This window comes from Indicator indicator, chromosome 17 (genome assembly GCF_027791375.1).
Source record: "Indicator indicator isolate 239-I01 chromosome 17, UM_Iind_1.1, whole genome shotgun sequence".
NCBI classification, from domain to species: Eukaryota; Metazoa; Chordata; class Aves; order Piciformes; family Indicatoridae; genus Indicator; species Indicator indicator.
In genome coordinates this window covers 3,502,539-3,645,146 of record NC_072026.1, presented here as the reverse complement: position 1 = coordinate 3,645,146, position 142,608 = coordinate 3,502,539, and the positions used below count along the sequence as shown (strand labels likewise).

General features: G+C 47.2%; 3 protein-coding genes across 3 annotated transcripts; all 3 read right to left on the bottom strand.

Moving 5' to 3' along the window:
* Positions 1-30,199: 30,199 nt before the first annotated feature.
* LOC128972438 (syntaxin-1B-like) lies at positions 30,200-31,081 on the bottom strand. Its single transcript, XM_054388418.1, has one exon. It carries the CDS (start codon positions 31,079-31,081, stop codon positions 30,200-30,202), a length of 882 nt encoding a protein of 293 aa, XP_054244393.1.
* Positions 31,082-40,623: 9,542 nt separating this feature from the next.
* Positions 40,624-102,977, bottom strand: BRWD3 (bromodomain and WD repeat domain containing 3). Its single transcript, XM_054388787.1, has 40 exons — positions 102,941-102,977; positions 102,768-102,826; positions 102,593-102,622; positions 102,223-102,282; positions 93,180-93,330; positions 90,228-90,326; positions 81,031-81,191; positions 79,077-79,298; positions 77,031-77,131; positions 76,289-76,359; positions 75,332-75,432; positions 73,551-73,591; positions 69,586-69,690; positions 68,682-68,835; positions 67,883-68,017; positions 66,259-66,387; positions 65,143-65,368; positions 63,941-64,111; positions 61,511-61,694; positions 60,944-61,037; positions 60,224-60,373; positions 59,363-59,439; positions 57,866-58,043; positions 56,860-56,976; positions 56,277-56,384; positions 55,157-55,281; positions 54,355-54,437; positions 53,834-53,945; positions 52,607-52,668; positions 52,368-52,523; positions 51,512-51,632; positions 50,441-50,566; positions 50,251-50,332; positions 49,841-49,897; positions 48,502-48,642; positions 47,400-47,552; positions 44,429-44,592; positions 43,256-43,353; positions 42,640-42,798; positions 40,624-41,411 (listed from the first exon to the last, which is right to left on the bottom strand). Exons 1-40 carry the CDS (start codon positions 102,975-102,977, stop codon positions 40,624-40,626), a joined length of 5,388 nt encoding a protein of 1,795 aa, XP_054244762.1.
* A 28,048-nt stretch (positions 102,978-131,025) lies between these two features.
* Positions 131,026-140,104, bottom strand: HMGN5 (high mobility group nucleosome binding domain 5). The gene is made up of 6 exons (XM_054388705.1): positions 139,959-140,104; positions 138,794-138,823; positions 137,834-137,863; positions 137,053-137,103; positions 132,442-132,585; positions 131,026-131,218 (listed from the first exon to the last, which is right to left on the bottom strand). The coding sequence occupies exons 1-6, from the start codon at positions 139,971-139,973 to the stop codon at positions 131,171-131,173; spliced, it is 318 nt and encodes a 105-aa protein (XP_054244680.1). The 5' UTR covers positions 139,974-140,104; the 3' UTR covers positions 131,026-131,170.
* Between the last annotated feature and the right edge of the window lie 2,504 nt (positions 140,105-142,608).

The window sequence follows — 142,608 nt, the reverse complement described above, 5'->3', positions numbered from 1 at the left end:
AAATGAGGCAAGCTACAATCAGATCTAGCTGCACCTCAGTCTTCCAAAAATAAATTGCACTCAGTGTTTAATTGGAATGTGCATGCTTTGTGTTGCAGTGTGCATGAGGACCTGCTGCACTCAGCCCCTGCCAAAAGAAGCCTCTTGGAAATACCCACAGTAGCCAGAATAGAGCTCAACACCTCACCTACCATCTAAAGTAGCAGAGTGGCAGAGAAGCAGCATGGCTGAGCAGCCCAGGCACAAGCCCTGGCATCAGCCATGGGGTGGAGAAGGTGCTCACCCCATCCCAGCCTGAGGCCAAGCCACAACACATGGAATCAGAGAATCATTCAGGTTGGAAAAGGCCTCCAAGATCAAGTCCAACTGTTGGCCCAGCACTGCCAAGTCCACCACTAAAACATCTCCCTCAGCACCACTTCTCTACACCTTTTCAGTCCCTGCAGGGGTGGTGATTCCACCACTGCCCTGGGCACCCCATTGCCAGATGTAATCACTCCTTCAGTGAAGAAACCTGAACACCCTCTTCTGTCTTTGAGTCACTGCCAGTCCTCTGGGCACATCCCCAATGGGGGTGAGACCAGCTGGGTCTGCAGAGGAAGCAATGGGGTGAGACCAGCTGGGTCTGCAGAGGAAGGGATCCTGAAGGAAAGCTGCAGAGGGACTTCTCATCAGGGTGTCTAGAGACAGAACAAGGGGGAATGGTTTGAAGCTGAGGGAGAGCAGGGTTAGGCTGGAGCTTAGGAAGAAGTTCTTCAGCATGAGGATGGTGAAACTCTGGAACAGGTTGCCCAGAATGGTTGTGGATGCCTCCTCCCTGGGGTATGAAACAGTCTAGAGGGAACAGCCACAAGCTGGGAGCAGACATGCAAGTTGGTTTGGTTCTCCTTGGGATGTCTCATGGAACATCCAGCCTTGCAGCTGCCCACTTTTGTTCACTCTCTGGGTATCCTGATATTGGGAATAATTAACTTTCTCATTAGCAGGCTTAGAAAAGCAGGAGAGAGACAAGATTCTCCATCTTATGGTTGACTTGATTGGCTTTCCTTTGATGGAAAAAGTCCTCTTGGTGGGAGGATGGGGCTTTTGGAGACATGTGGAGGACCAGCCTTGCTCCTTGACCCTTACTTCTTCAGGGGCTTGGTGGTGACCAAGTCCTGGTTTTGTCCCTCACAATACCACAAACATTTCAAGCTTCTGACCCCTCAGCTCTTGTTTGTTGTAGGCTTAGAAGCTGTAGGGATACAATTTGCTGCCATTGAAGTCTTTGGTTTAACTGTGGCAGGAAAATGAAAATCTAACAAGTGGGGAAGCCTCTGCCTGAGCATCTGCGTTTTCTAACTCACTTGGTATCTTTTTCAGTTTAAATTACTCCAGTAAATGTGGCCTGCTGGTCAGCTCAGCACTGCCAGTGCTTCTGAGGAGCTCTCAGTGCAAGACAAATAGGCAGGTCTCAGGAATATGCCTCTTAATGTTTCACAGAAATGATTAAAACACCACAAGTGAGCCTTGCTGCTCACTCATGACCACTTTGCAGCCCCTTTGTTCCCATTGCCTGCCTGAGAAGCTTCACCATTCAGACCTTTAAAAACCATAGAGGGAACTTGGAGGAGATGTTTGCTGTGATGGATGGGATGCAGCCACCTATAAAAGCAAAGGATATGGGAAAACAGGAGCAATATCTCTGAGTTTCTCTGAGTTTTATGGGCAGCAGAAGACTCAGCTGCTGTGGTTACTGAAATACACTGCCTGGAGGGAAAGATTTCCATTACAGTTACATGGGCAGGGGAGGAGATAAAAAATTGGTCCTTGGTACAATGTTCAGCAGAGGTAATTAATTGGGGATCGATTCAGGACTAATCTAATTCCTTTTAAATTTACAGTGATAAAACCATGATGGATGAGATGGAGAAGGAGGAATTCCAAGCTGGCTGGGCAGGAAATGAGCTCTGGGTGCAGGAGCAGCCAGCCTGCCCTGAGACTGTCCCAGGTGTTTCCAAACATGAGGGTCATAGAATCATGGAATGGTGTGGATTAGGGTAGTCTGATCCACATGGGCAGCAGGGAGCAGGTCACATCTCCACTGCAGATCCTTTCCAAGGGGATTTCTCTAACAGACATGAAATAAATTGTGCTTTCAGAGTTAAAATATTGCTGTTGGATTTCCCTGCTAGGGATGAAGTTTGATCTCCCTGCCTCCTGTGAAAATAACTCATGCAGAAGCTACCAGAAATAATTTGGGATGAATCACAGAATCACAGGATGATTTGGCTTGGAAGAGACCTTTAAAGGTCATCTAGTTTCCCTAGTTCTTGTCCCAGCATCCTCAGCTGAGATGGCTCCAGATGTCCTATTTCAGTATCACAGCATCATAGACTGGTTTGGGTGGGAAGGGACCTTTAAAGGCCACCCAGACCAGCAGGGACATCTGCAACTAGAGCAGGTTGCTCAGAGCTCCAAACACCCTGACCTGGGATGGTTCCAGGGATGGGGCATCTACCACCCCTCTGGGCAACCTGGGCCAGGATCTCAACACACTCAGTGTCAAAAATGTTTTCCCTCTATCTAGTCTGAATCTGCCCTTTTGAGTTTCAGCCCACCAGCCCTTGTCCTGCCACAACAGGCCCTGCTGAGAAGTGTGTCCCCAGCTTTCTTACAGCCCCCTTTGAGCACTAGGAAGTGACATTGATGGCAATGTTTTGTTCAAGTGTCAGCAGTGGCCCTTCCCTCTCCATTTCAGCTCTGGAGTCCAAAGCAGTCTGAATGCCCCAGCAGCACTGCAGTGAGCAGCCATGGGGGGCTGGGCTGCAGCCTCCTGCTCTGTCCTTCTGCAGCACAACTCTTCAAAGCATGGAAATACCAATTATTTATAATCCACCTCTACAAACCACATCTTTTTTTTTTCCCTCATCTATGCATTTTTGCCCTGTCAGTGAGAGACAACCCACTGAAGGCTGCTATGTCACTATTCCATCCTCTCCCTACTCAGAATCCTCATGGAAAAATCACTGCCATTGTTAGCAACTCTTTTGTCCTTCATTCCACTTTAATGATGTCCTTGATTCACCATTTCCATGGGGTCTAGCCTTTTAGGCCAGGCTCCAACATTTTCAGAAGAAGTTTTTTCCCATGATGGTGGTGAGACACTGGCACAGGTTGTCCAGCGTGGTGGAAGCCTCATCCCTGGAGGTTTTGAAGGCCAGGCTGGATGTGGCTGTGAGCAACCTGATCTAGAGTGAGGTGTCCCTGCCCACGGCAGGGGGGGTGGAACTGGATGAGCCTTGAGGTCCCTTCCAACCCTAACAATTCTGTGATTCTATGACCTACTACTATGTTTTTTTTTTCAGCACAGCATCCCTGATTGCTGTCAGGGTAAGAATGACTTCAGGGGGTTATTGCTGTGTGTCTGCTCTGCACTTTCAGCCCATTCCCTCTCTTTCCTCTTTGTCACACAGCTTTGCTCACCCTGAGCTCCTCTCACTGGGAATTCCCCAGTTAACTGTCCTCCTTGCTTCTCCCAAGCTCCCCACAGCCCTGGTTTCACCAGCTTGGGATATCCCCTTTAATACCCACCTTTGACCCTATCCTGTACCAGGAAACTCAGCTGGCAGAGGAGCTGCCCTGCTGCTGGTGACAAACAGAGCAGCCAGCAGCAGGATGCTGGCAGGTCAGGGTCTCCAGGACCAGGATGGATGTCTGGATCTGGATCACAGGTGTTTGAAACCTGGGGACTGAAAGCAGATTGAACCCAGGAAACAAAGTCCTGCTGCAGAACTGACAATTCTTGAGGTGTTGGTACAAAACAAACCCAAACAAACCCAAACAAACCAAAACAGCCTTTGTAAGACTGCAGCAGGCTGCCCAGAGAGGTTGTGGAGTCTCCTCTGGAGAGATTCCAAACCCACCTGGATGCCATCCTGGCCAAGCCCCTGCTTTAGGAGAGGGCTAGGACTGGATGATCCCCAGAGGTCCCTTCCAACCCTCACCATGCTGGGATTCTGGGGTTTCATGAACTATTTCAGTGAAAACCCCTCTGGATATCCATGATGATCCTGGCAAAAGGAATCCTGACTCTCCTGCTGTGTCTGGCTGATGTTCCTTCTTTATATTCAGATGATTGTTGTGTCTCTGTGCATCAGCTCCCAGAGCCTGGTGGCTCTGAGCACAGAGCTGAGCTTTTACCAGGACTCAGGGCTGTGAGGGATGGTTAAGGGAAAATAAAACCTTTTAAAATTAATTTATTGCCAAGTCTTGAGAAAAAGACATTAAGATAAGAGATCAGCTCCTGCCTGGCTGCCACAGTGGTGGCAGCAGTGGAGGCTGCTTCTGTGCTATGTAAGCAAAAAAGGCTCTTCCAGTTCTGAAGTGTATTGCTGCACTTGGAGATGACAATGGAAAATATGAAACTACTTTCCCAATGATCTCAATACTCCCCCCCAGCTGAAACATGCCCATTTTGGAGGGTATAGAAGTGGTTTGCAGCTACAGGTAATAAAAATGCTTCAGCCAGCTCTAAGTGCCTCTCTCCAGAGCTAACTGCCTCTCTCCAGAGACATCTGAGCCATTACAGCCCTCTGACTTGATAGATTCTTATTTTCATTAGTTTTTTATTTAAAGATAGGGGGGAAAAAAATCACAGACTTCAATGTGCAGCACAGAAGTAAAGACCCAGGGAAGTCTATTTGAAATAAGAAATCAACTTAATGTTGCAGCACAACTCTCCTGAGTCTTCAAAAAAAAAAAAAAATCTGCTCAGAATTACAAATTTCAAGGAGACAGTGCAGCTGTGAGCAGTGCTGGGCAGAAGGTACTTGCATGACCATGTAGCATACAGGTGGATAGGTTACCCACCTCACCTGATCACCTCATCCTTCACCTTCTCCCTGGTGAAGTGATTGGAAGCATTGTTGATGCCTGTGCTTCATCCTGGGAGGGTTTAAGCCCTTTTCACAGGACCACAGAATCCCAGTGTGGTGGGGGCTGGAAGGGACCCCTGCAGCTCATCTTCCAGTTCAACCCTCCCCTGCTAAAGCAGAGTCACCCACAGCAGCTTGTCCAGGATCACAACATCCAGGCACATCTGGAATCTGTCTGGAGAAGGAGACTCCACAATCTCTCTGAGCAGCCAAAGCAGTTTTCCCTTATGTTTAGATGAACCTTCCTGGGTACTGGCTTGTGCCCATGGCTCCTTGTCCTGTCACTGGGTACTACTGAAAAGAGTCTGGCCTCATTCTCTTGCCCTCTGCTCCTTAGATGTTGGTGAGCATGGCTCAGATCCCCTCTCAGTGTGCTCTTCTCCACAGGTCTAAACATCCCCAAGTCTCTCAACCTTTCCTCCTCAGAATGATTCTCCAGTCCCCTCAGTCTCTTCCTGTAGGATCCCTTCAGGTTCTGGAAGCTCTAAGGTCCCCTAAGAGTCTTCTCTTCTCCAGGCTGAACACCTCCAGCTCTTTCAGCCTACCCTCACAGCAGAGGTGTTGCAGCCCTTGGATCATCTCTGTGTCCCTCCTCTGGACTCACTGTGTCCCTCCTATGACCAGGTGTCCAGGGACACCAGAACTGGATGCAGTATTCAAGGTGGGGTCTCAGCAGAGCAGAGCCAAGGGGAAGAATCCCCTCTCTTGTCCTGCTGGCCACAATCCCCTGGATGCAGCCCAGGATACAATTTGCCTTCAACCTCCTCTCCTCCTCCTGATGCCTGCCCCAGGAGGTGGTCAACACCTGATATGTTTCTCCACCTTTTAGCACTCCAGCAAATAGGAAATAATATCAACTATAACAGGTCTCAGGAAGCTCCTTCCTCTCTGATACCACAGCAGAAAGATGAAAGGTGACTCAGAAGGAAAATAAAAATAAGCTTCCTTGGACCTAATAGTCCAAAGTGAGTGGGAAAGCTCTAACCCACTGATGCAGGGCATGGCACAGTGTGGCGCAGTGAGCATCTCGGGGCTCTCAGGCTGGGTGTTGAGTTAAAGAAGCATTCAGCACACTCACACTGAGTCTCTGAAACTCTCTTTTCACAGAATCACAGAACCACAGAGCATTTAGGGCTTGGAAGGGACCCCAAAAGGTCATCTAGTCCAAGCCTTTCCTTCCAAGTGTGTGTTTTCCTTGGCTGCAATGTGGGTTGTGTGCATTGTTCCCTTGCTAGCAAACTGGCTGAGCTAAAAGCTTTCCAGCAGGGCAATTATTTGCCCTTTCATGAATAGAAGCATTCTATGGAATTCAGTGATGGGTATCAGGAAAGGGCATTTGCTCCAATTGTTGTCATTCTCAGTTTGCCCTCTCCCAGTGCAGTTCCAGTCACTAGGTCACAGCTGGTTTCCAGCACTGAGATGAAGGGAAACACTGAGTGTGGTGTAAACCCCAGCTCCACCCCTGCCCTTCTGCAGAGGCAGAAGCCAAAGCCCTGCTGCTTAGGCTGTCCTGAAACAAACACACCACAGACCCCACATTTTTCACAGATTGGTTTGGTTGGGAAAGCTCTTTCAGCCCATCAAGCCCAGCCATTAACCCAGCACTGCCAAAAAAAAGCAGGATAAAAGCAGCTTGACTGTTTCAGGGACACTTTCCCCTTATTCAGAACATCCAAAGCACAGAAGAGGGAAAGTGCCAGCAGGCTGTGGTAAGAAGTTTCTCAAGCTTTGAAAGCTAAAATTCCTTCCTTCTCCAGTGAGATCAGATCCAAGAATCCCAGGAGTGATACCTCCTCTGCAAAAATCCCATCCCATAAGCAGCCACAATTCCACAGAATCTCCTCAAGCTGCCAACATTAGCTCTGAAAGGAGACACTAAGACCAACACAAATGTAGTTCAAATACATGGGATGGATGAAGGGTAGTCATCTGCTCTTGTGGACACAGCAGCACTGTGTCCAGCTCTGGGCTCCCCAATTCAAGAGAGACAAGGAACTACTGGAAAGCTCCAAAGGTGGTAAGAGGACTGGAATGTCTCTCCGATGAGGTAAGGTGGACAGATATGACCTCACCAGGGCAGAGCAGAGGGGCAGAAGAACCTCCTCTACCTGCTGGCCACACTCTTCTCCATGCAGCCCAGGAGACCATCAGTTTTCTGCCCACAAGAGCACACTGGTTGGCCATGGTGAACTGATCCACCAGCACTCCCAGCTCCTTCCCTGCTGAGCCACTTCCCAGCAGGGCAGCTCCTCACCTCTGCTGGGCCATCACAGCTCTCAATGACTCTTCATGGTCTGTAGTGATGGTGATGGAAATGCCACCAGTCCTTTAGCCACAGTGGTCTCAGTTGGCTCCTCTGGTAATCAGTGGAGGAGGAGGACACAGGACTTTGTCATTCCCCAGAGCTACCTGCAGCAGGGTGGCAAAACCAAGTTGGATTTTGAGCACTGCCATGTGTTTGGTTGGTTGGGTTTTGGTTTGCTTATTTAGTTGTTTGGGGATTTGTTTGTTTGTTTGGGTTTTGGTTTGGGTGTTTGGGGTTTGGTTTGGTTGTTTGGGGGTTGTTTGGTTGTTTGGGGTTTGGTTTGGTTGCTTTGGGTTTTGTTTTGGTTGTTGGGATTTTGGTTCAGTTGTTTGGTTGTTGTTTGTTTGGGTTTGGTTTGGTTGTTTGGGTTTTGGTTCAGTTGTTTGGGTTTTGGTTTGGTTGGTCTTTGGTTGGTTGTTTTGGGTTTTGGTTTGGTTGTTTGGTTTTTCTTTGGTTGTTTGGATTTTGGTTCAGTTGTTTGGGTTTTGGTTCAGTTGTTTGTTTTTCCTTGGTTGTTTGGGTTTTGGTTGGTTGGGGTTTTTTTGTCTGGTTGTTTGGTTTTTTGATTGGTTGTTTTTGTTTGGTTTTGGTGGTCATTTGGGTTTTGTTTGGTTGTTTTTTTCCCCTCTCCTCCAGTTTCTATTTTGCCCTAGTGTCTGGAATGTTTTAAATTAGTGTTGGGGATGTGTGTGAAGGTTTTAAATGGTGAATATTTCAACATCCATGAATCTTTAATACCCCACTGCTCAGATCAGCTCAGGAAATGTGAAAATTATCATGGAGCAATGACAGAGCTCTCATGAAAACATTGTGATGTGATGTACCAGCAAAATAATGATCTTAAATTTGTCTCAGCACTGGCTGCATGCTTGCAATCAATTTAGCTTTGTAGAAATGCAAAAATGTTCCCCTTGGGAATGTGCCTGAGATCAGATTTTTTTTCTTTCCCCAGTGCCTGTGGAACACTCTGAAGGGATCAAAAGTGATCCAAACCAGCATGCAGACGGATGTTTTGCTGCACAGCCTATTAAAATGTTCCCAGTTTCAAGTATTTTTGGCTAAACAAGTGAAAATGCTTTAATACCCTCAGCACAAAGGGATAAAAAAGGGGTTCATCCTGTTTTGGAGCAGTGAATTTGCAGTGACCTGGGTTGAATCCAGCAGAAGCAGGCAGCAGTGCTCAGCCACAAGCATCTCAGCTGCATGCTGTATGCTAATGAGTGTCATTAATTAATGATAAGCAGCACCATTTAATTAGTGCAACCATTACTAATCACAAAACACTTAATTACACTGAAGATTGGTGGAAATTAGCTGGGTTGGGGTGAAGCTGAGTGGGAAGCTCAGCTCACATCTGTGCACTGACGTGTGGCCATCAGCAAAGACCAGAGATGCCTCTGGTGCCTTCATTCGTGCGCTGCTGAGACACTGAAATCTCTTTGGGTTGGGTTGTAAGTGGCAGAGTGCAGGGCAGTTCTGTTCCCTTTTGGCTGTGTCCACAAGAGGTCGTCAAAGAATCCCAGAATCCCATCACGGTCAGGGTTGGAAGGGACCTCGGTGGATCACGAAGTCCAATCCCCCTGCTAAGGCAGGGTCACCACAGCAGGCTGCAGGCTGAGGCTGCTTTTGGAGGAGGAAGGTGACAGCAGGGGCTAGCTCCAGCTGTGCTCAAGCAAGCAGACGAGTGTGCAATCATGCAAGGTGATGGCAGCTCTGTGCAAGCATGCTGCAGAGACACTGGAGTCTGGGGGAAATCAAGGAAGAGCTTCAGTGCACAAAGACTCTTCTTTTACCTGGATTTTCAGGATAGCACAACAATTTCCAATGATTTCTTGCCTTACTCCAGATTAAACCACTCAGACCATTAGCAAAGACTCTGTTCAGTGGTGATAAAAATCTCCCAGGCTCTTCTCAGTGTTGCACAGTGACACAGAATAAAAATAATAATTTTTAAAAAGGGTAAGGGGCACAAACTGGAAGGTTCCATCTGAAGATGAAAAGAAACTTCTTTGCTGTGAAGCTGGTGGAGCCCTGGCCCAGGCTGCCCAGAGAGGTAGTGGTGTCTCCATCTCTGGAGATATCCCAACCCCATCTGGACATTGTGATCCTGGACAACCTGCTATGGGTGGCTCTGCTTTAGCAGGGGATCTCCAGAGGCTGCTGCCACCCTGGGCCATGCTGGGATTCTGGGCAAGGTGCATGCAACCAAAGCAAAAGCAGTTGCATCTAAGCAGCTGCATTTAAGCCATCAAAACACAGTGAGCAATGGCAATCTGTGGGTCCTTCAGCTGACCACCAGCTGACTGAGGCTGGCACAGGCAGTGTCTGCTGAGTGTGGCAGGTCTGCAGGGAGATGGTGCAGGCTGAACTCCAGAGCCAGGATGTCAGCCCCAGCATTCTCTTGCACCCTGTGTGCCAGAGCATGCAGCATTCCTGCAGACTATCCACATTGGCCCCCAGCTCTTTCCTCTTCTCTGGCACTTTTTGTCCTCCCCAAATGCATCCTCACACCTGCCCCTGTTTTCAGACAGGTTTTCTTTTCCACCTGGAGGACAGGTCCTGAGTCTGTCACTGGCACAGGACACTCCTCCAAGCCTGGTGGAGGCTTGTTTTCAGCCTTCCTCTCCTCCAGCATCCCTTGCCCACACAGTCACTCCCCATCCTTCAGCTCAGGAGGTGCCTGAGTGAGGGATTTGTAGCTTTCTGGAGAGCTCCATCTGCCGTGGCTGTTCCAGGAGGGGCCTGTGTGAACCCACACGTAAATAATACCTTGTGTCACCACTGGTGGAGACATTAGTCCTTGGTACCCACGCAGCAGATGGCCTGGAGGAGTCTCAGCAGCATCCTTGGTGCTGCCAAGCAGCTAAGTGGCTGCATGTGTTGTCACTACACAGGAGAGTAATGTTGGGACACGACAGGATGCTGGCTGAAAGAGTGAGACTACAGCTCCTGGTTTATCCCTGCTTGCAGAAGTTGATGCAGGCTGGGAGGCCCAGGATGGAGCCCACCAGAAACCACCACCTGGGTTTCCCTTCACCCCAAAGCCTCTGCTTGTGCATCCACCTGCCCCTAAACTGGCTGCTCCCAACCCAGGAAGGATGCTTTAGAGCACAAGAGTGAAGAGTATCCTCTGGCTGTGCCCCTGTTAGATCTGCTCAGGAAACCTTCCAAAATGTTTTTTATCAGTCAGTCAAACCTCTGAGGGGTCATTTTATTCACCAGGGATGGTTTAAGGCCTTAAAAATGTTCATGGGAGGAGAAAATTACCACCTGCCCAACTGCCTCATGATGCTGGTGCCTAGAAATGGGGAGCTGATAAGGAATGCCTAGGAAAGGCCCAAGGGGACCACCCTGTCCTGTGCACTCAGCTCCATAAGTTCCTGTAAGACCTCTCACAGAGCCACTAACCCACAGCTTTTCTGGGGGGTGCAAGCAGAGGTCCCACCAGCTCCTCTGGCTCCTTCCTGGATGGAGCCTGGGGAGGACACCTTGCCCATTGTTGTTGTGCACCCAGGAATCACAAAGAGCTTTGACGTCCAGGCTGCACATCTCGGATCAAAGACGTGTTGAGATGACTTCATGGAAGTCACCAGGGGCAGTCAAGCCTGGAGCAACATCCACCTTCTGCTTCTGCAGCCTGGGAGGGGATGTGTGCCTGCTAAAACCAGGCTGGCATCCCAGAAATGGGAATCTGCATGTGCCAGCTGGCCCCACCTGCCCTCTGCTGGGCTGCAGGACAGGATCTGCAGAGCAAAGGAGAGCTGAGAGAACAAGGCTGTGTCTGTGACTGTACCACCTCTGAAAAAAGCACATGTGCCTTGAATTGCTTCAAAGGCTCTAGAGCACAAGGCTTCTGAGGAGCAGCTGGGGGCACTGGGGTTCTTTAGCCTAGGGAAAAGAAGGCTGAGGGGAGACCTTTCTCCGCACAACTCCCAAAAAGGAGGGTGGAATCAGGCAAGATTTGGTCTCTTCTCCCAAGGAGCAACTGATAGGACAAGAGAGAACAGTCTCAAGTTGTGCCAGGGAAGGTTTAGTTTGGAAGTCAGGAAAACTTTCCTCACTGAAAGAGTGGTCAAGCCCCAGAACAAGGTGCCCAGGGCAGTGGTGGAGTCACCACCACTAGAGGTGTGGAAAACATGTGTCAGTGTGGCACTGAGGGACATGATCTAGTGGTGGAGCTGGCAGTGTTAGGTTAACAGCTGGACTTGAGGATCTTAGAGGTCTTTTCCAACCTTGATGATTCCATAAAGCCTTTCCCCACTCTCATGGTTGCATCCAGCTGCCCAAATGGATTGACATCTGGCCCTGGAAGCAAACCTGTCCTTCCCTCCCTGCCTCTGCTGCCTCACCAGCCTCAAACCCACGACAACAAATTCTGACCCTCTGGGTTCGTAACCAGCTCCTACTTTGCAAGTTGGGAACCTTTTTGTGGAACACCTTTTCTTCCTGGAACTTTGTGCTTCTGCTTTTATTCATCAGAAGCATCTGAGGCTTCATTTGCCATGATTCTGAGGCAGCTTTCTGGAGGGGAAGCACGTCGCTCTCTCCCCTGCTCGCATCTGCCACGCAAACAAAAGGATGATGCTCTGCACCTGTCCCTGCTTCACACCCAGCTGAAATCAAATGCAGCTCAGCTCCACAGGCTCTGAACAAAGTGCAGGCAGTGAGTCAGTATGGAAATCAGCCTTGTTTCTTTTGAACTCCATTATGTGGCAGCACAAGAGAGCGGGCAGGCTTGCTTCTGCGGCGGGACATATATGGTGTGGCTCTTCCAAAGCTGCTTCTTCCACTGCTTTCTCAACAGCTCTGAGACAAAAGGAGAAAATACTGCCTTTCTCTCCTGCCTGTCACACTGCTGCACATCTGCTCTGGTCGCTAGTTAACAGCTTGGAAACTTTAACCAGGCATGGTTCAAACACGAGGAAAGGGAACGCAAATTGAAGAGATGCCTCGGAGCCCTTCAAAGGTCCCTCCCAACCCAAATCATTCCATGATCCCAGGACTCTATTGCTGGTCCAATGGACTATTCAAAAGTGGAAGCCTGATGAGAAGGGCACAAAGTTTCTGCCTAAGGATTAGGACAGGCTGAGGGAGCTGGGGTTGTTCAGCTGGGAGAAGGGAAGGTTTCAGGGAGACCTAACAGCAGCCTTCCAGTACCTGAAGAGGGCCTACAAGAAGGCTGCAGAGGGACTGTTTGCAAAGTCCTGCAGGGATAGGACAAGAGGCAGTGGCTTGAAATTAGAGAAGAAGAGACTTAGACTGGATGTTAGGAACAAGTTCTGCACCATGGGACTGGTGGCAAACACAGGCTGAGGGCAATGCAGGCTGAGGGCAAACGCAGGCTGAGGGCAAACGCAGGCTGAGGGCAATGCAGACTGAGGGCAATGCAGGCTGAGGGCAAACACAGACTGAGGGCAATGCAGACTGAGGGCAATGCAGGCTGAGGGCAATGCAGACTGAGGGCAATGCAGACTGAGGGCAATGCAGGCTGAGGGCAAACGCAGGCTGAGGGCAATGCAGACTGAGGGCAATGCAGGCTGAGGGCAATGCAGGCTGAGGGCAAACGCAGGCTGAGGGCAATGCAGGCTGAGGGCAAACACAGGCTGAGGGCAATGCAGGCTGAGGGCAATGCAGGCTGAGGGCAATGCAGGCTGAGGGCAAACACAGGCTGAGGGCAAACACAGGCTGAGGGCAATGCAGGCTGAGGGCAATGCAGGCTGAGGGCAAACGCAGGCTGAGGGCAAACGCAGGCTGAGGGCAATGCAGACTGAGGGCAATGCAGGCTGAGGGCAAACACAGGCTGAGGGCAATGCAGGCTGAGGGCAATGCAGGCTGAGGGCAAACGCAGACTGAGGGCAAACGCAGGCTGAGGGCAATGCAGACTGAGGGCAATGCAGACTGAGGGCAAACGCAGGCTGAGGGCAAATGCAGGCTGAGGGCAATGCAGGCTGAGGGCAATGCAGGCTGAGGGCAAATGCAGGCTGAGGGCAATGCAGGCTGAGGGCAAACGCAGGCTGAGGGCAAACGCAGGCTGAGGGCAATGCAGACTGAGGGCAATGCAGGCTGAGGGCAAATGCAGGCTGAGGGCAATGCAGACTGAGGGCAATGCAGGCTGAGGGCAAACGCAGGCTGAGGGCAATGCAGACTGAGGGCAATGCAGGCTGAGGGCAAACGCAGGCTGAGGGCAAACGCAGGCTGAGGGCAATGCAGGCTGAGGGCAATGCAGGCTGAGGGCAAACACAGGCTGAGGGCAATGCAGGCTGAGGGCAAACACAGGCTGAGGGCAAACACAGGCTGAGGGCAATGCAGGCTGAGGGCAATGCAGGCTGAGGGCAAACGCAGGCTGAGGGCAAATGCAGGCTGAGGGCAATGCAGGCTGAGGGCAAACACAGGCTGAGGGCAAACACAGGCTGAGGGCAATGCAGGCTGAGGGCAAACGCAGGCTGAGGGCAAACGCAGGCCTAGGGCAATGCAGGCTGAGGGCAATGCAGGCTGAGGGCAAACACAGGCTGAGGGCAAACGCAGGCTGAGGGCAAATGCCTGTGCTTCACCAGGATGTGCTCACAGCTGGTGGGCACATCGCAGCCTGCTTCAAAATGCCTGTGTGGAGCTCTGCCCCCGCCACGTGCTGAAGTCAGTGTGGGGCAAAGAGGGGGAAGCAGCAGGGTCTGTCCCCACTCGAGGGGGACAGGCTGCCCCATCACCTCCGTGCCAGCAGGGCACGCAGCTCCGCGTCCGGATGAATCGATTCCTGCTGGCAGCCAGGGACAGCTTGCTCTGCTCAGAGCCAGGCTGGCAGCTGGCTGGAGGACAGACAGGCTGAGGAGCAGCTCTCCCACATCACAGCTTTCTGCCACCTGGGCAACACCATGAGGACAAGCAAAGGCCACGTGCGGCCCTCACTGCATGTTTGCTCTGGAGAAGAGGTGACAGAGCCCCAGAAATTCATCTTAGCACCTAGAGTCCTTGTATGGCTTGGGTTGGAAGGGACCTTTAAAGGTCATCTTGTCCAAACTCCTAAGTAACCCCTTCCCTCCTTGACAGGGTATCAAACCATCTCGAGCCTGGTGCTGCCTTTAGCCTGACAGCAAAACTACAGAGTTTGTGCCTTCTGAAATAAGAATTAAAACAACAACAAAGATCTAGGAAGAGCAAGAAAGAAGCCCCAGGTCTCCAGATGCAGTGAGCTCTCCCAACAGATGTGTTTTGACAATGAATGCTACTGTACACATCTGCACAGCAAAAACAAAGGACTCCCCTGATAGAAAGAATCTGCAGCATCTTGCCCACATTTGGTTGTGCCAGAGAGAAAAGGAAGTCCATTCCCCTGCAAATGCATCTGTCAATCAACTCCTTCTTGTTATGGGGAGTTCAAACCCTTATCTGTTTTAAAAAAAAATCATGAAATTATAGAAAATTGCAGCTGGAAGAGACCTTTAAGATCATCAAGTCCAGCTGTTAACCCAGCACTGCCAGGTTAACCCAGGTTAACCAGCACTAACCCATGGCCCTCAGCACCACATCCACACAGCTTTGCAAATCCTGTAGGGCTGGGGACTCTACCACTGCCCTGGACAGCCTGTTCCAGGGCTTGACAACCCTTCTGGGGAAGAAATTATTTCTAATATCCAGTCTAAACCTGGTGTAACTTGAAGCTGCTTCCTCTTGTCCCATCACTTGTTATTTGAGAGAAGAGACCAAGCCCCAGCCAGCTCCAGCCTCCTTTCAGGTGGGACAGTATAACTTGGATGCCTTTGCCCCTTCACAGTGGTGTTCAACATCAAGTTTCAGCAAGTGGTGCTTATTCAGGGCAATGAGACTACCTGTGGCTCAGGCTAAAAGCCTGAGGTATCAGACTGGTGCTGATAGCCCTCAGCACCCTGCAGGTCCAGTAGCTCCCATCTAGTGCCTGTTTGGCAGCCAGCCCCTTCCAGAAAGGCAACACACCCCAAAAACTGCACACATCAAGACATAAAAAGGGTCTGCAGGCGCTGCAGGCATTGCTTCTGGTATGTGTACATGACACAGCTGCAAACAGATGTTGGTGGGAAGGATAAACCACTGAACCAGGGTGTAACTTGGAATGAGGGAGCCAGATTGCTTGTCAGGATGGTGATCCATCCCCACCCTGGGTCACCTGCTGCTCCAGCATCACCTGAGATGCTCATGGTCCACACACAGCTACAGCTCAGAGGGGATTTTTGTCATCTTGAATATCATTTGCTACAGTTTGGGAGCCTCATACAGAGTGAAGAGGTTGATGGTGCCACGTTATGTCCCATGCAGATCTGAAAATATTCCTGGAAAGTTTGTTTATTCCTGTGCCAGCTGTATGCATGAGGCAATACACATACCTAAAGCAGCTTAGCTAAACAGAGTAGCAATGATAGAAACAAGATGGCCCAGCACAAGGACTCTCCTCCATCCCATGGCTGGATAGCATGCTCCTACCCAGTGGATGAGGTGACTCATGCCTTCACTTGGCTCTGTTTTCAGACACCAGAGAATCCAGGCTCTGCCTGAGCTGGGGAAGGTTTTGCTGTGCTGTAGCTCATTTGTACCTGTCAGCTCCAGTCACTTTCCTGTTTACTCTCACTAATGGAATGCCAACACCAGGAGTGAGTGGCTCTGGTACTTAGGTTTCAACATACACTCTCCACAGGACCTCTGGACTCAGGTTTTTTGTCTGGACTGTGCCTGCTGCACCTTGTCAACCTCCTCCACTTCACAAAAATCTGCCTTTCAAGCTGCTGGTGATCCTTTGCAGTGAAAAGCAGCCTGGATCTAGATGTTCTCTTGGCTTCTGCCAGCCTTCTTCCCCACACCTGTGCTCCTGCAATCCCCTTTTCCCACCAGCTATGGAAACAGCTTCTGCATTAGAGAACAGTGCAGGAAAATACATACTAAATGGATCAAAATCTTGGAGGACGAGCTGCAAGCCATTCCTTTAATGCTTGAAACAGACAGAAAGCAGCTCTGATCCTTTAATTAAACCCCAAAGGTGCTGGTGCCAGGCAGCTCCCCCAGCACACCTCACAGGAGTTGTGCTGAGCTCCAAAGCTCCTTCTCCTCGCACCACTCCCGTCTGCTGGCAATAAAGAGGGAGTTTGTCAGCTCTGTTTTGCACTGTGTTACAATAGCAAATCACCAAGGCTTCAGCTGAGCACTGTGGTATTTGCTGTGCTTTGTCTGTGCCTGCTGCAAGCCCAGCAAAGCCAAGAAGGGAGTTGTGTACAGACAGCGAGGAGCAAATGAGAGGAAGGTTTCAAGGAGAAATAAGCCAAGAACGAAGTAATGGACCTGAATGCTGTTCAGAGCAGGCAAGGAACCCAGGAAAAAAAAAATAAGGGAGATAGCTCAGAAAGGATGATTTCCAGAAGGCAGTGGGTGCCTTGTTTCATAGGGGGAGTCAGAACCACATCCCCTCAAGCTGAAAGCATTGTGTGTGTAGGGAATGCCATGGGATGAGGCCATTCCAGAGTACCAGGCATGCAGCTGCACTAAAGGGATGATACTTGCCATCAGTTTGCTCTGGCAGGTGGCATTTGCACACTGGGATGAGGCACAGGGGCTCCAGGTCCCTGCCCAAATCCTTGTGCAATGGATCAGCAGGGAAGAGAAACACAATTTTCTAAAGGAAATTATTGATATTCTTTTTTCTCACTCTTAATCCAACCTCACCAATTCTGTGGTCAGAGGGAGCAAAAAGCTTTATTTTGGTAGAGATTGGCTACCAAGGCTTGTTTGTTTGGTTTGAGTTTTGGGGTTTGTTTGTTTGTTTCTTTTGGTAGAGATTGGCTACCAAGGCTTGTTTGGCTTTTTTTGCTTGGGTTTTTTTTTTTTTTTTTTTTTTGGTAGAGATTGGCTACCAAGGCTTGTTTGTTTGGTTTGGGTGTTTGGGTTTTTTTGTTTGTTTGTTTCTTTTGGTAGAGATTGGCTACGAAGGCTTGTTTGGCTTTTTTTGGTTTGGTCTGGTTTGGGTTTTTTTTTTAGAGATTGGCTACCAAGGCTGCATCTGCATTGACAAAACTACCAAACCAAATCCCATTTTCAGAGAACCAGACATTGATCCACATGACAAAGCCCAGAGTGGTTGCTTTGTTGTGAAACAAACAAAACCAAAAAAACTACCTGTGAAGTTTGGATCACACCACAACTTTCCTCCAGGGGCCACTCAAAGCCCTGGTTAATACTGTGGCCTCCCTGGGCAGCCAAGGTGGGTCTGCACCCCACTGCAAAGAAAAGCCAAAGCATTGCCATCATGTCTGTGCTCCACCACAGCCTCTGTCCCACCCTGTGTGTGACTCACTCCTCTGAGTGCATCAGTGATGCAGATTGCTGGTGATGATATCAAACTGTCCCCTGGATGTGTCTTGAAGCTTTAGAGATAGCAGTTAAGAACCAAATCATCCCTGGAGATGTTATTATCTACTTGTCTCATCATTAGATGCTAATGTGAGATCCTGGCAGACTGTGATGTTCATCCTTCCTTTCCATTCAGGAGTGGCTTGATGGGAGAGTTGTGAGCACAATAAATTGTCACAAATCCCTTTTCTCTCCCTCCTGTCACAAGCACTTTGTCCTCTTGGCTGAGAAGAGACCATAAATCAGCCTCAGTGAAGAACCTCTCTAGCTCTCTGCTTGGGAAAACAAAAAGATTTGTGCAAACAAGGCTTCAGGCTCTGGTGAACAGGAATTTCCAGTCTGAGCTGCCTGGCCTGTTTGCATGATGGTTTGACCCAGCCTGAGCTAAGTAGGGCAAGCAGCTGGTCCTCCTTGGCTTCTGCATGTCCCCACCACTGCACTGACCCACTGAGAGCTCAGGTGGGATTTCTTCCCATGATTTTGCAAAGCAGCAGAAGGACTGAAACAAGCTGTTAGCAGGTGTGAGCTTTGTGATGCTGCCTGTGGGAGCAGCCTCACTGCTAGCAGCAACAGCCTAAGAGACCCAGATATGGAATTTGACACACACATGGTCCTGTGAGAAGTGAGGACTGAGGAACTTCAGCAGAAGTCACAGAATCACAGCCCTCTGGAGATCATCCAGTCCAAGCCCCCTGATACAGCAGAGGGACCCCCAGCAGCTTGCCCAGGAGCACCATGGCCAGGCAGGTTTGAAAGCTCTCCAGAGAGAGATTCCTCTGCCCTTTCTGAGCAGCCTGTTCCAGGGTTCTGGCACCCTCACAGCAAAGAAGTTTTTCCTCATCTTCAGATGGAACCTCTTGGGTTACAGTTTTTCCCTGTTATCCCTTGTCCTGTTGCTGAGCACCACTGAGCAGAGTCTGGCCCCATCCTCTTCCCCCCACCCTTTCAATGGTGATTATCATCCAGATGATCTCCTCTCAGTCTGCCCCTCCCCAGGCTACACAGCCCCAGGTTTCATCCTTTTGTCCTCAAAGAGAAGCTCCAGGCCCCTCAGCATCTTTGTAGCCTTCACTGGACTTTCTGCAGCACTTCCTTGACTCTCTTGAACTGGGGAGCCCAGAACTGGCTCTAGACACTCCAGATGTGGCCTCAACTAGGGCAGAATAGAGGGGGAGGAGAACCTCCCTCAAACTGTTGACCAGACTCTTCTTAATGCCTCCTAGAAGACCATTTGTCTTCTTGGCCACAGGAACACTTTGCTGGCTCATGGCTTCTGCCCTCATGAAGGAAAAACATCCAGCCAGCCCACTAATCGGTGAACTAATCAGTGAACTAATCAGTGAACTAATCAGTGAACTAATCAGTGAACTCAAGATTCTAGAGTTTCACCTTAACTCCACAATAAGCCTTGTTGTAAGCTGAAGACTTTTTTCTACTGTTTGAAATGAATTGGTGACAAAACTCTTTCAAGACAGGGCAGGGAATTAAGCAAACGTGGCGTGCTCGTTGGTGATCGGTTTGAAAGCTTCCAGTTCATCAGTGTTGGTGGTGGAGCTGTGAAGAACACTGCCCTGGGCTTGCCATTGCCCCAAGCCTGGGTGTGAAATGATGCCCAATGCAGGGCTGCCCTGTGCTGGAGCAACACATCCCTGGAGACCCACTAGAAGGCAGTGTTGGAGAAAACTTCATAGGAACTTCTCCTTCAGAAACCTGCAGGTCCACAAACCACAGGAGAAGATTGTCTAAGAGAGGGAACCACGTGAAAAAAGCAAATCAACAATGTGAACTGCTCGGAGTTATCCAGTCTGGAGAAGAGAAGGCTCCAAGGAGACCTTCCTGTGGCCTCTTAGTGCTTAAAGGGGGATGTAAGAAAGATGGGGAAAGACTTTTTAGCAGGTCCTGTTGTGACAGGACAAGGGGTGATGGGTTTGAACTAAAAGAGGGAGATTGAGACCAGGCAGAAGGGAGAAGTTTTTCATGGTGAGGGTGGTGAGACACTGTGCCCAGAGAGGTGGTAGATGCTGCACTGCTGGAACCGTTCCAGGTCAGGTTGTTTTGGGGCTCTGAGCAATCTGCTCCAGATGTCCCTGCTGACTGCAGGGGGATTGGACTGGATGAGCTTCAAAGGTCCCTTCCCACCCAAATGATTCCATGATTCTATGATGCTATGACACATCCCAAATGATTTCTGATAGATTTTGCAGGAGCTAACTCTGGAAGAGACATGAAGATCAAACTTCATCCCTGCCAGGGAAATCCAACACTATTTTAACACTGCAAATGCAATTTATTTCATGTCTGGGAGAGAAAAACCCTTGGAAAGGATCTGAAATGCAGAGGGGACCTGCTCCATGCTGCCCATACAGATCAGGCTGCTGGGTCACCAAAGACAGCCAAGTAAGCACCAAAATGACACTGAAATGATCTTAATTTGCCAATAAAATCCAAGGATGGAGTTTCCAACCTGTTGCTGGAAAGACAAGAAGTGGCTTCCCTGCATTCCTTGGCAGCAGGATTCCTGAATCCTTCCTCCTGCAGAAATGCTGGTGAGCAGCTCTCTGTGCTTTTCCCAGGCAGACAGCAAGCAGAAGATATTTGATGAGCTCTATGAATAGAGTTGTTGATTCACTGGAAAACACAGGAAAATCTGGGGGGAAAAACAAATCAAGGCAATTTAAACTGCTGACACATTTCTGTATGGGGGAATGAGATATAAAGTGTTTTGAAGCAGTGCAATGACTTGGTAGCCCACACAGAAGAATGAGTTTCTGATTTGATGCTAAGTACACTCCAAATAAAAATTCCAAAGCTGCATGGCCAGCAGATGGAGAGAGGGGAGTCTGACACTTTGCTCTGCTCTTGGGGAGACCTCACCTGCAGTACTGTGCACAGCTCTGGGGCCCTCAGCACAGGAAGGACATGGACCTGCTGGAGCAGGTTCAGAGGAGGGGGCTGGAATACCTCTGCTATGGGGACAGGCTGAGAGAGTTGGGGTGGGACAGGCTGAGAGAGTTGGGGTGGTTCAGCCTGGAGAAGAGAAGGCTCCAGGGAGACCTAATAGCAGCCTGCCAGTACCTGAAGGGGGCTACAAGAAGGCTGCAGAGGGACTGTTTGCAAAGGCCTGCAGTGACAGGACAAGAAGCAATAGTCTGAAATTAAAGAAGAGCAGAATTAGATTGGATGTTAGGAACAAGTTCTGCACCATGGGGGTGGGGGAACACTGGAACAGGTTGCCCAAGGTGATGGTGGAGTCGCCATCCCTGAAGTAGTGTGTAGATGTGGCACTTCAGGACATGGTTTAGTGGTCATGGTAGTTGGGTTATGGTTGGACTGAATGATCTTAAAGGTCTTTTCCAACCTGAATGATTCTATGATCTTTCAAGGTCCCTTCCAAGCCCTAACATTCAGTGTGATTCTCAACAATTTCTTCCCCAAGTCCTGCAATGGGCTGCCCATGGCAGTGGTGGAGTCTCCATTCCTGAAGGGGATTTAAAAGCTGTGTAGATGTGGTGCTGAGGGACATGGTTTAGTGGTGACCTGGTGGTGCTGGGTTGAGAGCTGGACTTAATGATCCTAAAGGTCTTTTCCAGTTTAAATAATTCCATGATTCTCTGATAAAATGCAGTGTTTGAACTGGAGCAGAGGAGTCCTCCTGGGGTCTCTGATCAGGAACAACCAGTGGTTGAAGCTGTAATAATCTACCTTGCCTTAAACAAAATTTCTATTAGGGTGATTAAATCCTTCAGGAATTATTTGCTTGTTGAAATGTCAGGGAAAAGATTTGATACTCTTCAAAAAAAGTCATCTGCAGTGACATTTCCTTAACTGAAAGGCTCTGCAAGTGAAAGGCAGCATGTGCTGCCAGCACAGGTATAGAGATTTCCACTTTTAAGCCAGCTCTTTTCAACACATTTTACCCCAAAGGTCCTCTTTTAGTGATTCCCAATCTGAGTATGTCCTTACAGAGCAGAGCCAAGGGGGCTGGGGATCCTCATTTTAACTTCACATGTTTGGCTGTCCCTAATTTCACCCTTTGAGTGTGAACTTTCTGCACAGATGCTGCTCATTTGGGGAATAATCAGCATGGTTAAAGCAGGTTCTTGTGTCGGTGTGAGCTGAAATTCCCCCCCCACCAACAATAACCAGGCTAGCTCAGTCTGGAAGCAAATGAAAAGCTGTATTTACAAGCAGAGTCTAAAATCTACAATGAAATGCAATGAATATGTACAAATATACAAAATTCACAACATTCACAAATATATACAATCAACAGAAAAAGCACAATCGATCTCCCTTTGCTTCCCCCCAAGGGGATCCTCCCAAAGGGGCCTCCCTCTCCCAGGAGCTTCCCCCCCCAGACCCCCCTGGACAGAGAAGCAGAGTTAGTTAAGCAGAAAGCTGTTAACTTAGCTGCCAAGGTCAGTGTGTTATCTTCAGCCAGAAGAGAAGAAGAAACAGCAGCCAGACAGCCCAGCAACTGCCCCCACTGCCGAACGCAGAATGTGCAGAGTGCCTACTTTGTTTTGGGTAATAGTTCTTAAACATTTCTATCTATCCAATGGAAGTGTTTAGAACAATCGTTATTTTGCTTTCTTACACCCAATAGTGACTTATTTACATTCTTTCACTTTCTCTGTTTTGAACTTTGCAAGGAAAAATTAAAAAGACAGTTTCAAACCATCACAGTCCACCCCTTCTAAACAATTCCATTGGCTGCTACTGCCATTTATCTAATCTAAAATAATATCTACAACAACATCTGAATAAAGACCATAGTCCATTCCGGCTATCTCAGATGTAGATGATTCAAAAGAGTCAAATCACAGGAAAAACAGCAAACAGCTTGTTTCCTTGCAGATGGAGCGAAGAAAGGAACAGGGACTCTCAGGTGACTCAGGGCTCTCAGGGCTCGTGCACCGTAGATCTCATGGACTCTCCTCTTGGGCGCGATGCTGTATCTGCGCAACACTCTGAATTTAACCTCTCTCAGCCAAAGTTAGATTTCTTTGTGGAATGCACTGAAATTTCACCATTTTCTTGCATCACCCAATAGGTGTGACCAGGACCTTCAGCAGAAACCACCCCTCGGACAGGTTTGGCCTCTCCTGAAGGAGAAAATACCCAAACAGTTTTGCCTAACAGATTCTTTTCTCTGATAACAGGAACTCTACCACCTTCCTCCTTTCGCAACAAATCTGATTGGGCAGGTCCAGCTCGATTCACTGAACCTCTACTATTCACCAACCAGGTTGCTTGTGCTAAATGTTTCTCCCAGTTTTTCAAAGATCCACCCCCCATGGCTTTGAGAGTGGTTTTCAGCAAACCATTGTAGCGTTCGATCTTCCCTGCAGCTGGTGCATAGTAGGGAATGTGGAATATCCACTCGATGCCATGCTCTTTGGCCCAGTTTTTTACAAGATTGTTCTTGAAATGAGTTCCGTTGTCTGACTCAATCCTCTCTGGAGTTCCGTGTCTCCACAGGATTTGTCTCTCCAGGCCAAGAATGGTGTTACGTGCAGTTGCATGAGGAACTGGATAAGTTTCCAGCCATCCAGTGCTTGCCTCTACCATAGTCAGCACATACTGCTTACCAGATCGAGAACGAGGTAGAGTGATGTAGTCAATCTGCCAGGCTTCACCATACTTGTACTTGGACCATCGGTCATCGTACCACAAGGGCTTGATCCGCTTTGCCTGCTTAATAGCAGCACAAATGTCACAGTCATGGATGACTTGTGTGATAGCATCCATGGAAATGTCAATGGATCTGTCACGAGCCCATCGGTAGGTTGCATCTCTGCCTTGATGTCCTGACGAGTCATGGGCCCACCGAGCTAAGAACAGCTCACCTCGGTGTTTCCAGTCAAGATCAGGATCAGGATCAGAGTTTGTGTCCACCTGGGAAACTCTTGCAGCTAGATCTGCCTGATGGTTGTGCTGTTGTTCTTCAGTAGCTTTGCTCTTAGGAATGTGAGCATCGATGTGTCTCACTTTCACTGGGATTCTCTCAATGCGAGCAGCAATGTCTTGCCACAGATCTGCAGCCCAGATTGGCTTTCCTTTCCTCTGCCAGCCATTCTTCTTCCAGTCTTTCAGCCAACCCCACAAGGCATTGGCTACCATCCACGAGTCGGTGTAGAGATAAAGCTTTGGCCATCTCTCACGTTCAGCTATGTTAAGAGCTAGCTGGACAGCTTTTACCTCTGCGAATTGACTGGATTCTCCTTCTCCATCTCTCGCTTCTGCAACTCTGCGCGTTGGACTCCACACTGCAGATTTCCATCTCCGCTTGTTCCCAACAAGACGACAGGAACCGTCTGTGAACAAAGCATATCTCTTTTCATCATCAGACAGATCACTGTAAGGAGGAGCTTCCTCTGCACGAGTTACTCTCTCCTCTGGAGGTTTAGCACAGCTTGTGCCTTCTGGCCAGTTTGTGATCACCTCCACCAAACCAGGCCTTTCGAGATTTCCCATTCGAGCTCGCTGTGTTATCAGAGCCATCCACTTAGACCAGGTAGCATCTGTTGCATGATGTGGTGAAGAACCTTTGCCTTTGAACATCCAATTCAGAACTGGCAATCTAGGAGCTAGAAGAAGTTGTGACTCAGTTCCGATCACTTCAGAAGCAGCTTTCACTCCTTCATAAGCAGCTAAAATCTCTTTCTCTGTTGGAGTGTAGTTTGCCTCTGAGCCTCTGTAGCCACGACCCCAGAAACCAAGAGGACGTCCTCGTGTCTCCCCTGGAGCTCTTTGCCATAAGCACCAGGTTGGACCATTGTCACTCGTGGCTGTGTACAGAATGTTCTTAATGTCTGGACCAGTTCGGACAGGTCCCAGACCCATCGCTTGGACTACCTCTCGCTTGATCTGGTCAAAGGCTGCTTGTTGCTCAGGACCCCATTGGAAACTGTTTCTCTTTCGAGTCACATCATAGAGAGGTTTCACAATCTGACTGTATCCAGGAATGTGCAGTCTCCAAAATCCCACTATGCCTAAGAAACGCAGAGTTTCTTTCTTGTTGATGGGATTTGCCATGGTGGAGACTCTGTTTATCACATCCATTGGGATGTGACGGCGACCATCTTGCCACCGCACTCCCAGAAACTGGATTTCTCTGGCAGGTCCTTTCACCTTGTCTCGCTTGATAGCGAAACCAGCTTGCAAGAGAATGTCAAGGATTTTGTTACCTTTCTCGAAGACTTCTTCAGCAGTCTCACCCCAGACGATGATGTCATCGATGAACTGAATGTGTTCTGGAGCTCCACCTTTCTCCAAAGCATCATGGATCACTGCATGGCAGATGGTTGAACTGTGAATCCACCCCTGGGGCAAACGATTGAATGTGTACTGAATGCCTCTCCAGGTGAAAGCAAACTGAGGCCTGCATTCCTCTGCTATGGGAATAGAGAAGAAAGCATTAGCAATGTCTATGGTAGCATACCATTTGGCCTGCTTGGATTCCAGCTCATATTGGAGTTCCATCATGTCTGGTACAGCTGCACTCATGGGTGGAGTTACTTCATTCAAGGCACGGAAATCAACTGTCAGACGCCACTCTCCATTCTGCTTTCGCACAGGCCAGATTGGACTGTTGAAAGGTGAATGAGTTTTGCTGATGACCTTCTGACTCTCCAACTGACGAATCAAGTTTTGAATGGGCACCAAAGAGTCACGGTTGGTTCTGTATTGTCTGTGATGCACAGTTTGAGAAGCAACCGGCAGCTTTACATCCTCTATCTCATGTTGTCCCACAACTGCAGATTCATCTGAAAGCTCAGGTCTGATAGACAACTTCAATTTTCCTCCATCAATTTCTACAGTTGCTATTCCAAAAGCCCATTTGTAACCCTTAGGGTCTTTAAAACGCCCTTCTCTCAGAAAGTCAATTCCCAAAATACAAGGTGCATTAGGACCTGTTACAATAGTATGTTTCTTCCACTGCTTCCCAGTTAAACTTATGTCAACCTCTATCTTAAACAACTCTTGAGATCCACCAGTGACTCCCTGAATAGTTATAGATTCTCCCCCTTGATAATTTGATGGTATTATGGTGCACTGAGCTCCTGTGTCAACCAAGGCCCTGTACTTCTGAAATTTTGAAGTGCCAGGCCACTGGATGTACACATCCCAATAGATTCTGTTATCTCCATTATCCCTTACCTCCCCCTGGCGGAAGGCAGGGCACCCCTAATGGTGGGGATTACCTCCACATGTACAGCTGGCACAATGTCCAGCACCAGAATTAGGATCACTGTTGGAGCTATCAGAGTTGTTCTGGGAAACTGAGGAAGCGACAGCTACCCTCCTGGTATTGCTACCTCGGGATCTGCCCCTCTGCAGCTCCCGTAACCTCTTGAAAAGATCAGAAGTTGGTTGACCATCCCATCTGTTCATGTTCTCACCAAACTGATCACGTAGAGTTATCCAGATACTGCCACGTGATTGCCTCTGCTGTCTGTTTTGGTTTGACCTGTTTTGGAATGGCCTCCTTGGAGCACGTCTGTTCCTAACAGCTGAAACTTGTATCCATCTGGAGGAAGAGGAATTAGAATCATCCCCCTTCATCAAGTTGGATATGGAGGTTTTAAGTTCCTCCTTCAGCTCTTTCATGCAATTCTCCATCTTTCCAGACAGAGTTTCAATGGCTGAAACCAAAGAAGTACGTGCAAGACTATCCTCCAACTGCCTCATTTGGTCAGTGAAATGGCCAACAGTAGGAGGTACTCCACCATAATTTCTTGCCACAATCCTGCTTGCCAGAATAGTGGCATAATTAGGAGGAGCAAGCTTAATGAGCTTTTTGGCAAGGCCTGTTCCAACAGGAATTTCATCAGGATTCAGAGTCTTATGATCTCCATACATTACTTCTCTCACAGCAAACTCTCTCAGACGCTTGATTCCCTCAGCTATTGTGGTCCAAGGCTTAGGGTTCCATGGTAAATCATCTCTGCTGGGGTACCGCAGCGAGACTGCCAGTAGGAGGCGTGCCCACAGAGAAACTTTACCAATGCACTTGCCTAGGTGCCTGTCTATGCCTGTATCCTTTGAGAGCATCCCCAACTGAGAGGCCGACTTGTCACCTACCACCAATGCTGGGGCTCCCATATCAAAACACCTGGCTAGCCAAGACAGGACTGGCTCGTTATCTCCTCTGATGTAATCCTTCCTCACATGTCTAATTTCCTGTCTGGGTGCATTAGCTGACTGTATGTCATCCTCATCATCATCATCATCATCATCATCCTGAGGTCGCTGTCCCCATAATCCTATTTTAATCCTCCGTTGAATTTCTTTGAGTTCAGAGGCACTACCAGCAGTTGCTAATCTACTAGGGTCTACATCCTGACCTACATCTCCATCATCCATGTGGGGTCTCAAGAGGTCTACCAGAGTTTTAAGGCTAACCCTCTCTTCCTCATCAGAAGGATCTTTCTTAACAGAGGGACCCTGAGTAGAAGGACCCTCATCTCCATCTGCACCATCTCCTGCAGCATCTGCATCTCCTCCTGCAGCTCCTTTGCGCTTTCTGGTGATAGTGGCAACCAAATTTACTGGATTGGCTTTCACATTCACAGCAGAGTTGGAAGAGCAAGTAGCCTTATGTCTTTCTTGACACAGTGCTATCAGTAGCCATATGATTATTCCAAGAAGCAACAAATTTAAGATTAAGGCTAGTACAAGATATCTAAGGTACCACTGGTTCCAAGGACCCTCTGTAGTTGTAAGAGGAGTAACAAACTCATATGTGTCTGCTAGCAGATCCATAGTTGAGTTACCATAGCTTCTTAGCCCAATAAGACCATAACAGAATTCACCAACATTCAGTAACTTGTTCTTAACCCAAAGAAACGACTTATATGCCACATATCTCACAATCTTGTCTATCATGCAGGAAACGGCCCATCTGTAAACAATCACACTGATAATAGATGAAATAGAATGACTCAGAATCCAAAACAGCTTCATTTTGCTTCCTAATCTGAGCAGAAATAAATCAAACAAGCAATCGAGCCCCACGTTGGGCGCCAAAAATAAAAAGTGTGTCGGTGTGAGCTGAAATTCCCCCCCCACCAACAATAACCAGGCTAGCTCAGTCTGGAAGCAAATGAAAAGCTGTATTTACAAGCAGAGTCTAAAATCTACAATGAAATGCAATGAATATGTACAAATATACAAAATTCACAACATTCACAAATATATACAATCAACAGAAAAAGCACAATCGATCTCCCTTTGCTTCCCCCCAAGGGGATCCTCCCAAAGGGGCCTCCCTCTCCCAGGAGCTTCCCCCCCAGACCCCCCTGGACAGAGAAGCAGAGTTAGTTAAGCAGAAAGCTGTTAACTTAGCTGCCAAGGTCAGTGTGTTATCTTCAGCCAGAAGAGAAGAAGAAACAGCAGCCAGACAGCCCAGCAACTGCCCCCACTGCCGAACGCAGAATGTGCAGAGTGCCTACTTTGTTTTGGGTAATAGTTCTTAAACATTTCTATCTATCCAATGGAAGTGTTTAGAACAATCGTTATTTTGCTTTCTTACACCCAATAGTGACTTATTTACATTCTTTCACTTTCTCTGTTTTGAACTTTGCAAGGAAAAATTAAAAAGACAGTTTCAAACCATCACAGTTCTCCACCTTGCCTTCAGTACCTCCAAGAACATTCATATGCTCCAAATGAAGTCCCAGCCTTTACTCAGAAGAGGAGGGAAACTTCCCCATCCTGCTGACTCACTCACATCTCAACATTATTAATTACTTTGCCACACAGGAATCAGCCTCTGTCTGGGGCCAATATCTAGGGACAGGCAAACCAAGTGTCAGAATAGAAGTAAGAAATAAACTCCTAAAGTCTCATAAACTGCTGAAGCTACTAGTGCAAAGGTCTGAGGTGCAAAGTTTCTCCTCATTTCCTCAGAATCACAGAATGTTAGGGGTTGGAAGGGACCTCCAGAGATCATTGGGTCCAACCCCGCTGCCAAAGCAGGATCATCCAGGGCAGGTCATGCAGGAACACATCCAGGCTGGCCTTGGAAGTCTCCAGAGTAGGAGACTCCACAACCTCTCTGGGCAGCCTGTTCCAGTGCTCTGTCACCCTCACAGTAAAGAAGTTTCCCCTCATGTTGAGGTGGAACCTCCTGTGTTCTAGCTTATATCCATTATTCCTGAACAGAGCCTCTCCCCTTCCTCTTGACACCCACCCCTCAGATATTGATAGACACTGATCAGATCCCCTCTCAGCCTTCTCTTCTCCAGACTGAACAGCCTCAGTGTTCTCAGTCTTTCTTCACAGGAGAGATGTTCAACTCCCTTAATCATCCTCATAGCTCCTACTTCTTTAACTTCCCCCCCATCCTCATCACCCAAATGAGGGCCATTTCCATGCTAATTCTGTATGCAAGACAAGGCTGCTGCTGCCAGGGAAGGAGCCAGTCCTCAGGGACCTTCACCTCCACGGCAGGCTGCTATGCTCCCTGCAAACCCCTGTCGACATGCCCTGGCTCAAAGCACAGAGGGCACCACAGGGCTTTCTTTCCTGTGTTGTGTGGATAATCATTGACAAAGCAGCTCAACCAGTTCTGCAGGGCTGCTGGTGCTGGCTGCTGCCTGCTGACCCAAGCCAGGGCTCAGTTTCTGCTCCTGGGCTACCTACTGCAAAGAAAAAACTCACCCACCCACACTCCAGAGCTTCTTCAGAAATTGTTTTATTGAGGCTCAGACAGAGACAACAATAAACCTAAGGGTGGCCAAGGCAGCTGGGACCTCACCCCAGACACTGCCATGATACAAATGGACCTTTCACGAAGAGTTCCTGAGAAATGTAACCAGCCCCTAACTTGTAGAGGTTTGGGGAAGTTCAGGTGGTATTGTGGGGTCCAGAGAAAAGGGATACAGCAAGATTTCAACAGATGTGTGACATAGCCTGGGTTAGCCACATGCAGGGTGAAGAAAGAGCCCATCTCCTCCAAAAAACTGCATCGGTTGCATGACAGTGTCACCCCATAGGGTGAGCCATGCAGGACACTCAGCCACCCAGCCCACATCTGACTGCCTGTGTGCAAACCAGCAGCGATGAAAATGCAACAGTGCTGCATGTGAAAAACAGCTAGGAAGCAGAAAGTGGAGAAAGTGGAGAGAATAAAGATTCAGACATGGTGGAGGAGCCTTTGAGCCATCAGGTTCCCTCACACACAACAACAAATGTGCCAAAGGCTTCAACAGCTTTTTTTGTCTCCTCTCCTTAGTATTAAAAGTGCTCCTCCTTGCTGGCTGCTGGAGTGCTCTGGCTGCTGGAGTGCTCTGGGTGCCTGCCCTGCAGTGCAAATGTGGTCTCCAAGCCATTATTTAAAGCGTGCATGGTTCCTGTGCCATCCTACAACATGCACATGGCCCTCGAGCCATCGTGCAAGGTTTGTGTAGTCCCCATGCTGCCGTGTGAGGTCTGCACGGTCCTTGAGGCATCGTGCAAGGTGTGCATTATCCCTGTGTCACCATACAAGTACAAGAGAGCGGCAGCCTCTGGTGAGACCATTACAGGACAGCAGCAGTCTCTGGTGACACCGTTTTTGCACAGATGTGGGGAAACACCTCCATAAGGCGCCTGGCCGAGCGCAGGCTCAGCGGAGGGTGCCGCCGAGGCAGGGCAGGCAGGCGCAGCAGGCGCAGAGGCCGAGCAGAGCGGTCAGCAGGGCCGAAAGCCGCGACGGCCGCTGGTACTTGATGGCTTTCTTCACCTCGTCGCCGGTCTGGGCAATGTAGTCAAGGGTGCGCAGGACGTGGTGCTCCACGCTGTCGGCGGCCCCGTGCTGCTCGGCCTGCAGCCCCTCCAGCTGCAAGAACAACCCGTGCAGCTCCACCATCTGCATTTCCAGCTCCAGGAGCTGCCGCTGGCGCATCTCGGCCAAGGCCAGGTGTCGCTTGGCCTCGAGATCCTCCAGGTCCCGGCCCACGATGCGGGGCGCCTCAGGGCTCTCTGTTAGTTGGTCCAAGTCCTTGGCGGCCAGGTGGATGCCCGCCAGCTCGGCCTGCCTCTTGATCTGCTCCTTCAGCCTGTGCCGGTAGCGGTTCTCCCGGGCGTAGTGGCGGGCCAGCGTGGCATGGTACCGCCGCAGCAGCAGCCACAGCTGGGTCTGGCGGATCCGGGGGCTGGCTTGCCCCGGCGCCCGCTCCGGTGCCAGCGGCAGGGCGCCCAGCAGGGGCTGCAGGGCCATGGCCTCCCGCGCAAAGGTGGCTCTGGCAGCGCCAAGCTCCAGCTTCTCCCGGGCGATGCTGTCCTCGGAGGTGCAGCAGAGAACCTTCTGCTGCATCTTGTCGATGCTCTCAGAGAGCTGCTCCAGCCGGTCCAGCGCCTGCCAGAGCTTGGCCGCCTCCTGAAGCGCCTGGCTGACGGGGTTGGCGTCGTCCCCAGCCAAGGCTGGGTTGTCGAAGCACATGGAATCCTCATACAGGTCCCCCTCGGCCGCGGCTCGCTGCCGCAGCTCCGCCAGCCGGTCCCTCATGCTCTGCACCGGCCACCGGCACCCTCCGTGGGACAGGTGACACATGAGGGAGGGAAGGCACGAAGCTGGAGCTCTCTGCGTCAACGGGAAGCTCTTAAAAACCTTCTGTCCTGGTGCCCGAGCAAATATTGATGAAGGAGGGCAGCTTGTCCTGCGTCAGCTGCCGGGCTGGACCCCACCGCCCCGAGCCACCGGCGGGGAGAGCAAAGAGGTTCAGCGAGAGGCAGAGCGGGAGGCAGGCAGCCTGGGCGGGAGGGCTGCCAGCACCACCAGCGTCACGGGAGAGGCTCTCCTGGCTCAACCGCTGATCCTCCCCCTCCTAAAACAAAAGGCTTTTATTCACCGAGAAACAAGAAGCCCCAAAGTCTGGGCTGCCGGGGTGTGCCCGCAGCCTCCTCTCCCCATGGTGGCACTTCCATCCTGCACCCCAAAAATGGGCTCAGACAGCTCTGAAGGACGGCAAGGCATGCAAATATGCACAGCAGTCTACCTCAGACCGTGCCTCAGAAAGCAGCTCCTGAGAACGATTTAACTACTGAAGGGCAAATCACCCTACTTTAGTACCTGCTTTGAACTGAAATGATGGGATGGAGGCATAGCTTGGCTTCCCCTGCTCTGGGGATGCTGGCAAGGCTCCGAGAGCCAGACAGTGCCCCCAGCATTGCTAACATCACCAGCAATGCCCTGCAGATGTGAAGCATCGCAATAGAAGCTGACAGGGGATGAAGAGGGTGCTTTGGGGTGTTCCAGGCTGGAAATGAGTTTTGGGATGCCAGAGCTGCACCTGTCCTGCACATGAAGGAAGGGAACGTTTTAGCCCACACACTGCTGAAATGCATCAAACCCACAACTTCATTCTAGAACACCTGCAAAGCTTACCTCTGAAAAAAAAAGGTCCTACAAAATGCATTTCACAGAGTCACAGATTGCATTGGGTTGGAAGGGATCCTCGAAGGTCATCTCGTCCACCCCCTCCCCTGCAGTCAGCAGGGACACCTCCAACTAGATCAAGTTGCTCAGAGCCCCACCGTTTGACCTTGAATGCCTCCAGGGATGGGGCCTCTCAGGGCAACCTGTTGCTGTATTTCACCACCCTCCTCGTGCAGAACTTGTTCTCTACCGCATCAGTATCTTACCTCATGTGTTTTAGAACATGTTTGATGACATCTGACCTCAATGCAGGATGGTTTTGCACATGATGACACCTATAAAGTGGATAATAGACACCTATCATCTGATGTCTGTGAGTGACAGCAAAGGGTGGCTTGACAGAGGAAAGCAGCTCTGAAGAGTGTGATTCCTTCTCTCTAATTCCACTTCGTGGATGCCCTTAGCAGGGGGAGCTCCAGCATGCGTGCAAAACAAGTTTCATTTTGTTCTTTGTATCCAACAAAGTCAAGAGAAGAAGGAAAAAAAAAGGGGGGGGAGGCGGGGGGGCAGGGAGTGGAAAAAAGCCCTTCTGTTCCTGGGGCCTGGGGAACGCAATCTGAAATCTGACAGCAATTTCCACGTGGCCCATTTCAATCAGTGCAATGAAATATCAAGGGATTAAAGAGGGGCAAAGCCAAAATACTCTATTGTGAGAGCAAGATGGGATGGGGGGACAGGCTTGAGAGAGAGCTGAATGGCTCAGGACAGGCTGACCCTGAGGAGCCAACACCTGAAACAGCTGGTTGTGAAGTATTAAACTGCCTCTGCCTGGTGGGACACAAAGGCTTTGAAGACTTTATATGGGAAACACAGACCTGGGATAGTCCCCAGCACCTCCCTGCTTGCATCTGGGACCTCACAGGGTCAGCCTCATCAAGCTTTGCCATTTAACTGCTTGCTGCTGGTGGTCAGCATCAGCCCCTGGCCAAACTTGAGACCCTCAGCCCCAAGGGGCAACATCAGACGACAGTGGCCCCCATGCCGAGGAGCTTGCAGCCACGCCTGGCACCAGCCATCCCCAGCTGTAGGTGCTGCTTACGCAGGGAAGGCCCTGTTTAAACACTATTATCACTGCCATTAACTACAGGGCAAGAACAGCGAGGAAAAAAACAGCAGTTTTGTGTTTCACTTTCAACACCCCTTACAAAAAGGCAGGATCTTCCTCCTTGAGCTGAATCTCACCACCTGAACTGACCTGTGTCCCTTGGTGGGACAGAAATCATCTTCTTCTCCTCCTCCCCCACTCTGGTGCTGCTTGAGGACACTCTGCACAGATCTGTCACTCCAGAAAGCAATTCCATGTAGTTTCCATGCGGGGACACCTCTCAACTAGACTCAGCTGCTCCAGGCCTCATCCAGCCTGGTCTGGAACATCCCCAGAGAGGAGGCATCCACAGCCTCGCTGGACAACCTGTTCCAGTCCCACTACCCTTGTACTGAAGAACTTCTTCCTAAGCTCCAGCCTAACCCTGCTCTCCCTCAGCTTCAAACCATTCCCCTTTGGCCTGTCTCTAGCCACCCTGATGAAAAGTCCCTCTGCAGCCTTTCTGTAGGATCCCTTCAGGTATGGAAGGCAGCTCTAAGGTCCCCCTGGAGTTTTCTCTTCCCTAGGCTGAATGAAAACAGTATTTTGGAGCCAGGTTGGTGCTGATTTGGGTGACAGACCCTGCCAAGTCCTTGCCCTTGAGGATCTCCCTCCTGTCCTGAGATCTGCAGAGTTTATAGGAAAGTTTCTACATCCAGTTTAGAATAAAGTTTCTTTTCTTTTAAGCCTAAATTTAACCAGTTGAAACAAAAAGTTCTTTTCTTCTTACACTGAAAACTCCATTTGAAATCTTTTTGTCCTTTTAATGTCTAAACTATTTAGTAAGCAATGCAAAACCAAAGGAAGCATTTAGCTTTTTTTTTTTCTTTTTTTTTTTTCTTTTTTTTTTTTTTTTTTATTAAGACAATCCCACAGCTGGTAAAATGAAACATCCTAGATTACAGAAGTGACTTCCAAAAAAACCTCTAGAAAAAAATCTTTACAAATTTACATCTGTACAATACAAAAAACTAAACAGCTCATTGCATATAAATATTACATTTGGTCTGCCAACGAGTGGCATCAAAATCCCTGAAGCATTTCATTTAAAGGGACCTGAGATAGCAGATGTGAAGATATGGGCATAAATATCACCTGGGAAACAAAAAAAAACAAACCCAAAATAATATTAGAATTAAAAGACTCTATAAAGTCCACATAAATTCTAATAGCTTTGTGCATTTTTGGAGGAGTTTGAAATCACCCAGAAAGTGAACCTTGGAGAGCCTAAATGTCATGGCTCTGACTGAAGGCTGCGGTAATGACTGATGGAGGAATGAAGAGCCTCTGGTAGGGTTTCTACAGACCAAAAAAAAAAATTATATATCATCATCAGGTGTTGATTTCTGAAGGTCTCCCAGCAGGCAGCACTCTCTGAGGGGGCATTTTAGGAAGAGAAACGTTGGATTTTGGTTTGGTCTGCCAAAGAAGGGTGCAGCTGCAGGGCAGAGGTTGCAACACCAACCTCCTCCTGCTGATACTCTGGCCTGTGGCTCCCCCACAACAGCTCCTCACAGACCCCAAACTCAGGAAGATCCACAGCACTTGCCAGTTCAAAAGCCAAACCCCAAGAAGCTGCTCTTAATTGCCCATGGGTTTAAGTATTAAATAATTAATTGTCCAAGTATTTCCACATTTGCCCATTCTCAAATGTGGCTAGAGTCACCTAGCGGGAGCCATCGTCTCGCAAGCACAGCACTGAGCTGCTCAGTTTTCGTCTGAACTCTCACAAACTCATACCAGGTACTCACATCCATGCACATCAACTTACTGAAGCACCATTTTGGTAACACTTAAAGGAGTTCATTAAGGCTGTGACAGCAATTCCACTGGAAGTCGAATTTGTCAGGGATTCATAGCACAGTTAAGATTGCTGTGGGCTGAACGTGACATATTAAAAATGTACAAGCTTCCAACAGGTCTTTGAGTCTCTAATACTAAAAAAAAAAAAAAAAGAAAAAAAAAGAAAAAAGACGACAATTTAGAGTAAATTCTGCAGGCTGTTATTTACTGTACAGAAAGGAGTTTGCTTTTTGCTGTGTGTAAGCCTCGAGCACGCTACCATTTGGAAGTGATCTAGCACACATGCGTGGTGCGTTTCTAGAAGGCATATTGCAAAGAACACAAGGACAGCTCCCTACCACACTAAGCACAGATTCAGCCTGGGGTTTGGGAACTGCTGCTCCTCAGGCTAGCAGGAAAAGAATCAGGGTTGTAGGAAACTCTGCCTGCTGGGTTGAAAGGATCAAAATCCAGAAATGTAAACGCATGTTGAAAAAACACTGAGCTCATGACGTAGAGCAAGGATAGGAGGAGACTCCATGTCAGGGCTGGCAAGACATCCTTAATCCCACAGCTATTCACTTTTCCCTAGCAGTCACTGCTCAGATGAAAGATATTCATAGAATCATTGAATTGTTAGGGTTGGAAGGGACCTCAAGGATCATCCAGTTCCAACCGCCCTGCCATGGGCAGGGACACCTCACACTAGATCAGGTTGCTCAGAGCCACATCCAGCCTGGCCTTAAAAACCTCCAGGGATAAGGCTTCTACCTCCTCCCTGGGCAACCTGTTCCAGTGTCTCACCACCCTGATGGTGAAGTATTTCTTCATCAAGTTCTTCTAAGAAATCAGTGATTTCAGCTTGTTTCCTTGCACTAACACTATGTGATTTTGAGTGGCTGCCAGAAACACTCCAGACACCCAGGAGCTGCCTTTCCAAAGGCTCAACAAGGTTCATCTCATTTCTGGCAGTAAAGAGAGCCTCTAAAGAGTGTCAAAAGCAACATGTTGCAGTTGCTTCTTCCACATCTTTTACACTGCTCAAAATCTCTCGAGGGTGCAGCTGGTGGCAGCTCTTTGCAGTGCTATGTCTCCACAGCCTTCCTGATATGGAGCAGAAGCAGCCAAGGTGTTTGCTTAAGAAAACACGCAGGGGAAATTAAAACACACAACAGAACACAACACTTTAAGCAGCCAATAAACCCTCCACAAATGATCTCCTGATTCTCTTTATCTGCAGGCTGGGGTTGGCTGACATGGGGGGGGCTGCCTCAGCTTAGCTGAAGGAGAAAGGAGTGATCAAACTGCTCAGACCCACCAAAGCTCAAGCACCAACAGAAAGGTTTTGTGGGTTATTTAGAAGAGAAAGATGAGGCTGGAAGTGCAGGACTTCTTCAGGGGTTACATCAACTGTGAGCCACACAGCAAGGGAGAAAACAGGAATCATTCAGCAGAGATGTGTTAAGGGGCAGACGGTTGAATCAAGCAAGGTTTTAGGTAGCACAGTCCTGCTGCTGGCCTCCCCATGCCTGCTGCCCCATGGGATCCAGCAGCATTTCCATGTGGGCTGTGGCTGGCCACTGAAGCGCAGAGCAGCCAAGAAGGCAGCGCTCAAACCTTCCTCACTGTCATTAAATCTGGGAATGTTACTAGTCAACAAAAGAAAGTAGATTTAAAAAATATAGAAAGCCTTGGGGGGAAAGTGGGATAGAAAGAATTCAATCTTAATCTAGCCAAAACAGAATTCACCAAGGTATCCTAAGCTTCCCAAAGAGCATCCTAAATAACTACAGGAGCAATAAGAGCAGAGATGGAGCACAGCCAAGAGAAAGCCAAAAGGTGAGGGAGAAAATAACAAGCATGCAAAGACTGGGCTGAACTGAAACTGCAGCACATCACTGCTGCAAAACAAGCTTTGTCATTTGTGCCCTGGGTGGGAAGAACTGGGAGCAGAGACAGCACATCTGTAGCCAGAAGTCAGAGAACAAAGCTGCACACCAGACCTTCAGCCCTACCTCCATAGAGGATGATGTGTGAGGGGCTAAAAAAACAGGACACTGGCCCTGTTTTATGAGGTGTCTCTGAATGCCTTCAAGTTGCCCTAGCAAGTGATGAGGGATCACACAAGACTGTACATCTAGAGAAAGCATCAATGCCCAGGAACTGATGCTACAGCAACAGAGGGACCCCCAGCCTGCCTGCAGCCACCTTAGCCTTCAGGAGTCTGAGACCTACTCAGACTTTCAAACTCTTGTCTTAAGCAGAGTTTTAGAGCTTATTAAAAGCAGGAGGAGAGGGGCTGTGGTCCTGACTGCCACACACCAGGGAGCACAGCCAGCCAGAAGCTCGAGATGCTGGCTGAGCAGCCAGGGTTTGACTAGGGGAGGTTTACATCATTTCACTGCTTCTGCTGCACCTCTCGGGGTGATACTGAGGTTTCTGCAACCAGAAGTGGCTCCTGATGGGATCTGGATTTCAAAAGTGGTCAAGTTACAAGGAAATTATCATGATTCCACAGGAAGAAGCTACAAGAGATCAACTGCCTAACAGAGAGAAAGAACCCAGCTACAAAACCAAGTGAAAACAAACATCTCTAAACCCAGGCTATTTCTTTCATGCTTAGAAAAGGTTCTCATGCACAAAAATAGGGTTGTTTTTTTTGTTTTGTTTTTTACACTAAGCAACAGTTCTGTTGTTCTAGCACACCCTGCTGTCTAGCTCTTCATCAGGTACACATTGCATTAATACTTACGCCACAGCAAAGTGATGCTTCACTGTTATCTTCACAGTACTTCATTACATAGAAAAGGTACATTTAAAGAACATATTTCATATTATTCTAGCTACTGCTAAGAATACACAAACTTAGGAAAAAAAAAAGAAAAAAAAAAGGGTGATTTCTCTGGAATCCAAATCCACACCGTTTTTCTCTCTCCCCCAAGCCCCTTACATAAAATAAATAAGGTGGATTTTCAGCCAGTCAGAAATCTAGGAGAAGCTTTTTGTTTGTTTGCATTTCAAGGTTTTCAGGCTTTAGAAGAGAAATCCTAGTGTTACATCAGCTGAAGAAGACTGATCTAAAAGAGGGTATGATTCTGGCTATGAACTGAGGTGTACATGCTATTCCTGCTTACCATATGTAGAAGGATCAGTCAAAGAAAGAATACATTGCTTATAAATATATAAGTGTGTGTGTGTATATATATATATATATATATATATATACAGATACATGAGAAAGGTGACAGGACAGTTGTTTCTATTTTAAAACCCAACACAGAAGTAGGAGAACCTCTGCGCTTCTTCCCCCCCAACACAAACATAACTGAATCAGAACTAAGAGATCCTCTGCACTTCTTCCCCCCCAGCACAAACACAACTGAATCAGAACTAGGAGCCTCTGCACTTATTTTTCCCCGCAGACACAAACACAACTGAATCAGAACTAGGAGAGCCTCTGCACTTCTTTTCTCTCCCCACCATCCAAACACAACTGAATCAAATCCAGAAATAAATTACAGCTGATTCAAAAGGTCCCTTCAAAAAATTAAAAGGCTGATTTTTCTTTTGTACTGTACCACAAAGTCACGTTAATGCTCTGAGAAATTCAAGAAAAACTCTCCTCCAGCACAAAACTAAACCTCTGTTTTATTCAAGTCATTTTGCATCTAACTAGAATTCTTTTTTTTGAAAGAGAGATAAAATAGCTAGTACTTCATATACATAGTCCAAAAAACTAAATTCCTTCTGCATCTGAGAATATCCATGGGTCACTCTCTGCTGTGTGAGGGTTTCCAGAATTATTGACCAAGCTGTGCACAAAAGAACTGCAGGATATTGAGTGAAAGGTTAAAAAAACCCAAAAGAAAAATTCCACCAGAACTTTCAAGTCTCTTTTAGTTTGTTCTCTCTGTAAGAGCTCTCTTAACCAAGCCAGAACTGTCAGATTGGTATAGACAATGGGAGAGGATTAAGCCCCAGCTATACTCCAGCCAGACCCTAGGCAGTAAGAGGCTGCTCATCTCCAGCTCAGCCTACGCCAAACACCTGCTGTGGGTCACCGAGGAGCGACACCACAAAGGTGCTGACACACTCTACTAACCACTACCAACATGACTCCTCTGCTTTCAAGTCAGAGCTTTGACAGAGAGCAAGAGTACAGTGCAACATGAATTTTCTTCTGGAAGCTTAAGATACCAGAGTCTGTCTGGAGGATGAGCACGGGGGCTTATCTGTACTGCCAGGCCCCAGAGGTACCCAAATTCCATCCCGCTCCCTCGGCACCTTCGAGGAGCAAATTAAACCCAACACAGCCTTGCACCGAGCAAGTGGCAGCAGAAACGTGTGGGAGGCAGGCTGCCCATCTGCTGAAAACATTCTGCTTCTGCAAACTCTGATCAACACTTATATTTGTTCTCACTGGGGAGATGTAATGAAGGTATTTTACTCTACAACTTCACAAGCAATTCCATCCCTCTACACCCCTTCTCGCCTCTTCTTCACCAGGTGCTGAATAACAGCATCTATTTTCTTTTCTGTTTCCAGTAGTTGTAAATAGAGGTAGCTGAGCTACAATTAAAACAAAATAAAGAAAAAAAAAATCACCTTATGCTTTGAAGAGGAGGAACCTTTCAAATGCTCAAGTCACCCCTTAGCTGCACAATCTCTATTAACACTATAAAAATAGGAGAGGACAAAAAGAGAAACAAAAAAAAAGAAAATAGATGCGAGTTAACTTTTGCATTTGGCACCTTTTTTTTTTAGTCTAGATATTGATAACTTCTCAAGTATTCTCTTTTTAATAAAGTTAATGCACACATAGGACACACCACATCGAAGGTTTGCTACATATTTACAAGGCACCAACCCTTTGTCACTTTGTACATGAAGAAAGAAGCCATAGAAAGCACGTTCAGGACCAACCCCCCTCCCCTTTCCCCCTAAACTGTAAGTAGAGACATACTTCAGTTCAGCACAATTCATAAACGTTTGGCCTGGGAAGATTAAAATAATCCAGATCCTTCTTACAATATAGAAACTGTAAACATTTTATAGCTGCCTTTAGGATTGGTGTATTGTGCAAAAGTTATAATTATTACTGTGTATAAGGATTTATGGCAGAACCCACATAAAAAACTCTGTAAGAAGGTGCTAGTTCTATTATACAAAACCAAAAACAAATGAGGGAGGGAGAGAGAGAGAGAGAGAGAGAGAGAGAGATTGAGAGAGAGAGAGAGATTGAGAGAGAGAGAGAGATTGAGAGAGAGAGAGAGAGATTGAGAGAGAGAGAGAGAGAGATTGAGAGAGAGAGAGAGAGATTGAGAGAGAGAGAGATTGAGAGAGAGAGAGAGATTGAGAGAGAGAGAGAGAGATTGAGAGAGAGAGAGAGATTGAGAGAGAGAGAGAGAGAAGTCAGAACCGGTGACTGGAATTATTGAGAAGCTGGAAGCCTCTTTTTAATGGGATGAACTGGTAGTGTGTGGGGAAGAATTTCTGTAATTTAAGGCCTAATGACTAAGGCTTGTTTTGACCAATGAAGTGTGGCAAAGCTGAAGCTTCAAACAAATGCAAAAACTGACATCATGGAAAAGCACCACTGTGAAAGGTGAGTGGAGTCCCCGCACGACTTGCTTGGTAGATTTTTTTTTTTTCCTCTGGTAAAATCCCTGCAGTAAAAGGCCATTAGAAGTTCTTTTTTTTTTTTTTTTTTTTAAAGTGTTCCAAAGTTTTTTGTTTTTTCGTTTTGTCAATAATTCCATCCCATGAGATGGCTGACCCTGGCTTTTTCTGTCATTTTCCTCACCCTGCCTGACCTGGAAGTACCAAGGTTCAAAGGATCCTCGGTGTGCACGAAGTTGTCATTGTCGGAGTCGTCGTTGTACAGGACGGTTCTCCTGCCCTCGTTCCTCGTCTTGATGCGGGGTGGCCTGCTGAACCTCCCCCCAAACATATTCTCCCCAAACTGTCCCCCGAAGAGGTTCTCGAACTCATCATCTGTAATCCGGGCACGTTTCGCTCTGGTGGCTCCTCGGGAAGCTCCGCGGCCCCCTCGGCCTCTTCTTCCTCCCCTGCCACCACCTCTTCCCCTGCCGCAGCCTCTTCCGCCTCTACCGCCTCTTCCCCCTCGACTCCATCTGCCCCACCGCCCCCATCTACCTCTCCTCCCTGTCCCTCTGCCCTGCCAGTTCCTTTTCCCAGCGGTGATTTTCCTTTTGAGTTTCCGTTTGGGTTTTTTGGATTGCACAACCTTGCTGTAGTCGTGGTCGCCGTCGATGTAATCCTGATCCGTCCGAGACGTCGACTCCGAGTCCGAATCGGAGCCACTTCTGCTCTCAGAACTGGAACTGGATCCTGACTCCCCACTTTCTGATGAAGATAAACCAGATTTTTCCTTTAATTCTCTCTTCTTCTTCTCCTCTTCCTCCACCTCCTCCAGATGCTCATCCTCTTCTGACGCACTCAGTAGCTTCCTCTTGACTCCTGCCCGAGGCTCTCTGCCATCACCGTTTGTGAGCGGTCCATCGGGAGCGTGATCTAAGCAAACACAAAACAACTCTATCAGTTATCAGCATCATGCCCGAGCCAAAGAGGATACACCAAGTGGGATTTGCCTCATCTGCCTTTGGGCTGTGCTCTGGAAATGGTCCAGCTCTGAGCTACTCACCACAGATGACCTATATATGCTGTGGAGTCAAACAGGTGCTCTAAGGGAAAATTTATCAGACAAAGCAAACACAGATCACCTTGTCTGGAAGCAAGCACTGCAAACCCTGCTGACTCCATTCAATGAAGATCCAGGGTGGCTAGGTTAGACACAAACATCTAACATTTAGCTAAATGAGTCCTGCCCAGGGTGCAACAGGCAAAAAAACCCCTTCTAAAATCCATTCCAAACCTGTACACAATAAAAGAACAGTGTTTATTCCCTATCTGATGTATGTTCTCAGAAGGCTTAGCGCAGGGAACACTTGTGACAATCACAATTTCAAGATGATAGCCCATGAGCTCACTAGGATTGCTGAGCACCTTAACTTAAACGTAGAAATGCTCTTGCTGGCCTGGGACCCAACAAACTGCATGTTTTCAGAGTGATTAAATATCTTCTTTAACACAGGATATGAATAGCTCACCTGCAATGTACCACACTGCTACAGCAGAGAAAGGCTTCAGGCTTTCAGCCAAGGCTCACCCATCACCTACCTCAGCGAAAAGTCTGGTTACCAGTTTGTCTCTGTCCCAGAGACAGTTTCAACAGTATTTCCCCTCTAATCACAACCAATTAGTCATGATTATGATTGAAATATTTACAACTTCCTTTAATCCTTGGTTTCCACTTGGAAGATTTGTTTGGTTTGCTTTGCTTTTTCGAAACTCCTAAAGGAAGTGTAGTTCTCAAGAAGTTTAAGGGTAATCAAACTTTCTTGTTTGGAGGAATTTTAAAGGACCTCACTTGAAGATTTGTTTGGTTTTGCTTCGCTTTTTTTTGTAACTCCTAAGGGAAGTGTAATTCTCAAGAAGCTTAAGGGTAATCAAGCTGTTCTGTCTGGAGGTGTTTTAAAGGACCTCAAGGGTGTAGACCACACCTCAAACAGGAGACCACAGAACTGGAAGAAGAAAGGGAAATTCAATTCTTTAGCATGGTTTGGGAACATGGCATAACTCTAGACTCAGGTGACAATATCACAAGCATCAGACAGAAGCAGCATCTCCCATGCCTAGTGAAAGCAGCCACCCAAAGCCCAGGACAGTGATCCCTCCTCACCTTGTTTCACTGGTGTAGATTTACTCCTGATTGGCCTGCTTTTCCCTGGATCAATGGTATTTCCACTTCGGCTCTGTCCAGTTGAGCCTGAGGAAGATGGCTGACCTTCCAGCTCTTCAGCAGCGGCTGAACCTAGAGGTTCTTCTGCTGTATCTGAAACTTTAGACAGGACACCACTAATGTGACAGAAAAATGTTTACCTTCTAGTTATTTATCGGGTTGCAATGCAAAGCTTTCCAAGGAGATTTTGTATCACCTGAGTCAGCTCAAGGCAGGAGGTTAATCTCCCCAAGCTGCCTCGGCAGTCATGACGATACAGATTCCTCCAGGATGTCATCCAAAGTAAGCTCAATGCCTCTGCAATGGCTGTGTGAGAGCAGCCCATGTCCAGGAAGTCCAGGCTCCTGGCACTAGGTTAAATTCTTACCAAGAGCAGACCTAGGTTTCCTATTCTCTGACCCTCACCAAGGGTAAGGTCAGTATAAGCCAACCTACAGACAACATTGATTTCCATGACCAGCAGGTGGTTTTTGCATGTGTCTCATGAACATAAAATTCAACCTGCCCATACCAGTTTCTGCAAGCAAAAGGATGCACTTAGAAACATTTTCCTCACCATGAGATGAAACTGAAGAACTAGTCCTAGTCAAAGGCAGCGAGGTATTCTGGTTGGGCTTGGGTTGAATCTTCATTTGCTTCTGTTTCCCTTTTGGGCTGAAGACACAAAACATCCCAGAAAGATAAAGCTGTTAGTACCAAAAGACTCAAAACCAATTTCCCCTGCAAAGTGCCTTGGTTTTTGCAGCCAAGGCGTACCACGAGCGATCTCTTTCTCCCACTGCTTGCACACTGGAAGTGGTTACAGTACCCTTCTGTTTGCTAAAGGGATAGGAGCTTGCAGGAACAAGATTTTCTCTCACCTCTCAAAATAAACACTCCATTGAGAATAGAATCAGAGAATCATGGAATCTTTTAGGTTGGAAGGACCATTAGAGGTCCTCTAGTCCAAACCCCTGCAGTCAGCAGGGACATCTTCAACTGGAGCAGATTGCTCAGAGCCCCAAACAAACTGACCTGGAATGGTTTACCACCAGGTTTACCACCTCTCTGGGCAACCTGGGCCAGGGTCTCAACACTCTCAGTGGAAGAAATGTCTTCCTTCTATCTAGTCTAAATGTCCCTCTTTTAGTTTAAACCCATTCCCCTGTGAACTGTCACAACAGGCCCCATCTTTTCTTATAGGCCTCTTTTAAGTACTGCAAGGCCACAAGAAGGTCTCTGTGGAGCCTTCTCTTCTCCAGGCTGAACAACTCCAATTCTTTCAGCCTGGCCTCACAGCAGAGGGGTCCCAGCCCTTGGATCATTGATGTGGCCTCCTCTGGAGCTGCTCTTTGAGGACTCCAGAGCTGGACCCAGCACTGCAGGTGGGGTCTCGGCAGAGCAGAGCAGATCAGGAAAATCCCCTCCCTCGACTTAGATAATACCAGATGCAGAAGTCAGAAAAGCATTACACAACACATTTTCCCAACAGTTACTATACAAAGGCAAAAAGAAGCTTGGTCTTCCATTTCCTCCAGAAGGACAACTTCTCATCACGTTGTCTTTCACTACGAGAATTGTGCACAAACTTCAAATTGAGAACGGAATTCAAGTTCCTGATTTCATCCCCCAGAAGAGTAACAGCATCAGGAAATGAGCAGTGCTGTCCCTGACTGCTTATTCAGAAAGAGCTCTCTGCCACTGTCATCTGCAGGGGCACCACCAGCAGCTCTCAGTAGCATTCTGTTACCTTGATGCTCTGCTAGTTGAGGGCGAGCTGCTACTGCTTCTCAGTCGCTTTTGGTAGCGTGGCCTCTTCCTCTTCTGACACTGCATTGCTGACTTGTACTCAGAGATAATATTTTTCATGTGGTTTTCAAATAAGGCAGAGAGTCGAAGTGTCATGCTGTAAATCTACAGGGAGAGAGCATGGTTATACTGATTAGAAGCTGAATAACCAGAAGATCAGCAAAGTAAAAAAAAAAAAAACCACAAAAAAAACCCAAAAGCTAAATAAATCCCCAAGATGCCCAGGATTTTGTAGCACAAAAAGAAAATTCATGGTGACATTCAACTAGGAAATTCTTTCCTTCCATGGTACAGGTCTGGTCCTGCAACAGGAAGTGTTCTCATAAAAGGATTGAATTACTTAGAATACAAAATATTGACAGAGTCAAAGGAGAATGGATATAGAGATTACTGGAATACAGCCTCCTTTTTTAGTCTCCACAGAGCATGGAACCACGCTGAAAGATAACCTCAAGTCCCGAGGGAAAAACAACTGAACTTTGCTGCCCCACTCACCTTTTGTTTTTGCTTTAATTCCTTGGTGACAAGTCTCTACACCAGCCCCACAAAGCTGCACACAGAAGCCAACTAAAATATCCTCATTCCTCTGTCAAATGCCAGATGTCAAACCCCTTAAAGCAGTTTCCTGGCCTCTTTCTGGGCCTTGCCTCACTGTAGCCTCACCCATAACTTCACTCACAGCTCTGTCTCCCTATTTCAGACTTTTACTTCTGTTCCTGATCTCACCTTGGATGTGTTTTAGTTACAATGAGTAATAGTTCAAACTCAGCACAAATACAGTGAAGTTCTCAACTTCTTCCTCATACCCACATCCTCCTACTGCATCCAGCCCTCTGAAAATCACATAACCACCACCAAGAGAAGGCTCCAGGGAGACCTAACAGCAGCCTTCCAGGACCTGCAAAGGCCTGCAGTGACAGGACAAGGGGCAATGGTTTGAAATGAAAGAAGAGGAGATTTAGATTGGATGTTAGGAAGATGTTCTGCACCATGAGGGTGGTGGAATACTGCAACAGGTTGCCCAGGGAGGTGAGGTAGTTGAGGACCCATCCCTGGAGCTATTCAAGGTCAGGCTTGAGAAGGCTCTGAGCAACCTGATGTAGTGGAGGATGTCCCTGCTGACTGCAGGGGGGTTGGACTGGATGAGCTTTGGAGGTCCCTTCCAACCCAAACCATTCTGTGATTCTAAGATGCTGCTATCATCATCTTATACTCTGACTTCTTCCCATTTCTTTCAGTTTGGATATAAAACCTCTCTGGTACAGTAACTTAATTTTAACCCAGACCCTTTTTTTCAGTACTATCTTTTTCTTCAGCTTTGGTACATAGAACCCTGCCCTTTTTTGCCTCCATTCAGGATGCTGTAAGCAAAGATGGCAAAATGGGCTGGAACACCTCAGGATGTTGGCATTTGGCAGCAGATGAATCTGCTGTGGCAGAAGGCCCAGCTGTGTGCCCCAGCCCTCTGGCAAAGATCACCTCGCTGAGGCACTTCACAGTATTTAAGAAAATGGATATTGATGGGCCACTCTGTTAAAGTAATTTGGGAGCTGACTCACAAACTGTGCAGTTATTAATGCACAGGGAAGATCCCAGGGAGTGGCAGCAATAAATAACTCACCAAGATTTCTGGTTTTCTTGCAGTCCTCTACTGATTTCCCTCATGCAATGGTTTAGATAGGAAAAGACCTTTAAGGTCATTGAGCCCAGCCATTAACCCAGCACTGCCAAGCCCACCACTAACCCTTCAGTACTACATCTACACAGCCTTTAAACCCCTTCCAGGGATAGGGACTTCACCACTGCCCTGAGCAGTCTGCTCCAGGGCTTGACAACCATCTTGGGGAAGAAATTATTCCAAATATCCAATCTAAACCTCCCCTGGCACCGCTTGAGGCCAATTTCTCTTGTCCTATCACTTGTTATTTGGAAGAAGAGATCAACCCCCACCTGGCTCCAACCTCTTTTCAGAGAATTGTAGAGAGCACAAGGTCTCCTCTGAGTCTCCTTTTCTCTAGGCTGAACAATCCCAGGTCCCTCAGCCATTCCTCAGAACACCTGAGCTCGAGACCCTTCACCATCTTCATTGTCCTTCTCTGGACACACTCCAGCACCTCAATGTCCTCCTTGTAGTGAGAGGCTCAAAACTGAAGCCAGCATTCAAGGTGTGGTCTCACCAGTGCTGAGTACAGGGGGACACCCCTCTGGTCCTGGGGCTGAAACCACAGCCATGTTTACATGGCCACTCATACACTTAACAGCTGTTTTACCCAGCTCAGATCAAAATATCTACATTCTAACATTTTGGTCTCCCCTTTCCCACTTGCCATATCCTGCCTGGGGCTCCAGTGGAATACATTTATTTTTCTAAGTAGATTTATATTCCAGCACTGAGGAAAAAAGCAATCTTAGCACCTGAGAACAAAGGCAACACTCTGTGAAAGGTTTTCTAAGGATACTAAGCCAACCAGAAGAAAAATTAGTTATAATGCTTGTCTCCTCCAGTAACAAAAATATTGCATAACACTTGCATTAGCAGGAGATTTACAAAAGATCTTTATCTATAGATATGCAGCTAGCAAGCTGGTAATTTATTCCTGGAAATGAGGCTACTGAAAGAAGAAAAGCAACAGGCAATCAGTTTTCTGCTACAAATACTCAACAGCAACCACACCATTTCTCAGAAGTTCACAAAGTTCAGGTGACAATGCAGCTCCAAAGTGATCTGTGTTAGCAGACCAAAGCAAGTCGATCACCATAGTTCCCAGAATTGACATCTACTGTTTTTATTACTGCCCTTTTTCCTTTCACGATGTAGTGCTTTGCTCTTCAGATACAGACCTTATTTCAGACACTGTGGTCATGCAAGGGCCAGAGGCTTTGAAAAGAAAGCATTAAAATGTGTTACTCACTCGAGACTTTTTATTAGGAGTGTAAGCTTTAGAGTTGCAGAATATTAAACGAATATCTTTGTAGAATTCCAAGGGACTGGTGTAGTTTCCTGCTTCCAAGGTTTCTTTCACAGTGCTGAAGTCCATAGGAGTGTCTACAATGTCTCTGTAATCCTGTAAGAATACCCAGGCAAACAAGGAAGGCTGTCAAATCCTACCGCAAGAAAAACACCAAAGTCTGCCTCCACAGCCTGCCTCGAGCTGGTTCTGTTCAGGGGTTGCACTTTCCAGCTCAGTCCTTTCTCAGTGCTGGCACTTTCTGGAGCTCCTGGCATGTTTTCACAGGCAGTGGCTGCTTCTAGCAGGGATGCTGCTGATAGTTAGATTTAGTACCAAGGGTTGGCAGACCAAGGTCACTGCTAAATCTTGTATCCCACATTGGGGTGCAGTAAGCAAAAGGTAGCACCTGCAGGGTAGAGCTGACAGTTCAGGTGACCCTAAAGTGACCAGCAAGGAATTCCATCCCCTGTGTGTCATAGTCAGTATAAAGCTGAGGGATCACCAGGGTCAAACCTCTCCTTCAGTGGCCAGTGTCTGAGGAAGACTCTGCCTGTTCTGCCATAGATTCTGATCCAGGAGGTTCTGAATGCAGTTCCAGAATCCAGTTCCTGAATTTGGTTCCCATCTGCTGCTGAATCCAGTCTAGGACTTCCCTGGTGCCTGGCACAGCATCAGTGGAGGCAGTGCCATCATTGCCATCAGAGGTTGGGTTTGATATTGGTTTGTGTCTGTTTCATGTTATTGTTATCACTGACATCAAAGCTGGGTTAGTTTCCCAACCCATCAGTCTCTCTCATTCCCTTTCTCTGCCCTTTGGGAAGGGAGAGGGGTTCACACAGATTGTCTGTCACTCATCTAGTGGCCAGCCCAGCCCTGACCCTTGACAATCCACAACTGTGGCCCTCAAGTGTTTATTTCTACTTGAGATAGGCAATGTCTGAGAACATCAGTGTCCAGAAGGTGGTGCTTTCCAGCTCACAAAGGGAGGCACACCAGGTGTGGATGTTTTGTCAATAGGTGAAAAATAGGCTTCTTAAACATTGACTCTGGAAGTTGTACTTACAGGATAGGAGAAGAGATCAACTGGCTGTCTAAAAGGCTCAGAGTCCTCTCTTTCATAAATCAGGTTTAACAGCTGCTTGCATTGCTCTTTCCAAGCATCAGAACTTGCTTTCAAGGGCTGCCTTTTTACTCGGCGTCTGACCTGCAGGCAAGCAGCAGCATTTCACAGTTTCACACAACAGTCACTTTTCCCTCTTCAAGTACCTCTAATTTCCCAGCCTTTGGATTTAAAGCAAATTTCTACAATCACAGTAAGGATAAAGTATAGCTGGTGGCATATCAAGATGGAAACTGAGGAACAGGCCATGAAAGGTGCGCAGTAGTTCAGACCCAGCTTTGCTATTTTTATCAGCTTTCATCCAAATTTGACTGAAAATTGACTCTGTTCCAGATCTCTTTCAAGTCAAATAAAGATTAGTTGGCAATTAATTTTTCCTGCACAATAACTTCATCAGTCTGCCACTTACACACAGTGGTAACTGAATTCAGAGAATCATAGAAACACAGAATGCTTTAGGTTGGAAGGGACCAAAAGCCCCCTGCAGTCAGCAGGGACATCTTCAACTGGAGCAGGCTCCCCAGAGCCCCAAACAACCTGACCTGGAATGGGTCACCCAGGAATGGGGCATCTACTACCTCTCTGGGCAACTTGGACCAGTGTCTCATCAGCCTCAGTGGAAAATACGTGTTCCTTCTATTGAGTTTGTACTTTCCTCTTTTAGTTCAAACCCATCACCCCTTGTCCTGTCACAACAGGACCTGTTAAAAGGTTTGTCCCCAGCTTTCTTACAGGTCCCTCTAAGTACTGACAAACCACAAGAAGGCATCCCTGGAGCCTTGTCCTCCCCAGGCTGAACCACCTCAGCCTGTCCTCAGAGCAGAAGGGTTCCAGCCTCTGGATCGTTTTTGTAGCCTCCTCTGGCCAACAGGTCCTTAAGCTAAAGACTCCAGAGCTGGACCCAGCACTGCAGGTGGGCTCTCAGCAGAGTGTAACAGAGGGGCAGAATCCTCTCCCTTGACCTGCTGCCCACACTGCTGGGGATGCAGAGCACAGGTTACCAGATTATATCTAGCTTCTCATCCATTCAGACTCTTAGTCCTACATGCTAGGAAAAAGTTTAACCATAGTATCCTAGAATGCTAGGGGTTGGAAGAGATCTCCAGGGATCATCAAGTCCAACTCCACTGCAGAGCAGGGCTACTTAGGGCAGGGTCACAGAGAAACACATCCAGGTGAGTTTTGAACATCTCTGGAGAAGGAAACTCCACAATCATCACAGACTTAAAGGAGTGTTTCAGCTCCTGATCTATGCCAGACCAAGCAGAAATGTTTCACTCACTCTTCTTTTGCCAGAGGAAGTTCCTGGAGCGTCCGAATCCACATCGACTTCTGCCACCTAAAGGCAAAGGGGATGGTTACACAGCATGCTCCCTGCACCCTCGGCAGTGTAAAAGGGATCAACACCAGCCACAGCAAGCACTTTGAAACTGCTGAAGGCAACAAGTGGCTCAAGAACAACAGAAATCAGCTTCAGACCCTTCCCTTTCATCCTGTCACTGCAAGCCCTTGTAGAAAGTCCCTTCCCAGCTTTACTGCCCCAGGTGAGCAACACAAATGGCCTAAACAGGCCCATTAAAAAACTCAAGTGTCCAGAAAACAAAAACTCAACCAACAATCTTTACCCCCAGATTTCTTCCAAGTGCTGAATTCAAGGTGAGAAGTTCTGACAGGCAGACTTGATGCTCTTACCTCCTCTTCTTCATCAGTACTGCTGAGATCTTCTGCTTTCACTTTGTTATAGATTTCTAATATATCAGTACAGCTCTGATCCCTGCAAGGGCCACAACAAAAACCAAAATCCATAATCCGAGATCTCAGAACCTGAAGTTGTGAGGTGTGTGAGGGAGCAGCGCGGGGCGCGAGGGAGCATTGTGCCTACCCGATGAAGCGCAGCAGGACATCTGTGACGATTTTGGCCGCTTTGACTATGGGGCTGTCAGGCTCATTGAAGGTCCTGGCATTATGCTCGATGTAGCGAACCTCCCACATCAGGGCAGAGATCCTCCTGAAAACAAAAAGGCAAGGAAGGGCTACATGAATTTCCTTCTGAGCTCAGTAGAAAACCAAAACCTAATTAGGCAATTCAGATTGAGAAGAGAGAGGTTGTTATAGACCACGGGAAGATGTTCCTGCTTATGTCCTGCTGACTGCCCCAACGTGCCAGGCTGCATCACTTTTGTGGAAAGACTATAGAAAGGTTTGGGTTGGAAGGGAACTCCAAAGCTCATCTATCCCAACCCTCCTGCAGTCAGCAGGGACACCTTCCACTGTTGCTCAGAGCCTTGTTGAGCCTGATCTTGAATATCTCCAGGGACAGGGCCTCAACTACCTCCCTGGGCAACCTGTTCCAGTGTTCCACCACTCTCCTGGTGCAGAACTTGTTCCTAACATCCAATCTAAATCTCTTCTTCTCTCATTTCAAACCATTGCCCTTCATCCTATCAGCGCAGTCCTTTGCAAACAGTCCCACTGCAGCCTTCTCATAGCTCCCTTGAGCTACTGGAAGGCTGCTATTGGGTCTCCCTGGAGCCTTTTCTTCTCCAGGCTAAACAATCCCAGCTCCCTCAGCCTGTCCTTGTAGCAGAGGTGCTTCAAATCAGCAATGACTGGAATGAAAAGAGGAAACAAACCAAGGAAAGAATCTGGTCCAAAGGCAGCAGAGGTACAGATGAAGCAAACGTGCTCTGCCTACAACACATCCAGAGGGTAAAGCTCTGCATGGTAAACAAAAAGGGCACTTCAGCTATATCAGCTTTTACCTAAACTATATGGCCAAAAGAGATTATTCTTCAGGGAAAGACTCATTTTGCCCAAGGCCAAACAGCATCTGACCTTCTGCTCTTGGCTCATGGAAGAAATAAAGTGGAATTACACAGTATTCAGCTGAACATACTGTCCTCAATGGAGCTACAGCAAATACAGATCACAACCAAATAAAAGTCTAACTGACCTATAAAACCTGTTTTCAAGTCTCCTCCTGATTGTGGTGAGGTCAGTTGGATAAGCAACAACAGTGCAATACATGGGATAGGCACTAAGGTCCACTGGAACAGCAAAGGGATTAGAAATATCTGAAAAACAAAAGATTAGATTAATTGAGGTATTTCAGAAGACACCAGAGGGGAAGTTAAAAGATAATCACATCCCTTAGAAAGGTTTCTGGGTTTTCTCTCTAGCAATTCAAGCAGCACCAACGCAGATCTACAGGTGGTGATGTCATTACCCAAAGGGAAGGATTCTTCTTCTTCTTGTACCATTTGTTAACTACTCTTGAAGAAGCACTTTTTATTTAAGTATCACCTCTGAGGTTTGCACACCAACAGCCAGCTGTACTGCTAACAAGCAGCACGGCATCTGCACTTACAAGAGGAATAGTACAACAAGCAACATCCACTAAGAACACAGAGGTGTCCTGGATATGAACAGAGGATAGAATTTAAATCCCAGTGTGCTATTAAACAGAGACAAAGGAGTTCCAAGGTAGCTGTTGGTGAGGATGTTTGGTGAGGATTTGTGGGTTGGGTTTTTTGGAGGGGTTTCATTCACTGTTGTGCTTGCTCATATTAGGGTATGACCCACTGAGAATCACCATTAACTGGAAAGGAAGTAGGGCAAGCCCCAGAACAAAAGGGATTATAACTGAAAAAGAGACTGTGTGGAATTTAAAAGGCTCATCTCAGTGATTTAGTTGAGCCCATTTCAAACACTCCACATCAACTCCCACCACTCCATCCCATCTACTCTTCAGCCCTATGTGCCACCAGGCCCATGCTCCTCACCCTTCCACCTCTTCTCTGCAAACATACCAAGGGAAAGCAGCTGCTCGATGCCCCGGATGACTCGTTCACATTCTTCATCTCTGGAGTGGGCTCCCCACTCTCCTTCCTGGGGTTTGTAGAGCAGAGCTGTCAGCTCATCTGGAGTCACTGGAACTCCAGCACCAACCTCCTCCGGGTAAGCAGCTGAATATGAAGAATTCAAACCCAGTAAGTTTTAGCAAAAACTCCTTACTTTGCCTGTGGACACAGCTTCAACACACACTTACTTCCTTCTGGAATTGGTTCCATGTCCCACGGACTCATCCTCTCTCTTTCATTGTTGTCCCAGCTGTTAAAGAAAACACATTCAGATGTATTTTGAGCTGAATATAATGATACACCTTTGCTCTACCAGCCTTCAAACACAAAGGTCCTGCCTGTCAAAAACAAGACATGACACTTACATCCTAACTCCTCATTTTTCTCTTGTGTCTCCTATATACTCATTGCACTGCTCTTTACACCAAAAGTCTTGTTTTAGAGAATCACAGAATTGCTTTGGTTGGAAAAGACCTTTAAGATCACTGAGTCCAACCATTCTCTAACTCTACCAAGTCTGGGGGCTAATCCTTGCCCCTCAGCACCACATCTCTGTGCCTTTTAAACATCTCAAGGGATGGGGATTCAATCATTTCCCTGGGAAGCCTGTTCCAGTGTTTGAGAACCTTTTCAGGGAAGAAGTTTCTTCTAATATCCAACCTAACCTCCCTTGGTGCAACGTGAGGCTATTTCACCTCATCCCAGCAGTCATTACTAGTGAGAACAGACCAACACCCACCTGGCTCCAACCTCCTTTCAGAGAGTTGTAGAGAGCAAGAAGGTCTCCCCTCAGCTTCCTTTTCTCCAGGCTAAACAACCCCAGTTCCCTTAGCCACTCCTCACCAGACCTCTTTTCCAGACCCTTCACCAGTTTTGTTGTCCTTCTCTGGACCTGCTCCAGCACCTCCAGTTTTTCTTGTAGTGAGGGCCCCAAAACTGAACCCAGTGGCCTCACCAGTGCCAAGTACAGGGGCACCTGGCCACACTATTGCTGATCCAAGCCAGGATGCTGTTGGCCTTCTTGGCCACCTGGACACATACTGGCTGTTGACCAACACCATCCAGACCATTCTCTGCTGGGCAGCACTTGGCCTTGTTGAATCTCATCCCACTAGCCTTGGCCAATGGACCCAGCCTATGAAGATCCCTCTGTAGAGCCTACCTATCTTTAAGCAGATCAACACTTCCACCCAACCTCATGTCACCTGCAAACTTAGTGAGGGTGCCTTGATCCCCTCATTCAGATCACTGATAATATTTATAAGTTCACATTTTAATAAATAAAAACAAAATATCTGATTATGTATTCAAATGGAAAAAAGTTGTTGAGGTCCACATTTAAGTTGCATGTGACCATCTAGTAGACCCAGAGCATGTAAACACATGGGATACACTGCAGCCACATCAATACTTACTGAACACAGTAGCACTGGAAGGAACTATCAGGATATTCTGCCTGGAAAGGCTGCTGACTCTCCACAGTTCCAAACCACCAAGCATCATCTATTATACTGCGAAATCTATCCCCTATAAGGAAAAGAACAACAGAAATAATTGTGAAACACTTCTTTTTGGAGAACCAGCTTCACCTTTCAGAGGTAAAGCATTTCAGCTCTTGCATTTTGCACTGCAGGAATCAAGCCTTTCCCCTAAAGGGAAAGCTTGGACATCTCTAGTTAGTCACAGCTCCCTCCCATGCCTCAAATCACAACAGAACAGTAGATTCTGCTGCTGTCATAGGCCTCACATCAATTTCTCTCATTTTTGTTTTTTTCATTTGCAACAGGAATTGTAGCAAACATCAAACAGAACACCTACAATCACTATCAGATCATGTGTGATCCAATCCTTTACATCATGTAACAGAGAGGCTGTGTCCTATTAAACAGCTACAGAAATAGTGCAAAACATATGGAAGTGGAAAAAAAGTAATCACCTATTTGCCAGTTCCTTTCTTTGGCTTCATTATAAAACTGATGCAGCACAAGGAAGTCAATGACATCTGGCATATCATGGTACCTTCATGAAACAGACAAAGAACATTGCTTCTGTCACCTAGAAACATGGCTCCAAAGGTACAACACAGACAGTTTCATGCATTTTGTTTTCAAGGTCAGTAATAACTAATTATCAGGTCTTGCAAGAGAAAATAAGAGTGGGGGGAGCTTCTAAAGGGAAAGAAAAATCTCTTGAAGAATGACATCAGCATCCAGTTCTAGTGTCCCCAGCATAAGAAGAACATTGAAGAACATTGAACTATTGGAGAGGGTCCAGAGGAGGGACACAAAGGTGATACAAGGGCTGGAGCACATCTGTTATGAGGACAGGCTGAGGCAGCTGGGGTTGTTCAGCCTGGACAAGAGAAGACTCCACAGGGACCTTAGAGCTGCCTTCCAATACCTGAAGGGATCCTAGAGGAAGGCTGCAGAGGGACTTTTCATAAGGGTGTCTGGAGACAGGACAAAGGGGAATAGTCTGAAGCTGAGGCAGAGTAGGTTTAGAGTGGATCTTAGGAAGAAGTTCTTCAGTACAAGGGTGCTGAGACTCTGGAAGAGGTTGCCCAGGGAGGTTGTGGATGCCTCCCTCCCTGTAAGTGTTTAAGGCCAGGTTGGATGAGGCCTTGAGCACCCAGCTGTAGTTGAGAGAAATCTCTGCCCATGGCAGGAGGTTGGAATAGATGATCTCTGAGGTCTCTTCCAACCTGAGCCATTCCATGATTCTATGATTCAACTACTTACTTTATGGAAAATGATTCTCCAGTCATTTTGCCTGTGATTGGATCTAGGAATGCAAGCTTCAAGCAGCAGAGTGTAGGAGGCCCAACTTCATATTTAATTCCTACAGTCTTCACAAATTCTTGTTCCTATTTATCAATCAGCATGGAACAGTATTATTTTCTCTTGCTATCAACAAAATCATCCACTATCAAGTACCAAACATATTAACAATAATAATAAAAAAATTCCACTTCACTACCCACTCAATTTGAACCATGTTGTCTTTTCTAAATATTAAAAATCAGCCAATGTCACCTTAAAAAAAGAAAAAAAAAGTATACTATGCTCACTCTCTTGGAAGATTTATGAACAGGAAGGCCACAAACGATTTCATTTTTATAATAAGGTTCTAGGGACATATCCACTCTGGAGTGAACCCCACTGATGGCACCAAAGGTTCTATCTGTCCAAAGCCAGGGCCTCTCACCCTGTGTAGCAACACACAGCAGGAATGAAAGGAATTTCTGCCTCTTAAAGAGGAAATTCAACAATAAGCTTTATGTTCATGTCCTGGCAATCATCAGCTGGTGGTAAGATCTCTAACCTCAGTGAAATGCTATTTGCTTTTCCTCAAACTGATGAGTGGCAGAGTCCAAATGAAGTAGTGTTAAGAGAAATTGCAGTCATAAAACAGTTTGAGTTGAAAGTGATGCCTGAGGAGTCATCAGGTCCAAAGTCCTGCTTATGGCAGGGCTAACATCAAAGTTGAATCAAGTCAGAGCTTGGCTTATTGAGCTTTGAGAAGTCTTCAAGGCTGAGGAGTCCGTGGTCTCTCTGAGCAGCACTTCCAGTGCTTAACTGCTCTCACTTGACTTTTTTAATGGAATGTTCCCCACCTTTTTCCTAACCACCAGGCAATAATGCCTCACTAGATAACCTTTCACATTCTTTAGCATCCTTCTGCTTGAGGAGCTGAACAGTTGTGAAGATTGTGTTGATGGACACACTGATTTTAACGTTTACAATTTCAGTTTTCACACTGACATTTTCAAGTCCTGCTTTCTCCACATTTTTCAGCTTAGTTTTTAATCTCAATTTAACAACAGAGAGACGTTTCAGCCCTTTGAAGTGTCTGACTTACCCTGAGTTCCATTTTGTTCCATGGTTGTTTCTGCATGTTAATACTGTATATTTTTGCCTTCCTCACTGCCCGTACATAAGCTTCATGGCCTTGCCTGAAGTAGATGATCTTCAAAGCAAATGATAAACATGGGGGGGGGGGGGAAATATTTTACTGACAGCTCTTTTCCAGTTTGCTCCAAAATTTCCATGAACACTGAACACAGGCCTCATCCTTTTCAGAGCATACTGCTTTAGAGCATACTGCACACTGCTTTATTTCATCATAAAGCATTCTTCTGCTTAAAAATATTTATATCAGCTCCCAAAGTGACACCTGCTGCATGCTTTCAAACTCGGGATCATTGAGGAGCATGCAGGTTTGTCTGAAGATGCACAATTCAAGCCTTCCTGCTCCTCCTATGTACAAACAGAGACACAGGATGGCTACCTGCAAATAACTGATTGCCTGAAAATACAGAAAGGCATCAAAACTGAGCCTATCTTGAGCATGAGGCACATAAAATAATTGCTAGACACAAGAGCCCTGACCAAAATAAGTTCATCAGCCTAGGTGTGAATGTCAGGATTGCTGCACTCTTTACCTCATCCCCCATCTGTGGGACGAAAGGCGAGCGGCGAGGAATGGTATCCAAGATCCACTGTGGAGCAAGCCACTCTTCACTGGGCTCCCCTTCCATTGAAAGCAGCCCACTTGGCTTCTGAAAGAGATGACATCAAAGCTAGAATGCAGGCTGGAATTATCATGGCAGAACACATGAAAAACGCACATAGCACTTCCTAGCAAAAGGACAAGGGGGAATGGTTTGAAGCTGAGGGAGAGCAGGGTTAGACTGGAGCTTAGGAAGAAACTCTTCAGTATAAGAATGGTGAGACTCTGAAATAGGCTGCCCAGGGAGGCTGTGGATGCCTCCTCCCTGGGGGTATTCAAGGGCAGGTTGGAGGCCTTGAGCAGCTGAGTCTAGTTGAGAGGTGAGCTCACAAGAGAGACATGGAGCTGCTGGAGCAGGTCCAGAGGAGGGCCACAAAGATGATCAGGGGACTGGATAACCTCTCCTATGAAGACAGGCTGGAAGAATTGGGGTTGTTCAGCCTGGAGGAGAGAAGGATCTGAAGAGACCTAATAGCAGCTGCCCAGTATCTGAAGGGGACCTACAGAAAGGCTGGGGAGGGACTATTTAGAAGGACTTGTGGTGACAGGATGAAACTGGAGCAGGTTGGACATCAGGAGGAAGTTTTTTACAATGAGAGTGGTGAAATACTGGAACAGGCTGCCCAGGAAGGTGGTTGAGGCCCTGTCCCTAGATCTGACCCGATATGGCCTTGGGCAGCCTGATCTAGTTAGAGGTGTCCCTGCTGACTGCAGGGGGGTTGGACACATGACCTTTGGGGGTCCCTTCCAACCCAATGCAATCTGTGGCTCTGGAACCACAATTCCTGTGCTCTCCCTGGGTGCTTTTTCATGTATACTTGTTTGTGAAACATTTTGCTTTGAAAACAACTGCTCAGCAAAAAATATACATTCACAGAAATAAAAAGACAGTGAAGAAGTACAGTAAAAAAGGCACCACAAAAATGAAAGCTGCTGACCTTTTTTCTAGGTTGTTTAAGTTTCCTTCGTTTTGGCTCCAGTCCTTTGGTTCCCTTCATATTTTCATCTTCAGAACTACTACAGATTTTGCGAGCTGCCTGCCTGGTTTGTCTCTTTGGAGGCTGCAGATTGATTCCAGCATCTGCTGTCCAGTCTGAATATTCACTTGATGAATCACTGGAGATAATAAAAAGTTGTAAGAAAGAAGAGCACCTCAGTTTTCACACACTGGAGTAAAAGATCCAAATAATCAACCTGCTCTTTCTTCTGCTTATGTGGATCAGATGTCAGGATTAGCAGAAAATTCCATTGTCATATGAGGTTAAAATACCTTAATTTGTGTATTTGAGGAGATTGTTTTATCAGTTGCAAACTCATGGTGGAACTAGGCTGATACCTATTTTCATACTAATTACCTCACTGATCCATAGACTTTTTAAGAACTGACTGCACAAATGCACAAAATCCAGAGAAAATTGGAGCACTCTTCTAAAAATACAGCTCTGAGTTGTTTAATATGCAAATAACACACAGAAAAGTATTGGTATTGAGCTAATCTATTCATCAACAAACTGGCAGAGGGCACAGAGGGCACTGCCAGCAAGTTTGCTGATGACACCAAACTAGGAGGAGTGTCTGACACCCCTCAGGCTGTGCTGCCATTCAGCCAGGCTTGGACAGGCTGGAGAGCCAGACAAGAAGAAATTGAATAAAATACAGCAAGGACAAGAGCAGAGTCTTGCATCTGGGAAAAAACAATCCCATGGACCAGTATAGGTCTGTTGGGGACTGGCCCATTGGAGAACTGGGGAAAAGGACCTGGGAATCCTGGTGGACAACAGGATGACCATGAGCCAGCAATGTGCCCTTGTGGCCAAGAAGGCTAAGGGCATCCTGGTCTGTATTAGAAGGGGTGTGGTTAATAGGTCAAGAGAGGCTCTCCTCCCCCTCTACTCCACCCTGGGGAGGCTGCATCCAGAATATTGTGGCCAGTTCTGGGCCCATCAGTTCCAGAAAGACCTCAGGGAAGTGCTTGAAAGAGTCCAGCGCAGAGCCACAAAAATGATTAAGAGAGTGGAACATCTCCCTGCTGAGGGCAGGCTGAGGGAGCTCAGGCTCTCTAGCTCGGAGCAGAGGAGCCTGAGAGGTGACCTCATTCATGGTGATAAAGATGTGCAGGGTGGTGTTGGGAGGAAGGAACCAGGCTCTGCTCAGGGATGTCCAATGACAGGACAAGGGGCAGTAGGTACAAACTGGAGTAGAGGAGGTGCCCTGGGAACAGAAGGGAAAACTTTGTCACTGTGAGGGTGCTGGAGCCCTGGAGCAGGCTGCCCAGAGAGGTTGTGGAGTCTCTTTCTCTGGACATATTCCAAAGCTGTCTGGACATTGCAATCCTGGGCAACCTGCTGTGGGTGACCCTGCTTTAGCAGTGGGGTTGGACTAGATGATCTCTGGAGGTCCCTTCCAACCCCTACCATGCTGGGATTCTGTGATACCTGGAACTGCTTTCACTTTGCCATGCTGCCATGGGATCATCCAGAGATGCATCACTTGTGCCAACAGTCTCATCCTCCTGGATTAGGGGGGAAAAAACAGACAGGTTTCACTTTTGGGCCATGTTTTAAAAGTACCATTTTTGTTTGGAATCAAGTTGTATGACTTGTCACACCTGAGGAGAGCTTTGTATTTCAGGGCTGGGTTAGCTTTAAGTAAGTCTGTATCTTAATTAATATAGAAAGATAAGTGATTTTTAATGGTATTAGAACTATAAAGAAGTCTTATTTCTTTGATTAATAAACTTCAGTGTCAAGTGGGCAGCTTTTTAGCTATTCTGTACATTCAGTGCATTTACAAGTGGCAAGGTTCAGTGTCTTTTTACTCTACTTTAAAACACACCAGGTTCTGTTTAACCTGGTATATTTTAAGCTCTTCCCTTGCCAACATCAGTGATTAATACCAATACTCAATCTCCTCCAACGGCAGCCTACAGATCACAGATGAAATCAAAGTGCTGAGTATGACCTAGAATACACATGCAGGAGGAAATCCCAAAATAGCAAATGGTTCAACACAACCCAGCTAAATTTACTTCAGAATGTTTCACACTTCCAGAAATACCCAACCTGTTTTTAGCTACTTTTGAACACTGTACTGGCATTGAGGTACATGATCCTTCGCTCTCCAAGATCAACACACTACAGTAAACACCACGCATCCGAGACACTCAATCATCTGAGTGTTCCTACATGGACTACCTTGGAGCCTTAAGGGCAAACGGTGCTCTCAGCACTTCTGTTGTCACACCACACTGTCTGTGAACAGGCAAGCTATTGAAATGGTAGTTTGCTGTATCAGACCTCTGAGGAGCTGTCTGATTCCTCCCGTGCTCGTGTGGTTTGACTCGCTCCTTGCTGGCTGTGCTCGATGGTGGAGCGCGTCTGGTAGGCGTGCTGCCGTTTGCGCTGGTTCCTCCTCAATGACCTTCCACTCCCTGGCTGGTAGTCATTCTTTTAGCACAGGAGGGACAGAAAGGACAAGGTTAGAGATTTAATCATGAGCTACACAGTCACCAGTTGCCTCATTGAGTGTTGTATCCCAGGGAATCTGGAATTCCAAAGGAAAAGGTGTCTTCCACCCACTCATGGTTGGTTTCAGTGCACACAGGTGCACACAGGTTCACACCCCACAGGTGTGGGGGTTGGTTCTGCATCAATTCTACTTTTTCAAGTAACAGTCTGAGAAAGGAAGTTAGGGAGTTTCTGGATAAGACAAAAGCTAGTGTCACCTCTACTACTTCTAGTTTCCACAAGTCAAACTGAACACCCACTGTGGCTCCACTTTTCCTTTCCCAGCATCTTGGGATGCCTTGGGGAAAGGGATCTACCATTGCTATCTGCATATTAGACTACAAAGAGAGACAAATCAGTTACAGGAGAACAGAGAGACAGAGAAACAGAACTATTGATCTTTTCAATCATTTAATAAAATGGTGTTTGGGGGCTTTGCTTGTCTGTTTTTTCACCTCGTGCTCAGAACTGCTTCATAGGCAGGTTCTCTCTGTGAGTGACTTAACTCACCCGTTGCAAGGTGTGGGAGGGCTTCCTCTTCTTTTCGACAGTGTATAAACTGATTTCAATTTCACCTTTGGCAGCTCGACATTCTTCCTGCACCCTAATTATATACAGGAAATGTCCATTTTATTCAATAAATCATGAAAGAACTTGGCAGCCTCATTAGCAGACACATTCATCAAATGCTTTTGGTTCCCTTGTTATAAGAAAATGGTGCTCAAGTCCTCCTAGAAGCATCCACACAAACTTCACTCCTAGTCACAAGTTAAGGAAGTAAATTTGTTAGCTAGGCATGCATAATTATTTTTAAGTAAACTGAAAGGTATTAAAATTGGCTTTATGAGGTCTCTTTAATTAAGTTTCAGGAAAATGTGGTATTTGAACTACTGAGAAGAGGTTCAGTTGTGAAAAGAAGGAATTACTGTTCTCAGCTACCCAGCAAAGGCTGCCGCTCTAACCCCAGTAGGAACTGCAGACACACAAAAAATAGCTGAGCCATCTGTGAAAAAAAAAACACAGCCTTTTTAACAACTCAGCAGAGAGGCATGGAAGATCATTAGCTTAGCATCTTACTTGCTGATGCCTGGAGGAAGCTCGTTCACCACGACTCTCCTGCTCCATGCCATAAGATCTCTCTCGGTTGCCATCTGACTTCGGGGAGCGTTGTGGTGCATCTGCCGCACCCCTTCGATCTGGCCGCTTCTCCGGAGACCAACGTTTGGTGGGGATGAGACATCCAAACCTGGACTTCGAAGAGCTAAGGAACAAAAAGATTATTATTTTTTTTTTCTCTTCACTTCTATAAACCATCAATAAAATGCAGAATTTAAAGCTTAAGGAGTGCATGGAAATTCTTTTTTGGCAATAAACAAACGAATTCCGCGCTTGGCACCTTTAACATTTTTGGTCTGCGGGAGATGTATAAGCTACAGTAGCATCACTGAGCTTTAGTGCATCTTAGAAATACAAGGCAAGCAAAGAACATAACCTATGAGAAAAGTTTCAAAGGCACATCTGGAGTATTGTGACCAGTTCTGGGCTCCCCAGTACAAGAGAGACAAGGAATTACTGGAGAGATTCGAAACGGAGGCCATAAAGATGTTGAGGGGCCTGGAGATCTCTGTAAGGAGGAAAAGCTGAGAGTCCTGGGGCTGTTTAGCCTGGAGAAGAATAGCCTGAGAGGGGATTTGATCAATGCTTATCAATGTGTGGGACAAGGGATGTGGCCAGACTCTTTTAAATGGTGCCCAGTGTCAGGATGAGTGGCAACAGGCACAAACTGGAACCCAGGAGGTTGCGGAGTCTCCTTCTCTGAAGATATTCCAAAGCTGACTGAACATTGCAATCCTGGGCAGCCTGCTGTGGGTGACCCTGCCTTAGCAGGGGGGTTGGACTAGATGATCTCTGGAGGTCCCTTCCAACCCTCATCACACTGGGCTTCTGCAACTTTCAAATCAAAGTCTTGTCAACTGTTTAAAGGCTCTGAAATCATGAATCTTAAATTCTATGGTACAAAAAGAGATGAGGTCGACATCTAAAACAATAATCTGCTGCAAGGCTTAAGGTTTCTCTACCTCCATTTCCTCTGTGCTTTTAATACTTATCTATTGTGCCAATGGCACTGCTCCTGCTCTGGGTTTTCCATCATGTAGCACAACAACGTGGTGCCACATAGTCAGGAGAAAACACACTCTGGGACACAAAATGAGACAGAAAAGACTGACTTGGCACTTAATGGTTGGACTCAATGATCTTAGGAGGTCTTTTCAAACCTTAATGATTATATGACAGAATCAGAATCACTGCCAGCACTGCCTTTATTTATCTCATCCTTTGGGAATGCATCAACAGAGTTCCCACATGCTTAAATAAGGTTCACTGCATGAAGACTTTGCATTCACAGTTGTGTAAACCTACAGTTAAAAAAAATGGCTCTTTAAATATGAGGTATTTTCTACATCCTCTGATTAACCCACACAAATGGGCAGTTGATGCAGCCAAGTGCCAGTACCGTAAGGTAACTAACTTCTGTATCATTCATGTCTGGCAATTCCCTTGCACACAAAGACAAGGTTATGCAAATGAATGGACAACCAGGATTTCACCACACAAGAAGCAGAAAAGACTTCTTGTGAGCTGAAGCTGACTTCTAGGCCACCTTCTTGCCAATACCATTTTAGATCAAAGCAGAAATGTATTTTCAGCATTTTTCACTAATATTTTTCCTAATCCTTCTTGAATTCCAAGACAAGCAACTTCAAATCTAGCAATCCCAATGAGCTTTACCATTCTAATCTAATTCAAACACATGCAATCAGTCATTTAACCTAGAACTAATTGATTAGCAGATGTAAATCTTTCAGGAGCTGGGGATGACTTGCAGCACCAGTCAGCAGCATCTGCTCCCTTACATCAGCTGCCTCAGTCAGCTGGTTCACATCTGATTGAGTTGGTTTTCAACTTTTAATCACTTTGTGGATGAAAAATGAAATCACAGTAGCAGAACATTTACCAAGAAAATAATCTCAGGCTTTGTAAGGAAACACTAAGGCAGAGCAGACATTTATTTTCCAAACAACAATGCTCAGCCCTAGCATATTACATTGTGGCAGCCTAATGGCTTCCTGTTGCTGTCACAATGCTCTATTCCACTGACATTCTCCAAGTCTATTCTGCTGTCTTGACATGAGCACTTATAATGGATCACCTCTGCAGTGACTGCCATCAAGACAACACAGTGAACTTTGTTTCTTAGGAAAGGTTTATAAGAGCAATAATTACAGTCTAATGGTTGGATGTAATCAGATACAGCCCAGTTATTGTGAGCTCTCAGTTGCACCTTTAACTCTTTGATTCCTCTGCTAGCCTCTGATGAATGTCCAATTGCTCCACAGAGGTTAAAGTGCATAAGGACCAGAGAAAACATCCTCAGAACTTAGCTAACATTCTGATTAGTACCTCACTGTGCTTTAGGTAAACATTTTCACCTAAAGGGACACTTACCTCCATTAACAGAGTGGGATCTATTGAGAGGAGGGTTTGGAAGAGTTTCTCCCTCATTAATTAGTCTCAGATCTTGCTCCCTCTGTAGCTCTCGAATCATTCCATCAAGGATACTCTCATCCTGGTCATTAGTTTGCTGCCCGATGACTTGTTCGACTACTTCACCATCACCTTGACAAGAATAGAGGCACAACTGTTTACCAAAAGATTCTGGCTTACTAAATACTTCAAATTGTGCACAATTATTTGTCTGCTCTGGAAAACACCTGAACACTAATGAGCCTTCTGCTCCCGTGATAAATGGAAGCAAAGTTTAAAACAGAAATTAAAACAAAAGCCTAAAATTCTGCATCGCAAGCAGAATATAAATACAAACCCTTGAAAACAGCAGGAAAAAAGAGAATCATGCTTCTGTAGGTAATAATGGAAGACCTCTCCTTGAGATCAGCAGTTTGCAAAAGTTTGTGTCATAGAATCAGAATGCTTTATGTTGGAAGGACCTTGAAAGGTCCTGCAGTCAGCAGGGACATCTTCAACTAATCAGGTTGCTCAGAACCTCATCCAACCTTAAGCAGAATGTTGCCAGGGATGGAGCATCTACCACCTCTCGAGGCAACCTGGGCCTATTAGCACCCTCAGTGTAGTAACTTCTTCCTTGTATTTAGTCTAAATCTCCCTCTTCTAACTTCAAACCATCACCCTTTGTCCTGTCACAACAAGCCCTGCTAAAATCTGTCCCCATCTTTCTCACAGGCTCCCTTAAGTACTGAAAGGCCATAACAAGGTCTCCACAGAGCCTTTACTTCTCCAGGCTGAACAAGCCCCACAACAAAAAAAATTGCCCAAAAAAAAGCTAAAGCTATTTTTTGAAGTGTCTTTCTTACCTTCCTGCTTCCTTACTCACACACATAGCTACACTGAGGTTTAAGGGAAGTTCTTTAAGCATCTTATCACATCTTGCCATACACCAGGTGGAAGCCCAAAGACTTTACAACACTGCAGTCTCCTCGTCTTGCCCTCCAGTCACCTCCACTCCATACTCTTTCCTTTATGCCATACAGCCACCCCCTCTCCTCTTCTACCTCTGTACTGAATTTAAACCACCAAGTTTCAGAAGGTAACTGAAAGAAACAAATTCTTGTAGTACCATCCTACTGAGCTGGTGCAGGACACCTATTATGCATGAGTTTTAGCCAGCATACCATTAGCTACATATCCGAGCTGAGGAATAAGCTGTTCATCCTTGCAATTCTCCCTCCCTGGTACCAGCCGCTGGAATCTGGTGGGATGAGGATTTCCATCAACATCCACCAGGAATGGAGGAGGCATAAGGTGTGGAGCCTGTTGAGTCTGCTCATCCAGCACGTAGTTATTGGCATCGCGGATCAGCGGTCGGTAATCCGTGTGGAAGAACATCTGATCTGGAATCTGCAAGAGAAGCAATTTGGTGAGGAAAGCAATGGCCATCTGCAGTGGCTCCTGTCCCCATGAACCACGCCTCCCACACTTAGGATCACCAGAAGAGATGTTATGACAGAGAACAGATCCCTACCACAGATATGATGCAAACATTGAATGGTAAAAGATGCCAGCAGAGGTGAAGAGATAAAAGTTCATGGCTTTCTTCCTCTGTCTAGAGATTCTCTTGCCTAAATCTTCTTGATTCTTCCCCTTTGCTCTACTCTGCTGAGACCCCACCTCCAATACTGCATCTAGGTCTGCTGTCCCCATCATAAGGATGACACAGAGCTGTTGGAGTGAGTCCAGAGGGCCACAAATAAGATCCAAGGGCTGGAGCACGTGTGCTGTGAGGATAGGCTGAGGGAGCTGGGGTCATTCAGCTTGGAGAATACTGCAGGGGGACCTTAGAGCTGCCTTCCAACAGCTGAAGGAATCCTATAGGAAGGCTGCAGAGGGACTTTTCATCAGGCTGTGTGGCAACAGGACAAGGGGGAATGGTTTGAAGCTGAGGGAGAGCAGGGTTAGACTGGAGCTTAGGAAAAAATTCTTCAGTACAAGGGTGGTGAGACTCTGGAATAGGCTGCCCAGGGAGGTTGTGGATGGCTCCTCCTGGGTGTGTTTAAGGCCAGGCTGGATAAGGTCTTAGGCAGCTGAGTCTAGTTGAGAGGTGTCCCGGCCCATGGTAGGGAGGTTGGACCAGATGATCTCTAGGGTATCTTCCAACCTGAGCCATTCTATGACTCTATGAAACAGCAACTGGTGTTTAGTCTGAGGCAGGCTGAGGGAATGACCTGTAACACAAATACTTCTGGACTTCAGGACAAGACACAGAAGAGTTTAAAATTCATTCAACTCACTTTTTCATAATATTTATTGCATCCAAAGCCAAACAGCAGCAGATGTCCATGGGAGTCTGTGCAGGCAAAGTGCTGTCCATCTGGTGAGAACTTGCAGTCAAAAACAGCTCCATGGCCTTGGCCCTCGATCTATGTACAAGCACAGAGTACTCCTTTCACTGTAAGGGTTTTATACAACAGTTTCACCTGTGCTGAAACAAGGTTTTCACCCTATTTCTGTGTGATTTCTCCTCTTGTTCCAGACTGATTTACATGTACAATTTTTACCACTTAATTATTAAAGCTTCACTGAACAATGAAATAAAACCTGGCAGTTTTTTCTTTGTCCTGAAACAACTCCATAGAAGTCTACATTTTATGTTAATGGCAGACAGGGTGAGCTTGCACCAAAGATCTCAGACATCTTGGCTCTCTATGAGCAGGTTTCCCAGCCCCATGTGCCAGAAGGCCAGCTCAGGTCCTGCAGCAGCACAGCTGCCTTCTCTCAGCACTGGAGCCAAACCAACAAACCTGGCACTGGGCACCTTAACATAAATGTGGCAATTAACATGGCACAAAGGCAACCTTGCCATTGCCCAGCCCACAGCACTCTGCTACAGCACACAGGCGAACTGCTTTTCACTGCTCCACCCTGGGAGTCACTACAATCTTTTTGGCAAAGGTGAACTTCATGAAGTTCAGCAAGGGCAACAGCAGGATCCTGCACCTAGGGAGGAATAGCCCCCTGCACCAGTACAGGTTAGGGACTGACTTGCTGGAAAACAGCTCCACAGAGAAGGAGCTGGGAGTGCTGATGGATGAGTTCACCATGAGCAAGCGATGTATACTCATGGCCAAGAAGGCAAATGGTCTCCTGGTGTACATTGAGAAGAGTGTGACCAGCAGGTCAAGGGAGGTTCTCCTCCCTCTCTACTCTGACCTAGTGATGCCACATCTGGAGTACTTGGTCCAGTTCTGGGCTCTCCACTTTAGGAAAGATAAGGAACTACTGGAGAGAGTCCATCAGTGGCTACAAAAGTGCTGAGGGGACTGGAGCATCTCTCTTGACAAGGAGAGGCTGAACTCAGAGGGGATCTGCTCAATGCTTAACAACATCTGAAGAGCGAAGGGCAAAAGGATGGGATCAGACTCTTCTTTGCGGTGTCCAGTGACAGGATCGGGGCAATGAGCACAAACTGGAGAACAGGAGGTTCCAGTTAAACATGAAGAAAAACTCCTTTCCTGTGGTGGACCGGGCTGCCCAGAAATTCCAAACCTGCCTGGACATTGCAATCCTGAGCAACCTGCTGTGGGTGACCCTGTTCTAGCAGGAGGGTTGGACTGGTTGATCTCCAGAGGTCCTTCCCAATCCCCACCATGCTGAGATTCTGGGATTCTATGGTATAACCATGCCCACACACATGAATAATATTCAGAGGTAACAGACCCCAGGACAGACTTGCTGCTGCACTTGGGATGTGCAGACCCAGACTTGGGCACCGCTTACTGAGGAGCGTGGAGTTTTCTTTTTGATATGTAGAGGTTTTCCCCTAATCTTGTTGCAACACTGGCCACAGTAGATATATAATGAAATCTGTTTTGGCCTCACAATCAAGCCCTCAAATTCTTCCCTGGTCATCCTTACCATGTTGAAGTAGTTGCGGATTTTTGTTCCTTTATCTATGTCCCAAACAAAAATGTTGCCATCGTGACCCGCCGAGAGCACAATCCTCTGGTCGAATGGATGCGCCTCTAGGACAAAAACTTCATCATCGTGGCCCTGCAATGACAGCAGGGTGAAAAACAAAGTAGTATTTCTCCATGGAGTACCTCCAAACGCGCTAGGATTTAGTGTGAGGACATCTCAGTTCCGGCAGTCAGCCACCACAGGGTGGTGGAACACCGGAACAGGTTGCCCAAGGAGGTAGTTGGGGCCCCATCCCTGGAGATATTCAAGGTAAAGTTTGACAGGGCTCTGGGCAACCTGATCTAGCTGAGGATGTCCCTGCTGCCTGCAGGGGCATTGGACTAGATGACCTTTGGAGATGCCTTCCAACCCAGACCATTCTATGATTCTATGAACTTCCTGGATCTTAGGCTAGAACTGCACTTCAGCAAGTTTTCTGTCAGAGGCTTGGCATTATCACTGCCCACTTCATGTGTGCCTTGGACTGCAGTTCAGCCCAGGTGGGATGGAGACTTATAGGGAAGAAATAAGAATCAGCAACAAGGACAGCTGCAACCCTCTAATCTGGTGGCCTTTCAAAGGGCTCCTCAGCCAGCACACCAGCGTTTAGGTCCTCAGCTCCTTTCCTTTCCACCATGCACAAGCCAGGTGGCACATTTCAGGACCAAACACTCCTCCTCACGGGGGAGGATGATGCAGATTAGCCTCAGATCAACTTCAGAACTGAACTATAAGCATTTGGGATGAATTTACTCACAGATAAGCTATGCAGAAGCTGCCCTGTGGATGAGTTCCACACTTTGAGAAGGAAATTGTTGACTGCAGTGATGACAGTGGCATCATATCTATCCCAAGCCACCATAGTAACCTTCAGTTTAGTCACCTTGTCCTCCCCAGATGCTATGTTGTTTCTAAAGAAATTGATAATTTAAAGAAGAAATAGTTCAGTAACTGCACATGGAAACATTTAGCAGTGCTAATTCAGTATGAAATTAGGGAGAGCATGGCTGCCACCACTGTGGCTTTTGGCTAAGGCAGGAGAAAGAAGGATGGTGAAGTCAGACACAGGAAATACTTAGTGCCACTAAGATTTATAGAGTTTTATTTCCTTAAAGAAAACAAGTTTCTCTTCTGTTCTTGAGTGATCATCCTGATCTACCCCAATCATTTCTATTAATTTCTTTTCCTACAAGTAATTTTTCACCATGAGTAAACTCTAGAATAAGCAATAACCTGCTAAACAAACCCAAATCTTTGTCAGCTAACATTAAATATGGAACCATGGACCTGCTGGAGCAGGTCCAGAGGAGGGCCATGAATTTGATCAGGGGGCTGGAGCAGCTTTGCTACAAGGACAGGCTGGGGAAGCTGGGAGTGTTCAGCCTGGAGAAGAGATGACTCTGGGGAGACCTAATAGCAGCCTGGCAGTACCTGAAGGGGGCTACAAGAAGGCTGCAGAGGGACTGTTTGCAAAGACCTGCTGGGACAGGACAAGGGGCAATGCTTTGAAATCAGAAGAGATTTAGATTGGATGTTAGGAACAAGTTCTGCACCGTGAGTGTGGCGCAACACTGGACTAGATGATCCCCAGAAGTCCCTTCCAACCCCCACCATCCTGGAATTCAGTGTGTGATTGTGAGATCTGTTTATTTTTATTTTACCCTGTCATTTTAGTAGCCATATCCAGGACCACACTCTTCCAGTCTTGCTGATGATAGTGCCATATTCTTGCTGTTCCATCTCTGCTTCCGCTGACAAATCTTAAGCTAAAATGTAAAAAAAGAACAAACAAACAAGCATGAGATTCCAAACAAGCATAAGGCACCACTGCTTTTGGTTTAATACCCACATGCCCATCTCAGGATCTTACTTTATAGCTATTCAGTAGTTTTGCTTGTCTTTTTTTTTGGAGGGGGGGGGGGGTGTGGGGAAAGGACCTCAGAGATCATCTGCTCCAACCTCCCCCACACAGGACTCAGCTGCTCAAGGCCTCATCCAGCCTGGCCTTGAACACTCGCAGGGAGGAGGCATCCTCCCTGTGCAGCCTACTCTCACCACCCTTGTACTGAAGAACTCCTTCCTAAGCTCCAGTCTAACCCTGCTCTCCCTCAGCTTCAAACCATTCCCCCTTGTTCTGCCTCCAGACACCCTCAATGTGGTGGTTTGAGGTTCAGGTACCTTTCAGAGTAGCTTGTGGCTCTAAACCAGGACACTCACAAAAAGTCCCTCTGCAGCCTTCCCGTAGGAGCTTTTCAGACATTGGCAGCTCTAAGGTCCCCCCAGAGTCTTCTCTTCTCCATGCTGAACACCCCCAGCTCCCTCAGCCTATCCTCACAGCAGAGGTGCTGCAGGCCTTGGATCATCTTTGTGACCCTCCCCTGTACTCTCTCCAACAGCTCTGTGTCCTTCTTATGCTGGGGAGAGCAGACTTGGATGCAGTATTGGAGGTGTGGTGTCACCAGAGCAGAGCAGGAGAATCAGCTCCCTTATCCTACAGCTACGCAATATGATAATTGTGTCTGGGACTAAACATCCTCCCAGCAGTGTGGGCCTGCTAATTCCTGCGGCATGAGGATTTAGGAACTTGGCAGTGGATTGTTATTCACCTTAGGAAAGGTCACAACGAGCACACACTTGAAGGTTACTCTGCACCAACCAAGCAGATGTACACAAGCATCCACAGAGCTGGAAACACAGACTTGAGTCTAAATCCTTGTCTCCCTCTGTGTATGCCCACTCATGGGTGTGTTTAACAACTCATAAAATAGCCACAAAACCACTTGCACAGGAAGCAGGCAGCTCCAAACTGCTGGTGAGCCAGAAGCACACCCAGCACAGAAGCTAGAATGTATTTCATTTTTTTTTTCTTTCAGCACTTATTCTTTATATTGTTTGTGTGTCTCTGATCTGGAGAATGTAATTAAAAGACAGTGAGGTTACAATTTTCCTATCAGATATTGCAGGGGACAAAAGAGTTTCTACCCCACCACATTAATTACATTTGGCTACAGCTAGCAGATGGCCTTGGCCTGACTTCAATGTCGTAATTCATCCAAGCTGCACATTCCCTTTTTAATGACATCAGCAAACCTCTTGAGCAGTCTGTGGTGGCAGCAAAGCCGCATGCCAGGAGTCTAGCATAAATTATAATACATTAGCTCAGGGTGAGGGTGCAGACAGAGAAGGGAAACACCCAAGTTGAACACAAGTAGGTAGCCCTGGCTGGGAAGTTGAACACGAGTCTCTTCGTTATTAAATTCCTCCTTGTTTAAAAAATGCAAGCGTCCAGCAAATGCACTGAAGCACAGCATCAGGCTTTGGCTGTCACTGAAACCATCTCTGATGAGAAGTTTTGAAGAAGCTCCCCTCAAGTGATTAATTTGCCCAGGCCAGCCAACATCTTTAAAAGTAGATTCCATTTATACCCTGACCTGCTGTAAAAAGGCCATTTGATTTTAATAAGTGATTCTTCCACCTTTTCAGCTTCTCTGATCTGAATGTTTTCACCATGATGCTTGTGACATTTATTTCCTTTTTTCTTCTTTATATTACAATGATAAGGCATCATTAAAGTCAGTGAAAATTACATGCTACCTGACCTAATACCCACAGGGAGAAACTGTTCTCCCACACCCTGTTAGGACAATGTTAGTACCAGATGATCCAAAGAGCACCTCTGCTGTGAGGATAGGCTGAAGGAGCTGAAGTTGCTTAGCCTGGAGAAGAGAAGACTCCAGCGGGACCTCAGAGCTGCCTTACAATAGCTAAAGGGATCCTCCAGGAAAGCTGCAGAGGGACTTTTCATCAGGGTGTTTAGAGACAGGACAAGGGGGAATGGTTAGAAGCTGAGGGAGAGCAGGGTTAGACTGGAGCTTACGAAGAAGTTCTTCAGTAGGAGGGTAGTGAGACTCTGGAATAGGCTGCCCAGGGAGGTTGTGGATGGCTCCTCCCTGGGGACATTCAAAGCCAGGTTGGATGAGGCCTTGAACAGCTGAGTCTAGTTGAGAGGCATCCCTGCCCATGGTGGGAGGGTTGGACTAGATGATCTCTGAGGTCCCTTCCAATGTGAGCCATTCTGTGATTCCATGATACAATGAGACCAGTACCTTCCCCCATCACTTCACACAAGTATCTCTGAGTACAGGTGCAGTTCTACCAGCAAAGCTAGTTTTGCTGGAAGGCTCCTGCTTCCCCACATCCCTTAAACCTCCTGCCAAGCACAACAAGGAATATGAGCAAAAGCTGCCAAACCCCCAGTCAGATCCTGATGTTGATCACTCATCAAAGCCTGTTACATCACCTTCCCGCACAGCCAGGCTGCAGCAGCTGGACACACAGGCACCTTTATACATTCCATCATGAGCACCCTGACTTTAATTGCTATATAAGCAGAAGCACCCCGACTTAGCACATCTCTTAAAACTGACAGCTCTGTAATGGTTCACTTCATAAATCTTAAAGGCACAGGATGACTGTTATCATCTAAACTAATTAACTGGAAATCATGCATTGGCCTAGAAATGCACAGATTTGCCAGCTATGTTGTCAGAGAGAAGTACAGCACTACACTTAATAAAAGCAGACCAATGAAGTGATCATCAAGACCCAAAGGTCTTACAACTGGGCCTATATAACTGTTTCTAAACAGGTGGCAGCAACCATGGACTGCAAGGTCAAGAGTATCATGAAACGGTTTGGGTTGGAAGGGAACTTTAAATGTCATCTAATTCAAGCCCTCTGCAGTCAGCAGGGACATCTGCAATTAAATCAGGTTGTTCAGAGCCTCATCCAACCTCACCTGGAGTACAACCAGGATGGGGCTTCTACCTCTCTGGGTAACGAGGGCCAGTGTCTCAACCACCCTCAGCACAAAAAATTCCTCCTCTTTTAGTTTAAAACCATCATCCCTTCTCCTATCACAGCAGGCCCTGCTAAAAAGTTTGTCCTCATCTTTCTTACAGATCCTTTTCAAGTACTGAAAAGCCACTATGAAGTCTCCCACCATGAGATGTGTGTGTATAGAGTAACTGTCCCATATATCCAGGTCCAGCAGCTGGTGGAAGTAAACCCTGTGGTTCATCATTAGTCACATAAAGCAACACAAAGTCCCACAGCCTTTGCTCCAGGAAATACTGAGATTAGCCCATTTAATATCAGCCTTGGTGATGTTAAGCTGCCCCCATGTCCTGGTGACTCAGTAAAGACTAAAGATAGTGGGTTGCAAGGAGACACCACAAAGCCATTACATAAAACATCCAACTCCTTGTGAAAAGCTTCAAGTGAGGGCCCCAAAACTGAACCTAATACTTAACCTGTGGCCTCACCATTGCTGAGTACAGGGGGACAATTAGCTCAAAGCCCAAGAAAACGAAACACCCCCAAACCAAATCATGCCCCCACCCCCCCAACAAAGCAAAAGCAGTTACAGAATGTTTTTGTTGTTGCAGCAGAGCACAGCAAGTCCAAGTTCAAGGATATGACACACATCTTGCAATGTACTTTAAAAAATTTGTCTGAGATTAATCAGAGCCCATTTGGGTCCTGTTGCACCAGATTTGCTCTGAGAAGTTCTTTGGAAAATTAAATACCATACTTCTGATGTCAAAAGCCCAGGACAGCCACTCACCTGTCACCATTGTTACAGAACTGGACTGCAACCACTTTGTCCTAAACAGGAAGGAGGAAGAGGAAAAAAATAGTAGTAAATGCTTTATCAGCTGAAACAATCATCCAAAAAGATCTTAATGGTGAGCTTCTGTTTAGCAATTTGCATCTTCCCAACACCTCCTACAACATACTATCATACAAATCCAAGAACAGAAAAGTCACATTTGAAGTGAAAAGTTCTCCAGACATATTGTATTAAAAACAGAACTAGAAAAGTACAGAGAGGCTCAGACACTGAACGACTTCTGACTCAGTTGCTCTAGCATTTTGACACTCAGGAAGAAGAAGCTGCAATAGCTCTGGTTCTTGCCTGAGCACAACAGTGTCATGCACACCCCAGGCTAAGCTCTACCTGGGAAAACCTGCACCTTTCAGACTCCACAGAGTTAGGAGTAAAAGAACCCCAGGAGCCCCCAAAGCCTGGTAGTGCAGCACTCCACAAGATGGAGAAAGAAGAACTTAACCAAGTATTAGATCTAACCATTAAAGCACACAAAAATATTTCATCCCCAAAAAATGCAGGCCTTGGCTTTATTTCCACTATGAAATCGTTGAGAAGCAAATGCTATGGTTTAGAGGTGGTTCTGTCTTCCTTTATTTTGCTAAATACTTCTGTTGGCTGCATGCATTTGCAGTCAACTCCCACTGATGTCTCCAGCTCCTGATAACCAGGAGACCAACTGGGGATGGTTCTCAGGGGCAGGCTGACAGCAGTCTGTGGGATTAAGAGCAGCAGACTTTCAAAAATTAAAGGAATTAGAGTTTCTTCCAAACCTCAACTGCTAGGAGCAGGATACTTGTTACATTTGTTGGCTTGGAGCTCTGAGACTAGAATGTGAGAGCCATGACTCCCACTGAAGTTCAGTGAATCAATTTAGACCTCCACTTGAATCCATAAAACCTTGTTAAGGTGGGCAGCCAGGCTATTAAGGTTCAGAGATAAATGCTCCAAGCTCCACACAAGTGACAGCCCTGCCAGGGTTGCTACAAGCTTGCTTGTCTGATGGATTGCTTGCCATGCACGTAATAAACAATGCAATCATCACCTGCTCTCAGGAACAACTAAGAGATGAAGAAAGATTTGATACTGGTTTACTTTATATGGGGTTGCATTAAAACTGAGAGATTTAATGGTTTTAATAAAAGCTCTGAAGACTCAAACTGCAAAACTGACATTGAAAGCCATCATGTATGTAGTTAAAATGGTTTTAGTGTTTGTGAGAACACTTCTGCATTACCTGAGCAAAGAAGCTTTTAAGCATCCTTTATGTTCTAAATGAAATCAGCATGGTGAGCCAAAGTTTGACTGCACACTCCAAACCCAGAATTAGTTTGGTTTTTCTTCTTAGGGGGGATTTGTAGCCATAGCTGAAGTTAAACACTCAACACTAAATTTCAGAGGAAAAATTACATTGTGCATGGAAAGTCTTTTAATCCCTCATTCCAACACAGACTGCCTTCAAGAATATGAGAAAATCACCAAGTCCCTCAGTTTCCTTAGGGGATAAAATACATAAAACATATTTTGCACACATCTCTTGCCACTGAGGAGTATAAAAATAAACATACCACAAATTTTCAGGCATTTAAATACCACAGGGCTGAGAGTCAGCTCAACTCCAAATACAGAAAATAAGTCAAACAGGATGTACAAAAGCCAAGCTGTTGAAATAAGGTAGAGCAGGGAAGGAAAAAAAAAAGCCAAAACCCCAAGAGATTTGCTTACTGTTTGTCTCTTACCGTATGAGATTCTAACTCAGCCATTTTCTCTGGAGATTCTGAGCCCAAATAATAAATTCTTATCACATGGTCAGTGCTACCTGTTGCAATGAACATGCCACCTAAGAGAGAGAGTGTTTTCTGTGAGAAGCAAGGCCAGGCAAAGAACTTCATTTAATTACTGCTTTTTGGTCAGAGCAGCAGAGGAGAGTTTTAAACAAAACATTTCAATGTAGATAAAACACACATCCTGAACAAAGCACTTAACTCTGCCAGCTCCTGCTCTGAGCTGTATTTTCTCAGGCTTTATCAGCATAACTATGAGTTCTACAATGTATTCCAGCTGCAAACCTTTCTGACCAAAGGGATATTGCAAGTTCCAACATTCATCCAACAGACTGTTCAGCTTTCCCTCAGAAATTACCACAGTGCCATCAGCCTATCTGGGAAAGCAGATGGGGAACAGTTTCATATTCTCACTGTACCTATCAAAAAAAAAGTATTTCAGTATATCTGAAATACACAAAAAGGGCACGAAACTAGTGGAGCAGGAGGGCCACCAAGATGATCAGAGGGCTGGAACAACTCTCCCATAAAAACAGGCTGAGAGAGTTGAGAGTTGGGGTTGTTCAGCCTGGAGAAGAGAAAGCTCCAGTGAGACCTTAGAGCAGCCTTCCAGTGTTTGAAGGGAGCCTAGAGAAGAGCTGGAGAGGGACTTTTCACAAAGGCAGATAGTGACAGGATGAGGGGTAAGGGCTTCAAACTGGAAGAAGCTCCATTTAGAATGGACATGAGGAAGAAATTCTTTCTCCTGAGGGTGATGAGGCACTGGAACAGCTTTCCCAGAGAACTTGTGGAGGCTGCAAGGCTGGAAGTGTTCAAAGCCAGGCTGGACGGGGCCTTGAGCCACCTGGTCTAGCAAGAGTTATCCCTTCTCATGGCAGGGGAGTTGGAACCAGATAATCAATGCATACATACCAGAACTGAATGATGAACAGGATATCTGGACACCAGGCCTAGACCTCTCTGCAAACTTTACAGGGCGATCCCTATGTGGAAAAACACAACATTTTTACTTTCCATTACTTTATTCCAATGTTATTCAACAACAGTGCTCTGGAGCTCAGCAGGCTAATGTCAATGTGCCCACCCTAAATGTTGCTGTTTCAGAATCCTCACCTATGTTTGCTAGAACTTTTTTCATTTGAGCCATTTGCTTCCTTTCTTTAGTAAGAAAATCATCATTTTCTGAACTGAAAAGACTATTCAACTTATTTAGCATGATTCTTACCAATTAAAATCTATTAAGATAGCAAATCCTTAATAGCATTTATTCTCTATTAAGTATGAGTTTGATGCCATCTGTGTGTTCTGTTAAAAGCAAATAAAATTCTTCTGCCTGTAAATTTTGGGCAAAGATTTAGTCCTAAACATAAAAGTTCTCCCTCAACACTGGCCTTACAAAGCATGAAATCTAGGAAGAACAGCCCTGATCTCTGCCTCGCCTCTCGGCTGGAATTCCATGGGCTCCCCAACACAGCTGGGGAAGCGCTGCCTGCCTCACACACTGATGCATGGGAAAACACATCCCAAGAAACTTGTTCCCTGAAGAAAGGACAGGTCCTTATTTAATTATCTCAGTGTTCTTCTCCTCCACACTAAACTTCAAAATAAATTTGTCCTTTATTGCAGATAATTAGAATGATCCAAACAGGCTTACTTAAATTTCATGGTGTTCGCATGCCACTGCCAGAAACAGATTGTTCCATCAGCACCAGTAGAAGTGAGGTATCTCGTTGTTCCTTTCCTTGCTGGAGAGAACTAAAAATAAAGTTGTAAGTTAAACACAGTTAATTTCTTTCTGCCCTTATGTGATGCAAACCTGTAAATGGACAAGAACCTTTTTCACAAGCACAGTGGTTTTCTCCCTGGGAGGACAGAGAGCAGCGTCAGGGAGGAGCACAGAATTTGAACTGCCAGGAAAATAAAGCTGAGGGATGGAAAACAGTTTTTGGCTAGCAAGTCTTTTGTCTCTACTACACAAAATTAAGTAAATAGGAGAATGAAACAAGCTTAGACTATTTTAATGGGCAACAAGATGAGGAAATACCTCTTCCTAGGCTTGAACTGAATCAAACATGCTACCAGACAAAAATCATTCCTGCATCCAAGCGCAGTGAAGAATCACAACACAGCAGAAGCCTCACTGCCTCTTAGATGAGATTGGGTGTTAAGAACAAGTTCTTTACCATGAGGGTGGTAGAACACTGGAACAGGTTACCCAGGGAGGTAGTTGAGACCCCATCCCTGGAGATATCCAAGGTCAGGCTCCACAGTGCTCTTGAGCAACCTGATCTAGTTGAGGATGCCCCTGCTTACTGCAGAGGGAGCTGGACCGGATGACCTGTGGAGTTGCCTTTCAACCCAGACCACTCTATGACTCTATGATTCTTCTTGCACCTCTCCTCTGCCCCTCCAAGGAGCAGGAAATGTTTTCATTCTAAAATCTCTCATTTTAATTTCCTGGCTGCAGCAAGGCCTTTAATCCTCTGGTTACCTGGTATTTGATTAAGGGAACAAGTATTGTTCCCTCAAAAAGCCAAAAGTAATTATTTTCTGCATTACCAGAGTTTTACAAACACTCGTGAGTAATGTGTAAGTATGTAAACAAAGAGTATGCAAAACACACAACCAGGTTGTAAGATACACTGCCAAAATGGTCACCTGAAAGTAAGGAACTTGCAATGTAGCTGAAATCAGACAAAATTTGGCTAAAGGGGGAGAAATGGGACTCCCAGGGACTGCTGGCATATTGGAGATGAACCAAAGGCAGTAAACATCCAGAAGAGAGGGATTCTGAACCAAACATCCCCACTCACGCTCCCCTCTATGTCCACAACCTGCCAAACTGCAGAGATTGTCTTTTTTATCCTGGAATTTTGTTTTGCTAGAGGTTTCTGCCTGGCAATTGTGGGTTTTTTGAAAGCAAATAAGCTGCAAATCACTCCTCATTACTGATTGTGCCACCGCTAGAGAGCTGAGTGCTGGCAGTTTAGTCTTTTTTTTCTTTCCTGCTCCACTATTGTTCACTGGATTGCAACTGGAATTGCATGTGCACAAGCAGAGATGCTCTGCAAACACTATGCTCTGCTGTGGCAGCATCTACACAGGCTACAACATCCAGACCATAGAATCATAGGATGGTCTAGGTTGAAAGGGACCTCCAAAGGTCATCTAGTCCAAAACCCTCTGCAAACCAGAACAGCTCCTCCCCATAAGGCTAAGATAAGGAGGAAATGAGAAATACGGAGTAAGGAATTTTGACTGACAGCATTCTTCTGAAAAATAAATGTTACCTATGAACACAGGACTGTGCAATATCTACAACCAAAGGTGCCAGCCTTGTGCCCCGGCTCAGCTACTCAACCTGATAGTGTTGGTGACCACGCTAGATCTAACAGAGCAGCAATGGGACTACCTAGTCAAAGGTAGCTGAAAGAAGCAGGATCATCCCCTCAGGTAGCAGCAGGCCTCTGACAGGAGAGAATTGTCAGGAAACACCACCCTTCAGTCAGGGCAAATCCACACTGTCAGAGATCAAAAGACTTATCTCTGACTGCTAATCTGTATCTCTTATTACCATTTGAATTCAAGGGTTTAGGAAAAACAAACAAACAAACAAACAAACCAACCCAAAAAACCCAAACCAACCCAAAAAACCCAAACCAACCCAAAAAACCCAAACCAACCCCATGCTGTTTTTCACCTGTATGGAAGTAATGGAAGCTGAATGGCCCTGCAGCACCGCCACTGGGGCACAGGTTCGCAGGCACCACACTCGGACGACTTTGTCGCAGCTGCCCGCGGCGAGCAGAGTGTTCTCGTAGTTCACAGCCATGTCCGAGATCTCAGCCGAGTGCCCTCGCAGCGTCGACAGCAGCCGCCCGTCATCTGTAGCCCAGATTTTGACCAAACAATCATCTGACCCCTAATGCCACACAAAAAAATGTCCAAAGGGGACAGGGAATCAGTTTGCGCTGCAGACAAGCGGAGAAAGCATCGGCATGGCGGCGACTGGCCAGAAGAACAAACTGCAGTGGGATGCCACAAAGACTCAACCATTGGAGGCTGGGAAGCATCCTCTGAGGTCAGAACAGAAGCCACTGCCTTCTGTTTCATACTAAAATCTGGTTAGTGCTTCTCAAACAACTCCTTCTTGGCACAGTTTAGTAATAATTAAGGTAAATTTAAGCAGATAAAGCATTTCATTACCTACTAGCAAAAGACATTTATTTGCACAGGGCACGTCAAGGCAGTCAGAGAATCAGAGTAATCCCAAGACTTAAGCTCTAAGGAAAAAGAGCATTTAAGCATCTGAGGCATCTCAGAGCCTCCTGGAGCTGTGAGGCAGCTGCACAAGGAGGTTCAATTTCTGTTAAGAGAACATTGGACCGATCAAAGACAGAGACTGTGCTGCCAAAACGCTGTGTCAGTGAGATTTGAGTCCAGCACAGGACACAAATCATACCCAATTCATACCACTGTAAAATACTTTAACCTATAGTAGCAGCTACATCATTACATCCTCAATCCCAATACTGACAAAAATTTTTAGACCTTTTCACTGTTCAGATAGTACAAAGACCACTAGGCTCCTAGTAACTTAGGATTGCAACTCTGTATTCAGGAGCCTAAGACAATAAAACTAACTGCAATATCAACACCCTTTGACTTGAAATGACATTTTATTAACTGCAGCTACATTCAAACCCAAATCACTTTCAGTTCTTCATGCTAACTGCAGAGGAGAAAGATTTCTTTCTGGTGTAAACAGAAATAGAAAGGTCCTCACTATGACCCAGAACAATTAGCATTAATTACACTAGTAATTGCTATTTGACCAATTTATAATGAGGGGAAAAGCTATTAAGGATACAAAAAGACAACAATCAGCCTGCTAGATAACCTGTTTCTAAGCTTTTTAGTGACAAGAGAAAAAGGCAAAGATAAGACAATCCAGGGATTAACATTACCAGCTAGAAGGTGCATTCTTAGTCAGAAAGAATGTGTTCGGTTTTAAAGCTGCACAAGAAAAAGCATCACAGCAATGTATGGCAACACAGTCTGGAGAAAAAGTTCCACTAACATTCATATATTCACTCTTCTAGGAAGTAAATTTAGTAGGGAAGTAAATTGCAGATGAAGTAATGAGATTTTCTATTCATCATCGAGTTGCAAATGAAACGCAAGGCAAGGCTTGCCAGCATTTCCAAGGTTACCAAAGGTAAAATGTAGTTTGAAAGGAAGTGTTAAGATTTGCCCAGCAAGCAGCATCCAAATGAATTCCAAATCCCACAATACTGCAGGTGCCATTCAGGAAGAAAGATGATAAATAAAGAAAATCAAGCACATGTTTCAAGAGAGGTTTGCAAGCTCTGGACTGGAACAAGCCTGCTGTCAAAGGTGGGGAAGCAAAGAGCTGCTGAAGTTTCAGTCTGCTGGAGGTGTGAGCAATTTGTAAATACCATGTGCAAATTAGCAGAGAAAAGAGAGGAGTTTTCCATACATTTCCAGATTTTAACTCCCTTCTTTTTTGCTGGAAGCTGTGTCTGCTTCTCAAACAGTGACTAAGAGGCTGCTGCAGGCTCTCTTGAGAGAGAAAGAAATCAAAGCAAGCGAATCCATCTTCCAAGGAAAGTCCCATTTGGATTTAAACTTACTGTAAAAATCCTTCTCCCACTGCGATCGAAGGCTATACAATAAACAGATGAGAGATGGCCCAAAATCCTCTTATGCATCTTCATGTGTTGGTAGGTGGATGTTGGGAACAAGTGGCTGAAACGTCCACATCCAGTTAATTGTCTGGCAGAGATTATATTTACTGGGAGACACAAAAAAAAACCAAAGAACAAAACAAGAGGAAAATGAAGACAGGAGTTTTTTCCAGAACTCAAAATAAACAAATATTAAATCAAAGATTGTGCTTGGCAACAGCTTTGTTATCACAACCCATAAATTTGAGCCTCTTCCACCTTACCAAACCATTTTGCATAGTTTTGTAAAAGAGAAGGTTCACTCCTGATGATGCCTTTCAATACCTACCACATTACACCTGCCTGTTAGACAAAAACTGAAGTAAAATCCAGACTTCTCATCACAATGACAAGTTACTCCAAGTGTTGAGTGCATCAGCAGGCAACAGATATGTTTATTGGGATTCACTCATAGAATCTCACAGTATCACAGAATATGTATTTGGTTGGAAGAGACTTCGAGATCGTTCAGTCCAACCTTCGACCCAGCACTGAAGGGTCAACACTAAACCATGTCCCTAAGAGCCAGGTTCACATGCTGCTTGAACACCTCCAGGGATGGTGACTCCACCACTGCCCTGGGCAGACCATTACAGTGTTTGAGAATCCTCTCAGTGAAGAAATATTTCCTAACCTCCAGCCTGAACCTCCCCTGGTGCAGCTTACAACCATCGCCTCCCTGGGGAGTCTGTTCCAGTATCTGAGAATCCTTTCAGCAAAGAAGTTTCTTCTAACACCAAATCCAACCCCCCCCCAGTGCAACTTCAGGCCATTTCCTGGTCCTATCACTTGTTACTAGGGAAAGAGACCAACACCCCCCTTGCTACTGTCTCCTTTCAGGGAGAGGAAGGCTCCACAGAGAGATCTGGACAGGTTCAATCAATAGGCTGAGATCAAAGCAATGAGGTTTAACAAGGACAAGAGCTGGATCCTGCACTTTGATCACAACAACTCCAAGCAACGCTACAGGCTTGGGGCAGAGTGACGGGAAAGCTGCCTAGTGGAAAAGGATCCATGGCTGCTGGTGGACAACAAGATGACCAGGAGCCAGCAGCATGTCCAGGTGGGCAAGAAGGCCAATGGCATCCTGGCCTGGATCAGAACCAGTGTGTCCAGCAGGAGTAGGGAAGTGATTGTGCCCCTGTACTCGGCACTGGTGAGGCCATACTTGAGTCCTGGGTTCAGTTCTGGGCACCACAGAATAGGAAAGACATCAAGGTGTGGAGTGTATCCAGAGAAGGGCAGTGAGGCTGGGGAGGGCTTTGGAGGGCATCATACCAGGAGAGACTGAGGGAGCTGGGATTGTTCAGTCTGGAGAAGAGAAGGCTGAGGGGAGATCTTATTGCTCTCTACAGCTACCTGAAAGGAGGTTGGAGCGAGGCTGGTGTTGGTCTCTTCTCCCAAGTAACCAGTGACAGGATGAGAGGAAATGTGCCAGGGAAGGTTTAAATTGGACTGAGAGAATGGTGAGGCATTGGAACAGGCTGCCCACGGACGTGGTGGAGTTGCCATCCCTGAAGGTGTTCAAGAAGCTGTAGATGTGGTGCTTCATGATATGATTTAGTGGTCATGGTAGTTGAGTTAGGGTTGGACTCGGTCTTAAAAGTCTTTCCCCACCTTAATTCCATGATTCTAAAGGGTTGCAATCCCATAACACACTTGGGTAAATTTAGGAGATTGAAGTATTTATATGCAGCAAGAAAATAAATGGGCAAGGAAAATAAACTGTTTCCAGCTTTCCATAAAGGTGCTTTGTTTGATGCTCTGAGATTGGGACTGGTTTTAATCACTCAATGCAACTGAAACATTATGTACTAGGGGGAAAAAAATGTTGCAGAGGTGTAGATGCTTGCAGAAGTCATCAGGCTCCCAGCGCGACCTCTTCAGTCACTATTCATTTTTCATGTAAAAAGCACACACTCAGCAGCCCGAAGAAAAAGCAAAACAAATGAATTTTCTATCTCTCTACTGTTCAGTTGATACCTGATACTATACAGAAGCTCCTAAATGAAACTGTCTCCTCTAGCAAAGGAAAAATTTCATCTGTAACCCCTTTTCCCCACTTCTTACAGAAGGGCACAAGAAACCCACAGTAAGAAATGCTGCACTAGGGCAGTATCAGGTTTACCTCCAAATGATTTTATTTACTATTTAAGTATGTCAGCTTTACACATGATTTTATTTAATATTTAAGTATGTCAGCATAAAAGCCAACTTCTTAAAAATACCACAGACCCCTTTCTCCCACACTGTGACCACTGCTATGCCAACACAGAGCTGTACTCACTGGGCAATATGTTAATTATAGAACTCCAGGCTGGTAAGGATGGAAGGGACTTCTGGGGAATGTTTAGTCCAAGCCCCCCTGCTTAAAGCAGGGTCACCCACAGCAGAGTGCCCAGGATCACAATGTCCAGGCAGATTTGGAATCTCTCCAGAGAAGCAGACTCCACAACCTCTCTGGGCACCCTCGACCAGGGCTCTGGCACCCTCATAGCAAAGAATTTTCTGCTTATGTTTAGACAGAAGCTCCTGGGTTCCAGTTTGTGCCTGTTGTCTCTTCTGTTGCTGGGCACCACTGAAAAGAGTCCATCCCCATCTTCTCACCCCCCACCCCACCCAGATCAGCATTGATAGATCCCCTCTCAGGCTGCTTTTCTCTAGGCTAAACAGCCCCATGGGTCTCAGCCTTTCCTTGTCAGAGAGATGCTCCTGTCCCTTCAGCATCTTTTTAACCTCCACTGGACTCTGCTGTAATTCTGCTGTGCCTTTCAATGATTCAATCATTTAAACACACACAGACACTGTATCTGCCTTTAAACACTTCCAAATGGCTTATGAACATACTAAATTATTTTTTTTTAACATACAAAGAACCATACACGTGAATCTGAAAGTTCTGCTTGCATTTCACAAGCACAGAAGGGCAGGGGTTGGAAGGACCTCTGGAGATCACCTAGTCGAACCCCCCCAAATATTCCCAGTAATCCCAACACCTTCTCTGTACTACAGTGCTCCCACATAATCCTTCTGAAGGTTTGCCACTGCTCTTTGTTGTAAATCCAGGAATAAAGTATTAAAAGGTGTAACAAACAGTCAGGCACCTAACTCACACCACCTTGCATTTGGTAGCTAACTTTAACAGTCGAGTCCCAGACTCACACTCAGTTCAGCATCAGAGGATGTGAAAATCACTTCCCTTTTTCTGTCGATTTCCCTGTTTGCACAATGGGGACAAGACCCCTCCATCTCCCATGGTGAATTCAAAGATAAAAAGCACAGATTATGAAATTGTTCTGCCTTGAGTTAGAGTAGAACAGGTTCTGTTCAAGGATTTCACTTTTCAGCTCAGTCTCTTCTCAGTGCTGGCACTTCCTGGAGTTCCTGGCATGTTTTCACAGACTGCTTCTAGCAGTGATGATGCTGATGGTTAGAGTCAGTAACCAAGGACTGGGGTGCAGACCAAGGTCACTCCTAAATCTTGGGTACTGTGCTGGAGGTGCAGAGTAAAAGGTTGCAGCTACAGTGAGGAGCAGACAGTTCAGGTGACCCTGGAGTGACCAACAAAGGATTCTATTATGTCATATTCAGTATAAAGCTGAGGGATTACCAGAGTCAAGCCTCTTCTCTTCAGTGCCCAGGGAGAACTCTGTTTGTTTTGCCTTTGATCCTGCAGCATGAGGTCCTGAATCCAGTTCCAGAATCCTGCTCCTGAGTCTGGTTCCCATCTGCTGCTGAGTCCAGCCTGGGACTCCTGCAGCAGCATCAGTAGTGACAGCGATGTAACTGCCATCAGGGGTATTGTATCTATTTGTATGTAGTTTATTGTTATTAGTTTCATTAAAATAGTTTCAGTTTTCTTTTCCAATTCATAAGCTTCTGTCCATTATTCTCTTTCTTTCCCCTTTGGGAAGGGAGAGAGGTTAATAGAGAGCATCTGTCAGTTGTTCAGCATCCAGCCCAGCTATAACCCTTGAGAGAATCAATCCCAAATTCCAGAGAAAGACAGAATCATTGTTCTGCCATAACAAGTATCACCTTTAGCAAACCAACAGCATCTTGCAACCAAAAATAGCAAGTATTCAACTTATCTGATCCTCACTCCAAAACATTTAGGGTATAGCAAAATAAAAAAAATAAAACCTATACACAAAGCTGTGCTGGAGAATTTTGTCTTCCCACATTTTATAAACTGTCTTTGCTTTCAAAGGAATTTGCAAAGTAAAACCATCCACCTAACAAAAACATCCCCAACTCCACTTCTCCAGGTTAGAAGATTAATACAGAGTATCTAACTAAGGAATTACCCACACATGACAAAAAAAATCCCCGTGAAGTTTGCTTTCTTCAGTACAGTGAAGCTTTTGTACTCCTAAGGCCTAAATGCATTAAAAATAAACAACTCCTAAAGAGACAATTAGCAACATAGTAGCCCTGAAAAAAAGTTCTAGGAACCTATCTCATAGCTGCTGTGCTTCATGCCACAGTGGGGCCAACAGCAGCCAAGTCTGCCCCCCCAGTCTGCCTTGCCAGGAAAAACTTACACAGCTGCACTGCTCCTATTTCACATTAAAAGGGAGCACCCCCGGCCTGCCCGGCAAGGACAGTTTTGTGCACACACGGACAGGACACCTCCTCAGATGAAGTTCCTCACTTCCAGCTGCTGAGCTGGCTGCACCTTGGGTGCCATCCGTGCTGCCACAAGGAGAGAGGGGATTGCTCTCCTTCAGCCTGTGGCAGGAGCATCCTGCTCACACCTCAGCACCAGCACAGGCATGCTGGAGAAGCCCTGGCTGCCACAGGCACATGAGTGCCTCCTCAAAGCATCATCTTCTGGTACCAACTGAGAGTAACCTGTGGCAATATCCATGCCACAGCCCTTGGTCTTTGAAGTATTTTACCACTCTCATTATGAAGAGCTTCCTCCTGATGGCCAATGTAAATCTCCTCTGCTCCAGTTTCAAACCATTGCCCCTCATCCTACTGCTACAAGCCCTTCTAAACAGTCCCTCCCCAGCCTTCCTGTAGGTCCCCTTCAGATACTGAAATGTAGCTCTAAGGTCTCCCTGAAGCCTTCTCTTTCCCAGGCTGAACAGCCTCAATTCTCTCAGCCTGTCTTCATAGGAGAGGCTGATCATCTTTGTGGTGCTCCTGTTGTTCTGGGAGTCCCAACACAAGAGAGACCACTCAGAGGAGGTATCACTCACAGTGTGCATAAGAAACACAAGTCTGGATTTCGTAAGAACGCTAGAAAATAAACACTTGGCTCACACATGCAAAATACCTTATCAGAGAATGGCTGTGTGGTCACAAAGCCAGTTAGGACCAGTAAAAGCACCAAAAGAACAAAATGTTCCAAATTTCCTATCTGCTGACCGCATGGAACTCATTTACAGCAGAGAAACACCATCGATCTCTAAGCTCATCAGAGCCCTGCCATTTGGCAGGCCTAAGGTAGCTGGATCACCTTGACTGTGAATTTCCATCCAGCTCAATTGGTTCCCCGAAATCATGCCATGAACCTTCTGGGTCCAAATTTTCACTAACAACATTCACCAACATAAAAGATTTTCATACTCAGGTTTGAACAGCTCTAGCCATCAGCTACAGAAGGCAAAGCACCTTCTTCCTGATCTGCTTTGTGTTGCCTGCACAAAAACAAGAAGTTCAGGCAAAATGGAAGTAGTATTTCAAAGTGGGTTTGTTGTGAGTAACTCCCACTGCTGAGGTAGGCACCAATCCTTCAGCCTTCTAACTGGAAAAGCACCAAGAGTCCTAAACATACCACTGCTGTAAAACATCCAAAGAAATGGTCTAAAACCACAGAATGGCTCAGGTTGGAAGAAACCTCAGAGATCATCTACTCCAACCTCCCCTGTCATAGCAGGCACCTCTCAACTAAACTTGGCTGCTCAAGGCCTCATCCAACCTGGCCCTCAACATCCCCAGGAAGGAGGCATTTACAACCTCCCTGGGCAGCCTTTTCCAGACTCTCACCACCCTCATACTGAAGAACTTCTTCCTAAGATCCAGTCTAACCCTGCTCTCCCTCAGCTTCAAACCATTCCCCCTTGTCCTGTCTCCAGACACCCTTATGAAAAGTCCCTCTGCAGCCTTCCCATAGGATTTCCCCCTTCAGGTATCGGAAGGCAGCTCTAAGGCCCCCCTGGAGTCTTCTCCAGGCTGAAGAACCCCAGCTGCCTCAGCCTGTCCTCATAGCAGAGGTGCTCTCAGACCATTCTCACTGTATTTGCCATGGCATCCTGTCAGCAGCAGAAAGTCAGGCAGCATTTTCCCTTCCTCTCCTCCCCCAGCAGATCACCACACATGTCCAGCACTGAACAGCCAAGCAACACATTCCTGAGCACAACTTCCACAGGTCAGCACTTTCTTGGAGACTCTCCCAACCAGAAGATTCCCAGCTCTGCAAAAACTGGCTGGGAAAAGGCAGCACTGATTTCTTGCTCCAGTTTGGCTGTGCACGACCTTTTATTTTGGAGTACGGATCACAAGGTCCCATCCCAAGCAGCTGGAAAGGCAAAACAGTGCAGCTTAGTGACTCCTCCAGCTGGGAGGGCAATCCCATTCTCATTGCAGAACAACACTCTGACAGTGGTAGCTCAAATCCTTATCAGTGGAAGGGAAGTGATCTAAGAACACTTCTGGCTGCTAGTTCTAAGCAGAACCAGTCTACCCAGTCAATAACACAAGCATTTCATCTCATGAACACACTGTTATGGGTGTCTCTTACTTCAGCCCAACTCCCTCAGCATGCAATTCCAAAAAACTCTAAATCTAAGCCAGCAGAGCACAGGAAGTCACAATTAAACCAAAATATTAACAAGGTTGGGCATACTTCATCACCTTGTACTCTGAAGCAAGCCACAGACACACCGCAGCACCTGTGGCTGTCACTGCTCACCTGGTAAAAAGCATCCAGGTTGCAAATTCAGAGTTTTGTGACTTCCACCTCAGAAATCAGAACAGGGAATCCCAACCCCAAACTTCTGCTTCCTGCACAGCTTCAGTATAGTCAACTTCTTATTTTAATCTTTATACACACTAAGTTGCAAGGAGGGCTGAATTGCTTCAGGAAGTAATACTTGTCAGAAACTCCTTTCTGGCTCTAAAAGACCTATTTCCATTATCACACCTTTACATTCCTTCAAAAAACAATTCTTAAGAGAACACCATAGCCAAATTATTCTGCTGTCTGTGTCACTAAATAGTCACCAAGCTAGCAGCACAGACATTTGTCATAATGGAATGACAAATTCTCTCAGCCTGTCCTCACAGCAGAGGGCTTCCAGCCTTTGTATCATTTCTGAGGCCTTCTCTGGCCCTGATCCAACAGGTCCATGTCTCTGCTGAGGACTCCAGAGCTGGCCCCAGCACTGCAGGTGGGTTCTCAGCAGAGTGCTGCAGAGGGGCAGCAGCATCTGCCTCCACCTGCTGCCCACGCTGTTGAAGATGCTACCCAGGACACAAACAGCCTTCTGGGCTATGAGAGAACTTGTGTCCTGCTTTTTGTCCACCAGCACCTCCAAGCCCTTCTCTGCAGTACTAATTCAACTGTTCCCCACCACTACTTGCAGGCAAACAGCCACTCCTCTTACATACAGAAGATCCATATTTAACTTGGTTATTCCATCACACTGCTATCAGCACACCTCAGGGCTTATGCACAGCACCCTATCAATTTCAACCACAAACAGCCCAGGCTTTGTCACTTGGTGTCTGACAAAGATTTATTTTTCATTAATGAGAAAGCACAGAAGCATATGGTGGAAAAGAGAAGAGTACCATCATCATCCTCATGTGATGCATTCCTTAACCAACCAGGAAGGTCTCTACAACTGCACAAACACATGGTAAATTCAGGTAAAATACCCTAATGAAAACCAAACCAGGGCCCAACAGGACTTACATTTATGCCTGCAAGAACCGAATTTGTTTGCTATCAAAGTAGTTAATGAAAGTTCAGGCCATACAAGGGAAATGCTTTCCAACTTAAGCAAAACAAGCTTAAGCTCTTTGATGATCTGTAAGCTGAATGCCTCCATAGATCCGAGTTTTATTTGAGTTTTTTATCTGTGTGGACAACTGAAACCGAAGCTACACAAATGCTGGTCTGCTGATTATTTCCTTTTTGGAGAAGGATGTTGCAAGCAGTCTGGTTTCTGTCATAACCGAACTCAAATGAATTCTTGAGGCAAAAAAAAAAAAAACAAAACAGTTCCCTGGGAGCCAGGCGCTTTGTTCTGGTCAGATTCCTGAAGGAAAAGATTATCTCCATGCCCATTCCATCTTATAAGCATCTTTTGGGGCCCTCACAACAAGAAATACATTGAGGTGCTGAAGAGGGTCTCGAGAAGGGCAATGAGTATGGTGAAGGGTCTGGTGAAGAGCAGCTGAGGGAACTGGGGTTGTCTAGCCTGGAAAAAAGGAGCCTGAGGGGAGACCTTCTTACTTTCTACAACTCATTGAAAGGGGGTTGTAATGAGGTGGGTGTTGGCTCTTCTCCTTAGCAAGTCATAGGATGAGAGAAAATGGCCTCAGGTTGCACCAGGGGAGCTTTAAGTTGGATTATTAGAAGAAAATTCTTCGCTGAAAGGGTTCTCAAAGACTGGAACAGGATCCCCAGAGGTGCTGAATCCTCATTCCTGGGGGTGTTTAAAAGATGCAGAGATGTGGTGCCAAGGGACATGGTTTAGCCACAGACTTGGTAGTGTTAGAGAATGGTCAGACTCCACGATTTTGAAGGCCTTTACCAACCAAAATGATTCTATAATTTTACATAGAAGCGTATCACAAAAAAAGTACTCCAGCAAGTTGCCCTCCAGACAGGAAAGCTTTTCCACGTGGCCACAATGCTTTAAGGTGTGTACACATGGCCTGGAAGATGCAAGCCTGAATAATACAAAAAGGGTTGTTCTGTTGCCAGTGAGAAACCTTTTTTTTTTTTCAGCCTGATACATGCTGAAACGTCCAAAAAGCCATCAACACAACTCCACAGCAGTGTTTCAAATCAGTAAATTTCAGCTGGAACAGTAATAAAAACACAAAAGGAACACAAACCACCTCAGGTCTGTGTCAAAACTCACCCACATTTGGTGGCTTCCCATAGTTCACAGGTAGTTCTGGAGGTCGGCCTCTGTGCAGGGCTGCAAACGCAGATCCTTTCCATAGTGTATGTCTGAAGTCTGCACCAGTAATATTAACAGCAGGTTACTGAAACAATCAGCCAAACCAGGTCCAAATCATCTATTCTTAAAAATCAAGAGCACCAAGCACCCACTCCCAGCATCCCAAAGTAAGATCTGTCTTTTTAAATAGTTTGTCAGAGTTTTAAGACTTCAAAGAGTTGCTACTCTGATTTCTAGCTCCTAAGCAGTATGGCTGTAAATGGGTTCATCTTAAGTTTTTGCTTTACTTTGCTGAGTGAGGAGTCAAAACTGATGGAAAGAAAAAGAATAATTATAACAGGGGGTGCACTTTGAATGGAAGCAAGACCAAACTTGGGTAATTTGTTGAGTCCCAATAGATAGAAGCCCTCTTCTTATGAGCTGTACTGCTGAGAACAGACATACAGGCACACATTTGCTCCCTCAAAGTGAGAGAAGTGAGATGATTTTTTTTTTGCCTCAATAAAATCTGTTTTCCTGCAATTGGTGGCAAAATGCCCTCCTTTCAGATTCTCCTCTGCACCCCACCCCCCCCAAAAAAATTGTGGTTTTTTTTTTTTTTTTAATGCAGACTATTCTCTTTAAAGACTCTCCAGCTATCTGCTGCCAACTGGCTTCAGAGAGCCTTCTCTCCAGAACAATAGTGATTTTTCTGAGACTGTTCAGAGTGCCTCAGAAATTAGACCTGGATTTCTTCCATTTCTGGCCATCTGGAAAGGAGAGAAATGAGCTTCCACAATGAGTAAGGGCTGAAACAGAAGGATAGTGCCACAGATTGGTGGGTCTCTGTATCACCCTCTAGGTCTCTCAATATGTAAGTGCATAAGCTTATGTGACTCAAAGACTCCTGAAAGCACCCTCTGCTTGAAACCCAAAGTGTACCACAGAATATTACAATGATACACATTAAAAATAGCACTCAGACTTCCTAAAGGAGATGAAAATAGCTTTAAATACTAATGGTAAAAGGAAACTTCATCCTGATGCACATCTAGAAGGAACAAAAATCCACAGCTGTCAACTTTGAAGAAGGCTTGATGGTATTACTGAGTGTTATTTACACACCAAGTTAGCACAATGTCATAGCACCTTCCTCTGAAGGTGAAGAAACTCTACCAGAAATCTAGCAGAAATTTCTTTGCAGTAAATTTATCACATGGTTTAGGAAACACTATATCTTTCAGTGATTAATCTAGCCTCTGTTCCCTAATTCACCCAAGAAACTTCTGGTTCCCTGCACAAAAATTGTTCACCTTCTTTATATTTTGTTGCTGTTTTCTTCTCAGATGGATCTTGAATGTGAAGGACTGCTTCTCTGCAGACTTCCTTGAAAACCTGAAATTCTCCACCCAATTACAGGCAAAACAAGACTCAGTCCCAAAACTCTGCGTAAGGAGCAGTGGTTGCCAGTGGCACATCCCTCCAGGTGATGCCCAGTGCATCAGCAGAATGCTACAAGCCCAATTAGCATCAGAGAGTGACTTCACAGGATGTGGCAAATTAAATGCTCAGCTGCCACAGAAACAGGAAGGTCCTGCTCTCCCATCCCTGCTCCTCTCCCCTGTCACCTCCAGCACTCCCATCCTTCCATGAGCTAATTTCATTCCCTACAACGGCAATAACAAATTTTGCAACATATTAGCTCTCTGAATCAGCACATCACAGGATCAAACAAATTCTGGCTCTGACAGGGAAGAAGTGGCAGGGACATGGAGTGAGGAGGGAAGGGAGGAACCATTCTCTTCAATAGCAGATGGCTCTCAGATCTAGTTAGTTGTAACACAAACCTGTGCTCTCAGGATCATTATCTCAAGCAGAGCAGGTTTTCAAAACGAACAGAACTGGTGCTTTTCTCATGAAAGGCACAGGAGCTTGTGTTTAAACTAACTTTCAAGCAAGGATAAGCAGGAGAATCACAGAATAATCAGTCTCACCTCCTCTCTTCCTCTAAATGCTGCCCCAAATCCCAGCCTGCCCTTCAAGCTGCTTGCACGGCCAGGGAATCAAATAATGCAACAAATGGAATGAATTAGCCTGAAAGAGCCCAGCAAAATATATAAACTGCTGGGTTATTCCAGAGGCAGGCAGGTGTAAATGAAAGAATGGCTGCATTTTAGATGGATCAAATCTCTAATGCAACTCATCACATCATTTACACAAACACCAGAGTGCTGGGGAGGGAAGGCAGAGGAAGCAAGTAACACATCCAGGCAACTATAGACAAGAACTGCTTAAAATGCTATTTCCAACCAAAGAAAGGTGTGCACCAGAGCCAGTGCATGCAGAGCCAGCAAGTGCATGCTAGCAAGGCTGCAACAAGAGCCACAAAATGATGAAGGGAGTGGAACATCTCCCTTATGAGGAGAGACTGAGGGAACTGGGGCTCTTTAGCTTGGAGAGGAGGAGTCTAAGGGGTGACCTCATTAATGCTTATAAAGATGTAAAGGGATGCCAAGAGTTTGGAGTCAGGCTCTGCTGGGTGATGCCCAATGACAGCACAAGGGGCAATGGTGGAAGCTGAGGCATAGGAAGTTCCATGGAAAGATGAGGAAACATTTTTTCACTGTGAGGGTGACAGAAGACTGGAACAGGCTGCCCAGGGGGTTGGGTAGTCTCCCTCTCAAGATATTCAAAACCTGCCTGGATGCATTCCTGTATGACCTGGTATAGGTGATCCTGCTCTGGCAGGAGGGTTGGACTGGATGAGCTTATGAGGTCCCTTCCAGCCCCTAACATTCTGTGAAGAATGCTGATAAGCCCAGGAGATGACCCAGGGTTCATGCAAACACACACAGATAGCACAATATTGAAACAAAAAAGGGTTTGGATCGTCAAAACAAAATTCAATGGCAGATGAATCGAGAATCTTACCTTTTGCTGCCCTCAGGAGAGACTGGCGGCCAACACCTAGCAAAGTCTGAACACCGAGGACACTCTGGGGGATCTCCTTGTCTAAAAGGGGTCCAAGTCTCTCACAGATCCTAAGAAGATAATCTGGAGGGATGTGTGCATTGACAGCCACCTAAACACAGATAAATAACACAGATGTTTGAACGTGGTTTTAGCCTTGCTTTAACTGGTATTTCTTTCTTTGGTTCATATGCAAGTGTTAAAGTTACTGAAATCAAGCCTAAGACCCCTGAAACCTCCCTCAGAAGACAGTTTGGGTACAATTAAAGTGACATGGAGTGTTGAAAAAGTCAGACCAGAAATTCTAAGTGGTCATAGGTTTTGTTGTACTTTGAGATATCCCTTACCAACAAACATGAATCCCTGAAATTCAAAGCTCCCACTGCAGTACTCTGATCCAAAAAGTATTGCCTGGAGACTTTTTAAAGTTTTTTTTTTTTTACCCCTCAGTTCACTCTTTTCACATACAGCATTTCTTGCTTAGCTGAAAAACCCTTGCCAGACACTCCTGTTACTGTAAGAAGCATATGAGCTAAAGCCTAAAAACCTTAAATTCATCCTAAAAGCAACATTTAGCCTACTGTTCTTAGCTCCTGGGAACAAGGATCTTTAAAACCCACGTGTGTAGACTCTGCTTCTGTTTTTTCATCTCTGGAAAACCTTCTTTTTCCCCCTTTACACAGAGGCTGTTTTCCATGGAGAGACAAGAGCTTTTTTAACAGTCTGTTCAAACAGCAAGTAACTTCTGTCTCATTATCCACAGTGTCCTGTACTTGCCTGACTTCTACTACATCTACTGAGGGAACTAAATAAGCTCTGATGTGGAGTTTGTGACACTCCACACCAGAGTTTGCTTAGCTCCTTCACTACAGGACATGCAACTCCATCCATCTCCTTTTTGAAGATCAACAGTAGCAGGTCACTCAGCTCTTACATACCTGTGATTGATGAGGAGAAAAAACCCAAACAACTCCAGTTTATTAGAATTATTTACACCTCTTGTTTCTGTTGCAATATTATGAAGTAATAGGTAGTCACAAACCAGGGTGTTTTTTTTTTTGGTTTTTTTTCATCAAACCATAAACTAATGCCAAATAATACTAAAGCTGACCTGAAAGGGCCAGAGCAGTGCTCACTGTAAAGGAATAACAGCAGGCACACTGCCTGCACACACCCCTCTCTCCTACATGACCACTTCAGATGTGCTCAGCACAGGTCAACATTGGTGACAGTGACAGGGCAGCTCCCTCCTGGGAGCTAGAATGATTCCCCATCTTGGCTAAAGCCATGACCAAGCTTCCCCCTGCACCAGCAGAGGGAAGAAACTACTTCAGCTCCCCGGCTAGGAACACTGACAGAAGAAGGAAAAGGTCTTCTGCCAAGGAGAGCAAAGCTGTGATTCAGAGAAGCATCAGAGCTGGTGGAAAGCAAGATACAGAACCACTTCATCATCATCATCATCCCACCTCCCCAAACCCCAGGGATATGGCCAGATCCAGCACACACATCAGGCGGGAGGAGAAGGTAAATCCTTGACTCAGACCTGCTGCCAAAATGGTGTTGACAGAACTATGTCATCAAACAGATGATGACTACATGTCATTAGGAAAGCATCCACCCTAATTGGGCAACTGCAGTGGTGCTGTGGGGCCCTCCACACTGACTCATGCATTGTATAATCCAGTCACCTGCACTACCAACAGGAGCAGCACCAGCCCACAGACAAGATTTTAACCAAAAACAACCAGGAAAGGCTTTTCTAACGGTGTGTACGAATCAGCTAACTAAACCCAACCAAGGACTCCTCCAGTCTGACTGGAATCCTCACAGAAGGGATACAGGCTTCTGCACACAGCCCTTCAATCACTGCATGTTACAGGTGTAGCTCTGGCATTTGATGCAAGCAGAAGAATCTGCTCTCTGGTGGAAAGGTAAACCTGCTGATTGCATTAACATGGTCCCAGCCCATGATTTTTCACACTGTGAGCATCAGGGGATGACTCCATGAATGCTCTCTTGCACCAAAACTGTATTCTCCAGCCACTCTTTTTTCCTCCCAGATCATAGAATGCCAATGTTGGTACCTTCCCAACTGTGCAGCCAGTGAAGTACCCAAGCACAAACTGTCTTTCATTGTAAATTATATGATACAACAAAAGTCAAAATGAGATCAAAGGATTATCTAAACTTTTGTATTTGCCTATTGTTCTTAACTCATTCCTGAAACAGAACCATACTTGAGTTTTTTTGTTGTCAGAAAAGATCTTTTTAAGATCAGCTCCAATCATTATCTAACTCCACCAAGCCTGGTGCTACTAATATAAAAGTCTTACTGCTACCAAGTATTTCATGATCCCGTACTATCCTCCCATGTATGGGAAGTGCCTGAAAGGATCTACAACAAAGGCAATTCTAAAGGAAGAAGCTGCAATTTAGTAAAATCTGAGTATTAATCTTTTTTTTCCCCCCACATATCTGATAATTAGTAACATGTTCCTCAGTCAACAACTGCCAATTCTAGCAATTTATTAATCCCAGGATTAAAAGATTAAGAAGAGTAACCAAGCTAGAAGCTCTGGAATTTTACTTCTAGGGTAGGGAAAAAGCCCAAACCATAGCATTGTCTCTGGAAACAGAACATTTCACAAGAAGTCCAAGCCATTCTCCTAGTGCAATGCAGCAAAATGCTCCCTTTTCACTCAGGAGCACAGTGTTTTGGAAGCATTGCTGTTATCCCGCGTTTAGAGAGAGGTGCTGAATTAAGCCTGGCAGCAAACATCCTACTGTGGAGACACAGCTCAAGTTACTGGGCAGGCAATGCAGATTAACTCTCCTCAGACACAGAAAGGGACTTGATGGCTTAAAGGTCTGCAGATTAAGTCACAGTTTTGTAAATAGCAAGGAAAGCAAACAGCAGCACACACACAAAGAGGAAGGACAGGTATGCTTGGCTCCTGGAGCACAGGGCAGTTATCTGCACATGCCTGGTGGTCATCTGCCCAGGACACCCAGCTAAGCAGCTCAGGGTAGCAGGCAGCTGCTTGATCAGTGCCCAGACCAGAAAAGTTAATCCAGAGTGAAATCAGCAAGCTGCTGAAGCATCCAGATTTTAGTGCAGACTTTTATCAGGCTGTAAACTTCTCTAAGTGCCATTTAACATGGAGCAAAGTGACCATTTGCTTTATTAACACACCCTCCTCACCAGATGTGCCACCTGCAATCAGAACAGGCCACACCACAGAAGAAAGGCTCTGCCACACTTCTTTCCCTGTATATTTTCATCTTTCAACAAGCCAGAACAGCCCAAATTAAGTGGCCCTTACTCTCAACATTATCACTGTTGTTATTACCAAACAGTTCCATAGGCAGGCACCACCAGCAGCAAATTCTCCTGAAGATTTTGTTCCATAATAAATTCCAGATAAAATGCTCCAACCACAGCCCAGAGCAAACCAAGCAGTTCTATTTTCAGGTTCCCTAAAGAACTTGAAACAAAAATCCTTCCTTTCACCTTTGTCTGAGATAGTTAAGAACGGATTTCAAGCCTATGTCCAAAATGTGAAGCTGCAAGCATACAGGTGAGAAAAACAGTATCCCAACTCAGATTTTCATTAAAGAAAGGATGGAAAGAGGCAATACTTAGCATCAGTTAGAGCCACATCTCTTAATATATGCTAGTCCAAGCCCCACACAGCCAAATTAAACACAGGTAAGGATATTATCACCTCCTCAAATGCATTAGAAAGTATTTTAGAAAATTATTAGAACATTAGAAACATTATTGACAAATAATAGAGGCCCAAAACATGCTTAACAAGAGCTTTTAAAAGAACATGTTGAAATAATGCAGAAGAGCTAAAAATGTGCTGAGAGCAAGTTCTGCACCCTGGGATAAAGTTTTGTTGCCTTAAGATGTGAAATACTCTCTAAAGGTTAAAATGTGAGAGCACAAGAATGCCACAGTACTACAGAAGAGTTCTGACACAGTAACCACACAGGTCTTATAGGTCTGAAAACCTCCAAATATTGGTAAAGTGAATTCCCTCTGTTTAAAAATCCCTCTGCAAAAACAGCCAGGAGTGAATGTCCCCACAGTCAGGATTGTTTTAATCAGTATGCAATTAAGTTGCTACTGTGACAAGCAGCTGCAAGTAAAGAACTATTAGTGAAGTCACATCAGGGCTAGGAGAAACTTCTACCCCCCGAAAGTTATGCTTCTGATGCTGTATTACCAGGTAATCTCAAAGGCTGCCAAGCAAAAGGTCTTCTCTGGCCAGCTAAGACCACAAGCAAGAAGCTTGTTGATCCCTCAAACAAACTCACTCCCATGGCAGGACTGCTGACAATTCCTCCTCCAAGGAAGGTTTCAATAAACAGGAAACAAACAAAGGGAGAAAGCCTTTTTGTGATTACTACTCTTAAGATGCCTGTCTTCTCAGGGATGGGAACCAGATAGCTCTGGACATGTCTCTTTTGGGTGGAAAGACCAGCAAGACATTGTTTTGAAGCATAGACTACATTTGACACAAGAGCTGCATGACAGAAGCAACGCAGGCAGCCAGGCAGACCTCTGAAGGCTCCTTCTTGCCCAGTCCCCTGTGGTAGGCTGGCAGCTGTGCAGCAGCAGCAGATTTCTAGCCTCTAAGCAGTCGTACAACACCTCTCTCATTTGCCAAAACAACAATCAATTACCAATCAATTGACAACTACATCGAAAAGCAGCAGAGGAGACCAAGAGGACCAAGGCAGCTGAGCAAGCAGGAAATTACTCAAGACCTCAAATATGGAATCTCAGCAAAAGGAAGCTCAGATACTGGACTTGCACAAGATGTCAACAGTATGCAAATGCACATGGATGTAAAAGCCATTATCCACTGCACTGCCCTAGAGAGAAGGGGCTGGAACTAACCATGCTACCAGATGACATTTTCCTGAGGTGACAAAACTGTGACACCTCTCCACTGCTAATGCTGGGATTGGCAATAGCTATAAATAACAGCACCTCAGACTCCAGCGAGTTTTAAATCAATGCAGATGGGCAAGGCAGAAACTCCAAGCCAAATCCACTAAGCTGTTCCATACCAGCACAGCCGTTCACAGATGCAGATTCTCCACTGCCCAACAATAGCTGATTTTTCTCTTCTGCCTGAAATGAAGACATATCTTCAGCACAGAACAGGCTGAGCCAGGAGAGACAGCCCATCAAAAAGTTCCTGAAAAATCAGACCCAGAGCCAGTCACCTTTACCAGGAATAAACAAAGATAATTTCAAACAGCAGTCCAAGGGAGGCTGCTCTGATAATGTGAGTTGGTTCAGCTTGACTCGCCTGTGCAACAGCTGCCTCCATGCTGAACTGCTGTGGTTAATTTAAAATAGGAACACTAATTGTGTGCAAGTTGGATGTGCTTCAGGTTCAGCCTGCAGAAGGCTGTGAGGGAGCCTTATTGTGGCCTTTTGGTACCTAAAGGGGCCTGTAAGAAAGACAGGGACAGACTTTTAGCAGGGCCTGTTGTGACAGGACAAGAGGTGATGGTTTTAAATTAAGAAAGAGATTTAGACTAGATAGAAGGAAGAAATTTTTAATGCTGAGGATGCTGAGACACTGTCTTAGGTTGCCCAGAGAGGTTGGTAGATGCCCTGTCCCTGGAACCATTCCAGGTCAGCTTGGACAGGGCTCTGAGCAACCAGATATAGTTGAAGATGTCCCTGCTCGCTGCTAGGAAGCTTCAAAGGTCCCTTCCAAACTAAGCATTCCGTGATTCTATGTCTCACAGGGAACACAAGGACCCTTTCCTTTACAACTACATGTTGTGTCTCAAGCCCACCAGCAGTCAATAACAAAGTAAAAACTTCTCTGGAGTACACCTGGAAGATTACCTCCAGGCAGTCACATGTTGCACATAACAAGTACTCTGAAGTGGAAATCAGCAGAAAAGACAAAGGAAACACAAATGCACCTAAGTTAGTGTCTATCCTCTGGATGGTTTTGCTTGCTGAGTATGATTCTTATTAGTGTGTCTACAGTTACTCTTCTACTGTGCATGAGAGGCATTTGAAGTAAAATATTAAATTAAAAAGAAATCTCAACAGTTTTCAGATCTCGAGTAACAATTTGAGTGAAGTAAACATTCCCTACATAAAGTCACTTTTGTAGGTGATTATTTCCATTACCATTTCCAAAGGTACCTACTCAATGGCAAGACTCTTGGTGTATCTTCTGAAAACACCAATACTAACCTCAACAGCCAAAAAGAATGGAAAACAAAGCTGAAACCTTAGTAATGAGAGCAAGAAATACTGCGTCAGATTTGCCAAAAGAAGAATATCAAGCAAACAAAGACAAATAAATAAATGAACCCAGCCTTCTCTGGGCTTGCAGCCTCTCCTCTCAGACCTGCCTGGCCAGTGTAGTTGCAGCACTAAGCAGGGATAGGAACTGGATTTGGGGTTCTGTCTGGGAAGTGTTCACAAAGGAGAAAGGGCTAGAAAAAAAACCAACACAAAACAACAACTGTATCTCCAATTGCTAGTTTCTATCATTTGGTTTGGGTTCATTATGTGACTGAGATAATTAAAATGAAGGCCAGAGTTACTTGTGTTTGTCACAACCCTGGCTTTGTTCTAAACAAGGCATTCAGGCATCCAGCCGGCCCTGAAGTCGAGTGGTTGAAGTTAATCTACAATCATATGCAACCAAAGGTCCAAATTCCAAATACTTCAGACCCGAGGCAATGAGAGGAAAAAAGGCCTTTCTTCAACATCCTCAGCAGTGAAAGCTTCAGTCTGAGGATTAACAGAGAGAAAAACTCAGTTCATCTTACCCAGCATCAACTTGCCTCGCTGCAGAGATTTATAGTCTTGTTCCTCATTGTAAATCATGATAAACAGTTAAATAATGCTAGATAAAGAAGCAATCTCGAAGGATTGATTAGTGTTGATTAGTTTAAGACAGAAAAAGAAAGCCTACACTTAATTTTGGTAATTTTATACAAGTAGCAATGTCCCATTAATTCCAAGCCTCACTTTACAACAGTTTGTATTCAGTTTCTGAAGTTGTAAAGAAAAGGACAATGCCATCTAATACACAAAAAAGGCTATGAGGCTTTGCTATTCATGCCCCATTGAATGAAAGGGGGTGAGGGGAAAGGTATATTTTACTGGGGTTTTTGGGTTATTTTAATCAGTTACACCATGTCTGAAACCAGATTTCATACTGCCACTGTTAACATTCCTCTTGGGTACTGGGTGTAGTCACAAGCTAAACTTGAAACAGGCTATTGTTAGATTTCAGGTTCTATGAAAGACTGTACAACATTAATATTTATTGAGTGCAGTACTTACTCTGTCTGTTCACTCAACAAACAGTCCCAGAATTATCCACAAAAGATATAAGGAAGCACAACATTCATCTTAAATTCTTAATACATGTTGGAAAGGGAAAGCCAGCAAGTACAAACATCTCATCTCACTGTTACAGAGCTCTCCCCTCTGCATCTGAGCTGCTAAAATACTGCTGAAGTGGAAAACTAACTCTTGAGCAACCAACAAAACGGTTTGAGCAATGCTCACATCAAGATTCCCTCTCACCATTGCACTGGGCTAACTGGGAAAGGCAAGGACATACTTTCGACTCCTTCCAGGTGAGGAGACAGCGATGGTCACATGTATGCAGTGTATCAAGATTCTAAAAAGCTGAGTGAATTTACAGCATTCCAACTGCAAAGTACTACATCAGCACCATACATTACTACCCAGGAAGGAAAACGAGGCCATCTGCACCCTTGGGAAACAAACCCAAATGACTTTTCAGTTCGGATGCTTTCACCGAGAGGCCAGGATGAACACACACATCCCACGGCTGCGAAGGGAGAAGAACCTCCATCCCCGTGCAGCAGGCCCTTCTCGGCAGCACAGAGGGAAGCTGACCTTCCTCAATGACAGATATTCGTACGCTTTATAGCTAGCAAAAAGTAGCTGCTCCATATATTTCACAGTGTTTAATAGTTTCACTGCTACATTTTCTAAAAACAAAACAAAAAAACCCGAAACAAAACAAACCCAAACCTTTCTGACATTAAAGCAGGCCCGGCTTTTCAGCACAGGCTGCAGCCGCAGGCCAGGAATCCCTGAACCAGCCCAGCCGCTCTGCCCGGCGACGGGCCCGGCGGCACGTCGACATGTAATCCCCCACCTTCAAAGCCGCCCGCCCAGCCCCGGCCGCCCCCCGCCGCCGGCCAAAGGCAGGAACCCGCTCCCGACGGCCTCTCCTCCAGCCCACGGCGGCCGGCAGACAGCTGGGGCTTAGCCACGCTGCCACTTCCCCGCGGCGGGGCGGGGGGGGAGCCGAGGCCCTGTCACCCCCACTCGCCGGCAGCCCCAGTAGGGGAGTGTCCGTCAGTCCGCCGCCCCGTCAGGGGGCACAGTAGGAGCTGCCGCCCGGTTGCCAGAAACCGACCAAAGCGCCCCACCGTCCCCGGGCGGGGGAGGCCCAGCAGGCCGCGGGGAAACCGCCTTGGCTCCGGCGGCGAAGCGGCGGCCGGTGAAAAGCTCGCAGAGCGACGGGGGGCAGTAAGGGGGAGACCGGCGCCCCCCGCCCAGACTGCCCTCCCTGCCAGTTCCTCCGCGGCGCCGCAGCCAATCAACTGCAACCTTTCATCGCCTCCCGCCGCTCTACAGCTTGCAAGACGCGACGCCATTCGCCGGGCCGGGCCCCAGTACGTGCCCTCAGATAACCCTCCCGGCCCCACAATAGCACGTCGCAGTCAGTCAGCACCAAGCAGCCCCCGCCACCACCCCGGTGTGTGTGTGTCCCTATCCCGAGCCCGGCCGCGCCGCCCCTTCCCTTCTCTTCCGCACTCTTTGCGGCCCGGCGGCAGCCGCGGCCTCGGCGGGGCGCAGCCCGCAGCCCCGTGAAGGAGGACGAGGCGGGGGTGGGAAGGGAGCGGCGGCCGGGGCGGCGGGGGGGAACTTGTCGGGGAAGTCGGGGAGTGAAACTTGGCTCACCAGGTCCTCGAAGCTGCGGCGGTGCTCCTTGCCCTGCCAGTCCAAGCGCCGGGGGATCAGCTGCGGGAGGGAGACGGGGAGAGGAAAGGAGGGACGAGGACTACCGTCAGACCTCGGCCGGCCCCGCGCGGAGCGACCTCTCCCCGGTCGAGCGAGGGGAGCCCCCGCCGGTGCCAGCCCGCCCCGGGGAGGAGCCCCTCCGCCGCTAACCCCCGGACCCGCCACCCGCAGCGAGGGGCACCCGCGCCTCCCGCGGGGTCTCCCGGAGCCCCGGGAGGAGATGGGCTGGGTTAGACCGGGCAGGGCAATCCCCGACACCCCCCTCCCCGTCTCGAGGGCTTCCCTCGTCCTGCCGGGACAGGCGCTTTACCTGGTGCTCCTCCAGCTCCTCCACCAGCACCTGGGGACAGACGGACACACAGACAAACACACAAAGGACGTGAGTCCGGCGCCCGCAGCGCAGCGGCTCCCCCACCCGCCGTCCTCCTGTCCCGTCCCGTCCCCGCCCGCCTTGGCCCGGCCGGAGCCCCCGGCTCCCTGCTCACCTGGGCGGATTTCTTGCAGGGTCCGGACTGAAGGAACCGGGCGATCAGGTAGTAGAGCTCTGCGGAAGAGCAGGGAGAGAAGGAGAAGGGGACGTGGTTACAACGGAGCGGAGGGGAGAGGGCGGGGGTGGCCGGCGGGGCGGAGGGCAGCCCCCGCCGCCAGCGATACCCACCGGCTTCGAGCTGGGTCGGGGCGGCCGCCGTCGCCATCCTCCTCAGGAGGCCCGAGGGGGAGGGGAGGTGGCGGATCGTGCCCCGGGGAGACGCCGCTCCTACTGCGGTCGAGCCCCCATGGGGAAGCCCAGCTGGCCGTGCGCGGCGCTGGCCCCGGTCCGGCTCTCGCCCGGGCTCATTGCATCGCCGTTCGCCCCATAGATATTCCGGCCCGAGAGGCAGCAGCGGAGCGAGGTGCAGGACGCGCCGCCCGCCGCACGGGGGCGGTGCGCCGCTTCACGAGAGGGGGAAGCGGCGGCGGGAGCCGCGGGGAGGGGACAAGGCGGAAGTAGTGGGCCGGAAGGGAGAGGCGGTGATGCAACAGGGGCGGGTCGCAGTAGGCGGCACTTCCGGGCGGAGTGGCGCAGGTGGTGCCTGGGCCCTCCCTGGGCCTTACGCCAGCCTCGGCGGGCACGCTGCCACCGTGACAGGAGAAGGAGAGCCTAGCTGCCCTGCAGTCCTGTCGATCCGCCCCGCCTCTCCGCATCTACGTCGGAGCTGCAGGGCCTGAAGACGGCCTCTTGCCCTGCTGGGAGACAGAGACCCACAGAGGCCCGGAAAATATTTATTTAAAACAAAGCGCAGGGATTAGGAATCTTTAGTTTCTTGTCAGGCAGGTGGAGGCACGGAGCCTAAGTGGGTTTCATGGAGGGGGACACACAGGAGAGGGCTGCGTGGGTAGAAGGGAGAAGGCAGAGAGCTACACAGCCCTCACTGGCGCCTGTTAAGAAGGGCCTAGTTACAGGAAAAGGCCTGAGGAGGTATATTTGAGTGTGAAACACTTGTATGGAGTACTGCTGGATGTACTGATTAGTAAATTTGAATTTTGGAATTGTTTAATGCAACATAAAACGTAGACAAAGGTACTGAAGATAAAAGTGTGGAGAGATCAATACTTGATGTTGGGGAGCTGGAGAAGTGTCTGCATATTTTAGAAGAGCCATTGTGCATCTCACATGAAGTGTTTGCAGTGGTGGCAAAACATTCTTACACAAAAGAATGCTGTTAATTAACTTAGTATATATTAGCAACTTACTGCTAAAGTGACAAATTTCTGGAGCTTTCACAAGATGCTTCCCATGGGAAAAGCATTTCCCTTCAGAGCTGCTAATGAGAGTTTTAAGAAACCGCTCGCCATGGTAGCTCTGGGAATCTTTTGAAGGCAGGTTCATCTATCAGCTCATCACTAGCAGACAAACAGTGCCACCTCACCACCTGCCAGTCTAGTGGCTTTGTGATAGTAACACCTCTCCCACCTTTCCAGCAGTGCAGTGGAGCCTTCGAGGTTACAGCAGGGCTGCTTCCCGTGAGAGAGGCAGTGTAAAGCTGCAGTTCTCAGAACAAACTGCCGGCTAGGGAAAGAGCCTGCCGGTATTCCCTGTCCTTTGAGGTAGTGTTTCTCCCACCTGTCTTCCAAACTGAGAATTGCAAGCTCATCTCTTCATACGTGATGGGAAAGCAAAGGAGAAACCACAGATGATGTTTTGTAACGTGCCCTGAAAGTCCCCATCAGCTGTTCTGTGCTAGAGAGAATTCTATGCCAGGAGGAAACATAGCACCGTAACTACCCACCCTACTGTATCCCAGGGCCAACAGTTACCCAATGAATTTCTTCATCAGTAGGACTGGTTTCCTCAGCACCTTTTGGGCAGTGAATCACTGAAGCTCTCATGATTTGATTTATTTGATCTTGAGGGTGGCAGCACCCTCGTTTCTTTGCCACAAGGGCAGCGGAACACTGGAACAGGTTGTTCAGGGAGGTGGTTGGGGCCCCATCCCTGGAGATGTTCAAGGTGAGGTTCAACATGTCTCTGGGCAATCTGATCTAGTTGAGGATGCCCCTGCTGACTGCAGAGGGAATTGGACTAGATGACCTTCAGAGGCCCCTTCCAACCCAGACCATTCTGTGATTCTGTGAAGACGTGAAACTGCAGCAACCATCATAGGCAGGACTGTTCTTTTAGGGCCTCTGGAGCTGATGGGAATTTCTACAGGAACTAAACTGAGGTTGAAAATGCTCCCAAAACAAACTCATCTGTCCCTTGCCATGTTCTTCCCACAGTGTCCCTACTGGAAGATTCACCACATGCTCTTTGCCTCATAAATAAAGGACCTTGTAGCTCTATGCTCAGAAGTGCTCCGGGAGGCCAAGAAGGCCAACAGTACTCTGGCCTCTGTCAGGAATACTGTGCCCAGTGGGACCAGAAAAGTGATTATCCTGGGCTCTGGTGATGCTGCACCTTTAGTACTGTGTTCAGTTTTGGGGCCCTCACTTCAAGAAAGACACTGAGGTGCTGACGTGTGTCCAGGTGAAGGGTGTAGAGCACAAGACTTCTAAGGAGCAGCTGAGGAAACTGAGCGTCTTCAGCCTGGAGAAAAGGAGGTTGAGGGGAGACCCTCTCACTCCCTACAGCTACCTGAAAGGTTTGAGCAAGGTGGGTGTTGGTCTCTTCTCCCTAGTACCAAGTGATTAGACAAGAGTTGCACCAGAAGTTTCGATTGGGTGTTAGAAGAAACTCCTTTACTGAAAGGATTCTCAAGCGCTGGAACAGGCTCCCCAGGGAGGTGGTTGAATCCCCACACCTGGAGGTGGTTAAAATGTACAGAGATGTGCTTCTCAGGGACAAGGATTTGCTCCAGACTTAGTAGAGCTGAGAGAATGGTTGGACTCAGTGATCTTAAAAGATCTTTTCCAACCAAAATGATTCTGTTGCACCTTCCTCACAGCTGAGCTGGATTCACACAGCAACAAGAGAGAAGCAGGTTAGTAACCATCCAACTATTTGTTGTGTGTGCAGCAGGGCACAGGTACACAGCCCTGGCACCCTGCCCTCGGGTCAAGTACAAGCAGAGCCTTAGTCATACCCGAAGCAGCTGTTGTGTAACTCTTCCCTTGGCCAGGCTCCACCAGCGCCATCCTGGCTGTGGTTTGCTGCCCTGCAGTGACTCCCAAGCCTCTTCCCGAGTTGCTGGTCTCCTGGCACCTCAGCTTCCTACCGTGTTCTCAGTTGCTTCATTGTCCCCTAATGCTGCTGTAAGCACCGTGCTGCATACCTGTTCCCACTTCTCCCAGTTTTTCCCCTTAGGGACTCCTCTGCCTGTGAGTAATGCCCATCCTCAGGCATAGCTCGCATTCCTCCAGAGCTGGCCTCCACAGCATGCTGCAGCTCCATGACTCATCTCTTTCTGGATCCTTTGCATCCAAGAGGCAGCACTCTGGGGGTTGATAGTAAATCTCCAAGGGAAAGCAAGACTTTGTGGCTGTGCTTATTCATCTTGCTCCAAAGCAGAGCTCTGGTATTTAAATGCCAACAGAAGCAGTGGCAGCAAGGAGCGAAGAACATACTGGCATGGTGATCTCCACTGCTGAACAGCAGAGGTGTAGAGAAGCAGAGATACTTTTTGGAAGCTGGATTCTGATGGCTTCTATCCATACTGCTCTTTAAAAAAATAAATTGAAAGCTCTTAAATTATTTTGGCATTAGAAATGGTAATATTCAAAACCCCATTGCTTCCACTGGATTGGTATGGTAGAGTGTCTCCAGGGACAGGGCATCAACTACATCCGTGGGCAATCTGTTCCATTATTTCACCACTCTCACTGTGCAGAACTTTCTCCTGATGCCCTTCTGACATCTCCCCTGCTCCAGTTTCAAACCATTGCTCCTCACCCTATCACCACAGGTCCTTCTGAACAGTCCCTCCCCAGCCTTTCTGTAGGTCCCTTTCAGATACTGAAATATAGTTCTAAGGTCTCCCCGTAGCCTTCTCTTCTCCAGGCTGAACATCCCAAATTCTTTCAACCTGTCTTCACAGGAGAGGTTCTCCAGCCCTCTGACCATCTTTGTGGCCTCCTCTGGACTCCCTGCAGCAGGTCAGGTTGCTCAAAGTCCCATCCAATCTGACCTGGACAGGGCATCTACCACCTCTCTGAACAACCTGAAACAGCTGCCGGATATTCTACAAGATCTGCTCCAGGTTCTCTTCTGGTTTAAGGAGTGAATGTTGAATTTCCCTGCTGCATCGTGCTCCTCTTTCCTCTAGATGGTGCCCGGTGCCCAGGAGCTGGCTGGAACACTATCCCATAGGAAAGGCTCCTGAGGAACAGTCAGGACGCCGCTCTCCTTTGTTTCTAAATCCTATTGTGTAATAGTTATCTAAGTTAATCAATTCTTTCTTCCACGTGATGTAAATAGGATGCCTCTTCATCTTGAGAGCGTTCAGATCCCTTCATTGGTGCCTAAAATGCCAGCTGCCTGGACTGTTATCATCTGTAACTCCCTGGACTGATCCATATCTCATATTCCTTATGGCAGCCATTAACTGGCGTTAGCTGATGATGGGCTCTGTACAGCACTGCTGCAGCTGGGGGAGCTTCCTCTTTGCCTAGGTTTCAAAGACCTTCTTTTTCTCTGATTGTCATCCAAACCTTTACCTGTGTCTCTGTTTTACCTCGAAATGCAGAGTTTCAGATGTGGATGGAATGCAGATGGGAATAGACGGCAGCGATCTGTGGCGCCCAGAGCTGCGTTAAGCAGAAGGAGCAGGTAAATGGTGGCAGCATTCCAGGGTGGATTCAGCATCACTGAATTCCAGCATCACACCTGGCAGTGCTTGTAACCCACAGGTTTGATAAGCAGAGAAATTACAGTGAGTTGTAAGTGGCCAGGTAATGTTTGTTATTGTTGGGGTCACAGCTGCAGACAGCTGCACCCCTCTCTAAGGGCCTGATTCTGACTCTCTGTCCCCAGTAACCCCCTGGTTGGGATTGAGGCTCCATCCCCAACCTTTTCCAGCCACCTGGCTTAGCCCTTTTCATGGGATAGCCACAGCAGCTGCCCAGCTGGGGGTTACCCTGTGCACCAAGGGGCTCTCACCCCAGAAATTCCACCCAGTATTTCACAAAAGGGCTAAGTCAACAACTTCAAATCTTGCTCATTTTTTTTAATAACCTTTTGATGGTTGTGATTTGGGACTTTTTTTTTAAGGGCCCAATCTTGCATTTTTGGCTTCCTAAAGTGCCCTGGAAATTGACGCAGTGGCACAATGTCCAACTGCAACTGGGAATTTACCTCCTCTCTCCCTGCGGAGCTGGCCATGCAGTTTTTAGTGGAGCTCCTTCAGCTAGGTGTGTCATTTAAGCAGGATTTTGTTCCTCTGTATCCCATACCCTTTCTCTGTCCAGTGGTGAGGATTTGTGTGTTTTAATTCTTTGTCAGCATTACAAAAACATGAACTACATTAGTGAAGGAGCATGAAGGGTTTGCAAGAGGTTTGAAAGTGCTGCTTTTATTCAAACAAAAAGTTTCAAACCAGTTTGAGGTGGGTTTTGTGTTTGTCAGTATCCACAACACGTCAGCGTGAAGCTCATTAATACTTTTTTTTTTGATGGTCTTATAAAAATAGAAATTAAATATGAACTTATGAGGTAATGGATTAGGAAAGTGCCTTGTGTAAGTTTGCCCACAGGAGTGTGAGTTTATGATGAAGGCAAATCACACCCTGGGCTGCATCAAAAGCAGCGTGGCCAGCAGTTTGAGAGAGGTGCTTCTGCCGTTCTGCTCTGGTGTAACCTCACCTGGAGTTCTGTGTCCAGCTCTGGTACCCCCAGCACAAGAATGACATGGAGCTGCTGGAGCAGGTCCAGAGGAGGTCACAAAGATGATTACAGGGCTGGAGCACATCTCCTATGAAGACATAGGAGGATGGAAGGAGGCTAAAAGAATTTGGGCTGTCCAGCCTGGAGAACAGAAGACTCTGGGGAGACTTTAGAGTAGCTCCATGTCCCTCTTATGCTGAGGGCTCCAAAACTGGACACAGTACTCCAGGTGGAGCCTCCTGAGACCCATCACTATCATGAGCCATTCCTTCATCCTGCTTTTTATGTACCTCCACCATATTCTCTTCCAGACATCTCTTCCAATTAAGAAAGCCCTACTCTATTTAACCCCACAATGTGCTTTTTGCAGACCATTACTCCCTTGCCAGGTATTTTTCCAGCTTTTTCTGGGTACTCATCCTGCAAAGAGAGGGCTGAAACACGTGGGCAGTGCCACAACAACCCTTGTTTGTCTTTGCTCTCTGGGTCCTCCCTAAGAATTCCTCATGGTCTGTTTGCCTTCCCACTGCCTCTGAGTGCTGTGTGCAGCTCTCTGAAAATGCCAGTGCAGCCATGCCAAGATGTTCTCAGCGAGCAGGAGCAGGTCAGAGCCCCTCCTTGTGTGTCTGGAGTCATGTGCATGGTTTTGCATCCATCCAGGTTGAGTTTTGTTTGGCGGTTTTGGCCATGGATCCCAGGCAAGGGGATTGGAAGCAGGATTAATGAGTGTGACAGCTTCGTATCTCAGCACTTCCTTTGCAGCTCTCAAAATGCTGTCCCACACAGGAATTTTGTTCCTCCTGTTTCTGTTTATTCAGTTTAAAGCCTCTTGTAGTGATTTTCAGTACAGGATGACTTCTCCATCTTATCCCTCATAAAGAAAGGCTTTCACAGAATCCTCAGATGGTTTAGGTTGGAAGGGACCTCGAAAGGTCATCGAGTTCAAACCTTCTGTGGTCAGCAGGGACATCTTCTACTACAGCAGGATGCTCAGAGCCCCAAACAGCCTGACCTGGAATAGTTCCAGGGATGGGGCATCTACCACCTCTCTGGGCAGCCAGGGCCAGTGTCTCACTGCATTCAGCACAAAAAATGTCTCCCTTCTATCTAGTCTCAATCTCCCTCTTTTAGTTTGAAGCCATCACCCCCTGTCCTGTCACAACAGGCCCTGCTCAAAAGTCTGTCCCCATCTTTCTTACAGGTCCTTTGAATTACTGAAAGGCCACAAGAAAGTCTTGGAGCCTTCTCTTCTCCAGGCTGAACAACCCCAACTCTCAGCCTGTCCTCACAGCAGAGGAGTTCCAGTGCTTGGATCATTTATGTGGCCTCCACTGGACTTCTTCCAACAGGTCCCTGTCTTTTCTGTCCTGAGGACTCCAGAGCTCGACCCAGCACTGCAGGTGGACTCTCAGCAGAGCAGAACAGAGGGGCAGAATCCTCTCCCTCAACCTGCTGCCCACACTGCTGGGGATGCAGCCCAGGAGACAGTTGGCTTCTGGGCTGTGAGTCCACATTGCCAGCTCATTACTCCAGCCTTTCACTCACTCAAGACTTTCTCCACAGGGCTGCTCTCCATCCCTTCATACCCCAACAAGGAAACTCCCATAAATTCTTCTGTGGTAAACAGTGACCCACATATTTCATGTGGTTCTCATACTTCCATCATTTATTGGACATCCACATTCTCCTGTAGCCTTCCAGCTTCTTATCTTTCGTTAAGGTCTTTCCTCTGATATCCTCAGAAGTTCAGTTCTCAGATTCTCCCCTTTTTTATTTTTTGTGGGGAGCATTGGAACATGTTTTCTCTGTCATCTCCTTTTGGAGATGACTCACATTCCTGGAAGGTCTCTTAAAGCTTTTCTTGATAGAAGGGATAATTTAATTTAATCTCTGTGTTTCTCAACACCTGCAAGCACTTGGCCTTTTGGCTCTTTCATTTCTTTTACACCTATAAGTTGCTGAAGTCTCCAGGTTCAGTGTGGCTGAGTGCTGGGCTGGTGTCTGATGGAAAACAACATTCAAGGCAGTAGGTCTGAGGTGAAGCTGTGAAGGCAAACGGTGGCCATGAAGACAGAACTCTGTCGTCAGTCTTTAAAAAGTCCTGGGGTGTTTCATTCTTCTTGCTGGATTATGAGATAAAGGTGGAAGGCAATTGCACAGAGTGCAGAGGTGAAAAAAAAAAACATAGCCTGATTATTCTTCATGTTCTCCATGAAGTCTAAAGGCCAATTTCCTGTTGAGGATCCTCTTCTCTCCTTGTGTGTTCTGATGTCTTTCTGGACACCTTCCTGTCTTCCATGTCTGTGGCAGAAACAGAAATCTCAATCTCTTGCTTTATTTTTCCTTTATTTATCCCTTTCTCCTGTTTCCATAACTTAGTTTGCTTCAAGTAGCATTGAACCATGGAACTGTTCAGGTTGCAAAAGACCTTTACCATGCTTCAGACCTTGCCCTTTCTTCCAAACCCTTCTTCCCAGCTTGACTTTGTTGCTGTTGCTTATTGACCATACCAGCCCTGTGTGCTCTTGGTTTTGTGCTTTTTGTCTTTGTTATGACTCTTCCTGAGATGCTTCTAGAACAGCAGAGGAGCATTTCCTTGGGAAACACAATGCACCCTAAACCAGAGTGTTGACTAATCCCAGTGAGAGTGATGCTGATCTCCTGGCATGGGTTTTTGTTCACTGCTGACTGACTGCATCAGGTTTGAGCAAACATCAGAGAAATGCTGGGAGCTGAGCATCAGCAGAGGAATTTAAGGAGAACAGAGGCTCTTGAGATGCTTCAATAGAAACACAGAATCATAGAACTGATTTGGTTGGAAGACAGTTTTAAGATCATTGAGTTCAACTGTTAACCGAGCACTGCCAGGTCACCACTAAACCATGGCCCTCAGCACCACATCTACACAGCTTTTAGACTCCTTCAGGGATAGAGACTCCACTGCTTCTCTGCACAGCCTGTTCCAGGGCTTGACAACACTTTTAGGGCAGAAATTTTCCTTACTCTCCAGCCTAGACCTCTCCTGGTACATCTTGTCCTGTCACTTGTTACCTGGTCGAAGAGAGTGACCCTCAGCTGGCTCCAGCCTCCTCTCAGGGGAACAGTAGATTGCAAGTAGGTCTCCCCTTAGCCTTTTCTCCAGGCTAAACAACCTCAGTTCCTTCAGCCATTTCTCACAAGACTTCTGCTTTGGACCCTTCACCAGCTTCATTAACTGTCTTTGGACATGCTCCAGCATCTCATTCTCCTTCTTGAAGCAAGGGGATGCTCTTTCTGAGTCTTGTCCTTCTTGTGACCATGAGACAACTGCTGCACTCCCTTCTTGTCAGGAGAAGAAATCAACAAGACAAAAAAAAATCTCTTGGAACTATCCTCCTGCAGCACTTCCATCTCATCCACCCTGAGGGAAAATGGTGTGAGCCGTGTTTAGGGTTTGGGAAGCGAGGAGGTCCTGTCCTGCTGCCTCAGCACCACCCCGGGGGAACTCAGGCATCCCTGAGCTGGGGACTTGGCTTTGTTCTCTGCAGCCCCACCCACCTCCTCAGCCAGCACCGAGGTTTTTCACCAACTGCGAAATTCTCCTCATGGTTTAACACTAATTTTTGTCAATTTGCACCCAGCCTTTGAACTACCTCACCCAGGAGTCGGTATGGCAGCCCTGAGGGCCGGCCCCATCTGGGCTGCGAGTTTGTTTCCTTTGACGAAGTGGATTTAATGGACAAGGCTGCCCAACTCTGGGAGCCGCTGCCCTCGCATGGCTGCGAAGTAAATGATGGGACCTTGTCCAGTGCCATGCTGCAGCCACCCAAAATACCGCTCTGAAATTCACACACACAAACCGGAGTGACTGCGTTAAACCAGGCTTAGAGGGATTATCGAATTAAATTGGGTGCCCCTTCCACCCTTCCCCCAGCCAAAGACGTTCGACATCTAAATAAAAAAAAAAAAAAAAAAAAAAAAAAAAAGAGGGGGGTATTAGAAAAACACAATGGGCTTTGCTAAAACCTATCAAAGCAAAGAAACTCCTTGGTCAAGCTGCTGCTTTCTTCTGGGCTGCTATTGTGTTTCTGTAGAGCGCTGTGTTCCAGAGGGTTTGCTGTCGGGGAGCGGCAGAGCCGGGGGTGAGCTCCTTCCCCGCAGGAGCTGCCGCGGCTGGAAGGCTCCCGCAATGGCTCTGCCTTGCTGAGTTCCCCCGGCGAGAGGAACGCAGCCGCGTTCCGCACCGGACCGGCATCCCCACACCTCCGCCACCCAAGCGCTCTGCAGACGCTGGCACTCGTTGTTTCCTGCCCCCTCTCCTTGGCTCCATCCTTCTCCCAGGGACAGGAGCATCCTGCTCCTTTCGGGGAGAGTTTGTGCCGTGAAAGCTTTGCTTTAATCTGCTCTGGATTTATCCAGATGCATCAATCTCGGCAAGGGAGGGGGAGGGGGGCTGCGGAGGAGGAGGTGTCTCAGGTCCTCTGCGTGTGCATAGCTTTGATTTGTTCATCTGGAAATGAGGTGGGTTTTTTTTCTTTAAAAAATACAATCAAAAAGAAAAGAAAGAAAAAAAAAAAACAACCAACAAACAAAAAAACCCCGAACAAACAAACAAAAAAAACCCAGACAAACAAAAACCAAACCCACACCTTTACAACTGCTGTGCTTGAGCTGCTGTGACTGTGGCAGGCAGCAGGCACCCAGGCTCTCAGCTGTACCTGTGACCCAGCAGCCATGTAACAGAGTATTTTGGGCTAATATGTGGCATCCCATGCCTCCTTTAATTAAACTAATCATAGCCAAAAAGAAAAATTTCCACTTGAAACAGAGGCATTTTATTATCTTAATGCTACAGTTTGATTAAACATTTAATATATGGCTGGATCCCATTAAATATTCATTTCCAACACATTCCCAGAACCTGTTTCACCCAGATGACCCCCCCAGGAACAGCCCCTCACCAGGGAATCCCTCTGCTTTGCACCTTCCTTAATGTCATTACAGACCCTTGGATTTAAAGTCTTTATTTTAGTACAGTTCTCTCAGTGATGAATTAAATCCATTAGGCTTGGGGTAAAGATGTGAGACACCTGGGTAGCAACAACAAATAGGATTTACAGAGATTCTAAGCTCTTTGGGGCAAACAAGGGTTTGTTCTTGCCCACGTCAGTGCTGAGGGAGCACCATGGCACCACAGCCAGATGAGTGGTGCTAATAAGTGCTGATTAATAAAGTCACTGGGTTATCTTTAACCTTCTCTAAGTCTTATTGCAGGAGTTGGGGAGAAAGAATAAGAAATGAGCAGAGGAGTCATTTTCTGGGGCCAAGTTTTGCCCTTGTCCAAGATACCTAGGGATGCCACACAGTGACAGGATAAGAGGAAACAGCCTCAGGTGCACCAGGGGAGGTTTAGGTTGGACAGTAAGGAAAATTTCTTCCCTAAAAGGATTGTTAAGCCCTGGAACAAGCTGCCCAGGGCATTGGTGACTGAAGGAACTGAGGTTGTTTAGCCTGGAGGAAAGGAGGCTAAGGGGAGACCTTCTAGCACTCTACTGTTCCCTGAGAGGGGGCTGGAGCCAGGTGGGGGCCCCTCTCTTCAACCAGGTAAAAAGTGATAGGACAAGAGGAAACAGCCTCCAGGTGGAGGTTGGAGAGTAAGGCTGCACTTGCTGGAGAGGTTTAGGCTGAAGAGTAAGGAAAATTTCTGCCCTAAAAGTGTTGTCAAGCCCTGGAACAGGCTGCCCAGGGCAGTGATGGAGCCTCCATCTCTGGAGTGGTTAATAGCTGTGTAGATGTGATGCTGCTGGACATGGTTTAGTGGTGACCTGGCAGGGCTGGCTTAATAGTTGGATGTGATGACGTTGGAAATCTTTTGCAAGCTACCCAATTCTGTGATTCTATCCTGGCTTCATGCAGCTCTTCCCTCTGACTGTCTGGGGTCCCCTGTTCCCCCCGTGCTGTAGCAGAGAGCAGTGCTGCTCCATCATGCAGATTGGAGCTGAAGTTTCAAGGTATTTTGCACTGCAGTGGGAAGCTGCTGTCCAGGAAGGGGCTTGGGATGGTGACTGTTTGTGACAAGCTTAGCCTGAAAGAAAACCAAAGCAGGAGTGGTTCAAAACCTGAATGATATTACTATGGCAACAAAATAACTTACCTTAGAATAAAATGTGCACTGGAAAGGAACTTTGCATGCTCAGGGAGCACAAAAAGAAAGATCCTGTGTTTCTTAATTTTTTTTTGACCTTCCTAAACTCTTGACCTGTTACCAGATGCTGATGTACATATTAAAAAAGAAAAAAAATCAATTTCATAGACTCATGGAACTGTTTGAGTGGGAAGGGACCTTTAAAGGTCATCTAGTCCAACTCTGCTGCAGTCAGCAGGGACATCTTCAACTACAGCAGGCTGCTCAGAGGCCCAGACAACCTGACCTGGAATGTTACCAAGGATGAGGCATCTACCACCTCTCTGGGCAACCTGGGCCAGTGTCTCACCACACTCAGCATAAAAAATGTCTTCCTTCTATCTAGTCTAAATCTCCACTCATTTAATTTAAAACCACCACTCCTTGTCCTGTCACAACAGGCCCTGCTAAAACATCTGTCCCCATCTTTCTCACAGGCTCCTTTGAGTACTGAAAGGCCACAAGAAGGTCTCCTTGGAGCCTTCTCTTCTCCAGGCTGAACAAGCCCAACTCTCTCAGCCTGTCCTCACAGCAGAGGGATTCCAGCCCTCCAGTTTCTGTCAGCAGTGAAATGAAACTGAACACCCCCAGATTTCCAGCGCTACAAGAAGCTCCCCAAGGGATGGCAGCAGTGTTATGAACTGGGTTAGTTCGGAAGCCCTGGTGCCTGAGCTGCCCTTCAGCTTTGTGTGCCATGGTGAGCGTGGCCCACCTTGGCTCAGCTCCATCGCAGAGCCAGGCAGCCCTGAAGAAGCACGGTGTGAGGTCTTCTAATAAAGCACATCTGAGCACCTTTCTGGAGGAGATGGTTAATGGCCTGAGGTCACTGCTGTATTGGTTAACAGCAATATTGGATTTTAAAAAAAAATCACAGAATCACAGAACTGTCAGGGTTGGAAGAGACCTCAAAGCTCATCCAGTCCCAACCCCTCTGCCATGGGCAGGGACACCTCACACTAGATCAGGTTGCCCAGAGCCACATCCAGCCTGGCCTTAAAAACCTCCAGGGATGAGGCTTCCACCACTTCTTTGGGCAACCTCATGCACAGTACAATCCCAGGGCAGTTTTGTCCCTCCCAAAGGAAGGAAAAGACAGCAGCAACTTGGCTTTTCAGTGCACTTTATACCCAATTCTTATCAGTGTGAAGCTCCCACCACTCTCATGTGTAGCATGAACCTTAAATGGTGCTTGAAATCTGGACTTAAATGCCCTTTGTTCCCTAGATTGGTGCAGCAGTGCCCCTCAGCCTGCCCGCCCCCTGCGTTTTTTGATTGGAGAGGGGGTTCTGTTTTCAGGCAGAGAAAGTGCCCACTCATCTGACATAATTTGTTGAGACTCCCCACTCCAGTAACTGAAACAAATTGGCCTATTAAAAGCATCATTAGGAGCAGATGTTAGCTGCTTTGGGGACAGCAAGGAGCTGCTGCTGGCTCCCCCCTCTCACACCACATTGCTGTCCATCAGCTCTGCCTTTACTCTCTTGTATTAAAACAAAAATCACAAACACCATGAGAGGCAGAAGTTAAATTGCACTTGCAGGAAAACCTGATAGCTGCTGATAAGTAGAAGTTACCCTGCTTGATGTGGGGTGCAGAGTATTGATATCTGAAGCTCAAGACAATGAGCAAGGACTAATTATTGCTAAATATTTTTCATGGATGTAGTGTTAAGCTCTTGTAACCAGTCCCAAATGCCATTTCCAAGCTTGTACCCTCCAGCCAGGTTTGGTTTGCCATCATTTCCACATGAAACAGGAGTGATGGGTGGAAATTCAGTGGTTTGTCTGGGAATGCCAAACTCTCCCAGGCTCTTCTCATCCCATGAGCATCCCAGCTGGGTTGGGACCGTGGTGGTTTAGCCACAGTGCTGCTGGTGAAAGGTTCCCAGGGTGTCTCATAATCCTGGCTGCTTTTTAAACTGCAGCTAATAACTTTCACAGAATCAAGAGGGCTGGAAAATACCTCTAAGATCATCAAGTCCAACCTTCCAGCTTTGACCATCTCCATGTCAGGGAAACCTTGATGGGAAATGTGCTGTTGGGCAAGGCTGCAGGTTATGCCAAGCTAGAGCCACACCAGCACCTCGTTAGTGGACCAAACCCTGGCAGCAGACAAGAGTTAGCCTGCTGAGCTCCTCTCCTGATTGTCAAAGTTCCAGAGCATTTCTGAGGTAAAACGTAAGGCCACAGGAAAGCACAGCACCCCTGGTTGTGCCTTGCAGTGAGCCTTGGCTAATCCAGTGCAGAACAGACATCAAACATGTCCAGCATTTCAGCTAGGAAGCAGAGACCTGGTGCCTTTTGATTCTGAGATCTTCCAGCTCACAGGCTCCCAGGATGTTAAGAGTTGGAAGGGACCTCTGGAGATCTTCCACTCCAACGCCCTGCCAGAGCAGGACCACAGAATCTAGGGCAGGTTGCACAGGATCACATCCAGACAGGGTTTGAAAGTCTCCAGAGAAGGAGACTCCACAACCTCTCTGGGCAGTCTGTTCCAGTGCTCTGGGACCCTTACAGTAAAGAAGTTCCTCCTCATGTTGAGGTGGAACTTACTCTGCTGTGGTTTCCATCCATTGCCCATATCACAGGGTGCAAGTGGGCAGAGGCTGCCCCTGTCCCTTCCTTCTTGACCCCCAGCCCTCAGGTATTTCTATACATTTTAGATTCTCCCTCAGTCTTCTCCTCTCCAGCCTCACCAGCCCCAGGACTCTCAGCCTTTCCTCACCAGGCAGTGCTCCAGTCCCTTCAGCCTCCTTGTAGCCCTCCCTTGGACTCTCTCCAGCAGATGATTCTCTGTAAAGGGCAGGTATTATTCTGTAATTCACACTCATCTCCAGGGACTCTGGTAATACTTTAGATGGAGAGCTGGGCCTGGTGCTCCTGCTCCAGAGCTGGAGCTATTTTAAGCCAAGCAAAAAGGCAGCTGGTGTTATGAAACCCCAACCTTCCTGTGTGTGCTGGCGGCAGAGCATCTGACTGTAAATGCATAAAGAAGTGCTGGAGGCTCCTCAGAACCACAGCTTTCCCCACTTGTTCAGCCTGTGCAGGAAATCCAGAGAAGCCCCAGCACAGCCCAGCAGGAATTGCCAGCAGATATGGTTGGGTAAGCTTGGACTGGGAGGTTTTGCAGTGATGAGCTCCTGTGAAAACACACACAGTTAAAACAGGAACTATTTATTGATGCTCAACTGCTTCATTCAGCTCGTCCCACAGGTGAGTAAGGAGACTCTCTCATCTCTTGCTCCCCCAAAAGCCATCACTCTTCCCTGCTTTCTTATGCCCCTCCCAAGATAAATCCAGCTGCTTCTGCAAACCTCCTCCTTCATCACAACCTTTCCATCATCTTCCCCACCCCTTACCTGAAGTTAGGGCTCAGAGCACCAGGGCTGCAGAAAAACATTTCTCCTTAGGTTGGAAAGGACCTCAGAGATATCTGCTCCAACCCTCCTGCCATGGGCAGAGACACCTCTCAGCTAGACTCAGCTGCTCAAAGCCTCATCCAACCTTGCTTTGAATGCCCCCAGGGAGGAGCCATCCACAACCTCCCTGGGCAGCCTATTCCAGAGTCTCAGCACCCTCATACTGAAGAACTTCTTCCTAAGCTCCAGTCTTCCTAAGATTCAGCCTAACCCTGCTCTGCCTCAGCTTCAAACCATTCCCCCTTGTCCTGTCTGTAGACACCCTGATGAAAAGTTCCTCTGCAGCCTTCCTGGAGGATCCCTTCAGCTATTGGAAGGCAGCTCTAAGGTCCCCCTGGAGTCTTCTCCAGGCTGAACACCCCCAGCTCCCTCAGCCTATCCTCACAGCAGAGGTGCTCCAGCCCTTGGATCCTCTTTGCAGCCCTCCCCTGGACTCCCTCCAACAGCTCTGTGTCCTTCTTGTGCCGGGGACCCCAGGACTGGCTGCAGTGTCGGAGGTGTGGTCTCTACAGGTAACGCAGGAGCTCAGGTCTGTGTCTTCGCACAGAGTCCAGACGCTGCCTCTCTCGTTTCCAGCTCTGCTTCCTTGCAGTGCCACATTTTATGTCACTTTATGCAGCCTGTGGTCATCTGGGGACACGGAGGGGCAGGTGGCTTCCCTGCTCCCTGGCAGCATGGGAGGCTTGAGCTGAGGCTGAAGTGATTTCCCAGCGTTAATATGATGGATCCATCCCTGCCTCCGTCGGGCACCTGGAGCAGCCCCGCTCACACGCTCCACCCCTGCTCATCCCTGCAGCACTCAGCAAGGAAAAGTAATGACCTGCCTTACCACCAGGTTTAATTAGTCTCTGCTCCAGGGCTAATTAGGAGCGTGGTCCATCCGCGGGTCGGGGCTGGAGCCCTCCCTCCCACTTAGTGCCATCTGCCATTGCCATGACACTGGCTTTGCTTTTCACGCCTGGCTGGCTGGGCTGGGTGTGTGGGGGGTAATGGGGCTGCTTTTCCCCCTTTTATGTCTTTGGAAAAGAAGTAATAAAGGAAAAAAAAAAGGCAACAACCCCCCACAAAACAACCAAGCCTGAATGGTTCGAACTGCCGCGCGCTGCCCTTTTCCTTCCCACTTTTGAAGCCTCTCTGCGTCTGGGTTTCCAGCAATTGGGAGGAAAATTGCCCTGAAAGAAAGGAACACAAATCTGTCTGATTTTTGAAATAACCACCCACACCCCCCCCCCCCCTTCCCCAACACCACAGAAGCAGCTGCAGAGAATTTCTCTTCCAAACAGATGATGTAATGAGCTCTGTCAGCCAGTGCTGCCATGAATCAAACCCTGGACCCTAAAATCACCCCAGCCTTGGGTGAAACTCTGAAGGTCTGGTGGTGCAAGTGGCTGTCAAAAGGAGCTGGAGCCGATGCTTTTCTCATGCAGATCTTGACTGCAGCGAGCCCCAGAGCTGAGGGCTGGAACCAGGCAGTAACCGAACCTGCTGGGTTTGCACAGACTGAGAGAGAGAGGAGAACCGGGCTGGGGGAAATGCTGGTGGAGCAGCCTGGTGCAGGGAGGATGTGCTGGGTGCTGGGACATCAAACAGGACTTTCAGCATCCACCATGTGACCTGCAAACACATTATATTGTTTTAAAAGAGATGGATTATAGATATTAGCCAAGAAGACAAATACATCTCCTGAGGTGCATCAGAAAGAGTGTGCCTGGCAGGTCGAGGGTGGTTCTCCTCCCCCTCTGCTCTGCCCTGCCCTGCTGAGGCCACATCTGGAGTATTGGGTCCACTTATAGGCTCCCCAGTTCAAGAGAGACAGGCAGCTACTGGAGAGAGTCCAACAGAAGCTACAAAGATGCTGAGGAGATTGGAGGATCTCTCTGCTGAGGAAAGGCTGAGAGCCCTGGGGCTGTTTAGCCTGGAGAGGAGCAGCCTGAGAGGGGATCTGATCAATGCTGATCAATAGCTAAAGAGTGGAGGTCAAGAGGATGGGGCCAGACTTTTCTCAGTGCTGCCCTGAGTTATGAATGGAGCTTTCTATGGATAAAAGACCAATCCTGTAACACTGAGGGGGTTGTGGCTTAGCATCATGCTCTCCAGGCTGAAGGCACAGCTCCATCCCTAGCATAAGCCCTGTTGCTATGTCAGAGCTGCTGGGAACAAGGTGTATTGGCCCCAGAGATTAAAACCACTCACTCTACCCAACACAGGCACGAACTAGGGAGCTTCTACAGCACACATTCCTCATCTGATGTCCTGCCATATCTTGCAGAGGTGCTGGAGCAAGTCCAAATAAAGGCATCAAAAGCTGGTGGAGGGTCCAGAGCACAAGACTTGTGAGGAGTGGCTGAGGAAGCTGGGGTTGTTCAGCCTGGAGAAAAGGAGGCTGAGTGAAGACCTTCTGGCTCTCTACAACCCATTGAAAGGAGCTTGGAGCCAGTCTCCTCTATGCCTAATAACAAGTGATAGTACAAGACAAAATGGCCTCAAGTTGCACCAGGAGGGGTTTAGGTTGGACATTAGGAACAATTTCTTCCCTGAAAGGGTCACCAAGCCCTGTAACAGATTGTCCTGAGCAGTGCTGGAGTCACCAACCCTGGAGGGGTTGTGCAGATGTAGTGCTGAGGGAGATGGCTTAGTGGTGGGCTTGGCAGTGCTGGGTTAGTGGTGGGACTTGATCTTAAAGATCTCTGTCTATGTGTCTGTGATTCTGTGAAGGCAGTTTGTGCTCCTCTCTGTCCAGATGTGTTTGTGTCATTCCTAAAACACACATTACCTACCCCATGGCTTTTACAGGTTCATGGGGCAGTTACTAGCAGCTTTAGAAAATGTCCTGGTGGGATGCCTTCACAGACACAATTGATTGATTGGCACCATGGCAGTCATTGATGTCCCTAGCAGCTGTACATGGCACACAGGTAACCACCACTGACCTCTGCAAGACATCTTCCAGTCATCAGCATGTGCCTTCCAGCACTGTTAAACCAGTTGTTTGTGCCTAATGCTTGTACCCCAGGCTGGTACTGACCACAGCAGCAGGTCAGGCTGGCCCTAGTGCTGGCATCAGTCCTCTGCCCCGAGTTCAGCAGCAGGCTCCCAGCTCACAGCCAGGGGAGGGTTGTGAAAGCAAGCTGGTGGTTTTCTCTTGGCTCCTGGTAGCTGCCAGCACCAGGACTCCCAGTGCTCGCTGCTCTGGGTTTCATTAGGCTGTTCTTGCAGGCCCCTGCTCTTGTGGTGTTTCAGCACAGATCATTTCCAGCCTGGTTTATGTAACATCAGGCTCTTGGTGGTGCAAGGAAAGTCATTAATTACAGCTTTGAGTTCCCCACTGCCAGGCTCTGCAGTTCCAGTTACAGAGCTGAGTTCCCACATTCACTGTGTCCTGCATACTCACTGGGACATGGGCACAGGGGCTCCTTCCCTGGAAAGTGGGACAAGGTTGACTCCCAAGGTTCAAGGACAGCTTGACAAGTTGGAGCATGTCAGACAACCAAACTTCCCATGGCACATGAGGCAGCAGGGCTGGATGTGCAGAAGACCTTTCTACAAGAGCCTTTTTGTGTAAGTTCTTCTCTGTCAGCTCCTGGATGGTCTCTCTGCTTTGTTCAAGAAGTATATTTGGTGTAAATGCTGGCAGATAAATGTTAGCTGTATGGAATAAACCTAAATCTGTGCTGCAATGGCTGTGTTACAACAAATGGCTCCACGGTGCTGCAGGCAGAGCCCTGGGGATGGTCCTGTCTGATGAAGGAACTTCTGCTAACTGCACCAGAGTGATCACCTCCTCTCCATGTCCACCTGGATTTCTGCAGACTGCTGTTTCTTCTCCTCCAAGCTCCCATACTTCTGTAAGCAGGACGTGCATCATGAAACAAGAGCCCTTGCTTGCTTCTTACCTACCACAGGACTGGCACAAGCCACTGTCCCCCGGGGCAGCAGGAAAGCGTGGGCATGCCACCAGGTAGCCACAGGTTCTATTGCATCCTGTGGGAAAGCAGGACTGCCTGTCCAGACCTCGGCCCCTGGTCCCTGCCCCTGGGGACCAGAGGATGGGGACATGCTCACCCCAAGTTTTGGCACCAAAGAGGCTGCAGGGCAGGCAGGCAGGCAGGAGCATCCCAGCACCCCAGAGGAGCTGTGGGACCTGCTCCTGCTCACCCTCACCCCCTGCAACCAGCTGATGAACCTCAAAGTCTCAGGGTCCTCCCTGCTGCTCACGTTGTGTTCGCAGTGCAGTCACACAACAATACTCAGACATGACCACCACCTAGAGGCAAGAGCACTAAATGAAGCTGGAAAGGTTTGTAGCCAAAATGGGCCAAACCCAGGGCTTGGAAAGACTTCAGGAGCCCAAAGCCAGCCACAAGGAGACTTGGGGATCTGCATCCACCTTCCTCCAAGCCAGTGGTGGTGCTCACCTTAACTTCAGCCTATGCAAGAGCAGCCAGTGGCAGCACCAAGCAAAGCTGTCACCTGGGGAATGCCTCTAGGGAAGGAGTTCTGCAAAGAGCAGAAGAGCACAGAGCTCTCTTCCTCCTGTGCATCCTCCCCTGTGTGAGGGAGGTGAGGAGCAGCCATAAGTCAGCTCTGGTGGAGAAGGATTCCTGGGCACAGGCCTGAAGAGGGCATGGACACAGCTTCCTTGGCTCCAGCTGCTGAGAGGCCAAGGCACAGCAGCACAGTGCTGGGCAGGACACCCATGGCAGCTCACCAGCCTGCAGCACCTTGGTTAGGTGCACACCAGGGCAGCTGCTGTGTGTCTGTTCCCACCAACAGCCACAGCTCTGTGCAGGGGGACAGTGGGCAAAGTTTTTCTCCTTTTGAGGTGCCAGGGGTGTGGCCAGAGGGGCTCAGACCAAAGGTGTGTCTGAGCCTCTATCCCCTTGCTTCCAGCTCCAGCCAGAGCTGACAGGGAAGGGCAGTGCCAGGGGATGGCTCCAGGTCCTCTCTCACCCTCCCATGGTTTGTGGTGTTGGCTTGTCCTGCACTGGGGACACATCTTTGTGTTCAATGAACCCACTGGGCCATCTTCCATGACTTTGCCTAATCACCTACTAAACCACTGATACTTTGAGAGCTCATCTGGAGAGAAGCTGAAGGGCAGAAGAACACAGCTTTTGTTGCCAGAGGGAAAGCCCGGAAGACAAAAGTGGGGTTGGAATAGGTCTGTGAAAGGAAGGGAAAGGAAGGGTAGGGAAAATATTTAGGCAGGAAGGGGCTTTTAAGATCATGAAGTCCAACTGTTAGCCCAGCACTGCCAGGTCACCACTAAACCATGTCACTAAGCATGATGTCTATGCATCTCTTAAATAGAGTAGAGTAGAGTAGAAGAGAAAAGAGAAGAGAAGAGAAGAGAAGAGAAGAGAAGAGAAGAGAAGAGAAGAGAAGAGAAGAGAAGAGAAGAGAAGAGAAGAGAAGAGAAGAGAAGAGAGAAGAGAAGAGAAGAGAAGAGAAGAGAAGAGAAGAGGAAGAGAGAGAAGAGAAGAGAGGAGAGGAGAGGAGAGGAGAGGAGAGGAGAGGAGAGGAGAGGAGAGGAGAGGAGAGGAGAGGAGAGGAGAGGGGAGAGGAGAGGAGAGGAGAGGAGAGGAGAGGAGAGGAGAGGAGAGGAAGGGGAGAGGAGGGAGGGGAGGGAGAGGAGGGGAGGGGAGGGGAGAGGAGAGAGAGGAGAGGAGAGGAGAGGAGAGGAGAGGAGAAGAGAAGAGAAGAGAAGAGAAGAGAAGAGAAGAGAAGAGAAGAGAAGAGAAGAGAAGAGAAGAGAAGAGAAGAGAAGAGAAGAGAAGAGAAGAGAAGAGAAGAGAAGAGAAGAGAAGAGAAGAGAAGAGAAGAGGAGAAGAGAAGAGGAGAAGAGAAGAGAAGAAATGTTTAGGTGAAATCTGTTTGGTTTTCATCTGCCTCTTGGTAATTTCACTTGGTGGCTCTTTGCTTTGTCTTCCAACACAAGAGCCATCAACCTCTGCTCACTTTGTCAGTGCCAGGGCTCTCTGCATCTCCCTCCTGTTTTCCCCTGTGTCAGTTCTTGGCAAGACAGAAAGGGTAATTGATTTAATTGTTGCGCATATAATAGGCTAAAACTCTGCCCTCCAACAGGTATTGACACTTGTTAATTATTTTAATTACTCTGAGGGCAATTCTCCAGGTATAGAGGAGGACCCCACCGGCCCACACAGGCATAAACATAGGGCAGAGGAGTCATTGTTTACTCCAAGGAGCAGCGTTGGTGCAGCTGCTGTGTAACAGCCCCGGCAGTCAAAGGGGAGCAGGCAAAGCTCAGCCTAGATTTGCAGTTTGCTGTTTGCAGCATGGGAAGATTTATAGGAGGTGGCCTTAGGGGAAGCAAATCCTGCAGGATTTCCCTTGTCAAGGCTTGGGGAGGTGATTCCAGGATTTCCTTCCTGAGCTGAGATGATGCTTTCTGTGCAAAATGGAGCAGTGACTTGGTGATGGTATGGCCAGCCCCTCTGAGGGGAGAAATCAAAGCAAGTCAAATTTCAGCCCACAGAGAAACCCGAGGCTCAGTCCCAGGCTTAGTGACAGCCTCCCTCTAGCTACAGGTCTTGAGCCTCAGGGAATGGTGGCTCTGTATGAGTAAACCAAAAAAAGCTCATTTGTGGTCTTGCTGAGCAGCATCTGCCAGCACCCTCCTGGCCAGGAAGAAATTTGAGAGTGGCCACAACCTAAACCTTCTCTGCAAGATTCTTTTGTCTTACTGGGGGGGGGGGGGGGGGGGGAGAACAAACAGAAGAGAAGCAGAAAGCTTCATGTCTAAGATGCCTCACATCTGGTTTCAGCTCCAATAAATGTACTTCCACCTCTCCCCCCATCCCCCCCCAACCTGTTAATGTTAAACAAACAAACCCCCTGGTGATGTTTCTGGGTCTGGGCTCTCAGATAATTTTCAAGCAGCTGTGACTGAATTCCAGCCTCATGCTACCCTTCATCCCCAACACACCTCACTTGACCAGGAGTGGGGCAGTGCCTTTGGACTGCACGTGGGTACCAGCCCCACTGGCTCTGTGCTGGGGATGATGACATGGGGTGGGAGAGGCAGTCTGGACCACTCTGTTTTTAGGTTTCAGTGCAGCATTTTTACCTGTGTTATATTTCTGCTTCCCTCCCCCTTTTTGTTTTTGTCAGAAGGTCTGGAGATGCTTAAGATGTGTCCAAGTGTATTAGTGTACCTTTGAGAGCTTCCTGGTGTCAGCTTGGTTTCCACTCCTTCAGAAACAGAACTTTCTGACCTGTGATTCTACTCCTTTTCTATCACCTCAGCACTGCCCAGCTGTGACATCAGTCTGAACTTCACACTGATGCATTTAGACATCACTTAGCTTCTTCCCTTTGACATGTTTTGAGCAGTTTCTTTGCTGGTGTCATGGGAAGGCAGCATTCCATCCCTCCCAGATCCTCTCCTAACAGCCCACTGGCAGAGGTGGCTAAACTGAGGCAGAGGAAGGGTGTGGAAGCAGCACACTGGTCCTCTCACCATCCCCTCCTTGAGTCACCCCAGGGCCAATACTCATCATGCTCCTCCAGCTGGGGATGGAGGTCAAAGAGACCTCCATGGCTTCTGTCACGTCTACCGCCACTCGTGCCCCGCTCCCCTCTCCTTGGGGCCCTGGGCTGCTCTCTGGCCAGCAGCCACACTGACATTGTTCTCTCAAAATGAGAGAGCCTCCTCGAAAGCCACGCAGCAGCAGGGCCTGGGGGGTGTTCTCTGCTCTCTGGAGCCTGGCCAGGGCATCAGGTTTCAGAGAAGGGGCTCCAAGAGTAGCTGCCCAGGGAAGGAACATCACCACTGGGACAATCGGAAAGAAGAGCCACCCGTCTCTGGTCAGGGCATTCAGTTCTCCTTCTGCTTCACCAGACTTACACCAGTCTAACTCCAGGGAAGTTGCTCTTGGTCTGCAAGTCAGACCCACCAGATTCTTGACACTTCAGTCAAGGGAGCAAAGGTGGATGTGGGATGGATCTACAAATGCCTTTCTTGTATGTGGGCTGGGGGGGAGGACAGGGGAGGATCTGTTTTTCTTCCCCCCCATTTGAACATTCACTTTTCCCTTTTGTGTTTAAACCCCAAGGACCTCACTGTCATTTTCATCACAGTGCTGAGGGCAGCCTTGTATTTTATCTACTTGTCCTCCTCTCCAGCACATTGCTAATGATGAACACCAGGAAGAAGTCTAGAGGTCTACTTCAAACTTCCCATTCCCAGACAGTGAGCAGTGCTCTTCCCAGCCTTCTGTTGTTCTGACAAAGCAGTAAGCAAATTCTTGCCCAAGTTCTGTTGGAGATCTTGTTAGAACAGGAGTCATGAGCAGACTTGGTAGTGATAGGTTAATGCTTGGACTCAATGGTCTTAAAGGTCACGATTCTGTGATTCTGATTCTCTGCAGAACTGAAGGATTCCCAGGGTTCCTGCTCAGCAGTTAACAGCATTGGTTGGGATAACTTTCTGCTAGTGAAATGACAGTGACTGGCTAAGCCACTATGCCCAGCAGTGTTGCCTCCTTCCACCAAGCCCACAGCTGTGTCTGTATCTCGTTCAGGAGCTGTACAGGCACCAGTGCAAGTTGTTGCCAACCTCACTTTAAAGCTCTCCCCCCAGCTAAAAATGTCCTTGTGCCACTTCAGAACTATCACTGTCTTTAGACTTGTGAATCTTTTTGCCACCTTGCATCTTCTAAGGTCTGTAACCCTGGGAGGTCACCCCTGGAGTGCTGGGACTACTTCTGGGCTCCCCAGTTCGAGACAGGGAGCTACTGGACAGTTCAGGGGAGGCTACAGAGATGCTGAGGGGCCTGGAGCATCTCTGTGAGGAGCAAAGGCTGAGACACCTGGGGCTGTTTAGCCTGGAGAAGAGAGCCTGAGAGGGGATCTGATCAATGCTGATCAATATCTAAAGGGCAGGGGGCAGGAGGATGGGGCCAGCGTCTTGTCAGTGTCCAGCACGCTGAGATCCTGTTATGATGGATATTGATAATCAAACTCCGTCAGCCAATTTTGCCTGTCTAGGAACCCCAGTAATGGGAGTGCACTGCCTGCACTCAGGCCAGCCAGCCAAGGACCTTCTCCAGCCCAATCTGAAAGCAGCTTTAGACCAACTGACCTGTCAGGGAAGATGTTTTCTGCCTTCAAAGTCTTTCCATAAGCTAAGTGTGTGAGCTGCTGTGGAGCTAGCCTTTGATTTTGTGTCCAGCCATCAGGAGCAGCAGATGAGGAGGATTTGGCAGGAGGCAGGGCAAGCTGTTTGGTTGTGCAACTGGCTCAATAGCCCATTGCTCAGAGAAGTTATGAGTTTGGGCAAGGAGGTTTTGCCTGAAAAATTCTTAAGCATTTTTCTGTACTTATTGGAAACAGGAATCTGATTCTAACAATAGTTATAGAATTAAGAACAACTCTCACCCTGGCACTAGAAGAAGAAGAAATAAACAAAACCAAACACTCAATTGTATGTTTCTGTAGAACAACCTCTCTATTAAAATGGAGAAACATGACCTGACATAGAGAATGACTTCAATTAGTGTAGGATGGGCTGATTATACCTTGGCATGTGGATGAGCCCTTTGCTGAGAAGAAAACATCAACCACATTCACAGTGTCTGCTGTTAGTTAAAGAACAGCTCTTGAAATGCTGTTCTGGAGGAGTGACTGGAGGATAAAGCCACAGAGGAATGGCTCAATGGTACCAGCACTTGCAGAAGGAGCTCACTGGCCTTGCACAACTGAATTTGCTGCCTTAAGCCCTTGCAGAGGAACTGCTGGGGGTGGGGGAATGTGTAGGTATAAAAGTAGTACCAGTGCTTAGCAGTATCTAAAGGGCGGGGGTCAAGAGGATGAGGCTGGACTCTTCTCAGTGGTGCCAAACAACAGGACAAGGGACAATGGGCACAAACTGGAACCCAGGAGGTTCCACCTGGACATGATGGAAAACTTTCCTGTGGTGCTGGAGCCCCATAGCAGGCTGCCCAGAGAGGTTGTGGAGTCTTCTTCTCTGGGAAGATTCCAAACCTGCCTGGACGCTGCAATCCTGCTGTGAGTGACCCTGCTTTAGCAGGGAGGTTGGACTGGATGATCTCCAGAGGTCCCCTCCAACTCCCATCATGCTGGGATTCTGTGAAAACATTTCATTCCAATCTGCATTTTCAGCCCTGCTGATATTTCTCTTTGACTGACTAAATTATCAAGTCCTTTAAGCAGCCTTCAGCCAGCCCCTAAAAATGATTATACCAGGGGTCCAAAGCACCCTGGTGTGCACATTGGTGATTTTTTACCCTCAAAAGCAGGCTAAGTCCAGTAAATAACTTCTAAGTGTAAAGAGCCATGATGATATCTGAACTATTGGAACCATATCCAACTGGGACATTCAGAACCTTCCTGGTTTTGGTAAGTCGCTGTAATTTCCTCAGCAGGCAGATGTTCCACTCCCTTCAGCATCTTCGTGCTGGACTCTCTCAAGCAGTTCTCTGAGGTCCTTCTTGAACTGAGGGGCCCAGAACTGGCCACAATATTCCAGATGCAGCCTCTCTTTTCACTGCTGAGGAGGATCTAGCTCAGTTAACCCCAATGCTTTTAAAGAGCAGCTCTACAGAGGGAAAAGTGGTGCAGCAGGAATAAAAATTCCCCCTGCTTTAGGCCCTGAAATGAAATTCACTTAAACATCATCTAGTAGCCAGTGCCCTGGGGTACTGATCCTGGCACAGATGTTTAATACAAGATGCTGTGCACCAAGATGCCGAGTTAGGGTTTGGACAGGAGATAAAATATGCAAGCTCTTGGAGCTGCACATTTCTGGGCTGCAAAACAATTTAATGCAAAAAGATAAGGTTTCTGCATTGCAGACATTTTTCTTCTTATTAAACCTATCATGCATTTGGTCATCAGTATGAAGACACTCTATATAAAAAGCTTTAAGAAAAAAAATGGGAAGTGTCCTTGAAAAAGTCACAGAGAATAGCTGCAGCAACAAAAAAATGAGGCTGGGAGAAACCACTGCTAACCCCTCACTTAAATGCTGCCTGCTCTAGCTCATCCCTTCCCAGAACAGTGAGGCTTACAGTGATGGAGAACACTTCTGCACACACATGTTGTCATGCTAGGAGAAGCTGAGCCAGCACAAGAAAATATTCTGGGAGTCAGACCTGCTTAAAGAAGTAAACTATAAACAAGTTCTGGAAGTTGTGTGCTTTAACCAGGGCTACAAACATCCTTACAGCTCAACTGGTTTATACTGGTAAGGTTTGAGGCAAATGTGGTGGTCTCTGAGCTTCTGCAGTACTGCTAAGGTAGAAGAACCCTCCTCTGAATCATCATCCATTAATAGGCACATTAAACCCCCCTAGAATTTATAACATCTCCAGTGCTTAAAGACACCATTGAGTCTCTCAGCTTTACTTCAGTTTACAAAGTCTGCTTCCCCTGGCTGCTGCTGAAGCTCCCAGCTCCTGTCTTCTGCAATCACCTATCCCCATTTCAGCTGCTGAGGGGCTGGCCTGCAAAGTCCTTCCTCAGGAACAGTGTAACCAGCTGGACTAGGAACCTGATTATCTCCCTGTACTGGACATTGGGGAGGCTGCACCTTGAGTACTGTTTGGTTTTGGGGCCCTCACTATAAGGACATTGAAGTGCTGGAGAGGGTCCAGAGAAGGGCAACAAAGCTGATGAAGGGTCTGGAGAACAGTCTGGTGAAGAGCAGCTGAGAGAACTGGGGTTGTTTGGTCTGGAGGAAATCAGGCTACAACTCCCTGAAAGGTTGGAGCCAGGTGGGCACCTTGGTCTCTTCTCCCAGGTAACGAGAGGAAATGGCCTCAAGTTGCACCAGGGGAGGTTTGGGTTAAATATTAGAAGCCCAAAGGGTTCTCAAACCTTGAACAGGCTCCCCAGGTGGTGGTCAATTCCCCATCCCTGTAGGTGTCCAAAATTTAAGAGGCAGAGATGTGGTGCTGAGGGCCATGGTTTAGCCCCAGACCTGGTAGAGTTAGATAATGGCTGGACTCAATGATCTTGAAGGTCTCTTCCAACCAAACCAAGGCTGTAAGTCTGTGATTCCAGAGTCATTTTTGTGCACACAAGTGAAGAAGGCAGGGGCTCAAGCCCTGGTCATGCTACAGCCCAAAGCTTGCCAGCTATACAGGTTCTCTCAGCCTGAAGCCACTGCTTCTCTCCTGGAATCTGGTGGCTTTCCAGCAGCTCGTTTGCAGCACAAGCAACAAACCAACAATCAGCTTTTGAGGAGTCTTTTTTATTAAGATAAATCCAGCAAAATTCCTAACAGTGGGTACATACAACCGACCTGCCCTCTTAAAAGAACCTTTTTTTGCTTTTTGTATTTCATTTAAAAACATGGTTAACACTTTTTTATTTCTTTTTTTTTTCCTTTTCTTTTTTTTTTTTTTTATCTCTCAAAACTGACAAAATAAAATTACATTTGGGAAACGACAGATTTCCAGCTCTTTTTTTTTTTCCTCCTTTTTTTTTTCATGAAAATAGCTTCACCTCCTTTATAAAAGCAACCCACAGAACCACTGGAATGTTGAACATGGTTATTTTGTTTTTGAGACCTCCCCACTTTAAGAAACCATACAACACATAGAAGGGAAGAAAAAGAAAATAAAACAAAAACAACAACCAAAAAAAAATCCAAAACAAACCCCAAAAAATTATAATCTGAAGTCTTGTAAAGCATTGACTTACACAAAAAGGGACACACTGACAGAAGTCAAAAGCTACCACCACTTATTCTTTCCATGTACCATACAAACTATTACAATCACAAAATTTAAAAACAAAGATCTTCTTTTGTTGGTTTGTTTTTCTTTTCTTTTTTTTTTTTCTTTTTTTTTTTTTGTTAAGGGATTGAATTTCCCCCAAGTAACCGAGATGAAGATGTTCCATAATTAAATTCATGCTAAAAAAACCTGCATTTATAAAATAGTTGATAAAAATATTCCTCTCTGTTAACAATACAGCATGGAGGTACGGATACCAAATGATGGAGATATAGGGCAGGGTTAACATTACTCGGACTTGGCTTCCTTATCATCAGATGCTTCAGCAGCTGGTGCCTATAAAAATGGTTGGGAAATAAAAGTGTTAGTTGGAATGCTCCTTGGATTGCATTCTAACAAGCAGCAAAGAGAAATGAGTTTGTTAGAACAACGTAGATGAAAAGGCAGAGCTAGTACAGGAAAGAGCGACACCACGACATGGCAGCTGGCAGTACTAAAAATTAAATCACAGAGTAAGTATTGATTGATGATTGAGTTGATTTTGGAATGTTTAAAATGTGGTTTAGGTTAGGATTAATGCTACACTAAAGGAAGTTCAGGTCCTCATCTCCACAAGTCACAGGGAAGTGTAACAATCACACACAAACCCACGATGCTTGTCTGCTGTCCAAACTCGGGGGTAATTGGTTCTCACCTGTTCTCTATGGAAACATCTGGTTTTAAGTAAACACATCAAAATGGCAAAGCTCCTCTCAAAGAGCCTTTGAAGTACATTAGCCCTGTATTAATTTTTAGCAAAGCTCCAGAACTGGCTTTTAAAATGAAAGAATAAACGACTCATTAAGTGGATAATGATACTCAGAGCATGAGGAAATCAAAAGCAAGAGAACACAACAGGCTAGTCTGTGTCTCCAGGGGCAAAGGCAGCCTGTAGCAAACCTTGTGCTTCTACTATCAGCAAGAAATCTGCCAGCAAAAGGCCATCAGGAGGTGACCAGAGCTTGGAGCTAGTCCTAGCAAATGGCAGCTCTCAAGTGAGGAGCTGACACAGTGAGAACCTGTAAGGAAGAGGTTTGCAGATCAAGAGAGCAGACCAAGCAGAACTCGCAGACCTCGCTGCATTGTTCTGAGGAGAATTGTTTTAGAGAATTGTGTAAAACTTCAAACCAGATTTCTGGCACGGTACCAGCCCGTGCTGAGCAGAAGAGGCAATCCAGAAGGCCAGAGAGGATATGCAAAGTCAGCTCAGGGCTGGACAGCCATCTCACTGAGCTCTATTGTTCCTCAGACATTCTGCAGTACTCTTGTGCCAGCCCCAAGAGGGACTGTACAGACCACCTGTGGAAGGGCTCTCTCTCATAGCAGGAGGAGCCTGAAGGAGAACACTATTCATTCAGGCTCTCCCTGGGAGCTGCCCTGGGCGGACACTGCCCCTGGTTTGTCTGCACAGGATGGCAGTGAAACTCACCATCTTCCAACCAGGAGGATGGATCACTCCCTCCTGCAGAGTCCTCCCAATACCTCTGTTTTTATTCCCATGTTTACTGTAGCTCAAGTACCTCGTTAGTTTTGGTATCTCCATTTTCAGAGTGGTTTTCTTCTTTAGCATCCTCTTGTTTAGTTTCATCTTTGCCTTTGGCTCCCTTCTTCCCTTTTGTTGCTGCCTTTTTGTCCTCCTTTTTATCATTTGCTGCCTTTTCTTTCTGTTAAGAAAGCAGTGATATGGTAAATGTTAATTTCCACCTCATACATCGGCATTTGCAGCTTCTCAGCTGTAAAGCATCCACACAACCTGCTTCTGCACCCTACACTTCCTAGTGACACAGAGGAAAACCTTCCAAGGAGAAGTGCTTTCCTTCTCTTCCATCCTCAGTGTGCTGCTGGGAAGTGGATAATATAAAAGCAGCCATGCCTGGGGTTAAAAGAATTCCTATTTTAAATAGGCATTCAATTAAATTAGCTAAAAAATGTTGAACTGGCCTGTATTTGTGCTGTGCTGCTGAAAGGCATGCCACAGAACAAAAAGAACATGTACGACTAGGGGACATACCAGAATACTTCAGATGTGCTCTTAATGCCTATTCAGAAGTGTAACAAAGCTGTAGGCAAAGGGACCTTCCCCCTTCCCCACCAGAAATATTCCTCACTGTAGCAAACCACTTGTGTGGGAAGAGCCAAGTTGGGGGGCTCAGCAGCATCACTTCAAGACCAGCCAGAACTCTGCATTTATTGTTGAAGCGTGGCTTCTTCCATGTGGATCTGGCCAAATCCAAACAAAATTTGATGCTCCAACTTCTGCAGCGATACTTTCCCACATGGCAAGGTCAGATCTCCACCCCAATACAGTATGAGTTTTCACATCTGAGGATCTGCCTAGTGCTGCCAAGGAGTAACTGCACCAAGCAAACTGGTATAGTTCCTCGCTTGATCAACCCAGCTCCAACAAAAGGACCATAAATTACTCCTCACAGGTAAGAGAACAAAACAGGTAATTACTGTGTATTATACAGCCAGAAGATGGAGTTGTCCAGTGACTAGAAGTTACCAAAAAAAATACAATTTTTTATCTCAGCACCTCACTCCTTTGTGTTTAAAATTAAGTCACGTTAGAAACGAGCTGCTTGCTAAGGGTGAACTCTAAGGGGCAAAGCCACACAGTGACAGTGATGATTAAAAGCTCAACAAAATTACTATCAACTCCTATCACAATGGAAAGAATTTGAGACAGGGACTTGGTAGCTCTCAAATGAGTGAGGGTCTCTTTCTAACCTCCCACTCTCCAGTCTGACCTCACGGAGAGATTTCAGCCTGTCTGGGAAACTCAACAACATGGTGTCAGGATCTCCCTCCTCCTGGGTTCTTTTGGCCCTCAGCAGGCCTCTCCTCCTCTCTGGGGACTGATTTATCAGTAGGATGGAAGAGAGTCACCAGAGAAAGACAGAGAAGAGCATGCCTCCACTCACTCTTTTCCTCCTCTGTTAGCTGAGCAGTCCACCTTCAACTTTCAAGAGGCAAAAAAGATGAATAGCACAGTAAGATCAGCACCCAAGTATTGCAGTGCTGTTTGACAGCAGATTTTCAACTGCAGAACCACCACAGCACTGGTTTGCTCTGTGCCCCAACAACAGACCTCAGCAGACCTTTGAAGAGCACATAACCAGTGTAGGACTCCTCCAGCAGCACCAGAATGCTCCAAGCTCACCAGCACTAGCATGTTAGTCACTTGTTCTCTCAATTCCAGCCATGAAAGACTTTTAAAGGCTCAGGTTGTTTGAAGAAGGCTCTCTCTTTCCTTACCCCATTCAAAAAAGACAACAAAGCACCAGCAGAGCTCAAAGTATAGCTCTCTGCAGCCTGCTCTTTGCTGGTAAAGTTCCTCTCAAGAAAGTATTTGAGGGGAGTCCACAGGAACTAACTTCTACATGGCTGGATTGATCAGAGAGAAAGTGTCTGACAGCACACAGGTGAGTGTGTCTGGGACTCTCTGCTCTGAGATCCTGGGATGTCTGCTCTTTTCTCCATGGCTTCTGGGATCAACCTAACAGCTCTTCTGTAAGGGATCGGGCTCCCTTCCACAACTGAGTGAGTCCAGGAAGAAAAACATTCACAAGGACAATGTTGTTTTTCCATTTCCAGGCTTCTTCCATCCTCCCAGCTAGTTCTGAGCTAACACCACTGTATGCACCTCCCTGACTATTTTTCTATACAGATGGTAACATCATTCAGTGGTTTACCAAGTGATGAAACTTTCCTCCCAGCTCTATGCTTTTCAAAGTTTGAAAGGTGAAATCTGTTCTGACACACATACAAAAAAAAAAAAAAACCCAAAACATTTGAAGAACCTGAGGGATGTAAAGTTAAGCATTTGGAGGAAAAAAGCATTATAGATGGCTGCACAATTCTTACTACATTCCCCTTTGCATAGATATTGATCCAGTGTTAGGAACTCTGGAGAGCCAAAAATGCAGCTCAGGTCTCCTGGCTTCCAACCAGCATCTTAGAGGCAAGAGGATCAACCCTTTCCAAGTCCAACTTGGAACTGAGCAGCAGAACTGAGCCATGGATGATTCCAAAGGGAGACTGGACCATAGAGCTTGTGCAGGAAGGGACCAAACTAGGTTATGACAGTCACTTACAGTCCTTAACTTCTGAATGCTTATTGTCACAGCTTTGAAGATTTGGTTAATGCAGGTTTTGTGTATAAACCCTGAGATGTTTCCATAAAAATAAGAAGCAAGCTTGAAAAGAAGGAAACACCAACACCATGCATCACAGGTGGCTGCACTGACTTCTGCAAGGGTCACTGTGGCAGAGGGTGAACACAGGTCTTTTTAGATCCCTCAGCCAGCTGCCACTTGGGCTGGTGGAGCAACCACTTGTGGCAGGCCCTCCTCTTCCCAGGGGACCAGCCACCAGATGGAGGTGCCAACCACAGTGTGCACAGGAATGGGGAGCAGCCAAGTTCTTGGGGGCTGCTCTGTAATCTAGAAATCCAGCTGCACAACCCAAAAGCAGTGTGAAAAATTTGCTCTGATTACAGAACTGAGATGTGAGGTGCCCAAAATAACAAGAGGGGCTCTCCTTGTCCATTTCTCATGGCATCTCTGCTGCCCCATACAGGAAGCTTAAGAGGTAAGATAGTTTCAACCACCTTGAAGTCTGCTGTGCCATTTCCAGGCCTTTAATGTATAGAAAACACCTCCTGGTTCCCAGCCCATCACCCCCTCCAAAGCATCTCTTGCTCCTGCACTTTGCTCACATGACCATCCAATGGCCATCCAAAACCACCAGGTATTGGGTTTGGGAATAGGTGGTTAAAATGAACAAGTTAAAATGAACACTAAGGTTTAATCCTAAAACACTCTGAATATTTACAGATACTTCTAAAAAAAGAGCACTGCAAGAATGACTCCTGGAGTGCTTTGTGCCAGGAAAGGGAGACACAGAAATACTTCAGGGATGGCAGAACTGTCCCTTCTGAAATGGCAAACTGTTGCTCCAAAGCAAAGAGGAGTTTGAAATAGTTACTTTTTTAGCTAGGTCAGGTATGCCAATATTTTTGACATTTCCAAAAATACCCAGCTTAAGGAAACCAGTCTGTAGAAATTTATCTGTGACGATTACAATTTGATCAACTGATAACTGACTGAAAAGAGTGCCTCTGAATGGGAACAGTGTGAGAAGCTGTTAATTAAAAGCATGATTTTCAATGCCTGCTCTAATTGAATCTCTGATCTCTAGTCCAAGCATCGTTTTCCTAACAATGCATTATATGAAATTTTGGGATGGCCTTGTAAGGCAAGGAGCAAAGCCTCACCACAAGTGATTTAAGATCTGCTCAGTTTACCGCATTCCTTCACTAGGAAGCAGATACAATTCTCTTTACATCTTTCAAGTTCTTTTAACTCACATAATTCAACTTTAAATCTTAAAAGAAAATAATGAAAACCCAAAAGAGTTACTTGTGGATGGTTCTTCCCCTCAGTTATAGAATTGTTTTGGTTGGCAAAGCCCTTCAAGATCATCGAGTCCAACCATTCTCTGACTTTACCATCTGGGGCTACCCCATGTCCCTCAGCACCACATCTCTGTGTTTTTTAAACACCTCCAGGGATGGGGATTCAATCACTTCCCTGGGGAGCCCGTTAGAGTGATTTAGAACCCTTCCAGTGAAGAATTTTCTTCTAATATCCAATCTAAATCTTCCCCCACAGACATTGAGGCTGTTTCCTCTAGTCCTGTCACTTCCTGCCTGGTAGAAGAGACTGATCCCCACCTGGCTCCAACCTACTTTCAGGGAGTTGTAGAGAGCATATGAGGTCTTCCCTCAGCCTCCTTTTCTCCAGGCTAAACAATCCCAGTTTTCTCAACTGCTCCTCACAAGACTTGTGCTCTGGACCCTTCAGCAGCTTTGTTGCCCTTCTCTGGAAACACTCCTGCACCTTGATGTCCTTCCTGTAGTGAGGTGCCTAAAACTGAAGCCAATACTCAAGGTGTTGCCTCCCCAGTGCCCAGTGTAGGAGGGTAATCACTGCTCTAGTCCTGCTGCTATAGATGTTTGGTGGTTGTTTTTTTTTGTTCCTGGTTAGTTGTGGATGTTTCTGTCCTCCCTATAAACATCTTGAGAAAGTGAAGTACAACTTCAGTTCAGCAGATGTTAAACAACTTACCTTAGGTGCTGCCTTTTTGGGCTTTGGCTCCGGTTTTGGTGGAGCAGGTTTCTGGACAGAACACACAGAAGACACAGAGTCAGGGGAATGCTGTAAATCTTTCTGCTAAGTGTTGGTTAACTTCTACAGACTAGTCAGATACAAAATGGTTCTGCCTGCTTCACTCTGCAGCATAAAGGAGGAAATGTCAGGCAGGTCAGTACGTTTGTTATCCAAACCCTCTTTTCCTCATGTGTGTCATGGTAGTTATGGTACAGGTGCTGATAGTAGCAGTAAGTGGGTCATTACTGTGTCTGGGTGTTACTGAAGGCAGGGGAATGTCAAAAATGGAAGATTAACATCTGAACATAACTCTATCAAATAAACAGCTTAACTTTCCCTAAAATTAAATATTTTCTTCTTTAAATAGCAACTTGGCTGTTACAACATGGCTTAAAATGGTGCTGGGTGCACTACACCATAGAAAAGGATCCCAAGAGCCTGTTTCAGGCTGTGGCTTTGGGCTGAACCGTACCCCATGACACAGATTTATACCCTCTAGGTCTCAGTTTACCCAGGATCAATGGGCAAATAACAGGCCTGAGGAGAGAGCAGGTAATTCACACAGAGCTATGGAGAAGACCAACAGACAACAAATGAATCTTGAGATCTCAAGTATTCCTTGACTCTTGAGACTCGTGTGGTCAGTCTGAAAGCTAATTCACACAGATGTTTCTCTCCAACTGTCACCTACAACGTGGCATCCCATGTGTTGCAGTACTAAAAGCATAAAGATACTTACAGCAGATAGCCTAGCTGACCTTCTCTTTGGCTGCATAAAGAAAGAGGTGTCACTACAATTCACAACATATAAAGCAGTGTTTACTCAGAACTCCAACCCAGAACACGTCATGGAGCCCCATGCACATTCTAGCATTTATGAAATCCAGGGTGGTGGACTTGATGATTCCTAAAAGTCCCTTCCAACTTGAGATATTCTATGGAACTACAGGCAGTATGGAGATGAATTCCCTAAAGTGCAGTTTTGTTCAAGAGTTCTCACTCTCTGCAATGGCCCTTTTACCCCACTGAGAGGATAAGTGATAAAGTTCCTCTGCTTCCAGGAGTTGTGCCATTAGGCTCTGCTATGTGTAAGGCTGAACAGGGACATATTCCCACTGGAAATGACAGAACTTGGCTCTCAGAATCCCAGCATGGTGGGCTCTGGAAGGGACCTCTGGGGATCATCTAGTTCATCTTCCCTGCTAAAGTCAGGTTACCCACAGCAGGTTGCCCAGGACTGCAAAGTCCAGGCAGGAGACTCCACAACATCTCTGCACAGCCTTGTCCAGGGCTCTGTCACCCTCACAGGAAAGAATCTTGTCTTCAGATGGAACCTCCTGGGTTCCAGTTTGTGCCCACTGTTCCTTGTGCTGTCTCTGGGCACCATTGAGAAGAGCCTGGTCCCATCCTCCTGACCCCCACCCTTTACCATTGGTAAGCACGATAAGACTCCCTTTCAGTCTCCTTCTGTCCAGGCCAAACAGCGCCAGGTTTCTTTCCTTGTCAGAGAGATGCACCAGTGTCCTCTGCTGGACTCTCTCTCAGCCTATCATGGCACTCAGCACCCACCTAGGCCTAAGGAATGGAGCTGGGTCCTCCAAAACCATGCACAGGCCCTCAGCCTGCACCCACCCCCAGGAACTGGAGGCCTCATAATTTATGTGAAGCACCAAATTCTTGGAGCAGAAGCAGCTCCTACCTCCTCCTTTGCCTCGCCTTCAGCTGGAGCCTGCAAAGAAAGCAAGAAAGCGAGAAACCAAGGTGAGAAGGCGCCATCAGCACCCTTCCCCCCACCCCGACCACCAGCTCGATGGCGGCCTGGCGAACTACAACTCCCACAATGCTCCGGGGCCCGCGGAGGCAACGTCACCACGTCGAGGCGTCGCCTCGTTTAAAAAATTCCCGCCAAATTACCTGCCACAACAAGGTCGTCCTCAACCCCGCGCAAGGACAATGTCGGCGACATGCTTCGTGTCGCAGACGCCCGCGGGGCTTCGGCCTCGCCCCCGCCGCTCCACAATGTCCGCGGGTCCGGGGGGCGGCGGGGGCGAGGCCGAAGCCCCGCGGGCGACTGACGAGCGGCCTCAGAGCCCTGGGGCGCCGGGTTCGAGGCTGGCGGACGCGGGAGGGGAAGGGGGGGGGGGGGTCCGGTGGGGCCCCGCTGAGGTAAAGTTACTAATTATGGTGGTGAAATTCCCTTCCCCGCTTTCCTTCAAGGCCAGTTTCAAATTCTGCGCCGCCTAATGGCACCAAATTACCATTGCACAACCATCTGGTATGACAAGAAGTGGGAGAGGAGGAGAAAAAAAAAAAAAAAAAAAAGAAAGGAGAACAAAGGCAAACGCAGGAGAAAAGAGCCACCGTTTAAACCCAAATCCTCCCAAGGAATAGCCCGATCCGCCTTAAAATGTTGCCGGAGGTGATTGGGAAGGTTGAGGCCGTTCGGCGGCGGGGTTTTGGGCGCTGAGCGAGCGGCAGAGCCTTCGGTGCCTAGCGCTGCCTGGCTGTGTTCTCCATAGGGGCAGCAGCAGCACTATGGCTGTTTGTAATCCAGCATGGAGAATACACTGCTCAGCCCTTCTCCTTGCAAACAAAACAGCCCGAAGTGAACTCACAGCTTTTTTTCCCCCCCACACGACTCTTTTAGCCCGCGCCGAGCAGCCCCAACACGCCCCAGCCCCTCTCCCTCCGGTCCCAGCTCCGCTTTTAGGACATACACAAAAAATTAAAAATGCAGAAAAAACTCCACATAACACACGCGCGCGCAAAAAAAATTTTCCACAGCTCCTTCCGCAAATGCTGCCTTCATCTCTCCCCTTCGTTCCCCGTCTGTCTCCCCTCTTATTTTTTTTTTTTGTACTTACCTTTCTTTTGGGCATAGTTGCACCTTAATAGTTGATTGCAAAATAGATAGAGAGATAGGTATAAAAAATAAATGGAACCACCAAAAAAACTGTTTCAACCGTTCTGCAAAATTGCAATTTCAAAAAAAAAGGGAAAAAAAAAAGAAAATATGTTTAAGGGACCAAGAGTTAATTGCAGCAGAAACTGAACAAAAAAAAATCCCCCCCTCTTTATTGCAAACAGTCAAATACACCAACACGCAACCAAACTGCATGAATGGGGAGCGCCAGATGGGCCCAGCCGCCGAGTGACGGCCGCCGCGCCCAATGGCAGCGCGGGCAGCGGCCCGGGAGGCGGGGAGCGGGGCAGAGGGGGGCGGGGCGCGGCCGTAGAGCCGGAGACGCTCGCAGGCGGAGGGACGGCGGCTTTACGCTGTCTGCGCAGCCCCGGCAGCCTAAAGTGCGCGGTGAATACGGCGCCGCCGCGGCCCCAGTGCGGCCCCGCGACGGGCGGGCAGGCAGGGCGCGCAAGCGAGGCGGAACAGCGGTGGCGGCAGCAGCAGCATCACCACCCCACCACCACCAGCTTTCGGCCCTCCGCTTCTGTCCTCCGCTTCTGCCAGCGTCTCTGCGCACGTCTGCGGCTGTAGATCCCCCGCTCCTCTCCCGCCTCTTTCCCCGCGTTCCCCCCAGAGGCCGGGAAATAAACTTCCCCGAAAGTTACCACAGGCCGAAGGACGACAACATGGCCGCCTTGGCGGCTTTGGGCCTCCCGCCGCGCAGGGCGGCGGGGGACCGCGGCCTGGCAGCCGAGGGCGGTCGGCGGTAGAGGCCGTGGGCCGGGGAGGAGGGGCCGGGCCGGCCAGCGGCCGCTGTCGCGTCTCGCCATTGGGGTACCTGTTGGAAAGGGCCATCAGACCCCCACGGTATCTGAGCCCGCGGAAGGGCGTGCGGCCTTTGTCCGCCCCGGCCCCACGGGGTGAAAGCGGGGTGACCGTGGGATATAATGGCTTCTGGGGCTGGGAAACAGCCAGGCAGGGATTTTCACAACCATTTTTAGCTCGTAAGTTGCCTTTTGGTCTGTCACAGCTCAGCTGGGCTGTGTGAGATGTTTCCTGGAGTGGGGCCTATGATACTAGGTAGTCTGTGAGGTGAAGTCTCAGACCTCTGCATGGATGAAGGAAGATTTTTCAATGTTTCCATCTTAACCACAAAATCTGGCAGTGTTTTTCACACTTTTTGTATTTCTTTGGGGAAAGCACAAGGCTGTGTTAATACCAACTTCAGGACCCAAGCACTTTGCAAATGAGACTTAAAACAGGAGCTGCCACTCTTAAGTGTGACTGTTGCTGCCAAAAGCCAGACAAATTTCTCAAAAAAAGCTACAATAAAGGAGATTTCTGCAATCTTCATAGACCGCTTGTTTCATTAGTACTTAAACCCACAAAGTTTTACACATCATCTAAATTGGCTGTGAGTTTCTTTGCTCAGAATAAGCATCAATATTTTCAACACTATCATTTCACATAATACTATAATATTCACCATTAAACTTTGGGTTTTTTTTTTCTAGACTAAAATCCTCATCAATCCCATGATGTCCCAGGCCTTACATTCTAAACCTTTTATCGTTCTTAGGCTGCTCCAGACTCTCCTCAGCGTTCCATTCTTAGGTCTATATCCAATAATCAGGCTAATTAGGTAACTTATCCCAGCACTGCATTTGCTGACTCTGCAATAGCATCACCACATTGGTTCAGATCTGTTTTATGATCCTCTGTAATCCCTGGATCTCTTTCAGTGCTGCTCTTGGAGCAGCTGTTTCTCCTCTTGACAAATCCATGGTGACTTTGATTTCTCACTTTTTATGCCACTTCAACCATGTGGGGTTTTTTTTGTTGTTGAGACACACTTATCATTCAAAACCATACATGACTAGCCTCCTAAATACCATGGAGTGCATTTTCCAACATGTGTAAATAGAATGTGTTCCTGTGTAGAACCACTAAGGTTGGAAAAGACCTCCAAGATCATCGAGTCCAACTGTTAGCCTAACTCTGCCAAGTCCATCACTTCACCACATCCCTGAGCACCACATCTACATGTTTTCTGGACACTTCCAGGGATGGTGACTCCACCACTTTGCTGAGCAGCCTGTTTCAGGCTTAGCCATTCTTTCAATGAAGAAATTGTTCCTCATATTTGATCTAAACATCCTCTGGTACAGCTTGAGGCCATTTCCTCTCACCCTGCTGCTTATTACCTGGGAGAAGAGACCAACCCCCACCTCACTATAGCCTCCTCTCAGGGAGTTTAGAGAGCAAGAAGGTCTCCCCTGAACCTTCTTTATTTCCAGGCTAAACAACCCCAGTTCCCTCAGCCACTCCTCACAAGAAGTGCTCTAGACCCTTCACTAACTTTGTTCCTCTTCTCTGGATGTGCTCCAGCACCTGAATGTCCTTCTTGTAGTGATATGCCAGTATTTGAGGTGCAGCCTCAGTAGTGGGGCTATTGACAGAATCACAGAATGGCTTGAACTGCAAGGCATACACATCACCCAGCCTGGATTTGTGCTTGGGATTGCCCCTACCCAGGTGCAGGACCTTGCACTATTCCTTGCTGAACTTTGTGAGGTTGGCATGGGCCTACCTCTGCATCCCTTCTGCCAGTG

Coding starts and splice junctions, on each gene's coding strand:
- LOC128972438 (XM_054388418.1), bottom strand. CDS start 31,081: ATGAGGGACCGGCTGGCGGAGCTGCGGCAGCGAGCCGCGGCCGAGGGG.
- BRWD3 (XM_054388787.1), bottom strand. CDS start 102,977: ATGGCGACGGCGGCCGCCCCGACCCAGCTCGAAGCCG. Junction 53,946..54,354: donor AGAAAGGAACTGGCAAATAG/GTGATTACTTTT, acceptor TTTTCCTTATAG/GGGATAGATTTCGCAGTATA. Junction 50,567..51,511: donor CTTGAAAACAGGTTTTATAG/GTCAGTTAGACT, acceptor TTTTGTTTTCAG/GAGGATCTCTGCCCTGATGT.
- HMGN5 (XM_054388705.1), bottom strand. Junction 137,104..137,833: donor GGTCAGCTAGGCTATCTGCT/GTAAGTATCTTT, acceptor TGTTCTGTCCAG/AAACCTGCTCCACCAAAACC. Junction 132,586..137,052: donor CCAAAAAGGCAGCACCTAAG/GTAAGTTGTTTA, acceptor CTTTCTTAACAG/AAAGAAAAGGCAGCAAATGA.